Below are 125,276 nucleotides of genomic sequence, written 5' to 3' on the forward strand. Positions count from 1 at the left end.
AGCAGTGGGAAGAGTTTTAACAACACATTGTGTAAGAACAACAGCACGAAGTTCAATACATTTACTTCATTTTGTTATAATCTACTGCACTTTAAAAAGGACTGTGGTGGAGGAAGTACTCAGATCCTTTACTTAAGTAAAAGTAGACATACTATGGTTTTAAAATACTGTTTCAATTAGAGACACTACATACTGATATACACCTGAACATCAGCAGGAGAGGACTCTTTAAAGTAGAGACACTACATACTGATATACACCTGAACATCAGCAGGAGAGGACTCTTTAAAGTAGAGACACTACATACTGATATACACCTGAACATCAGGAGGAGAGGACTCTTTAAAGTAGAGACACTACATACTGATATACACCTGAACATCAGCAGGAGAGGACTCTTTAAAGTAGAGACACTACATACTGATATACACCTGAACATCAGCAGGAGAGGACTCTTTAAAGTAGAGACACTACATACTGATATACACCTGAACATCAGCAGGAGAGGACTCTTTAAAGTAGAGACACTACATACTGATATACACCTGAACATCAGCAGGAGAGGACTCTTTAAAGTAGAGACACTACATACTGATATACACCTGAACATCAGCAGGAGAGGACTCTTTAAAGTAGAGACACTACATACTGATATACACCTGAACATCAGCAGGAGAGGACTCTTTAAAGTAGAGACACTACATACTGATATACACCTGAACATCAGCAGGAGAGGACTCTTTAAAGTAGAGACACTACGTACTGATATACACCTGAACATCAGCAGGAGAGGACTCTTTAAAGTAGAGACACTACATACTGATATACACCTGAACATCAGCAGGAGAGGACTCTTTAAAGTAGAGACACTACACACTGATATACACCTGCACATCAGCAGGAAAGGACTCTTTAAAGTAGAGACACTACATACTGATATACACCTGAACATCAGCAGGAGAGGACTTTTTAAAGTAGAGACACTACATACTGACATACACCTGAACATCATCAGGAGAGGACTCTTTAAAGTAGAGACACTACACACTGATATACACCTGAACATCAGCAGGAGAGGACTCTTTAAAGTAGAGACACTACACACTGATATACACCTGAACATCAGCAGGAGAGGACTCTTTAAAGTAGAGACACTACATACTGATATACACCTGAACATCAGCAGGAGAGGACTTTTTAAAGTAGAGACACTACATACTGATATACACCTGAACATCAGCAGGAGAGGACTCTTTAAAGTAGAGACACTACACACTGATATACACCTGAACATCAGCAGGAGAGGACTTTTTAAAGTAGAGACACTACATACTGATATACACCTGAACATCAGCAGGAGAGGACTCTTTAAAGTAGAGACACTACACACTGATATACACCTGAACATCAGCAGGAGAGGACTCTTTAAAGTAGAGACACCACATGCTGATATACACCTGAACATCAGCAGGAGAGGACTCTTTAAAGTAGAGACACCACATGCTGATATACACCTGAACATCAGCAGGAGAGGACTCTTTAAAGTAGAGACACTACATGTATGTTTGTACTGCACTGTACTAGCATGAAATGGAAATACTAAGTACAAGTATGTCAAAGTGGTACTTAAGTACAGTACTTGAGTAAATGTACAGTAACAAATAATATCTGCAGCGTTGTTACAACATTTTAGAGTTGCAATTAATTTTTTTACATAAATGTAATGATACATTAATGCATTATGTAATAACCAACCGTGAATTTAATAGATTATTTCTTAGATTTTTCCTTCCTAAAAATCGATTTTGGTTGCATGTATTATTCCAATTGAATTAAAACAATAAAAGGTGTAATCGCTCCTGCAATGCAGAGCAATCTATTTAAAAATGCAGCAGATTAATACATGATGAAGTAAAACTGTATTGCATTGTGTGTAACTGTTACTGAATATGTTGTTACAAGGGCACACACCAATGCATACACAGAACACACATTCATAAATATCCCATTCACACAAATGCATGGACACACACACACACACACACACACACACACACACACACACACACACACACACACACACACACACACACACACACACACACACACACACACACACACACACACACACACACACACACACACACACACACACACACACACACACACGTAACCCTCGGTATTTACATGTAAGGCACATAACATCTATGTACACGACAACAAATCAAAGATGCATTTTTTTCCGTTCAGTCCCTGCAGCGTCTGGGAGGAAGTCTTCTCTCTCTCTCTCTTCTCTTTCTGAGGGTGGGCAGGATTACAGTTTCTCACAGCAACACACTGCAAACTGAGGGAGGGTCTGCTGCACGATGTCTTTTTCTGGGAGTTATCGCAAAGTGGAGACGTGTTATCGCGCAACCCTGGAGATCCCGCCTCCTCTCTAGTCCACATGGCGCCTTTTTCTGAGCGTCTTTGTTCACTGACTTCAATGAGAACATGCCATCAAATACGGCCGCTGCGCATAGCGACTTTTACCTTAGCGCACCGCCATTTTTTTTTGCAGCTTCTCCGAGTTATTTCATATTCTGAGATACATGCAGACGGTGTCGCAGCAGAAATTGGGTAAAAAGCTTGTTTTTAACCGTGTCTTCAGACGGGAATTATCATAACAAAGACCAACAAGTTCTTCATCCTGGACACTAGATGTCGCTGAAGGTTACATCTGTATGGAAATCAGCCTCCTCGCGCTACAGCTGTCAGACTGAACACATTCAGACAAAGTGTAAAAGCAAGCATGTTTTGGATGCTGCTTCAGGTGAGAACACGCTGTCAAACTAATATATAGTAGAAACAGATGATTACATCCAAGTGGGAGAAGCTAGTCCGACTGCTGTGATACTGCTGTGATACTTCAAGATGTCAGTGTCGTAGAAGCAATAAAAAAAGGGCTACAAACAACTGATATTCTGAACAATCTGTGCTGTTGTATTTGCTGTAAAGTGTCTCTACTGGAGGCTATTTTTATTATATGTACAGCACTCTGGCTCCAACAATACTTGTTTATAAATGTGCTTTATAAATAAAACTTGATTTGAACTGTGGATGAGACGCTGGGCGCAGAAAAAGGCGTTATGTGAACACAGACCCTAAAACTAAATCTGTCTGCAACGAGCTACAACATTGCTGACTGTCTTCGGGTGGAGACATCCCCCCCCCCCGCACCTCAGCGTCACTTCCTGCACATATCCTCTCTTCTTCCTGCTGTGAGCTAAACTCTCAAAGGAAGGTCAGCCAGTCAAATCTTAAGTTTCTCTGGAACGAATCAGTAGATTTCCTTCGAGTGCGAACACATCTCGACGCAGCGCCGTCCTCCAGCCGTTTGCATCGGTCGTTAAAGAACCGATGCTTCTTGGGGAATGTGTGATAAAAGCCGAGCAATTGAACAGATTCAGGTCCGACGTGTAGGCCAGTAATGTCGACTTTTTCACCTGAAAACAATCCGATCATCCGTCTGTAAAAACCACGTGTTCGGGAGATACCAGAAGGATACTTCAGGGTCTCTGCACGCGGCGTAATTCACAGCTCCTGCTGCATGCAACCTGTGAGACCATTAGCACCAGAGTAAAAGCATCTCTCGGCAGTCCCCTTGCTGCCGTTCAGTCTCAGTGAGAAACAGTTCTGCCGACATAAGTTAAAAAAGAAATAAAAACATTCATTTGGCTTTGGAGATCTTTGGGTTGTTCCTGTAGTGCAGCACAGTGGAGTTTCCAGTGGTGTCTCTTTGTCTCTTACATCTCTTTCTGATCCACTCTTCATCGTGTTTCTCCTTGCAATCATACGGCCGGTTCCTGTGGTTCCTGTGGTTCTGCGTTACGCCTCGGACGCAGCCTGAGGCTTCAGCTGAGCCTTCTCCATCGCCGTGCCGTACGGGAGAGAGCGCTTGAAGAAGCCGAACTGCAAGGAAACGAGTGAAAGAAAGCAGGGATTAGAAAGTTAAAAGTAGAAGCTGCTGGGACTCCCAGCAGCTTCTACTGAAGCCTTCCGAGTAAATCGCCAGAACGCCGACACCTCCTCATCTCCACCGCTCCCATGTTTTCTTTTGTGTTGCCATAAGTTAGTCTTTCTGCGTTTCTGCGCTGGGCTAATGCTAATAATGCTAATGCTAATAATGCTAATGCGAGGATAATAAAATGGCGGCTTCACAAAACTTTTTGGGAGTTTTACGGGGCGTGGTTTGCAATCCGCCCAGCCAATCAGACACAGGAACCTTTTTCTCCCACGAAAGTCGCTGCTCTCTAGCGGGGACGGAAAAGGGGGTGAAAAGGTTCTGATTAACTAATTTTAGTTCCGGCTCTTTTTGGTGTGAACGCAACATTTCGGAACTATATTGGAACTAAAGTGGGAAAAGTACTGCGGTGTGAACGCGCCCAAAGACAGCTTAATGTTACCCAAGAAGCATTACAAAATATTAAAAATGAATATTGTTGTAGTTTGGTAACCTGAGACATGATTGGTCCATAACATGTCAGAAAAAGTAAAATAATTGCAAATCCTGACATCTTTAAATGTGTTTTCTGTCACACCCACAGTCCGAATCTCAGGGATATTTTTGTTGACATTTTTTGTTAAAATCTGCAAATGAGGCATCATGTCGCGCTAACTTTTGGTGAATTTAGGAGAAATGTACACAAACAGACGTTAGTAAAATAAACTCCTACTTGTGGATGTTTTGATTCCACTAGTCTGAAAGAAGACATGTTATGGAAGCTAAAAAGTGAATGAAATACTGTTTTTAGGTGTGTATAAATGAGTGTGTGAAAAGCTTAAGAATCTAAAGAACAGGTAAGTCCTTTTAAGAGCTATTTAAAGACCCTTTCCATACATTTTAAGACCTCATCGCCACTTGGAGTTCTAACCGGTTACCTTGGCGACACACTTCACCTCACATTGACTATATACAGTATTGATTGTCCTTCCTCCTTATCTTCCAACCATTTGGACGCAGACTTGCATTTCCCCATAACGATGTTGCTTAGCAACCGGCGTAAACGGGCCTCCGCGCGCTATCAAGCAGTGAGCGTGAGAAGTCCTGTTCAGATGACGTCAAACCCAACGGGATGCCATCAATAAACTACACAGAATCACACTACACACCTACTCCATGATTACATTCAGGCAGACTGTAGAACACAACCTCTCTGGACCATTTATATACTTATTGGAAACAAGCTACAAAATGTAACACCTTGAAAAATGCTTTTTAATAGCCTTCATTTTTGCTAAATTGATTGATCAACTTGTAATGCTTTTTCAGACCCCGCGGACCCCCTGAAGAATGAACAATATAGTGTCTGCTTGCTTTGCGTCGCCTATATTGGCACTGACCTTGTACAGGACGTAGATGAGCAGAGCCAGCAGCAGTAAACCTGCTAAAATGGCCAGGATGATGATCCACAGAGGCACCGAGTTCTCTATGTCCGGCTTATTCCACACCAGCGGAGTCACCACCTGAGGAAACATCACAGTGTATCAGTTTAACTCGTATACACTAATGATTGTTTCCTAGATTCATTCATTCATTCGACAACCTGGGAGAAAAGAGTGAAACACGTCCATCCTAGTTTCTCAAAGTCCGATGGGATGTCTCTAAATGTCTGATGTCAGTCCAAAACTCACATATATTCACTTTTAAATGATATACATTAAGATTAAACAAACTTTATTATGATTTTGTCACAGCAGCTTGTAAACAAGGCTTTGCACATGAATTAAAAATGAAATAAAATGGAAAATAAACAGTAAAAATATAAATATTAACAATAGAAAAAAACATTAAAAGGTTTGCATGTCGACAGTGAAAGATACTATTTACAATAAGTGCGCAAAATAAAATAAAAAGATAATTAAAACGGCATAAAAGGCAGGTTTGAGAGGCTAAAAACTGCATTTTCTTGCATGAAAAACAATCAATTATCATCAAAATGTGCTTTATTTTCCTCCAAATGGACAAAATAATGAGTCAACTAATGACTGTAGCCTTAAATAAAAAAAATGAAATATATCTGATTATGATCCGACTGGAAAATGACATGTAAAATACCTTTTTGTGTCCGCTGGGCACGTGTTTCGGGGCGATGGCGTACGGCATCTTCTCCACGCTGTATTTGGCGAGACACTCCAGCACGTAGTGTTTGTACGCTCTCTACACGGGCAGATCGTGGAGAAAGGGTTAAAACAATGAATGCAATGCAGCCGTCAGACACTGGGAGGCGACAGAGGCTTCTTTAGATACATCTCCATCATCACAATCAGAGAGGGCCAAAGTACACACTTCCTTTACTCAAGTAGAAGTACAGATACTCGTGTTTAAAAATACTCTGGTGAAAGTAGAAGTACTGACTAAACTTCTTTACTCAAGTCAAAGTAAAGAGGCTTTGAAGTGTACTTCAGTAAAAATTACCCATAACTACCAGCTGTTTTAAAGAGTACCTGACCTCCCTTTATATTAATAGAACAATAATGTCATTGTTAGCTAATGAATGTTTTCATGCTGAACAACGGCAACATGACAACGTTTCCATTGGTCCCTCTTCTTTAGAGAAGACCAGGAAGTGATGGATACACGGATCGTGTTCCAACCAATAGGCACGCAGTGACTCTAAAGAATAATGACCACGCACCAACACACATTCAGACTAAAGGAACCAGCTGTTTGGAAAATGAGAGAAGTAGAAAGTACAGGTATTTGTGTTCAACATGTGAGAAGTAGAAAGTACAGGTATTTGAGTTCAGCATGTAAGAAGTAGAAAGTACAGGTATTTGTGTTCAACATGAGAGAAGTAGAAAGTACAGGTATTTGAGTTCAACATGTAAGAAGTAGAAAGTACAGGTATTTGAGTTCAACATGTAAGAAGTAGAAAGTACAGGTATTTGTGTTCAACATGTAAGAAGTAGAAAGTACAGGTATTTGTGTTCAACATGTGAGAAGTAGAAAGTACAGGTATTTGTGTTCAACATGTGAGAAGTAGAAAGTACAGGTATTTGTGTTCAACATGAGAGAAGTAGAAAGTACAGGTATTTGTGTTCAACATGTGAGAAGTAGAAAGTATAGGTATTTGAGTTCAACATGTAAGAAGTAGAAAGTTCAGGTATTTGTGTTCAACATGTAAGAAGTAGAAAGTACAGGTATTTGAGTTCAACATGTAAGAAGTAGAAAGTACAGGTATTTGGGTTCAACATGTAAGAAGTAGAAAGTACAGGTATTTGTGTTCAACATGTAAGAAGTAGAAAGTTCAGGTATTTGTGTTCAACATGTAAGAAGTAGAAAGTACAGGTATTTGTGTTCAACATGTAAGAAGTAGAAAGTACAGGTATTTGAGTTCAACATGTAAGAAGTAGAAAGTACAGGTATTTGAGTTCAACATGTAAGAAGTAGAAAGTACAGGTATTTAGGTTCAAAATGTAAGAAGTAGAAAGTACAGGTATTTGTGTTCAACATGTAAGAAGTAGAAAGTACAGGTATTTGTGTTCAACATGAGAGAAGTAGAAAGTACAGGTATTTGTGTTCAACATGTGAGAAGTAGAAAGTACAGGTATTTGAGTTCAACATGTAAGAAGTAGAAAGTACAGATATTTGTGTTCAACATGTGAGAAGTAGAAAGTACAGGTATTTGAGTCCAACATGTAAGAAGTAGAAAGTACAGGTATTTGGGTTCAAAATGTAAGAAGTAGAAAGTACAGGTATTTGGGTTCAAAATGTAAGAAGTAGAAAGTACAGGTATTTGTGTTCAACATGAGAGAAGTAGAAAGTACAGGTATTTGAGTTCAACATGTAAGAAGTAGAAAGTACAGGTATTTGAGTTCAACATGTAAGAAGTAGAAAGTACAGGTATTTGTGTTCAACATGTAAGAAGTAGAAAGTACAGGTATTTGAGTTCAACATGTAAGAAGTAGAAAGTACAGGTATTTGAATTCAACATGAGAGAAGTAGAAAGTACAGGTATTTGGGTTAAACATGTAAGAAGTAGAAAGTTCAGGTATTTGTGTTCAACATGTAAGAAGTAGAAAGTACAGGTATTTGAGTTCAACATGTAAGAAGTAGAAAGTACAGGTATTTGGGTTCAACATGTAAGAAGTAGAAAGTACAGGTATTTGTGTTCAACATGTAAGAAGTAGAAAGTACAGGTATTTGAGTTCAACATGTAAGAAGTAGAAAGTACAGGTATTTGTGTTCAACATGTAAGAAGTAGAAAGTACACGTATTTGTGTTCAACATGAGAGAAGTAGAAAGTACACGTATTTGTGTTCAACATGAGAGAAGTAGAAAGTACAGGTATTTGAGTTCAACATGTAAGAAGTAGAAAGTACAGGTATTTGTGTTCAACATGAGAGAAGTAGAAAGTACAGGTATTTGAGTTCAACATGTAAGAAGTAGAAAGTACAGGTATTTGAGTTCAACATGTAAGAAGTAGAAAGTACAGGTATTTGAGTTCAACATGTAAGAAGTAGAAAGTACAGGTATTTGAATTCAACATGTAAGAAGTAGAAAGTACAGGTATTTGGGTTCAACATGTAAGAAGTAGAAAGTACAGGTATTTGAGTTCAACATGTAAGAAGTAGAAAGTACAGGTATTTGAGTTCAACATGTAAGAAGTAGAAAGTACAGGTATTTGAGTTCAACATGAGAGAAGTAGAAAGTACAGGTATTTGAATTCAACATGAGAGAAGTAGAAAGTACAGGTATTTGAGTTCAACATGTAAGAAGTAGAAAGTACAGGTATTTGAGTTCAACGTGTAAGAAGTAGAAAGTACAGGTATTTGGGTTCAAAATGTAAGAAGTAGAAAGTACAGGTATTTGTGTTCAACATGTAAGAAGTAGAAAGTACAGGTATTTGTGTTCAACATGAGAGAAGTAGAAAGTACAGGTATTTGTGTTCAACATGTAAGAAGTAGAAAGTTCAGGTATTTGTGTTAAACATGTAAGAAGTAGAAAGTTCAGGTATTTGTGTTCAACATGTAAGAAGTAAAAGTAAAAAGTCCTCAGAAAAATAAGTAGTGGAGTAAAGTACTGATACCAGAGTAACGAAGTATTTGAACCCACTACTCCCACCTCTGCAGACCATTGATTCTACGCTCCGTGCTCCTCAGCACGCAGAGGTCAGGAGTTTGTTTAAAGCACGGCAGACAGAGGAGAAATGTAAACACTTAGAAAGTGCAGTCCGCAGATTCTTAGATAGCAACTGTTCCCATTCGTCAGGAGAAACTATGTGAGACTGTGCAGACTGACAGCGCTGAGTCCTGCAGCTACTCTCCATGCTTCATTATTATGGGTTAGTTTTAGAAAAGAATAACATCTTGCTGATCTATTTTCTAAATCTGATTAAACGGTCCTGTTTTTATGACTTAAGAACAAACTAAATCTTTATAAAAATCCTTCATCTTGACATATTTCAGGTGTAAAACATATGAATGAAATCAGATTTTAAATTACTTTTATTGGTTTTTAAAGCTCTTGATGGTCTTGGGCATAGCTATTTAATCAGATTTGCTTTTAACGTATTAACCCTTTAGATCCCTCAGGTCTTATAGTACTATCCTTTTCATTATAATCATATATCAACATTTTAAATTATACATAAAGGGAAAAGCGACTGTGAGACGTTTCAAAGTCATAAACACAGGAGACTTGTTTCTCTCTCGTTTGTCTTTCAGGGCTTCCATACTTTTTGATGCTTTCGTGAAAAATTGCGTCTTCCTCTGCAGGTGTGTGTGTGTGTGTGTGTGTGTGTGTGTGTGTGTGTGTGTGTGTGTGTGTTAGAGAGTGTGTGTCCTAGCATTACTATCCTTGTGGGGACCTACATTTTAGGGTGAAGACTTGATTAAGGTTAAGGTTAGGATAAGTCTCCAGGAAATGCATGCAAGTCAATGTCCCCTGAAGTGTGTGTGTGTGTGTGTGTGTGTGTGTGTGTGTGTGTGTGTGTGTGTGTGTGTGTGTGTGTGTGTGTGTGTGTGTGTGTGTGTGTGTGTGTGTGTGTGTGTGTGTGTGTGTGTGTGTGTGTGTGTGTGTGTGTGTGTGTGTGTGTGTGTGTGTGTGTGTGTGCGTGTGTGCGTTACCGACCTCAGTGAACGTCTCGGCCCAGACTCTGGATCGCACTTTGAGGATGGCGGTGGTTCCCTTCTCCAGAATACCCACAGTGCATTGCAGCGCCCAGCACTCGGTGTTCGAGCAGGACTACAGAAACACAGAGGAGGGGGGGGGGGGCATTTTTAATATTTATCATATCATGAGTTTAGAAAACAAACTTCAGTACTTTTGGAACAGTGATTCACAACCCTAAAACTTAAGATGATTAAATAAGAGTACAAATAAAAACACAATTAAGAATTAAATAAGAAGAAAAAGAGAAGGAAGAAATATTAACTAAGAAGAAAATAAGGAATTAAAAAGGTGGGTCTTGTTTCTTAACAGTATGAACGCTCTCATAACACAGAATGCAGATATGTGAAAATGGACACCCTGAGGTTGAGAATAGAGACCCTAAACTGAAAATACATTTTACAAACACGTCTAGAATCGGAGAGAGAAACATCTGCAAGCTTAAAAACACCAACCAAATATCGTAGAGCGAATGGTCCCAACACATCTATTAACCACTCTAAACATTGGCTTACTTAAATGATAAGACATAGAGTCTCTGGGCAGCAATGGGTTAATTAAAAGCCCAATTACCGTACTTTTCGGACTATAAAGCGCACCTGCATAAAAGCCACAGCAGCTAAATTGTCCGTCTGTCTTGCTCTCGTTCTGTCTCTCGGTTCCACTTTTACTTTGGCGCGCTACCTGTCTCACTCTTTTCCGGCCTCCAGCTTTTCCTGCTGGAGCCCGCCCTTAAAGGTGGCGGGCGCGGACCGGTCCTAGAGCCCATAGTGTTAAAGGTGGTTAATTTTACCTGTAAAATCCATAGATTTAGGAGGTTCCCTAGTGGCCGTTAGCTGTACAAAAAAAAAAATGGGGAAAAAAGTCGCGGCTTATAGTCCGAAAAGTACGGTAGTTCTGTTTAGATCTTTCTTTGTGCGTACACAGAATCTCTAAAGGGTTTTATTGCCCCAAAAGCCGAACAGAGAGAAGTGAAATCTGGCAGGGCCGATACGGAGAGGAGGAATCAGAGCCATGTTAAAGCTGCCTGTCCAATAAAGAAAAAACAAAGAGCCCAATGTTATGACACTACTCCACGCCTGCTTTGGATTAGAGCGGAGGAATGTCATGAGACTGTGGAAGTGCAGCGCGCACATTACCGCCCGCCTCCCTTTCTCCTCATACACACTTTCAATTAGCTCCTCATAATGCAGCCCGGCACATTCCGCAGCGCGGGCTTGAGAGGAGGGAAGGACGAAGCGCTTTAAAAACAGCTTTGTTGTAGCAGCGTCACACAGAGGCTCTGGAATCAGTGCCTATTTATTGACTAACTTTCTGAATTGTATTGGTGTTTTAAAAAAAAAATATTTTTAGATGTGATCAAACTTAGGGAATGCTAAGAGATGTGTCTGTGGTCTTTGTTGTTTTGGAGTGTGTGTCAGAAGAATGGATCCCTTGTCCAAATCTACTTTAAAGTTCCCCTATCATCATCAATATATCCCAGGTCTCAGATATATACAGAGCCGGTCTCTGATTGGCTGAAACACCGCAGCATTACCCATAATCCCCTCTGTTTCAGCCCTGTTTCCTAAGTGCTGATTCGCTGTCTGACGGGGGACGCATGTTGATGTAGAAGAGACGTGAAGAAGAGGGGACACATGTTGATGTAGAAGAGACATGAGGAAGAGGGGACACATGTTGATGTAGAAGAGACATGAGGAAGAGGGGACACATGTTGATGTAGAAGAGACATGAAGAAGAGGGGACACATGTTGATGTAGAAGAGACATGAAGAAGAGGGGACACATGTTGATGTAGAAGAGACATGAGGAAGAGGGGACACATGTTGATGTAGAAGAGACATGAAGAAGAGGGGACACATGTTGATGAAGAAGAGACATGAAGAAGAGGGGACACATGTTGATGTAGAAGAGACATGAAGAAGAGGGGACACATGTTGATGAAGAAGAGGGGACACATGTTGATGTAGAAGAGACATGAAGAAGAGGGGACACATGTTGATGTAGAGGAGACGTGAAGAAGAGGGGACACATGTTGATGTAGAAGAGACATGAAGAAGAGGGGACACATGTTGATGAAGAAGAGACATGGAGAAGAGGGGACACATGTTGATGTAGAAGAGACATGAAGAAGAGGGGACACATGTTGATGTAGAGACGTGAAGAAGAGGGGACACATGTTGATGAAGAAGAGACATGGAGAAGAGGGGACACATGTTGATGAAGAAGAGGGGACACATGTTGATGTAGAAGAGACATGAAGAAGAGGGGACACGTGTTGATGTAGAAGAGACATGAAGAAGAGGGGACACATGTTGATGTAGAAGAGACATGGAGAAGAGGGTTTCCTTAGGCTCCGTCCCACAGACTTAATGAGGGGATTGAGACAGACAGGAGCGTATCCGTCCACTTCCTCCCTCCTAAAGGACCTCCGTGGCCCCGCTCGGTGGAAATGACATGAGCATGGAGAGGAGCCAAAGATATTTCAGACCCCGGGGCCACGTTTCCTCTCTGGAGGGATTAAGTGGTCGAGATCTGGAGCTTTTCCCACAGCTTCCTGCAACAACTGGCCTCAGCTGCTGCACACTGTAGATACTGTATCCGATAATACTGCCGTTTAAAGAGATCCTAATCATTCAGGAGTAAACAGCCGGGTACAGATTTCATAATACAGTCTGCAGTTACAAGTTAATAAGTTGTTAATAAATGCCTTTTGGTGCAGTTTCTGTGCAGCAGGAGAGGACTCTTTAAAGTAGAGACACTACATACTGATATACACCTGAACATCAGCGGGAGAGGACTCTTTAAAGTAGAGACACTACATACTGATATACACCTGAACATCAGCAGGAGAGAACTCTTTAAAGTAGAGACACTACATACTGATATACACCTGAACATCAGCAGGAGAGGACTCTTTAAAGTAGAGACACTACATACTGATATACACCTGAACATCAGCAGGAGAGGACTCTTTAAAGTAGAGACACTACACACTGATATACACCTGAACATCAGCAGGAGAGGACTCTTTAAAGTAGAGACACTACATACTGATATACACCTGAACATCAGCAGGAGAGGACTCTTTAAAGTAGAGACACTCCATACTGATATACACCTGAACATCAGCAGGAGAGGACTCTTTAAAGTAGAGACACTACATACTGATATACACCTGAACATCAGCAGGAGAGAACTCTTTAAAGTAGAGACACTACATACTGATATACACCTGAACATCAGCAGGAGAGGACTCTTTAAAGTAGAGACACTACATACTGATATACACCTGAACATCAGCAGGAGAGGACTCTTTAAAGTAGAGACACTACACACTGATATACACCTGAACATCAGCAGGAGAGGACTCTTTAAAGTAGAGACACTACATACTGATATACACCTGAACATCAGCAGGAGAGGACTCTTTAAAGTAGAGACACTACATACTGATATACACCTGAACATCAGCAGGAGAGGACTCTTTAAAGTAGAGACACTACATACTGATATACACCTGAACATCAGCAGGAGAGGACTCTTTAAAGTAGAGACACTACATACTGATATACACCTGAATATCAGCAGGAGAGGACTCTTTAAAGTAGAGGCACTACATACTGATATACACCTGAACATCAGCAGGAGAGGACTCTTTAAAGTAGAGACACTACATACTGATATACACCTGAACATCAGCAGGAGAGGACTCTTTAAAGTAGAGACACTACATACTGATATACACCTGAATATCAGCAGGAGAGGGACTCTTTAAAGTAGAGGCACTACATACTGATATACACCTGAATATCAGCAGGAGAGGACTCTTTAAAGTAGAGACACTAGTTTCACTGAAACAAAGGACAGAGAAGCCACCTGCAGCGGGAAGGCGGGTTACTCACAACACCAATAGCCTGAAATTACAGAGCAGCCAGTGAAGTAAGCAGAGCATCGCTGACGGAAAGCCCCCCCCCCCCCCTCTACCACGACTAAAGGCTCTTTAATGTTAATCACCCCAGCCTGACCTTTAACCCCTCCTCCTTTTAACGACATCATAACCTAATTATCCAATCCCAGGAGCCTCGTGAAGGGGCAGCGTCCCCAAAATAGATCCAGACCCGCACACTTTATATATTGTCGAACCTTCAGCTGTGTAAGAGACACACACATTATGTTAACCACATAACAACATTAACTCTTAACTGTACACTCGCGCTGCACATTTCCTCACTTTCAACTCACAAAGTAAAGTCCACCCGTGTGTTAAGCGCTAAAGAAAGTGACAATTCCCGCTAATTAAATGTATAAGTGATGTGTTTTTAATTTAATATGTGCAGGTTTGCAGCTATTAGATAAAGCACGGTTCAAAATGTTGTTGACATATTACAGTCACAGGTTTGGACAGAGGGACTAACACTCCATACATCGGAAAATACGGCCATAAAAAGTCGTTTTCTGCATGTTTTTCTTGACAAAGTGTGTATACATGAGTGTGTGAAGGGTGTGTCAAAAGCTTCAGAATATAGAGAGGAGGGAAAGAGGTGTACGTGTACTTCCTCTTGGATTAATACGACTTTTTTTCCACTAAAATCGGACATTTAGTGGAAAAAAGTCGTATTAATCCAACAGGAAGTTTGATATTTTAGGCGAAAAAAGGCTCAAATACGATCAAAACAGACTATCCATCTCATTGTGTTTGAGTATCATTAATATTTAAAGGAGAAAAGATGATTAAAGTTATATATTTTAGAAAATAAAGCTCTTCTGGAGGAAACGGCCTTTCAAAATCTGCATTGTAAACTCGCATAGGAAGTGAATAGGGTAAAACATTTAACTGACAGATATCACCATGAAACTTTCCCACTTCATTGCTGACATTAACACAATTATTTTTTATATTACAAGTTTTCTGAAGTGTTGTGTTTAAATATGCAAATGAGCAGAGGCGAACCGTCAGGGCCTTCAAGGTATTCAGAGAATACCCTGGAGGACTCAGATAAAAAAAACGGAAATCGATTTAATTATATAAATAAAATGTATATTAAATGTGAGAATGGTATCTGTGTCGTTGATCTGTAATATCACAGTGTTACGTTGATTTGTTTGTCCTTGTCGAACCATGCTCTACGCATTTCAGTGGTTTTGTGTTAGAAAAGAAAGCAACCAATCAGATCGTGTTCTGGGTCTCTGGGTAGAATATCCTTCAACAAGGTATTCTACATCCTTGATCGAAGGCCCTGGCCGTTGCACTGAATGAGAGCGTACGTTTGGACTGACAGTTTGATCAACCAATCAGATATTGATTTGTAGCCAGTGGGCGTGTTCTTTCAGAGTTCCCCTCGGTTCCAGGGTATTCTAGAAGGCCCGCTAGGTAACTGGCTCGAGACAGAGGATCTAGATCAGGGGTGTCAAACTCAAGGCCCGGGGGCCAAATCCGGCCCTCGACTTCATTTCATTCGGCCCCACAAGAGCTTGCAAAGAATATAATATGTTTATTATACGGTTACATGCTACTTTACAGAAGCACGTTGTCCATAAACTACATGTCCCACAATGCATCTGAAATTTGCCTTTTTTTCTCAATTTGCCTTTTTTTCAAAATGTCTCTTTTTTTTCTGTTTTTCCAGAATTTGGCTTTTCTTTTTAAATAATTTTGTGACATGCACACTGAAGAGACTTGCAATTATTTGCCCTAGACTTCTGCTTTCAGACGTATCTGAAAATAATCCAATGCAGAGGCAATCATGTAATATAATAAATGATGTTATATATATTAAATATTTATATATGTATTTTTATATAGTCTTAAAGTTACAACCGGCCCTTTGAGTGAAACCATAACGCTGATGTGGCCCGCGATGAAATTGAGTTTGACACCCCTGATCTAGATGAATGCGACGAAGCCATTCGAATGCCGTTTTATTGTTTTTAACGTTGAAATGCAAAGTGCAACAGGTGAAGAGGAAGTTGTTGCGGAATTGTTGTGAGTACCCTTTTCAAGATGACAATTCAGTGAAAAGACGGACTTTATAACGCCGCGGAGGAGGGGGGGGGGGGGGGGGGGGCGGGGGGTGTGTGTCTAGTCTACAGAAGGTCCAGTTGTGATAGACACGGTTCGCCACTGCAAATGAGGCGTTTTGTAATGCCACCTGTTGGTGAATTTAGGAGAAATCGACAGGCACAAACGGACAAAGTTACTAAAATAAACTCCTAAATGAGGATATTGGACGTTTTGTTTCCACTAGTCTGAAAGAAGACATTAAGGAAGCATAAAAAGCTCCAAAGAAAAAGCTGATGAGTGCATTTCAACTTTTTTTTTTTTAGTCTTACCAGGTTAGTTAAATGCGCGAGTTGGTTCTTGTTGACGTCCCTCCTCTCGACGTGGTGCTCCGGTGCCTTCAGGGCCAGGATAGGAGGTTCTGTTGAAGTGCGCTGGAGCTAAAAGAAAACACACACACACACCCCCCCGTTAGCACAACACACACTGTGAGCTCAGCAGGCAGAAGAACACACCTCCCTCTCTGTCAATATAGCGTTAGCATGACCCCCCCCCGAGGCTTCTGGTCATTAATCAGAAGCATGTGAGCTGCATGGAGAAAAGCACCGCACTTAGAAATTCACCAGGGAGGAAAAAAGAACATGGAGACAGATGGCCACCTCTCACATCATATGTCAAGCTTCGGATGTAAACACAAACAAAATGCCCCCCCGCGGCTACAGCTAATGTAAAGGGGTGCGCCTTTTCTGAGTGAGGTGGTGCATCAAAACGTCTCTGAGGAAAAGGGAAGAGCTGAAACTTCAAAGTGGTGGTGGTGGAGTGAGTGTCCTGGGTGGGGCTGAGGAGAAGGAGGAAGAAGACGAGGAGGAGGAGGAGGAGGAGGAGGAGGAGGATGGTGTGGATTTGAACTTTTAATCATAGAGGTCAAAACCCATGCAAACTATAACCCAGAAGTATATTAATAACAACAACATAAATCAAATTCTGCAGGGATGTTGTGATGTTGGATTTCTGTGTTGGAGCCTGAAGGCAGCATCTCCTTGGTTCCCTCCATAGAAAAGCCAATAGCCGCTTTCACACCAAGTACTTTGCCGTACTTAGTTCCCGGCACTTAGTTCCCCCCTGGAACTAAAGAGCCGATCGCGTTCACACCGGAATAAGTTCCCTGGGGGTGGATTAGGAAGACTAAGACTAAGACTAAGACTAAGACTAAGACTAAGACTAAGACTAAGACTAAGACTAAGACTAAGACTAAGACTAAGACTAAGACTAAGACTAAGACTAAGACTAAGACTTCTTCTTCTTCTTCTTCTTCTTCTTCTTCTTCTTCTTCTTCTTCTTCTTCTTCTTCTTCTTCTTCTTCTTCTTCTTCTTCTTCTTCTTCTTCTTCTTCTTCTTCTTCTTCTTCTTCTTCTTCTTCTTCTTCTTCTTCTTCTTCTTCTTCTTCTTCTTCTTCTTCTTCTTCTTCTTCTTCTTCTTCTTCTTCTTCTTCTTCTTCTTCTTCTTCTTCTTCTTCTTCTTCACTGGCAGGCCGCGTATACTGCCGCCCGAAGTCCCCGGAGTTGAGGACCGGCTTCAGTAGAAATTGCAAATAATGCTAATGCGAGGATAATAAAATGGCGGCTCTACAAAACATTTCAGAGTTTTACGGGGCGTGGTTTGCAATTCGCCCAGCCAATCAGAACTGGGGCACTTTCCCCCCCCCCAGGAGAGTACCACCTCTCAGCAGGCACTACAAATGGGGGTAAAAGTTCCCGGCAATAAGTGCTCTTTTTGGTGTGAACGCGACATAAGGGGTACTAACGGAACCAAACGGGAAAAGTATGGGGAAAAGTACTCCGGTGTGAACGCGCCTAATGGGACTTTGGATCATTGCGGAAAATAACCTCAACGGTTTAGGATTCTTACACGCAGGATAATCTCCACATATTAACACCACTTTAAGTACAAAGCTAAAGTTTGACACACACGGCGTAATGCAGATGTTGCATTTAGTGAAACATATAACCGAAGCATTTTGACTTCAGCTGAATGTATACCTCCAAAACAACCAGGATTCAACAGTAAGTGTGCTCCTCATATCTCCACCTGCATGTGACACACTCACCTTGAGGCGTTGGTGGTTCATGTGCTTGTCGGCGGTGCAGTTGATGGGTCCCTCGGTGGAGAAGCTGAGGGGGTAGAGCAGCGTCTGGCCCTGGATTCTGAATGGACAGTGCAGCTCCAGCAGAGTGTGGCTGATCCGGCTCGGCCCGTTGTTCACCAGCTGCAGGAAGGAGGAAATGAATAGGAACCATCAGTATGTGGAGTATTAGGGAACTTCAAAAAGATAGTTTCATAATCTAGCTTCGGCTGAGAGGCAGCAACAGATGTTTTCCCATGATGACATTTTCATATTTCACATATTTGCTTATAGGTCGCCGAAAGTAGAGTGCTATTAAGCCGACATTATGTAATTATGAAGGCCATTAGGATTCCTTCAGTGTTGATGCTTCAAGAGGTTTTTAGCGTCCCCTCCTTCTCTCTGATATGAAGCGATAAAAACGCTTCTCACTGCACGATGTTCGGCTGCTGCTACCATAACTCAGCCTGTTTATCGAGCACCAAGATCTAAAAAGCGTTTGGGAAAAATGAGGCTTAAAACTGGAAGAAAATTAAATGTATGACAGCTTTTGGCAGCTAACGCTAACGCATGCTCAACTGGGACACAGTGCCAGTACAGGAGACCAGAGGAAACCACAGTGGGAAACATGAGGGAATATATTCTCTGAAATTAAAGTGGTAACATATGACAGAAAGCAATAAGGTTTTGTGAATTAAAAAAAAGTTAGGTTTTTCTCATATATATATTTTTTTGCATGGAAATGAATCACTTTAATCCCAAGTTTTCCTCGCTTGGCTCCTTGATCTTTAAATAGTTTTTTATTTTCCTAAAATAACCCTGAAATGCATCTGTAGATTTATGAAAAATACCCATTACATATTGGCTAATTAAAATACACAACTCAACTAAATATATAACATCGTTTTAAAGGTCCCGTGTCATGGCCATTTCTACCGATTCCATTGTTGAGGTCGACTAGAATAGATTTACATCGTTCATTGTTCCAAACTCACATTGGTTTCTCAAACAGCATCTCTGTATAGCATGTGTATTCACTCTCTGTCCTACACGGCTTGTTGGAGCTCCTGCCCCCCCCCTCCCTATGAGCCCAGTAGCCGTCTGCGAGACACAGCGAAACCCAGCCCGAAATACACACACACCCGCAGTCTGGCTGGGAGTTTGTGTGTGTGCTCAGGCTGAGTTCCGCGCTGTCTCGCCGACCCCACACCAGTGAGCCAGCTCACAGTGTCCCGCTCCTCGAGCCTCGCAACGTCCCGCCGAGTGTGTGTGTGTGAGGAAGTCCGCGGATTGGTCAAAAACGCCGTTACGTCACTATACCCAAGAAGTAAACAATGGAAAAAGAGAAATCTCCAACGAGGCGTTCTGGGGCAGCATACACAGGTATTTTCTGTGTTAGAGCTTCACTCACGACAGGGTGTACTTTCAGGGTTTGTGACTGCAGACCGTTTACATGCAGAAAAAGCTACATAACACACAAGGGGACGGGTGATAACCAGAAAAGCATGACATGGGACCCTTAAGTCTTTCTAATGCGTAAAAGTTAAATATTACACCTTTAATTCTCACAAAAGGGATGTTTCCTTTTAGTTAGTAATTTCATAATACATGTTTTACCTCGAAGATGTGCTCCACTGGCGGCCCCACGTCCTGCTCCACCTCGTAGTTCTTGGTCAGCTTCCAGTTGACTGGCGGGAAGAAGACCTTATCTGGCCGGGAAACGCTAAAAAAAAAAAAATGGGGATGTGAGAAAAAAGCGTAGAAAGACACCTAATGAAAAGTTGAAATGAGGAAACACTCGACTCACCCCTGCAGAATGACGTCAGCCTGAACCTCCACCTCCAGTTTATACAGCACAACCTCACTGTGGGAGTTATTCTCGTTTTTACTGTGGAAAGAGGAAAGAAATGGTGTTTTCATTCTGTACGCCCGCGCCAGAATACACACATAAGACACAGATATTTGAAGTGTGTGTGTTGTACCTGCGGATCTGCATCTCAAACTGGACCGTTTTGTGTGTGTCCTTCAGCCGCGGCACCGTGAAGCGCAGACCTGCCCACAGCTGCAGAGAGGAAACACTGATTTATTAATGATCATTTTTAAAACAATTACTAACGAAAAGGAAACACCAGCTTTTCGAGTTTTTTTCGAGTTAATTTGCGTGTTTAATATTAGAAATGTCTTCGATTTTTCCCTCCATCCCCAGGCTGCTTGATTGAGTTTTAATTTCCCTACAATGACTGTGAAACTCTTTGATTACAAAATTACACATTTCTCTGGAATATCTGGCATAACTAACGTAACAAATATATAACATACTGTAGCGCTTTCCTTTACAACCGGACAAGATTAAGTCATCACACGCCTAACATTAGCTGCATTTAGCTTAGCGGTGGTGACGTGAAGTCATGTGACCGTGCTGTAGTTCCTTTATAGCCCAACATTAGCCTCCTTTAGCTTAGCGGTGGTGACGTGAAGTCATGTGACCGTGCTGTAGTTCCTTTATAGCCCAACATTAGCCGCCTTTAGCTTAGCGGTGGTGACGTGAAGTCATGTGACCGTGCTGTAGTTCCTTTATAGCCCAACATTAGCCACCTTTAGCTTAGCGGTGGTGACGTGAAGTCATGTGACCGTGCTGTAGTCCTTTATAGCCCACATTAGCCGCCTTTAGCTTAGCGGTGGTGACGTGAAGTCATGTGACCGTGCTGTAGTTCCTTTATAGCCCAACATTAGCCACCTTTAGCTTAGCGGTGGTGACGTGAAGTCATGTGACCGTGCTGTAGTTCCTTTATAGCCCAACATTAGCCGCCTTTAGCTTAGCGGTGGTGACGTGAAGTCATGTGACCGTGCTGTAGTTCCTTTATAGCCCAACATTAGCCGCCTTTAGCTTAGCGGTGGTGACGTGAAGTCATGTGACCGTGCTGTAGTTCCTTTATAGCCCAACATTAGCCACCTTTAGCTTAGCGGTGGTGACGTGAAGTCATGTGACCGTGTTGTAGTTCCTTTAAAGCCTAACGTTAGCCGCCTTTAGCTTAGCGGTGGTGACGTGAAGTCATGTGACCGTGTTGTAGTTCCTTTAAAGCCTAACGTTAGCCGCCTTTAGCTTAGCGGTGGTGACGTGAAGTCATGTGACCGTGCTGTAGTTCCTTTATAGCCCAACATTAGCCGCCTTTAGCTTAGCGGTGGTGACGTGAAGTCATGTGACCGTGCTGTAGTTCCTTTATAGCCCAACATTAGCCGCCTTTAGCTTAGCGGTGGTGACGTGAAGTCATGTGACCGTGCTGTAGTTCCTTTATAGCCCAACATTAGCCGCCTTTAGCTTAGCGGTGGTGACGTGAAGTCATGTGACCGTGTTGTAGTTCCTTTAAAGCCTAACGTTAGCTTACTTAAGAAAATCCTAAAGTGGTGTTAATATGTGGAGATTATCCTGCTGAACAAAATGTGTTTTTTTTGGTGTAAGACAACTCACACCAAAACTATCTAGATTAATAAACAGCAGTACATTTATGATAGGAAATATATATTTGAGACTCTTTGGGTGGTTAACTATTCCTTTAAGGCTCCACACACAGCCATTCCTCCCCTCTCTACTGCACTCATCATCTGATTCACGTGTGATTTTCTTGGGTGTGTCAGTGAACTCCTCGTGTACTCAGCAGACAGATGCAGGACACGTGGGCAGCTTTAAAACGTGGCTTGCTTTGCCCTTTCTAAAAAACTATAATTTCAGATCCATTTGTTCCCCACACATTAAGTCTCTGTATCTACCTTTTTGTGAGCTAAAATTTCAGACTGATTTGAGGCAGAATTTACAACAACAAATCCTTTTTTAAATGTCTGTCTCTCTTCCAGCTTTGACTGTCTTCCTACCTATCAGCAGGCCAGCTTGTTTGACTCCACCTTAACGGGTCTGATTCTGTACTTCCTGTCACAACATTTCCTGCGTTCTTCACACCCAACCTGGACACGAAAGCAGCTTTTTTTTCCTACAAAGAGCAGGAAACTATGATGTTGTGTACAGTGCCATGCATGCCTGACACCAGGGGGGGTCATAGGTCAAAGATGACCCACGCCCAAAACTGAGGGGGTGGGGCATTCAAAGGTGATGGTGCTACATTATGAACAATAAGTCTGTGTCTTCGACCCCATTTACACCGAAACGCAAACGAACCGAATTCGATATCAAAAAAGTATTTCGTTCACACGGATACGGCTCAATAAATGTGTCCCTTCACACGAGACCACTCGACCCGCTGAGACGCTGTAGTACATATGCCGGGCCTGTAAGTATGTTGATCCCCTTTGTCAGTTGTGTATGGTAACACCTACATATTTCAAACAGACCGTTGTAATTGTTTACCCTGCATAGATTCAATATGCTAATATTTGAAAGAAAATCAAAGTGTCCTTACACTGGTGCCAGACTTCATAGGGTTTCCCAGATCACAGCTGAGGTACCGGGTCTGGTTCTCCGTCTCATAGCTGCAGGTCAGCAGGGTCAGGCTCTGAGGAACCAGAGAACAGAGGTGTCAAAACACAGCTCAGGACAATCAATAAGAAACATTCCTCTGGCCAGAGATGGCAAAAGTACACACATCCTTTACTCAAGTAGAAGTACAGATACTCGAGGTAAAAAGTACCCATAACTAGCAGCTGTTTTAAAGAGTACCTGACCTCCCTTTATATTAATAGAACAATAATGTCATTGTTAGCTAATGAATGTTTCCATGCTGAACAACGGCAACATGACAACGTTTCCATTGGTCCCTCTTCTTTAGAGAAGACCAGGAAGTGATGGATACACGGATCGTGTTCCAACCAATAGGCACGCAGTGACTCTAAAGAATAATGATCACGCACCAACACACATTCAGACTAAAGGAACCAGCTGTTTGGGAAATGAGAGAAGTAGAAAGTACAGGTATTTGAGTTCAACATGAGAGAAGTAGAAAGTACAGGTATTTGAGTTCAACATGTGAGAAGTAGAAAGTACAGGTATTTGAGTTCAACATGTGAGAAGTAGAAAGTACAGGTATTTGAGTTCAACATGTGAGAAGTAGAAAGTACAGGTATTTGAGTTCAACATGTAAGAAGTAGAAAGTACAGGTATTTGAGTTCAACATGTGAGAAAGTAGAAAGTACAGGTATTTGAGTTCAACATGTGAGAAGTAGAAAGTACAGGTATTTGAGTTCAACATGTGAGAAGTAGAAAGTACAGGTATTTGAGTTCAACATGTGAGAAGTAGAAAGTACAGGTATTTGAGTTCAACATGTGAGAAGTAGAAAGTACAGGTATTGAGTTCAACATGTGAGAAGTAGAAAGTACAGGTATTTGAGTTCAACATGTAAGAAGTAGAAAGTACAGGTATTTGAGTTCAACGTGTAAGAAGTAGAAAGTACAGGTATTTGAGTTCAACGTGTAAGAAGTAGAAAGTACAGGTATTTGGGTTCAACATGTAAGAAGTAGAAAGTACAGGTATTTGAGTTCAACGTGTAAGAAGTAGAAAGTACAGGTATTTGTGTTCAACATGTAAGAAGTAGAAAGTACAGGTATTTGAGTTCAACATGTAAGAAGTAGAAAGTACAGGTATTTGAGTTCAAAATGTGAGAAGTAGAAAGTACAGGTATTTGTGTTCAACATGTAAGAAGTAGAAAGTACAGGTATTTGAGTTCAACGTGTGAGAAGTAGAAAGTACAGGTATTTGAGTTCAACATGTAAGAAGTAGAAAGTACAGGTATTTGTGTTCAACATGTAAGAAGTAGAAAGTACAGGTATTTGAGTTCAACATGTAAGAAGTAGAAAGTACAGGTATTTGAGTTCAACATGTGAGAAGTAGAAAGTACAGGTATTTGAGTTCAACATGTGAGAAGTAGAAAGTACAGGTATTTGAGTTCAACATGTAAGAAGTAGAAAGTACAGGTATTTGAGTTCAACATGTAAGAAGTAGAAAGTACAGGTATTGGGTTCAACATGTAAGAAGTAGAAAGTACAGGTATTTGTGTTAAACATGTAAGAAGTAGAAAGTACAGGTATTTGAGTTCAACATGTAAGAAGTAGAAAGTACAGGTATTTGAGTTCAACATGTGAGAAGTAGAAAGTACAGGTATTTGGGTTCAACATGTAAGAAGTAGAAAGTACAGGTATTTGAGTTCAACATGTAAGAAGTAGAAAGTACAGGTATTTGTGTTAAAAATGTAAGAAGTCAAAGTAAAAAGTCATCAGTAAAATAAGTAGTGGAGTAAAGTACTGATACCAGAAAAATGTACTTAAGTATAGTAACGAAGTATTTGTACTTCACTACTTCCACCTCTGCCTCTGGCTATAATCATTTCATATTCACCTCATTATTCCTGGCGATGCCGCTGTAGTCGGCCTCTGGGGGCAGCACCACGTATAGCTCCGCCTCGTACGCACCCCCCTCACCCTCATTCCTGGCGTTGAAAGTCAAGGTCAGCGAGTTGTCGTCACCCAGGTACACTTCCTTCCTGTTCCTGAGGACATGACGCAGAAGAAAAAAAAGTTTAACACTAATAAGGTCAACGGTCAGGTAACATGGTGTCAGCAGGAGAGGACTCTTTAAAGTAGAGACACTACATACTGATATACACCTGAACATCAGCAGGAGAGGACTCTTTAAAGTAGAGACACTACATACTGATATGCACCTGAACATCAGCAGGAGAGGACTCTTTAAAGTAGAGACACTACATACTGATATACACCTGAACATCAGCAGGAGAGGACTCTTTAAAGTAGAGACACTACATACTGATATGAACCTGAACATCAGCAGGAGAGGACTCTTTAAAGTAGAGACACTACATACTGATATACACCTGAACATCAGCAGGAGAGGACTCTTTAAAGTAGAGATACTACATACTGATATACACCTGAACATCAGCAGGAGAGAACTCTTTAAAGTAGAGACACTACATACTGATATACACCTGAACATCAGCAGGAGAGGACTCTTTAAAGCAGAGACACTACATACTGATATACACCTGGACATCAGCAGGAGAGGACTCTTTAAAGCAGAGACACTACATACTGATATACACCTGAACATCAGCAGGAGAGGACTCTTTAAAGTAGAGACACTACATACTGATATACACCTGAACATCAGCAGGAGAGGACTCTTTAAAGTAGAGACACTACATACTGATATACACCTGAACATCAGCAGGAGAGGACTCTTTAAAGTAGAGACACTACATACTGATATACACCTGAACATCAGCAGGAGAGGACTCTTTAAAGCAGAGACACTACATACTGATATACACCTGAACATCAGCAGGAGAGGACTCTTTAAAGTAGAGACACTACATACTGATATACACCTGAAGTCAGTCATGCTTAATAACACGGTGTAACACCTCCACTCTTCCTTCGCTTCTCCACAGCTTCGAAACAATGAGAACATTTCGCTAACAGATGCTTTTAATTACAGCCGCTTCCGTGAAGCTGCGCAGGAGAAGCTTTCTGCAGCTCAACCCCCGTCTGATTCTAACTTGCATTGCACTTTTCAAACCAAAACAAAAGGCTCAAAATTAGAAAACACCAGAAACCCTTAAAGCTTCGCTGGGAGCCCGGCGGTGGAACAGGTTATGAGCTTTGGCAGAACAAGAGAACATTTCGGGGGTTTGTTTCCAATCTGAAATTCCTCTGAATCCCAGCCGTCCCCCGACAACCCGGCTCTCACTGCGAATCCACAACACGGCAGACAAAAACTATTACTTCAAATTGCACCAATCACACTTTCTGGAGCGGCTGGAGCTCGTAGCAGGTTGCTCCACATGTGATGCATTAAACAAATGGAGGCAGATGGTAGATAAATATAGGAATGTGAAAATCAAAATGACAGAGCAGCGGCGGGAGTATCAGGGAGGCTGTTTTTTTTGCGAGAAAAACGCTAACAGATTTGTTGAATGAAAGTGAAGCTTCAGAAGCGACACACTCCCTTCTTCCCTCCCGTATTCCTCCTAATGCTTGTCGAAGCACCTGTAGAGCTACTTCCTGTTTTCAGAGGGCGATGTTCTCTGACTCTGAAGCTGTTAGCAGCCTCGCTCTGGGATGCTAACGTCAACAAAGCAGCGGAACAACACAAACCGCTGTATTTACACTTTAGACCTCAATCCAAGGCGAGGAGTTCACTGACCCTGTTTTACTTGGAATGCATTCACCATGGGACTTCCAGGATTACAGCGGCTCAAAAAGGTCGAGGGCCTCCCGTTCTTCAAATAAAAAGTGTCACTCAAAGACAACTCTCATACATACCTTCATTCCTTCCCTACATCCCTTCACTCCTTCCCTACATCCATTCAACACTTCATCCATGTATCCTTTGACCCTTCATCCCTTCCTCCCTAAATCGCTACATCCCTTTGAACCCCATACCTCCCTACTAGGGCTGCTCAATTAATCGTATTTTAATCGCAATTACGATGTTGGCTTGCAACAATTATGAAAACAACATAATTGAAATAAAACGATTTTTTTATTTTTTTTTTTAAATTTAAAAAATAAAATATATATAATTTTTGTTGTTGTTTTTTTTGTGTTGGTTTTTCAATTGAGTTAAAATTCAGGGTAATCAACTGTTAAAAACATACTACAATTTTTTTTTCAATAAATTGATGTTTCAAAGTGAATGGATAATCGGTTTTAATAATCGTGATATAAATTATTGACCCAAATAATGGAGATTATGATATACAGTACAATTCAAGATACAAGGCTTTTATTGTCATGTGTACGTAGCTACAGTGTCGTTATGATAATGAAAATAACAACATATAAACACAATAAAACAGATAATAGTGCAAGTGAGTAAAATAAAATAGAATATATTAGAAATAGTGCAGAATAGTCTATATACAAGTATTTGGAATATATAAATTGCAAACAAATTGCTTTGAATTATTTCCCCTAGACTTCGACTTTCAGGCGTAGTTATTTATGAAGTTATTACCAGAACTCATAATAATCCAATGCAGAGCCAATAATATAATATAATACATTATTTCATATATTATATATTTATCTATGTATTTTTATATAGTCTTAAAGTTACAACCGGCCCTTTGAGTGCAGCCATAATGCTGATGTGGCCCGCCATTAAATTGATTTTGACACCCCTGTTTTAACCCTTCATTCCTCCATACATCTCTATATCAATTCATCCATCCCTTCCTACGACCCTTCTTCCCTTCCTACTTATATCCCCTTAACCCTTCACCCCCCCTTTCTTGATCCCTTTATCCTTCATCCTTTCCTCCCTATATCCATTAATTCCTTCTTTCCTTCCTCCCTTCTTTCCTACATACCTTATACTATTCATCCCTTCCTCCCTACCTAACATCATCCCTATATCCATGTATCCTTTCCTCCCTTCGTCTCTTCCTATCTCCCTACACCCCCTTGACCCCTCCATTTCTTCAACCCTTCAGCCCGTATTCAAATAGACACAACACGTCTTCAAGCAGCTATGAAACACGACTTCCTCCTTTGTAGGAGAGGTGATTTCGTGTCGTGCCCAGGGGAGCATTGTCTCATACAGGCCATGAAGGAAATGAACACTCACCCCTGAACGGCCAGCTTCAGGTCGGGGACGCAGATGTTGTCCTCGCCACAGTCCAGCAGGATCTGAGCCTGCGAGATGCACAACGAGGCAGAGACAGAGTTTAACGGGGTGTTGATCACGCTTTGACACGTGAAGAGAATTAGGCACACAAGATACATTACAGATCTGTTTATGGGAGACAACAGGAAGACTGCAGCAACATGTGGTCACACACACACACACACACACACACACACACACACACACACACACACACACACACACACACACACACACACACACACACACACACACACACACACCACACACACACACACACACACACACACACACACACACACACACACACACACACACACACACACACACACACACACACACACACACACACACACACACACACACACACACCACACACACACACACACACACACACACACACCACACACACACACACACACACACACACACACACACACACACACACACACACACACACACACACACACACACACACACACACACACACGTCGTGGCTCAGAGTGTGAGGTCACTGTGAACATATGCTTTCTGTTTCAAGGAGAAGGAAACACTGGGTGGAATTTTTTTACTGAAGTAAAAGTCCAAAAGTATTGGCATAAAGTTCTACTTGCAGTTCCAAAAAGTAAGAGTACTCTTTGCGCCTAAATGTATGAAATTACTGGATTATGATCAGAGGTAAAAGTAACAATACATTAACATCAAAATACTCTTATTTACAAGTAAAAGTCCCACATTCTTAAGTAAAAGTAAAGAAGTAGAAAATATACTTCAAGTATAAAAAGTAAATGTGGTAAATCTGCAGAAAATGGCCTCTGTATGTGATATTTTATAATATATAGAAGCAGCATTTCACTGCTGTACACAAACAATGTTTTTAATATATTGTATAGTTGTGCTTGTTGGTAATTTATACAGTTAGTCCAGTTCTTGTTGAAGTGTTATCACATGGTCTTTAATGCAACATCTAAGTAGCTAAAGCTGTTTTAATAAATGTCCTGGAGTAGAAGTAGCATTATCCACTCCTCATTAACACTGTCTTTATTTACTATTTATAACATCTGTATTTAATATTCATTACAATTGTATTTAACTTACGTAGGCCTAAACCCTGCACCTTATATGTATACAGTAAGCTCTAAATGTGCACCTTATCCAAAATCATTCATTGATATTTATACATTAATGTACGTTGATCTGATATGTTGATTTACTGAAACCTCACGTTACTACTCTTTGCACTGGTTGGATCAATTTCGTTATTCGGATATTCGGGGTTTTTTTCTCGAATTTATTGTAATCTCCAATATCAACGTAAGAGCTTGTGCCTCTTCGGGGGGTGCTAACACTTAACCATAAACGTTATCGTTTACTTTCTCCGTCTTTATATGTAGATATGACCTTTTGTCCGTTAATCTCCGTCACGTTGTTTCCATAGCAACAACAACTTCCTGTCAACTGTGCAAACTCTCCTTCAAAATAAAAGCATGTCCATTCAAAATAGAAAGCCAAAGCCATGTCATCTTGCAATATACTTAATTATAAAAAAGAGTTAAATCGTATTTAATTTTGTCTTAATTTAAATTATTTAATTTTGTAAATATTCTATTTACATGTATATAGACTTTTTGCACTACTTTTTATCTTGTATTTTATTATATATGTTGCGTTGTTGGAGGAGCTCAGGTCAGAAGAATGTCATTTTCATTCCTACACTGTAGCTCATGCACTTTCTTGTTGGATGCAAAGTGCATTTCGTTGTACTCGAGTAAAACAAAATGTACTTTGTTACTTCCCACCACATCACAGCAGCACCCTGAGGCGAACCACGTTTTCACCACACACTGCGCCACCCTGCGACCACACCATCATATGGAGAGGGCGGGGCTTCCCTGAGACATGAGATACCTCTCTGAGGCAGATTACAAGCAGTGTGATGATGCTCCCTGACGATGAGGATAATAAATAGAAATGTAGGAGGAGATTAGAGGGAGTGGAAGCGCCCCCCCTTGTCATTACACCATGCAGGGGCTCTAATTATGGACACCGTAGCAACCGCCATGTTAACTCGGCCACATGTGCACGAGGGATCTGTTTATCTGACGACCGTACGCCCCTCGATGCTGAAACTCAACAACTGGGACCTCAGAGAGTGACAGAAAGCGGAAATCACAACATGGCAATCTGAGCGGAGTCCTGAGTGGATGCACCACATGGATTTAACTGATGATTTCACTTTTTGGGATTTAAAAAACAAGTTTCTAAGCTGGAGTTTATGCACACCTGAGGGTCAGACGTAGTAAACACTGGTGATGCTTTAACACAGACGAAATCTAACTGACAGCGCTATCGTTTACAACAAAACACTATTTTCATTATTTTATGTTATAGTACATGAGTCTTCTTCCGAGTCTCTTCTTCTTCGTATACTTTAGAGCAGTGGTTCTCAACTGGTCAGGTCTCGGGACCCACTTTTTTCCTTTGTCAATACATCGCGACCCGAAACGTTGAACCACTCAAATCTATTCAACAAAAAATGGTGTTGTAATTAGTGCTGTCAAAATTATCGCATTAATGGCGGTAATTCATTTTTTGAATTAATTGCGTTAAAATATTTAACGCATTTAACGCATGTGCAGAATGGCCCGCCCCATACGTGCCACCAGTGGCAGCGCCAGGGTATGGCTGGGGTAGGCTACACCCATACCAAGAAATGGCTTAGCCCCACCATGAAAAATGATGTTAAAGTAAGCAAACTAAAGTCTGCCAACTCGCGGAGTAAATTGCACAGACAGCAAGACTAGTAAGACTGATTTCAGTAGCCACGGTTTTGAAAACTTTTGTCACGTAGTGATCGACTTCTCAATAGAACATCTTTGATAACGGCGTGGTGTTGTTGCAGGAAGTCCCGACGGAGAACACTCTTGCTGTAGTACAGGGCAGAGCCATATAATAGTAATAATATGGCTCTGGTACAGGGGTGCACATAACTGGTACGCAGGGTATGTGCGTAATCTGAAATGCGTACCGTCACTTGTGTCACAAAGTGCTGCTGTTAACGTCGGTCTGTACAACGGAATTGTGCCAACACTACGCCATCCGGCTGCGGAGGGAGACTCCCCCCCTTCACTGGAGAACTGCGCTAAAACAGCTGATCACAACGTTCACACTCTGTGGTCACGAAGTACTCCACTAGCCCCCCCCCCTCTGTTGACTTTCCTGAAGTACTCCCCCGTTGATAGAAATCAACACGTAATGAATTCAGACCCCACGGTTTGATGATTGATAGGTGTGTGGGTTGTCTTTCACTTTGACACGCAGACAAATGTTATAATGAACATAGATACTGTGTTAAATTGATATATCCGCCTTCTTTCATTTCCCACAACAATATACATAAATAAATGGCATATTTTGGACATAGTTCGAATGGTGATTAATCTGATTAATTAATTTTTAAGCTGTGATTAATCTGATTAAAAATTGTAATCGTTTGACAGCCCTAGTTGTAATATATATACACTTTTCAGCATACAATATTGATTAAAGTGAAGTACAGTGCATAATATATATCCCTTATATCCCTTCACAGAACTAAAGTATGCTTTTAAAAAGGTTTAATGAGACGATGGAATCAAAGCTGAACTGTGTGACATAGAAAGGCACACATGCTGAAAACCCAACCCCCGGGAGACTTCTAGAAATACTAACATAAACTACGCATTCTGGTTCTCTGAGAAGAAAATAACTAAGTCTATCACTACCCGACATATTAATAATATTGCATGCCATTGTTTATTTTTCACTTTGTTCTGACAGCTTGCTGCTCCTCAGAGAGAAAGGGGGTAAGGGTAGATAGCTCCCATTGTTCTGTGACCTGCCAGTCATCAGACCGGGGGACATATTTCATTACGTGTTCATTTCTATCTGAAGTTGTACCCATGGATGTTTAAAGAAGAGTTCTACCGCTAAGTTATTCTCCGTGGGGACTTCCGGGAACAATCTTGATTCTGATTGGCCAGAAGACTCAGCAAAGATGTGATGTTGACAGAAGTTTCCAAAACCGTAAACCGGTACTTCCAGTCCAACGGGCCGTGAAAAATGTCCAGATCAGCAAGACCATGTTCCGCTGTCGAGTGAGCGTGTAGACGCTGCGCTTGTTAACGAAAAACATTCGGTTTTGTCTAATCTATCGTGCATCCATTTAACATTTCCACCCAGATGTTATCATTAAGAACAAAGAGGCCATTGATTCTGAATTCCAGTCGTGTCCAAGTTCTGTCGAGGTGACAACAGCTCTGATCCTTTCCGTTCTCTCTGCGTTCGAGATCTGAGAATGATAGCAATTAATAGATTCATCGCAACGCCTCAGATTCCCAACTGAAACATGTGGAAGACGTTAAGCTGACAGAGAGGTCGTAACACATCAACCGTCTCTCGTTCTCACTCTCGCAGCTAGAAGAGAGAATGGGAACTTGGCAGAGTTTGTGAAGCGTTACGGCGCACACGTGGAAATCAAACGGGCATCGAGTGTGTGATCAAGGCTGCGGATCATAGTCACCCTTCACTGTTTATACGCGGTTACATTAACACAGTGCAGAGATTAAGGAAGTATGTTGGCAGGCTTATGCGTCTCCCCGGCTAAAAACACAAACACAGATCCAGATTGGCAGGGACATTTTTTTTCAGGATGATTTTGAACTCGTCTCAAGGTCAGCGTTCAACCACATCTGTTGGAGCAGCTTTTCCAAGGGCATCAATGGAAGCCCTGATCCAACCAGATAGAAAACAACCACGGTCGAGAAAGAGAAAAGGGGGGTTTAAAGACCAACGCTGATTGCCGCTTCCCAAAAGCTGAACATATGGTGCGCGCTGCCACGGCTGGAAGTTTGCCCACATGTTGAGACAGCTCTCAGAAAAACTGGCAGATTTCAACCAGATGGACGAAGCGCCTGCTGGTGCCCCATCCTGACATATCTGCTCCCTGGAACAAGTACTGTTAAAGGTCCCCTACTTCATCAATATATCAGGTCTCAGATATATACAGAGCCCGTCTCTGATTGGCTGAAACACCAAACAGATCATTGCAGCATTACCCATAATCCCCTCTGTTTCAGCCCTGTTTCCAAAGTGCTGATTCTCTGTCTGTTACTTCAGATGAAAATAAGGAGCCCCTCCCCACGCCCCTCTGAGAGACATTTGGTTACAAATAACTCAATGGAGCTCTAGAGGAGATTCAGGTGATAAGGGGGGGGGGGGGTTACCTTGGTTGCTGATTGGCTAATGGTTACTCAAGACAACACATCGTTATGACATCATAAAGTGGCCAAAATCTGATCAGCTCGTTTTCAGACAGGTTTTTATAGAAATAGATCAAAAAGAGATAGAATCTTTGATCCTGAAACTTTCAGAGTCTCTTTCAGATTCGACTTGCTGGGAATGTATTGCCTTATTTACATATATATTTCGGCTTGGGAGAAGTTGGCAAGTATTCCCAGCATACTTGCCAACCCTCCCGATTTTCGCAGGAGACTCCCGATTTCATTGCCCTCTCCCGGTTTCCTCCCGGGGTCATATTTCTCCCGCATTTCTGACAAAATCAGATTTCCTCAGGACTGTTTCCACTCGGACTTTAATACAGCTACACCATTGTTTTGTTTCCATGGTAGCACGTCTCTTTAGTAGCACGCGCAACCGAAAGTCTGAGAGGGTGAGGAAGATATATCACAGAAAACAGAACAAGAATCGACAACTCTAACTTCAGGCCGCAAGGCAGTGCACTTACAACTACAATAAGCATGTTAATCTAATACAGCTCCGGCGATCCACTAGCACACACCACCACCACCCCCCCCCCGCGGTGGTTTTGAAATTCTCCCGATTTCTGAGGCCTCAAGGTTGGCAAGTATGATTCCCAAATCAAAAGGCCTAAATCCAAGAGGAAGTGCTGGCTCGAGTCCTTCTCTCTGGTGTTGGTTATCTGAGTTGGAGAGAGGATTAAAGAAGTGTAGAGAACATGAAAATACCTTCTGCTCGATCACGTTGGTGGTCTGATAGTTGAGGATGGGCCGCAGACCGTGGGAGTCTGCCGCTGCTTTCGGATCCAAGGTGAAGTTCAAGGCCACGTAAATGGAGGAGAGTTTATCCCTGAAGTCTTTCTCGTCCTGAAACACAAAACAAATACCAGGGTTTTTATCACAAAAAGTCCCAATCCGTTCAAATCTTTGCAGGATTTTAGCTTTCATCAAGATCGTAACTAACAGTGGACAGAGATGGCAAAAGTACACACATCCTTTACTCAAGTACAGATACTCGTGTTTAAAAATACTCTATTTGAGTTCAACATGTGAGAAGTAGAAAGTACAGGTATTTGAGTTCAACATGTAAGAAGTAGAAAGTACAGGTATTTGTGTTCAACATGTGAGAAGTAGAAAGTACAGGTATTTGGGTTCAACATGTAAGAAGTAGAAAGTACAGGTATTTGAGTTCAACATGTGAGAAGTAGAAAGTACAGGTATTTGAGTTCAACATGTAAGAAGTAGAAAGTACAGGTATTTGGGTTCAACATGTGAGAAGTAGAAAGTACAGGTATTTGTGTTCAACATGTAAGAAGTAGAAAGTACAGGTATTTGAGTTCAACATGTGAGAAGTAGAAAGTACAGGTATTTGAGTTCAACATGTGAGAAGTAGAAAGTACAGGTATTTGGGTTCAACATGTAAGAAGTAGAAAGTACAGGTATTTGAGTTCAACATGTGAGAAGTAGAAAGTACAGGTATTTGAGTTCAACATGTAAGAAGTAGAAAGTACAGGTATTTGGGTTCAACATGTGAGAAGTAGAAAGTACAGGTATTTGAGTTCAACATGTGAGAAGTAGAAAGTACAGGTATTTGAGTTCAACATGTGAGAAGTAGAAAGTACAGGTATTTGAGTTCAACATGTGAGAAGTAGAAAGTACAGGTATTTGTGTTCAAAATGTAAGAAGTCAAAATAAAAAGTCGTCAGTAAAATAAGTAGTGGAGTAAAGTACCGATACCAGAAACATGTACTTAAGTACAAAAACAAAGTATTTGTACTCCACTACTTCCCACCTCTGCCAGTATATATAACGCGTGCACCGGATATAATAAGTCGTAGACAGTTATTGTATTGGAAAGAATGAATGCTTACTCTCAGGTAGATCTTGGTGCTGTTGCACACGCGCTCGCCATGTCGCACCCTCACACTCCTCTGGAGCGAAGGCAGCTGGGAGTCGAGGAACAGAGCCCTCCTCACGGCTCCTTTCTGCTTGAGCTTATTGCTGTCCAGCTGCACTTCCACCTGGAAATCTGCAGCACACATGAGCATTCATGGCGTGATGAATGTGTTTGAGCCACGTAATGACAGGAGGTTTAAAAAAATCAAAAAATCTGCAGAACACAATGTCGTCTATGTAAGTTTAATATAATGGCGCTTGTATCTGAGTAATGAGAGGTAAGAACGAGGGGAACAGAAGAGGTTTGATCGATATATTTTGCACCATGCATCCCTACATGAGGTTGTGGGTTTAAAACATCACTATTGTTGGCTTTTTGACAGTTTCCTTGTTTGTAAGTAAGTGCAGATGTGGAGAATTGGCTCACCTAGAACGTCTGGTAGGTGCTTCCCCTCCGCAGATATGCAGAAACTCAGGTTGACGCTGTTGGACAGAAGGGAAATTATGAGAGAAGCACTTCCACTCATGGCAGAGATTCAGAATAAATACTGAACACACACAGGAAGCCTCACTTGCCCTCACCCGTTCCCCCACTTCCTCTCATGGCCCCCACATTACAGGGCACGGGACGTAAGGGGAAAACAATGCAGAAAATGCCAAATAACGGAGACACGCTTTCACCAGCCGGGGCTGATAAATTGGAGCGTCTCCGTTTCTACGCTTAAGGAATAGCAGAGTTAAGAAGGGTGAAATTGGGGGGCTCATGTTTCAGTGCTGACCAGTGGATAGCTGTTTGAGTAAGCCTTCAGATCGCTCTCCCATGACATCAGCTGCAAACACAAAACCCCCCAATCCTCCAGAGATTGAAGAAGACCCTTTACTCAAGTATAATTAGTGTCAAATATTACAAGAAAAACTCCTGCATTCTAGTAAAGTATTGGCACCAAAATAGTACCGTATATAAAATAACTAATCATGGAGAATGGCAATTTTTGGAATAATATGTAGAGAGTTGTGCAGGAATGAGTCCTAAAGCTGGAATGAGTCAGCATTTAGCACTGCCTGTCCCCTGGTCTGTAAGTCAATGGCTTTCTGAATGTGTTTTTGATTGTAAGCCTGAAATAAGGTCTGTGGTTAACACAAGCTGAAGAGATTTTACCGTTTTGTTCCAAGACATAAAATACGTCCGTGAAAACTCCACTGTTATATTTTAAAACTGCATCTGCTGACAAGTGTCTAAACGAGACGATTAAACGTCACCACGCCCAACATTAGCCGCCTTTAGCTTAGCGGTGGTGACGTGAAGTCATGTGACCGTGCTGTAGTTCCTTTATAGCCCAACATTAGCCGCCTTTAGCTTAGCGGTGGTGACGTGAAGTCATGTGACCGTGCTGTAGTTCATTTATAGCCCAACATTATTTTAGCGGTGGTGACGTGAAGTCATGTGACCGTGCTGTAGTTCATTTATAGCCCAACATTAGCCACCTTTAGCTTAGCGGTGGTGACGTGTAGTCATGTGACCGTGCTGTAGTTCATTTATAGCCCAACATTAGCCACCTTTAGCTTAGCGGTGGTGACGTGAAGTCATGTGACCGTGCTGTAGTTCCTTTAAAGCCCAACATTAGCCGCCTTTAGCTTAGCGGTGGTGACGTGAAGTCATGTGACCGTGCTGTAGTTCCTTTAAAGCCCAACATTAGCCGCCTTTAGCTTAGCGGTGGTGATGTGAAGTCATGTGACCGTGCTGTAGTTCCTTTATAGCCCAACATTAGCCGCCTTTAGCTTAGCGGTGGTGACGTGAAGTTATGTGACCGTGCTGTAGTTCCTTTATAGCCCAACATTAGCCACCTTTAGCTTAGCGGTGGTGACGTGAAGTCATGTGACCGTACTGTAGTTCCTTTATAGCCCAACATTAGCCGCCTTTAGCTTAGCGGTGGTGACGTGAAGTCATGTGACCGTGCTGTAGTTCCTTTATAGCCCAACATTAGCCACCTTTAGCTTAGCGGTGGTGACGTGAAGTCATGTGACCGTGCTGTAGTTCCTTTATAGCCCAACATTAGCCACCTTTAGCTTAGCGGTGGTGACGTGAAGTCATGTGACCGTGCTGTAGTTCCTTTATAGCCCAACATTAGCCACCTTTAGCTTAGCGGTGGTGACGTGAAGTCATGTGACCGTGCTGTAGTTCCTTTATAGCCCAACATTAGCCGCCTTTAGCTTGTAAATAAATGTAGTGGAGTGAAAAGTACAATATTTCCTCCCATATGTTTTGGAGTAGAAGTATAGTAAAGTAGGCAAACACTCCAGTAAAGTACCTAAAAGTGAAACCTCAAAAACACAGTACTTGAGTAAAAGTACTTAATGCACTTACTACTAAACCCACACAAGATTCGCAGAGCAAACACAGGACGAAGTGAGAAGAAAAACACCGGAAAGGTGAAAAATGAGACAGAAAGAGAGAGCACAAGGCCTTCTCTGGAGGAGTAATGAGTTCATGTGTAAGCTCCTGTTTCTGAGTCTACGTGTCCTGATGTTTCCCAGCTGTGTTCCCCCCACCAAACAATATCTCATTCAAAGCAACAGCAGAGAGAAACCCCTCCCCGTCCATTATCCCCCTGTGCTCTCCTTTCACCCCCACAAAAACACTCCTCATCACCAGGCAACGTAGTGTAATCAAGACACACGTGTATACAAGAGTTTCCTTTATGGATCAGGATCTGGAAAATGGAGGGGGGGGGGGGGTCGCCATGTCAAGCAGCGAGCAACCCTCGTCTGTTTCCTTTTCTGCGCACAAAGAGAAAAAGTGCCGACAATGCTGCTATTCAGCGTGTGATTCCTGCTGCTGCGCACACTGCAGACATTTAGAAAGTAGGTCAGATAAGAGCCCGGTATAAATTAATATCGTGACTGCTGATGAGAAGGTTATTTCTTATCAGGACTTCCTGTCACTGTGTATGCATGTGAAGGAAGCGGGGGAAGCCCTCAGAAGCAGCAGAAGTGAAGCAGAGTCACAGGAAGCTGAGAGCTGGAATCTCACCAGGAAACGGGAACGCTGCTGTTTCCACTCGTGACGATGCAGTTCTTCTCCTCCGGGTTGATCATGGTGGGGGAAACGGTCAGAGAGGCGCTGGTGTTCACGATGGGGCGGGATCTAAACAGAAAGGAAGTCAATTAAGACCCTATCTTCAAAAATTACATTAGACATGGGAAGAAAAAGCCTAAACGCCTGCCAAGCGATACGCTGTCTATAAATACGACAGTTAGCTTAGCTTAGCATAATGAATGAAAACAGAGGAAAACTGCTAGCATGGCTCTAAAAAAAGTTTCTTTAGAACAACTTTTTAAACTTTACTTTTACACATGCGGTGTTTTTGTTGTTGTTGTCCTTTTTACAGAATCATGAAAGCTATTTCCAACTGCTTCCACTCTTTCTGCTGAGCGAAGCTAACTAGCTTAGTGTTGACGTTCATTGATATTGTCGCCAAGTAAGTGAATAAGCACATTTCCAAATGATTCCTCTAAACAATCAGACAGCATGTTTTAAAGGTCCCGTGTCATGGCCATTTCTACGGATCATAATTCCATTGTTGAGGTCTATAGAATAGATTTACATTGTTCAATTTTGCACATTGGTTTCTCATCCAGCATCTCTGTATAGTATTTGTATTCACTCCCTGTCCTACACAGCTTGTTGGAGCTCCGCCCCCCCCCCCCCCCGTGAGCCCAGTGGCCGTCGGCGAAACAGCGAGACACAGCCCGAACACACACACCCACCCGCAGCATGGCTGGGAGTTTGTGTGTGTGCTCACACACCGACTCACAGCCTCGCCGCGTCCCGCCGTCTCAGGGAGGAGAAATCGGCAGAGCTGCAGCTGAGAAAAGATTGAGTGTGTGCGTGAGGAAGTCCGTGGATTGGTCAATTTGGACCAAACCACGGACTTAACGTAACGGCTCTGCGGATTGGTCCATTTGGACCAATGGGTATGGACACGTCACTGTACCCAGGAAGAAAAAGAGAAATGTCGAACGAGGCGTTCTGGGGCAGCAGACAGGTCTTCCCTGTGTTAGAGTTGTACTCGCTACAGGGTGCACTTTGAGGGTTTGTGACTCTGCAGACCGTTCACATGCAGAAGAACCTTCATAACACAAGGGGACGGGTGATAACCGGAAAAGCATGACATGGGACCTTTAATGTCCGTCATGATATCAGGTTTTCATTACACTATTATCACAGCCTGAATAAGCCTGATCTTATTTTAATAAATGTACAAGATTTGAAAGATAATCAGTCAAATGTAACTATGTGTGGATTAAAGAACCTATCATCAAACATGACTTAGACTTCTTTAAGGGAAAAGTCTGGAGGTGAAGGTGGAGAGATTCTATAAAAGTGTAAAAGTTACATTTCCTGAAAGTGAAAAGCAGATGAACTATAAACAAAAAATATAGCTATTATTATGAATGATCAATACCAGAATATCTTTATACAGCACTGTATATGTTTCAAACGATCATACCTGTAGAGAACCGCCTTATTGACACCAAAGGCACCGACAATGAGATCTGAGGAAGTCAATTCAAAGAGTTAGGAAACATAATGCAAATGTAATGGTGGTCGTGTATAATGGGAGAAGTCTTCCTCACCTGGGTATCCGTTCATGTCCAGGTCTTTATTTCCTCGGAGGGAGAACCCGAAGCTGGCAGGAACCGATCCTGCAGCCCACTGACCCGAGATCACCTGAGAGGGTTTCTCCTTCAGACCCTCGGAGAAACCGTTAAAGATGTAGACGAGACCTTGCTGGTCCTCCCCGCCAAACGGACAGCTGATGGCCACGTCTGCAAGAGGACAACGTGACGAAAGACATTCGAAAGGATATTTATTATCAAAGTCAAAAGTCAACTTTATTGTCACTCTTTCTGTTTGTGTGTACAGACAGATCGAAAAACCGTTTCCCACAATCCCGAATACAAAAACAAATATATGTAAAATACGTATGCAAATATATACCTTTATACATATGCACACATTAAGACCTAAGTAAAAGCACAACAATGAGACTGAGCATTCATTTAAGATAAAAATCGACGAAAAAAATCAGAACAGGTGGAAAACGTGAGATGTTATGGGTCCAAGCCTTTTTTTAAAGCCACGCCCCTAAGTTTTCTTTTTGACAAATACATATATTTCCAGCAGCAGACATAAAAAACCGGTATATTACCGCTCAAGAAAAAGAACAATAATATAACCAATAAGTATTTAAAAAACAATTATATTTTATCTTATCCTTATGAACCTTATTTTAATTAACTTTTTATCTGTTCACATTTTTACTCTTGCTTTTTTCGTTCATATAAATATTTTTGTTATATTTAATTACATTTTAACCTTTTATAAAAACACAATTTTACATCAATGTTTATATAAATAATTTTCTATAATTGATTGCGTGTTATATTGCACATGCTTACGTGAATTTCCTACGTGTATATAAATATTATTATTATTAGTTTTATTGTATTTTATTTAAAATTGTGACATAAACCCAAATTCCCCACGGAATAAATAAAGTTTGACCAGATTTCTTTCTCTGCCTCGGCTCACTTATTTATAACGTAATTCCCAACTGGGTAAAAGTCCTGTGTGCACCATCCAAGTGTCCTTTCTGCAGGTAAGCAAGAACAACATGCTGCTTCCTAATGTCACTTATATTCTCACCATTGAAGCCGTCCTGGTTCAGATCTCCCAAAGGGGCGATGGTGCTGCCGAACCTCCCCATCACCTGGGATCCGGTCAGGTGAGGGAGGAGGAGCTCCAGCTGCTGGGCGTCTCTCTGCAGGTAAACATAGACCCGGCCCATTTCCTCCAGACGACCATCGGACCCTCGCATCATGAACATGGGAGCGCCAACCAGCAGGTCAGTCAAACTGCATTAAAGAGAAATCACACACACTGTTAACAAAGGCATCCCAACTGTAGCTGTGAACATGACAGGATGTGTGATGACCTGGAAGAGCATCAGGACTGTTTGAGGCAGATGATAGCTCTGTGATTAACATGAGGATTCAGCCTCTATGGAGAGAGACATCAAGCATGCTCATTTCTGACGTGGAGCTAATCTGAAGTAAGTAGAAAGTCAGAATTCTTACAGAAAGTCAGAATTCTTACAGAAAATCAGAATTTTGAGAGAAAATCTGATTTTTAGAGAAAGTCAGAATTTTTAGAGAAAATCAGAATTTTGAGAAAATCTGAATTTTGAGAGAAAGTCAGAATTTTGAGAGAAAGTCAGAATTTTGAGAGAAAGTCAGAATTTTTAGAGAAAATCTGAATTTTGAGAGAAAGTCAGAATTTTCAGATTTTCAGAAAAACGCCAACATTTTGAGAAAAAAAACTCAGTATTTCGTACATGACAGCAGGATGTATGATTAGCTACAAGAACTGTCATTCCTCCATCTTGTGACTGTGTAACTCCCTCTCTTGGATGCTCTGTATGTGATGACTACTTCCATTCTGGAGAGGATCACAGACACACGGATCCTGAGGCTGAAGCTCAAGCCGGTGGCGAGTGATATTTTTCTAACAGAAACTCATTCATACACATCGACGCCTGTAATGAGATGTTGGTGGCGTCCGATCTAGACACCGCTGGATAATTATCTGAGAATAAAGAGAAAACAGACGACTCACCCATCACTGTTGATATCCGTCGTTGCCACTGTGTACCCAAAATATGATCCAATCTGAGAAGAAAAAGAGAATCCACGACTTTAATGAATGAAAATCTAACCATCAAAAGTCACTAAAGAGGCTCTATTCTGCTTTTAAGGGGATTCCTTCTCCTGCAGTGTGCTATATAGGTTTTTGTGCATGTAAGTGGTCTGCAGAGGCTAACATCCCTGTGTTCCCACTAGTCACTATGTAGCAGGAAAGGACTCTTTAAAGTAGAGACACTACATACTGATATACACCTGAACATCAGCAGGAGAGGACTCTTTAAAGTAGAGACACTACATACTGATATACACCTGAACATCAGCAGGAGGGACTCTTTAAAGTAGAGGCACTACATACTGATATACACCTGGACATCAGCAGGAGAGGACTCTTTAAAGTAGAGACACTACATACTGATATGCACCTGAACATCAGCAGGAGAGGACTCTTTAAAGTAGAGGCACTACATACTGATATACACCTGGACATCAGCAGGAGAGGACTCTTTAAAGTAGAGACACTACATACTGATATACACCTGAACATCAGCAGGAGAGGACTCTTTAAAGTAGAGACACTACATACTGATATACACCTGAACATCAGCAGGAGAGGACTCTTTAAAGTAGAGACACTACATACTGATATACACCTGAACATCAGCAGGAGAGGACTCTTTAAAGTAGACACTACATACTGATATACACCTGAACATCAGCAGGAGAGGACTCTTTAAAGTAGACACACTACATACTGATATACACCTGAACATCAGCAGGAGAGGACTCTTTAAAGTAGAGACACTACATACTGATATTACCAGTACATCATCAGGAGAGGACTCTTTAAAGTAGAGACACTACATACTGATATCACCTGAACATCAGCAGGAGAGGACTCTTTAAAGTAGAGACACTACATACTGATACATACCTGAACATCAGCAGGAGAGGACTCTTTAAAGTAGAGACACTACATACTGATACACCTGAACATCAGCAGGAGAGGACTCTTTAAAGTAGAGACACTACATACTGATATACACCTGACATCAGCAGGAGAGGACTTTTAAAGTAGAGACACTACATACTGATATACACCTGAACATCAGCAGGAGAGGACTCTTTAAAGTAGAGACACTACATACTGATATACACCTGAACATCAGCAGAATACGGCCTCTTAATATACGTACACAGCAGGAATATCTGGCTAGATAATCTCTTAAAACCATAATAAATCATAGCTATGTCGACGATATTCAGAAGGGTAATCCCCCTGATTCTCGTGGCATAAGATAACACAAAACAATCATACTACTACAATCTTGATTTCTGTGTTACTAGAAAAAGAAAGCTGTAGTAAACGAAACATGAAAGCCTGATGGATTTTACAGCGCAGCCTTTGTTCCAGGTCAGTTTAATTTTCGGAGTTTCTCTGTCTCTGAACCTTGAGTTTAAAAAGCACACTGAGTGTCGGGCCGTCTGAATCGCAACTGCACTCGTGATTATAGTATTCGCCGAGTCAATCACTGTTTAAATGAGCTCGGAGCCCTTTCTATTCCCAGAACCATTTGCACAAATTGCCACTTCACTTTCCCCCCGAATAATTGAGATGGACTGCAAACCACGAAACAGACCCAGATCTAAGAGAACACTGTAAAGCAGTGTCAAACTCAATTTCATCGCGGGCCCCATCCGTATAAAGGTTGCACTCAAAGGGCCGGTTGTAACTATATAAACATATATAAATATATAGATAAAATAAATGTATTATATTACATTATTGCCTCTGAATTGGATTATTATCGGATAGGATAATAACTTATAATTAACTACGTCTGAAAGCAGAAGTCCAGGGCAAATAACTGCAAGTCTCTTCAGTTCGCATGCCACAAAACGAGATGCTTGTGGGACATGTAGTTTATGGGCAACCTGCTTCTGTATAGTGGCATGTAACCGTATAATAAACGTATTATATTCTTTGCAAGCTCTTGCGGGGCCACATAAAATGAAGCCGCGGGCCGGTTTTGGCCCCCGGGCCTTGAGTTTGACACCCCTGCTGTAAAGGAAGAGCTCTGAGCAGGATTCGAGCCACGAAAACAACACTATTCAGTGTGCTTAAAATACACGGCTTTATTGAGTTAGTCTATCGATATGAGATGTGAAGGAGTCTTTATTTCTGATAGGAGCGACTCACCTGTTCGCCTGTGAAGTTCATGATGGTCTTCAGATCGGTACCGTTCAGAATCGACACCTGCAACACAGAAGCCACATATGGTCTTTTTTTTAACAGGCTATTATATAAACACCGTCTGTGGTTTAGGATTCACTGCGATAATAAGTCTAACTGTGAACACACGGGGGGCTGACTTCTTTCTCTCTATTGATCGATGATCCTCTTTCTTACCAATCCATAAAGCTTGAGTCCTTTGAACACCGGCCACGATATCTGAGAGAGATGAAGCAAAGATTTAGGAGACAAAACAACCACTTGGAGCTCGAAGATTGTGTAAAATATTCTACTTTATGTTCACGTCCAGCTGGAGTATTTTCTCTTCTAGTGCCAGCAGTTTTTACGTTTTTGTTCCTATACGCTTCATATACCTTTGGGCTGTGAGCGTGCATACCCAATTAATTTCATTGGCTTACCTTCCACCTGATCACCGCTGAATTCCCCAACAGCGATAGAGTAGCCTGTGGACCAGAAGTCAGACATAAGGCTATGTAAATACAGATATGTGCGGGGGGGGGTTAACACGAAGAGAATTCAACAGAGCCAGGGTTTCCTTGATTTAGCTGGCTCTGATAGGAAGAGCTGAGAATATGTAACGCTCATAGATTAAATATAAAATCATGGTATTGCCAAATAATTGTTTCCCCCAGAATTCTTAGTTTTTTCTCAAAATTTGCCTTTTTCTCAAAATGTGGACGTCTTCTCAAAAAGTGGACGTCTTCTCAAAATGTAGACATTTCTCAAAATGTGGACGTTTTCTCAAAATGTGGACTTTTTCTTAAATTCCACTTTCTCAAAATTCAGAATTTTCTTAGAAATGTGACTTTTTTCAGAATCCAGACTTTGCTCAAAATTGACTTTTTCTCAAATTGTTGACGTCTTCTCAAAATGTGGAAATGTTCTCAATGTGGACATTTTCTCAAAATGTTGACGTTTTCTTAAAATTCCCACTTTCTCAAAATTCAGAATTTTTCTTAGAAATTTGACTTTTTTTCGCTGAATCCAGACTTTTGCTCGAAATTTGACTTTTTCTAAAAATTCTGACGTCTTCTCAAAATGTTGACGTCTTCTCAAAATGTGGAAATGTTCTCAATGTGGACATTTCTCAAAATGTTGACGTCTTCTCAAAAAGTGGACGTCTTCTCAAAAAGTGGACGTCTTCTCAATTTTGACTTTTTCTTCAAAACGTTGACTTTTTCTTAAAATTCCCACTTTCTCAAAATTCAGGATTTTCTTAGAAATGTGTCTTTTTTTCGCTGAATCCAGACTTTTGCTCAAAATTCTGACATCTCCTCAAATTTTCTTTTCTCAAATGTTCCAACTTTTTTTCAGAATTCAGACTTTTTCTCACAGTTGAGAACTTTTTTCAAAATGAAGGCTTGTTCTCTTTCTACCACTAATCAGGCTTCACCCCCCTCAGACATCACAGGGTTAAATGAGCCTCACCTTGGTAGCTGTCGTCGTGCTCGGACTTCACCTGTCTGGTCTGCTTCTGGCCCTCCACAGACTGCATGAAATACCCAGGGTAATACGCTTTGATAATGTCCTCTTTAGCTGCCGAGATAACCTGACCTAGAAATACCACAAATACAGAGACATCAAATTTAACTTGGCAGGACATTTTGAGGCTTTGCAGATCTCCACGTGGGTTTTATTGGTATTTCCTACGCACCCTGCCAGAAGTAGCTGCCGGGCCCTCCTAACACCACTTTGCCATCCTGAAAGACAAAGCCGTACAATTACTAAACTGGAAGAGGAAAAAGATTACCCCAAAAACTTCAGAATCAAAATCGCTTTATTCGTCCCACATTTCATATTTAATAATCCATTCGTTGCACAATTAATGTATATATAATATCCTGCTTTATATTTTCTTACTGTACATTTGTATTTCCACATGTATATATTTTAACTTTTTAATGATATTTTATTTCAGAAATATTTTGGATTGTTTATTTCTAGAGTTTTAATTTTTCTTATGTACATTACCTTGTCTTTTTATGCTGCTGCATGCAAACATTTCCCAAATTGGGATCAATAAAGTACTTCTTATCTTAACTTTTCTCATCTTATCTTATCTTATCTTAACTTACAAAATACACATCCTGTAACAGTTCTGAGGATTTAGCAGCCAGGTATATATTGCACAGTATTGCCCATATAACAGGAATAGGAGTTGTTACCGTGGTGAAGTCAGCACTGAAGCCGCCCTGACAGTAACCCTGTCCCACCGCGTCACTGATCTCTGCAACACAGAACAATTTATAACATTTACTACAACCCTATTTATTGTTTGCCAGACAGCCTGAGTTCTTTGCATGCTTTTTTCTTTTTTAAAGTTTCAGCTTCACGAAACAGACATTTTCACGTTGTGTAAGCTGTATCTACATTGTGCATACAGGGAAAGAAATGACGAAGAAAAAGAGAGAGATAGGAACAAAAAATATATAATAATAATAAATAAAAAAATAGGAAATGTTTTTGAAAAAAGTAGACGATCTAAATAAATAAATAATAATAAATAAATAATAATAACAATTGAATGAATGTAATATAATTTAATACAAATGCATGCTTTTTTGAGCTGTCTTTCTGATATTGAAATTTGGTACGCAAAAAACACGATAGATTAAAAAGCAAAAAGACAGAAAATAGTGTTTGTTAGTCTCTCCAAGCAAATTGAATCACACGTTACAGATCCGTTTTTAGACTTGGATCTAAATTTAATCAGCTACTTTAACTAGGTCACAAAGACATCTTATTTTTTTCAGGAGAGGACTCTTTAAATTAAGGACACTACATACTGATATACACCTGAACATCAGCAGGAGAGGACTCTTTAAAGTAGAGACACTACATACTGATATACACCTGAACATCAGCAGGAGAGGACTCTTTAAAGTAGAGACACTACATACTGAGATACACCTGAACATCAGCAGGAGAGGACCTTTAAAGTAAGACCACTACATACTGATATACACCTGAACATCAGCAGGAGAGGACTCTTTAAGTAGAGACACTACATACTGATATACACCTGAACATCAGCAGGAGAGGACTCTTTAAAGTAGAGACACTACATACTGATATACACCTGAACATCAGCAGGAGGGGACTCTTTAAAGATGAATCAAAGAGACAGTTACCTGTGCGGCAGGGTGCAAATTCCACAAATTTGGTGAAGTTTTGCACTGAGAGGTAGCAGGTTCCTGTGGCGTCAGAACGGGGGTAATCTTTTTCCGTCCTCCAGGAGTAGAGAGGGGCACAAGCCTGGGGGAGGAGGAGGGGAGAAAGAGGGAGGGAAGAGATTAATGTGGTGAACTTTTAAGTGGGAGGCAAGGAAAGGCAAGTTTATTTATATAGGACCTTTCAACACAAGGCAATTCAAAGTGCTTTACAAAAATGAAAGACATGAAGACTAAAGCATTAAAGGTCCCCTATTATACTGTTTTTCATTAATATATCACAGGTCTCAGACAGAGCCTGTCTCTGATTGGCTGAAATACCAAACAGATCATTGCAGCATTACCCATAATCCCCTCTGTTTCAGCCCTGTTTCCAAAGTGCTGATTCTCTGTCTGTTACTTTAGATGAAAATAAGGAGCCCCTCCCCACGCCCCTCGGAGAGACATTTGGTTACAAAGAACTCAATGGTGCTCTAGGAGAGATTCAGGTGATAAGGGGGGGGGGGGGGGGGTTACCTTGGTTGCTGATTGGCTAATGGTTACACAAGACAAAACATCGTTATGACATCATCAAGTTACCACAATCTGATCAGCTCATTTTCAGACAGGTTTTTATAGGAATGGATTAAAAAGAGAGAGAATCTTTGTTCCTGAAACTTTCAGAGTCTCTTTCCACAGAGGGGACACATGTTGATGTAGAAGAGACATGAAGAAGAGGGGACACATGGTGATGTAGAAGAGACATGAAGAAGAGGGGACACATGTTGATGTAGAAGAGAAGTGAAGAAGAGGGGGGACATGTTGATGAAGAAGAGACATGGAGAAGAGGGGACACATGTTGATGTAGAATAGACATGAAGAAGAGGGGACACATGTTGATGTAGAAGAGACATGAAGAAGAGGGGACACATGGTGATGTAGAAGAGACATGAAGAAGAGGGGACCAATGTTGATGTAGAAGAGACATGAAGAAGAGGGGACACATGTTGATGTAGAAGAGACATGAGAAGAGGGGGACACATGTTGATGTAGAAGAGAATGAAGAAGACGGGGAACATGTTGGTGTAGAAGAGACATGGAGAAGAGGGGACACATGTTGATGTTAGAAGAGACATGAAGAAGAGGGGACACATGTTGGTGTAGAAGAGACATGAAGAAGAGGCGACACATGTTGGGTGTAAGAAGAGACATGGAGAAGAGGGGAACACATGTTGATGTAGAAGAGACATGAAGAAGAGGGGACACATGTTTGATGTAGAAAGAGACCATGAAGAAGAGGGGGGGACATGTTGATGAAGAAGGAGGGGACACATGTTGATGTAGAAGAGACATGAAGAAGAGGGGACACATGTTTGATGTAGAAGAGACATGAAGAAGAGGGGACACATGTTGATGTAGAAGAGACATGAAGAAGAGGGGACAAATGCTGATGAAGAAGAGACATGAAGAAGAGGGGACACATGTTGATGAAGAAGAGACATGAAGAAGAGGGGACACATGTTGATGTAGAAGAGACATGAAGAAGAGGGGGGACATGTTGATGTAGAAGAGACATGAAGAAGAGGGGACACATGTTGTGATGTCGAAGAGGGGACACATGTTGATGTAGAAGAGAATGAAGCAGAGAGGATTTTGCATAACAGGTGACCGTTAAACAAATGTTGGAGAGATGTTTTTTCCAGTTGCAACATCACAGCGCTGAACTCAGGAGGAGGTCAGCGCTACAAATCTGGATCACGGTAACACCGTAACTCAACCCGCTAACCTCGGAGCAAACCAACACACTTTGAAGTAAGTCAGGGGGGGCACTAAACATCTCTTTACGGCGGGTGAGGTGAGAACTGCACCCAAGTGACAAGTTCAGAGACGCTAATCTGTGAGACACATTTCGAATAAAGAACTTTCTGGGTGATAAAGCAATATATTCAGTCTTTCTCTCCTGGTGCCAAAGATTGAGCAACCAGTCAAAATGAACTTGATTGTTTACTTCTAATATATTCAATTTTATAATTATGTATTAATCTCTTCTCTTTTTTAGACGATTGTATTTTTATTTATCTATTTACTTGTGTTTATAAACTTTATATATTATAACAGGTGTTTGACTAATTTCTCCCTTGGATAAATACTGATTGATTGATTGATTGATTGATTGATTGATTGATTGATTGATTGATTGATTGATTGATAGTTTATAGCTCATGATGGAAAGGACCAGGCACTAGAAAGTCTTGTTTTCCCCATTACTGAAAAATAAATAATAATTCACAGCTGCGTACAAACCTATAGAAACATGAAAACTAAAATATGTCAAACACAACACACATGCATCAGCGAAACAGAATACCTGACATCTTCATGTGTCTGATTAATCTTTCTTTAGAATATGTATGGTAGTAGTTGAAGCTAAGGTACTAGCGCCTCGAATGGTTTAATAACTCCAAGGAGAACGTTTCTCACAGTCTTCACTGAACTGAAATAATAACAGCAGGTATTGTTTCTGCAGATCTGAAACTTAACTCCTTCCACTCCCATCCCCCACAATCCTCTCTGAGAGGGTCTTCTTACCAGGATGGTGTCTCCGTGAGAACGAACAGTGGCTCCGAACCACTGGTGGGACTTAAAATCGATCTGATGTGCAGTGTTGTTCAGCAACGCGGTGCGATCACCTGGGGGAGAAACACAAGAAAGAGACACTTAGTGATATGATGAAACATCCCTCCCACGCCGATAGACGAACCCGCTTCAACACGTGTATTCGGTTTATTCACGGCATTCATTTTGGTTATTCTACAGTATTGTTGTTTTACAGTTATTTGTTAATGTAACCCAATTTGTGTTTCTTTGAAATTGAAAAGGATATTGTATTGTGTTCGTTACTTTCGTTGCAGTTGTAATCGCCTATGTCAGGGGTCGGCAACCCGCGGCCCACGGCCCTTTAGCCCTCTGCTCTGGCTCCCTTGAGCTTAGACAAAAATAAGAAGGAAATAAAAATAAAAGTATTTGTAGGACTATTTATATTTTGTTGGATGGTTGAAAATGTTTCGTATGTTGTATTTTGAGGTGATACTGTGACACCATAAATAAAAAAACAAAACGTTTTTAAATTAGGGTCAACTAAAATATGCGTCACAAATCCTGCTCCGGTCCCCGCGAGCGCCTTTTCTTGGAGGCGAATACCTGACCCCCGCTCGACGAGCGAACTATGATAAATCAAGAAAGTACCGGAGGAACACAGGATTTAATTCTGCGTGACAGTTGTCTGCTTTCACAGCAAACGATGCTGGTTTACCGGGATGTCTGATATGTAGAGAGAAGTTGTCAACGGTGGTGCAGCCTTTACGAGGGAGAGGAAGCCAGCTGACGATCGTCAGTCATAATTCAATGGGGTATGTCATTTATTTCAGAAAACACTTTTTGTTATATTCCATGGAAAGCTCTTAACGTCCCGATAGCAATGAATATATTAAATGCTTTGACAATAAATACATACAAAAATTAATCTCTGGAAGCCGTAGCGCTGTAAAAAGCACGACCAATCATCTGAACCGGCCCGGCTAAAGTAACTGGATGGCCTACCTGCCTGTCAGCCTTCCATCTGGGCACAACTTATCTCGTGCCCTCATTGGTCATGTGCGCGTTCGTGTGTGTTGGAGGAGGGGCTCTGTAAGAAAGTCTGAAGGAAGAGGCATATTTTTTCCGGTTGTGTATTTTCAAATTCTAGCGCACTCGAGCTGGTTTCTCCATTCTTACCTCCCCTACCGTTAACTCTTTTTAGGGTGCAGCTATATGTTTTATTTATTTCAAAGTGGGCCCATTTAATAATATTTGTTTCCCCTTCAAATGTGCAGAGGACTCCCCAAGTGCTGTGTTTAATTTATTTTAAATTAGTCCTGTGTATTATTTTTAATTCTCCTTATAAAAGTTCTTTGTTTCTTATTAGAGGTTAACAGTTTTATATCATGTAATACATAGCCTAATAAATGCAAAACAACTGTAGTTTTTGTCTGATATAACAATACAAAACTATGAAATATGTTTTGCGGCTCCAGACAAAACATTTTTTTGGAAAAAAGGAGCGAAATGGCTCTTTTGGTCAAAAAGGTTGCAGACCCCTGGCCTATGTCTTAAGTGTAATTTGGCTTGTCTTCCTATTTTCTATGGAAATGCTTTTATTTTGAAGGAGAGCGCTGTTGACAGGAAGTTGTTGTTGCTATGGAAACAACTTGACTGAGATTAACGGAGAAAAGTCATATCTACATATAAAGACGGAGAAAGTAAACGATAAAGTGTATAGTTAAGTGTTATCACCCCCCCCCCCCCCCCGAAGAGGCACAAGCTCTCACGTTGATATTGGAGATTTCAATAAATACAACAAAAAACGGGAAAAAAACGAATATCCGAATAACGAAGTTGAAACCCCAATAGCACTCCAACGAACGAATATTCCGATATTCAGGTACAGCCGTACTAGTTACGAAACTAGGAGGAACTAAGGAGGAAAGGATTATTAAATATAAAATGTAATATAAATGTAAAATGTACAGTGTGGAAGATGTGTTTGCAAATAAACGTATTTGATCAGATAAGAAGTACTTTATTGATCCCAATGTGGGAACTGTTTGCGTTGCAGCAGCATAAAAAGACATGGCATTGTACAATACAAATTAAAAGAACACAAATAAACAAGAAAGTAGAAAATATACATTTACAAACTAACAATAACAAGATATAAACAACCCCCTGTTTCCTTATGTAATGTACATCTGACACTGGACTTTGCATGGTATGTGTTCAGGCGATCCTGGTTTTCTTTTAGCTTAACCTCTGACCTCTCGCTCTGTTCGACCACCTGGCAGCTCTGACTGCAGCAGGTGACATGACAGATGGTGCTGGGAGTCAGATTTAAGAACAACTTGATCGGAAAACAGATGCTACGTCTGCGCTGCGATGGACGGAGAGGGAAATGCAAACAAATCGATTGGGCAGGGAGTCACATCCGTCTCACGCAGCTCAAACACACACACCGAGGGATTCAGCTGACATCTGTGAGCGGAGTGCAAAAGTGAGGTCAAGAGCATCTGAAAGTCTTCCACTTAACCCTCTGCAGTTCCTCAATCCCCCATCAAACCAAAACTGACACTGAAAACTGCTTCCCCTCTAAAATACAGCAGATTGTGTAGAAGTCTATGTATGAGAAAATCTTCCTACTACTTTCTTGATCCAATTTCTTCAAAGCGTAGTCCATGAAACCCAATGGGTGACGTCACAGTGACTATGCCCATGAAAAGGGAGCAAGGATATGTCCTCGAAATGTCATCCTCGTACTTCATTTGATTCATTTCGTAGCACTACGTGGTCCTTCTTGTTTACTTTCAATGGTCAAACGACATGCATAATGCATATTTTAATTGCGATTATGGCTTGCAACGATTACGAAAACAACGTAATCAAAATAAAACGATTATTTTTTTATTATTATTACTTTTTTTTTTTTTTAAATAATCTTTTTTTTTTTCTTCAGTTGAATTATACTTAAAGTTCAGGGTAATCAACTGTTAAAACATACTGTTCAAAATGTTTTCTCCAATAACTGGATGTTTTCAAAGTCAATGAATAATCGCATTTACAATTATTGACCCGAATAATCGAGATTATGATTGTTGCCATAATGGAGCAGCCCTAGCGTAGACTGAGGGCTGAATCTGCCAGAGATCATGACCTGAGAGCATGTGAGGAGATCCGGATGTGCCTCAGGCCTCCTTCTTTATATCTCCTCTCTCCTCTCTCCTCTCTCCTCTCTCCTCCTCACAATCCAAGGAAAACACTCTCTGTCCAGCCCGGCTTCCTCACAGAAACCCCTCACTCATCTCTGTTTTCACATACACTTTTCTCTGTTTTCATTTTCAATATTATCTCCATCTTACTATCAGTTCTCTTGCACGACCTCGCCCTGGTTGCCATTAATACAACGCCCTACCGCTCCTTTTCCTTCAGTAGAGTACAGCTCCCCCTCACCGGAGACAGTTAGCAGAAGTGTTTTTAATAACATAACTCTCTTTCTGCTTATCCTCCAACACTGGGGTTTCCTGCTGACGTCACTCACCGTCGAGTCCTTGCCTCATTGTGGTCAGAAGTGTGAAAGTAAGTGCTTTATCCAAACAGTGGCATGCCCTCAAACTGCTCCTTATTAGCATGTTGCTTACCTAATCCGCCTCAGCCGCACAGTACTTTCTCTTTCAGCTTACACTTCCCTTGTATTTTCATAACTCGGGGTCTTTGTTTGGATAAGGTTAATGTAAAAGCCACCAGGGGAAGGTAAGGAGCTGAACAGTGACTTGAGTTATGTTTCCAAAAAAAGAACTTTTACACGTGCACTGCAGCCCTGAAACTATTCAAGACATGACCCAGAGGAGCTGGATGTAACAATCATTGTGACCGGACATTTAAACGGACTACCAGACCCAAGCACAAACTTGGCGAGTTGATGACAATTTATTTGTGGCTAGCGTGATACAACCCAGTCTCACGGCATTTCGTGTTATAGTCACGACATTTAATCTATTGAACACGAATCAATAGATTAAATGCCGTGACTATAACACGAAATGCCGTGAGACTGGGTTGCGTGATACCGTAAGAAAATAAACATTGGGTAAAGATTCAAAGGTTTTATTGTCCTTTGCACATAAGCTACAGTGTAGAAATGGCAAAGCAATTCTTCTGACCTGAGCTCCTCCAACAATGCAACATATATAATAAAATACAAAGTAAGAGGGTAAGAGGTTAGGGTTATCTGATGAAACTTAAACTTTTTCATTCCAAGGACACGTAACCAATAAAAAAACACTCGCGGACCACCTAACTCCACAAATATCAAAAAACACATCGTTTTTCTAGAACAGATTACAAATCGCCTGAAAATGGTACAAACAAGTGGCAACCTGTGTGATGAAGGTGTTGCGCTGGGCTATATCATGCAATCGGAAGTGAAACTTAACCTCGCTCCATTGCGGAGATATTCCCGCGAGAGTGCGGAAAACTGAAATGTATTTATTTATTTCAAATGTGAAATGTTACCAATATACTCACGGACCACTAGGGGGCGCTCACGGACCGCCAGTGGTCCGCGGACCACACTTTGAGAAGCACTGCTATAGACACATAGATTCAGGATCTTCTATCTATAAGGGCTGACACATTCGAAAGGAACAGCAAGACACTTGGTTGTTTTTAACCAATTGAACGGGCTACTTTTCCACTTTGTAATCTTATCCATATTTGAGCAGCACTTATGTCACATGTCGACATACGAATACGTCTCTTGGTGCCATTGTCTAATCCCAATAAAAAGTCTGCCATTTCGTATTTAGCGTGATTCTTTTTTGTTGTAATTTCAAGAACTTCTCGTGAAGATGTAATCCAATGGACTTCACATTTTATCAGTATCTTCTAAAGACTTTGAAAAGTTATTAAAAGCGTTCTGTTACATGGAACAACCTAGCCATGGGGTTGCCGCATATTTTGTACGCCCGCCATGAAATTCGCTGTAACTGCTATTAGCTGTAGCTCGTATCCCTCTTGCATTTTCCACTACCTAAATAAAAGTGACCGGCACATCTGAACCTCCTGTAGTGTGGAGCAGATCCTCAACCCTTTATCTGAGGTTCATATGAGAAAAAACAGCTTGAGTGAACCTCAAGAAGCTGCAATAAGTCCTCGTGGAATTCTTACTGCACAACTTTGATCCGACCATGTAAACGAGAGTACGGCCTCAATAAGTTCTCACATGGCAGGATTCGTTCTAGCTTTAGTTCTGTGTCACCATAACAGGCGATGAAACGCTCCGTGTCTCCACCGAGGCCTCGAAGAACATTTGAGAAGAGATTGAGAGGCGAGCTAGAGGGAGGGGACACAACAACACGTCATGTGACCGACAGACCCTTGGGATGTAGGTTAGAGCGGCTGCTGGGATCTCCAGGGAGCAGCAGTGCATTGTGGGGGTCTTATATAGCCTTTGAACTGTGTGTGAGACGACAGCCATTAGTGGCATTGTGTGTGTGTGTGTGTGTGTGTGTGTGTGTGGTGTGTGTGTGTGTGTGTGTGTGTGTGTGTGTGTGTGTGTGTGTGTGTGTGTGTGTGTGTGTGTGTGTGTGTGTGTGTGTGTGTGTGTGTGGTGTGGTGTGTGTGTGTGTGTGTGTGTGTGTGTGTGTGTGTGTGGTGTGTGGTGTGTGTGTGTGTGTGTATATATAAGACAAATGGCCGAATTCACTCATCACATCAGCTGCTCCTGGGGGACACACAGCTCTGGTTTCTCCCCACTTGTACATATCATATTCTATTTACATGTATTTAGACTTCTTGCACTATTTTTTAGTAGTTTATTATATAACTAGTTGCATTGTTGGAGGAGCTCAGGTCAGAAGAATTTCATTGCCATTCCTACACTGTGGATTGTGTGCATATGACATTAAAACCGTTGAATCTTTTCTTTCCTACCCCTCCCTCCTTCCCATCCTGTATGTGCCCTCCTAACATCCTCCCTCCACTTAGATCCATAGGCCGGCTCTTATCTCAATGCAAGAGGAAGTAGGGTGGGACGGGGGGGGCTTTTCTAGCCACTTTGACCCAATTAGTGAGGCTAATTAAGAGGGTCTGTGGGTCAGAGCTCAAACTCACCGACAGACCTCTGACACCACTTTATGGTCAAAAACAGACGACGTACCGATACCCGAGGAGACAGCAATCCTTTAACGGGAGAGGGTCCACAAAGCATATTTCACCGGCAGAAAAGAAGGGCGTTTATTGAAAGGCATTGTCTTTTTCTATGGCAACACTACAGCCATGTTGCTACTCAAAAGGGCGGGAACCTAAAACCCGTACAGAACAATCATAAAGTGGAGATTATCCTGCTGAACATAACGTGAAAGTATCATAAACGTTTATCTTATAAGGAGAAGTCCCATTGGACCAGGGAGATGCTGCCTTCAGGGTCCGCCTACAGTACGTAATTCCTGCACTTCTCTATAGGGTTCGGGATCTCTCTTCCCTGTAATCGTGACATATTAACAGCTTTTAGAATGGAGAGGTCTTAGCGCTCCCTGCCAGGACTTCTCAATGTTTTCTAAACCACGTTGACACTATCATGTGAATTGCATGTACCCCAATTTAAGTTAGAAGCTACTTTCTGCAGTTGAAATGCCAAAAAGTCAGTATTTCTACAGTCGGAGCGGGCTATTGTGTATTTAAAATTAGCACAAATGGTAGAATGGCACTAGCGACTCACTGAAAGGTCAGAAACTTTTTAAAAAGGACACGTCGTGATGAGCTTTTTATCTAAGCGGCCAGATACGCTCACTTATCTTGGGAATAATAATTTATAGAATATCTTGTCACGGTCTGTCCGTGTTGTGTTTCGTCTGTCTCTGGTTTCCTGTTCGATTTTGAAAAGTGTTCACCCCCTGTCTTGTCTGTTGATTCCTGTCTCTGGCCGTTTCTCAATCTCGAGGATACTGGCTTCCAAGCCAATATTTCAAGGATGCTATGTCATCGAGTGCCGCCGAAGGACTGTTCCAATCTCCAGCATACTTGGAATTCCACCGAGGCCGCGTCCTTGGTTTGGGGGAAATTTCGAGGCTGCACATGGGTAGACTTCGCGACCTTAAAATCCCCACAATGCTTTGCGCTCGGACCAATTTCAAAAACCCTTGCGGAGAATGGCTGAACCGACACAGCACACATTGAAATGTAAGTATGTAGTGGCGTAGAACATGTGTTGGTAAATATGTGACTTTGTTACATTTGTTTGTTATCACTAAAAATGTGTTCCGTGAAAGTAAAGCAAGTTCATAATTAGATAGGTATTTATTTTCCGTACAGTTTATGTTGAAACAGTTAGAGAGAGTGGCACACTTGTTAGCCTGTTCCATTCTTCTTCGTTTTCCGAAGCCGTGGCTTGGAAGCATACTGGCTTCGTTTCTGAAGGAAGTGACTTGGAAGTACGCGACTACCAAGCCAGCATCCTTATTCGTCGTGATTGAGAAACGGCCTCTGTGTTTTCCCTCCTGTGTCTGATTTCCCGATTGTGTGCACCTGGTGCCCCCGTGTTTTCTCCTCCCTCCTCACCCGTGTCTTGTTGGATCCTTGTTGTTGTTGTTGTTGTTGTTGTTGGTCTTGACCGTGTTCACGGGAAGAGTTCTGTTTTTTAGTTAACCTTGAAATAGAGGTATTTTCTGTTTAAATCTGCGTTTGGGTCGTGCCTGCTTCACTCAACCCTGACAGATGTTGTCGCTCGGCGTTACTCAATCATTCAAAGCAGAGAAAAACATCCGACTGTCTCTTTGCTTCCTTCGCATCAAACTGGAATCCGTCACAGCTCCAGCAACTGAACTGCAGCACGTTAACATCAGTTTGGCCACATTTGCATGCAGATGCCCTTGTACCGAGTCCAGCGAGTCTGTCCTGATCCAGATGTCGGATCCTTCCAAAAAGAAAACGTTGAAGGACGCTCTCCGACGGCCCCTCACTGCGAGGCCTCGCACATGACATCATTCTGCCTGGCATCGAGCCAGTTCATGTTGCAAAGAAAAACAGTGGAGCAAAAGGTACCGGAGCAGCGGGGTCCAATAAAGAGAGCGTTGTTAAAGCAGGCTTATGGAACATTTCTCCTTATCGTGCATTTCAGGACAATGCATCAGGAAAGAAGCCAAAAGCAGCGCGTTAACTCTCCCCCTGTACGTGGGATGCATGCGGTTCAAACCTGAAAGCTTGCAGTCCTTCTTTAACCTTAAATGCTCCTTTCTTCTCGCTGCATTGTGCCACACGGGCTCTGACAACACACTGACACTTGAATCTATTCATTACACGTCCTCCTCGTGTTCTCCCAAACCACCTTTTCACTCGACTGGAGTCTTTTGTCCGGGCCGGCGGTGTCCGCTTCACCTTTGAATACAAACAGGACCTTTCTTTGTTTGTTTATTGCTGGTTTTATTATCTGTCCGCAGCTCCTGAGGGCAAAGCAGCTCAAACACAAGGCCTGCAGGAAGGAAAGGGATCCTTCGAGGAACCGCTTTAATGCCCCCTTATCCTTTTCATCCTCAAACACAGGGACACAAACAGGAACATGGATGCCCTACAGGTCAGTGGATGATGGGGGGGGGGCGCTGACGCCTAGTCCTCATCTGGTTCTGACTGCATGAGTGGAGAGGAAATGCTCCGATGGCTCCACAAGTGGACAGAAAAGCAGCAAACCTCAGCTATTTAGGAGATTTCAAAACACTGGCTCCAGTTTCTCAATCTCTACACAAACCAGGATGTCAGTTGCACAATTAAAATGATGGCACAGCATTCATCTTCCAAACAAAATAGGGGGATTTTTTTTTTCCACGTTTCGTTGATGTAGCTTTTTTAGTAAACATGTTTCTCTTCAAGTTGGTGAAGAAAAATATTTGCATCGTTTCTGAAGCGGCAGCGCGTTTCTCCTACTGGAAGTAGCGTTGAAGCGCATTTGCACCTTTTGGCCACCGTACGATTCCAATAGAAAGTTGCTATTGAACCAGGCAGATGCTAACTTCCATGCGTTCAATGTGTAACTTATAAAATCGTGACATATTAACAGCTTTTAGTATGGCTCAACATCTCATAACAGGAGTCTTCTCAAGTTCTTTCCCAATGTTTTCTAAATGGCAACTTAAGTGAGAACCTACTTTCTGCAGTGGAACCAGGGCTTATTTAAAATGAGCTTACCTTCACTATCAAAGTCGATGGAGTGGCAGTCTGATTGGCCGATGCTCCAGGGACAGTAGAAGACGGACCCTCCCTCGGTGACGTTGAACTGCGTCGTGTTGGCCTTCGGAGCTCCGATCACCACGCTTACACTGAAACAGAGACGAGTTTAAAGGTCACCCATTATGCACAATCCACTATTTCATGTCTTTCTACATCAACATGTGTCCCCTCTTCTCCATGTCTCTTCTACATCAACATGTGTCCCCTCTTCTTCATGTCTCTTCTACATCAACATGTGTCCCCTCTTCTTCATGTCTCTTCTACATCAACATGTGTCCCCTCTTCTTCATGTCTCCTCTACATCAGCATGTGTCCCCTCTTCTCCATGTCTCTTCTACATCAACATGTGTCCCCTCTTCTTCATGTCTCTTCTACATCAACATGTGTCCCCTCTTCTTCATGTCTCCTCTACATCAGCATGTGTCCCCTCTTCTCCATGTCTCTTCTACATCAACATGTGTCCCCTCTTCTTCATGTCTCTTCTACATCAACATGTGTCCCCTCTTCTTCATGTCTCTTCTACATCAACATGTGTCCCCTCTTCTTCATGTCTCTTCTACATCAACATGTGTCCCCTCTTCTTCATGTCTCTTCTACATCAACATGTGTCCCCTCTTCTTCACGTCTCTTCTACTTCAACATGTGTCCCCCTCTTCTTCACGTCTCTTCTACATCAGCATGTGTCCCCTCTTCTCCATGTCTCTTCTACATCAACATGTGTCCCCTCTTCTCCATGTCTCTTCTACATCAACATGTGTCCCGTCTTCTTCATGTCTCTTCCACATCAACATGTGTCCCCTCTTCTTCATGTCTCTTCTACATGTCTCTTCTACATCAACATGTGTCCCCTCTTCTTCATGTCTCTTCTACATCAACATGTGTCCCCTCTTCTTCATGTCTCTTCTACATCAACATGTGTCCCCTCTTCTTCATGTCTCTTCTACATCAACATGTGTCCCCTCTTCTACATGTCTCTTCTACATCAACATGTGTCCCCTCTTCTTCATGTCTCTTCTACATCAACATGTGTCCCCTCTTCTTCATGTCTCTTCTACATCAACATGTGTCCCCTCTGTGGAAAGAGACTCTGAAAGTTTCAGGAACAAAGATTCTCTCTCTTTTTGATCCACTTCTATAAAAACCTGTCTGAAAATGAGCTGATCAGATTTTGGCCACTTTATGATGTCATAACGATGTTTTGTCTTGTGTAACCATTAGCAACCAAGGTAACCCCCCCCTTATCACCTGAATCTCCTCTAGAGCACCATTGAGTTCTTTGTAACCAAATGTCTCTCAGAGGGGCGTGGGGGGAGGGGCTCCTTATTTTCATCTAAAGTAACAGACAGAGAATCAGCACTTTGGAAACAGGGCTGAAACAGAGGGGATTATGGGTAATGTGGCAATGATCTGTTTGGTGATTCAGCCAATCAGAGACAGGCTCTGTATATATCTGAGACCTGTACTGTATTTATGAAGAACAGTATAATAGGGGACCTTTAACCAAAGAATATGGACCTGAGTTTCTCCTCCAGAACCACTGTAGCTCGTAGCCTGGCCTTCGTTAACCAATGCATACCAGACCTCCCAGCAGACGCTCTAAACACGACGCACGTTTTGGCTCTGACTCACAAGCAAAACATTTTAACAGGTTGCAGCACTGCTTTACATAATCCCATACAAGCAGCAGACACACTGCAGCTATGACACATGTGACACACACACACACACACACACACACACACACACACACACACACACACACACACACACCCCCACCCACCCACCCACCCGTGGGGCAGATTGAAGAGGAAAACACGAAAGCAGACGGGCTAAGTGGAGTCACACTCTTTGTTTCTTCAGCTGTGGCACTAAAGCTGCGTCCTTGAAGCTACACTGTACGACTGCAGGGAGCACAGCAGACCACTTCACATGATTCAGTGCAGGTGAGCCTCCAGACAAGAAAGAAGAGGAGGAAATGATGGAGGAAACAAAGATTTCAGCATGCTAACGTCGGCGGATAATTCAGGGGTGTCACACATACGGACTTTGCAAAGTGCACACATTACAGAGAATACATTAACTGCCATTTTCAATGTATAAATTATATACGTTTACAAGGCAGGGGGATCACTTAAAGGTGGGGTAGGTAAGTTTGAGAAACCGGCTCGAGATCGCTAGAATTTGAAAATACACAACCGGAGAAAATCTGCCACTTCCTCACAGAGCCCCTCCTCCAACACACACGAACGCGCACATGACCAATGAGGGCACGAGATCAGTGTGTGCCCCGATGGAAGGCTGACAGGCAGGTAGGCCATCCAATCCGATTGGTTGTACTTTTTACAGTATTACGGCTTCTACAGATGACATTTTTTTATGGATTTTTTGTCAAAGCACTTCAGATATTCATTGCTATCGGGATGTTAAGAGCATTCCATGGAATATAACAAAAAGTGTATCTCGAGCCGGTTTCTCAAACTTACCTACCCCACCTTTAACCATCTTCCTTAATAGTTCCCATTTTAGTTTGCATGTTGGTGTCAGTTCATTATTATTATTATTTTTTTTTTTTTTTGTTAATAATTCTTTTTTTGTTGTTGTTATAATTATTAATCTGAGTGAAAAAAGAAAAAAAGGAGAATATATATATATTATTGTTATATATTTGTTTTGTTTCTGACATGTTCAATAAATTGACTAAACATCTCAGTTCAGGTGGTCAGGATTACTATACACATGTGGAAATGAACGTAAAATCATTTTTAGATCTTGAAAAGTTGTTTTGATCATAAAGTAAAATACTATATTGTTCAGTTCCAGATATCGTTGCCTTTCTAGATACACTGATCCATACATTGTAATGCACACGTGTAAGCAGGGCCGTTTCTAGCTTTTTGGGGGCCCTGTGCAAGATGCTGTTTGGGGGGCCCTAGTTTTTACAGTTTTTAACTACAATGGGGGGATTCCGAAGCCTTTCAGGTGATCTGTGGAGACGCATCAATCTGTTACACTTTAAAAAGGTAAACAATAAGTCTCCTGTACGTCAATGAATGCAATAGATGCAGCATTTTCTCGACAATGTGACAGCCCAACGATGATTTGGACGCTATTACCCCAAACACACACGCCACAGCTTTGCTATCATTGCAGTGGAGTTGTGTTCATATCCTACATCTAAAGACGGCTAATTTTAATTCTCCCCAAATATATATTGATGCTGAACCTGAACTTTCAGCTTGGGGGCCCCCTAGTGGCCGCGGGGGCCCTCTGCATGGTCCGCCTATAGGAAGAAACGGCCCTGCGTGTAAGTGATAAACTGAAGCATAGAAATTTGCACTTATTTTCTTAAGAAAATGTCAGGTTGTTTGGTCGTTAAATGGGAAACATATTCAGAATCTACTGATTTCCACTGAAACAAAGGAAAACTATTTGGAGTTTTTATAGGTTGTTATGCTATGATTTTACTGGTCTGGCCAACGTCAGATGAAATGGGCTGTAATTTTAACTCTGAAGTAAATGTGTTTGATGCTCCTGAGCTAAACTTTACGACTACAGGAAACACAGCAGAGCTCTTCAGTCGAGGAGAGCCTTCAGACGAGAAGAGAAGAAGAAGATACGATGCAGAGAACTGAGATTTCAGCATGCTAACGTAATGTGTTTTAAAGGTCCCCCTACATCAAACTTGTGTCCCCTCTTCTCAATGTCTCTTCTACATCAACATGTGTCACCTCTTCTTCATGTCTCTTCTACCATCACATGTGTCCCCCTTCTTCATGTCTCTTCTACATCAACATGTGTCCCCTCTTCTCCATGTCTCTTCTACATCAACATGTGTCCCCTCTTCTTCATGTCTCTTCTACATCAACATGTGTCCCCTCTTCTTCATGTCTCTCTTACATCAACATGTGTCCCCTCTTCTTCATGTTCTTCTACATCAACATGTGTCCCCTCTTCTTCATGTCTCTCTACATCAACATGTGTCCCCTCTTCTTCATGTCTCTTCTACATCAACATGTGTCCCCTCTTCTCATGTCTCTTCTACATCAACATGTGTCCCCCTCTTCTTCATGTCTCTTCTACATCAACATGTGTCCTCCTCTTCTTCATGTCTCTTCTACATCAACATGTGTCCCCTCTTCTTCATGTCTCTTCTACATCAACATGTGTCCCCTCTCTTCATGTCTCTTCTACATCAACATGTGTGTCCCCTCTTCTCCATGTCTCTTCTACATCAACATGTGTCCCCTCTTCTTCATGTCTCTCTACATCAACATGTGTCCCCTCTTCTTCACGTCTCTTCTACAATCAACATGTGTCCCCTCTTCTTCACGTCTCTTCTACATCAACATGTGTCCCCTCTTCTTCATGTCTCTTCTACATCAACATGTGTCCCTCTTCTTCAATGTCCTCTTCTACATCAACATGTGTCCCCTCTTCTTCATGTCTCTTCTACATCAACATGTGTCCCCTCTTCTTCACTGTCTCTTCTACATCAACATGTGTCCCCTCTTCTTCACTGTCTCTCTTACATCAACATGTGTCCCCTCTTCTTCATGTCGTCTTCTACATCAACATGTGTCCCCTCTTCTTCATGTCTCTTCTACATCAACATGTGTCCCCAATCTTCTTCATGTCTCGTCTACATCACATGTGTCCCCTCTTCTTCATGTCTCTTCTACATCAACATGTGTCCCCTCTTCTTCATGTCTCTCTTACATCAACATGTGTCCCCTCTTCTTCATGTCTCTTCTACAATCAACATGTGTCCCCTCTTCTCCATGCTCTTCTACATCAACATGTGTCCCCCCTCTTCTTCATGTCTCTTCTAACATCAACATGTGTCCCAACTTCTTCATGTCTCTTCTACATCACATGTGTCCCCTCTTCTTCATGTCTCTTCTACATCAACATGTGTCCCCTCTTCTTCATGTCTCTCTTACATCAACATGTGTCCCCCTCTTCTTCATGTCTCTTCTACATCAACATGTGTCCCCTCTTCTCCATGTCTCTTCTACATCAACATGTGTCCCCTCTTCTTCATGTCTCTTCTACATCAACATGTGTCCTCTCCATGTCTCTTCTACATCAACATGTGTCCCCTCTTCTTCATGTCTCTTCTACATCAACATGTGTCCCCTCTTCTTCATGTCTCTTCTACATCAACATGTGTCCCCTCTTCTCCATGTCTCTTCTACATATCTCTTCTACATCAACATGTGTCCCCTCTTCTTCATGTCTCTCCTACATATCTCTTCTACATCAACATGTGTCCCCTCTTCTTCATGTCTCTCCTACATCAACATGTGTCCCCTCTTCATTCACGTCTCTCTATTCATACATCAACAGTTGTCCCCTCTTCTTCACTGTCTCTTCTACATCAACATGTGTCCCCTCTTCTTCATGTCTCTTCTACATCAGACATGGTGTCCCCTCTTCTTCATTCTCCTTCTACAATCAACATGTGGTCCCTCTTCTTCATGTCTCTTCTAACATCAACATGTTGTCCCCTCTTCTTCATGTCCTCGCTTACATCAACATGGTGTCCCCTCTTCTTCATGTCTCTTCTACATCAACATGTGTCCCTCCCTCTTCTCCATGTCTCTTCTACATCAACATGTGTCCCCTCTTCTTCATGTCTCTTCTACAATCACATGTGTGTCCCAACTTCTTCATAGTCCTCTTCTACAATCAAACAATGTGTCCCCTCTCTTCTTCATGTCTCTTCTACATCAACATGTGTCCCCTCTTCATTCATGTCCTCTCTTACCATCAACAGTGTCCCCTCTTCTTCATGTCTCTTCTATGCAATCAACAATGTGTCCCCTCTTCTCTCCATGTCCTCTTCTACATCAACATGTGTCCCCTCTTCTTCATGTCTCTTCTACATCAACATGTGTCCTCTCTTCTTCATGTCTCTTCTACATCAACATGTGTCCCCTCTTCTTCATGTCTCTTCTACATCAACATGTGTCCCCTCTTCTTCATGTCTCTTCTACATCAACATGTGTCCCCTCTTCTCCATGTCTCTTCTACATCAACATGTGTCCCCTCTTCTTCATGTCTCTTCTACATCAACATGTGTCCCCTCTTCTTCACGTCTCTTCTACATCAACATGTGTCCCCTCTTCTTCATGTCTCTTCTACATCAACATGTGTCCCCTCTTCTTCATGTCTCTTCTACATCAACATGTGTCCCCTCTTCTTCATGTCTCTTCTACATCAACATGTGTCCCCTCTTCTTCATGTCTCTTCTACATCAACATGTGTCCCCTCTTCTTCATGTCTCTTCTACATCAACATGTGTCCCCTCTTCTTCACGTCTCTTCTACATCAACATGTGTCCCCTCTTCTTCACGTCTCTTCTACATCAACATGTGTCCCCTCTTCTTCATGTCTCTTCTACATCAACATGTGTCCCCTCTTCTTCATGTCTCTTCTACATCAACATGTGTCCCCTCTTCTTCATGTCTCTTCTACATCAACATGTGTCCCCTCTTCTTCATGTCTCTTCTACATCAACATGTGTCCCCTCTTCTTCATGTCTCTCTTACATCAACATGTGTCCCCTCTTCTTCATGTCTCTTCTACATCAACATGTGTCCCCTCTTCTCCATGTCTCTTCTACATCAACATGTGTCCCCTCTTCTTCATGTCTCTTCTACATCAACATGTGTCCCAACTTCTTCATGTCTCTTCTACATCAACATGTGTCCCCTCTTCTTCATGTCTCTTCTACATCAACATGTGTCCCCTCTTCTTCATGTCTCTCTTACATCAACATGTGTCCTCTCTTCTTCATGTCTCTTCTACATCAACATGTGTCCCCTCTTCTTCATGTCTCTTCTACATCAACATGTGTCCTCTCTTCTTCATGTCTCTTCTACATCAACATGTGTCCTCTCTTCTTCATGTCTCTTCTACATCAACATGTGTCCCCTCTTCTTCATGTCTCTTCTACATCAACATGTGTCCTCTCTTCTTCATGTCTCTTCTACATCAACATGTGTCCCCTCTTCTTCATGTCTCTTCTACATCAACATGTGTCCCCCTCTTCTTCATGTCTCTTTCTACATCAACATGTGTCCCCTCTTCTTCATGTCTCTTCTACATCAACATGTGTCCCCTCTTCTTCATGTCTCTTCTACATCAACATGTGTCCCCTCTTCTTCATGTCTCTTCTACATCAACATGTGTCCCCTCTTCTCCATGTCTCTTCTACATCAACATGTGTCCCCTCTTCTTCATGTCTCTTCTACATCAACATGTGTCCCCTCTTCTTCATGTCTCTTCTACATCAACATGTGTCCCCTCTGTGGAAAGAGACTCTGAAAGCTTCAGGAACAAAGATTCTCTCTCTTTTTGATCCATTTCTATAAAAACCTGTCTGAAAATGAGCTGATCAGATTTTGGCCACTTTATGATGTCATAACGATGTGTTGTCTTGTGTAGCCATTAGCCAATCAGCAACCAAGGTAACCCCCCCCCCCCCACCTTATTACCTGAATCTCCTCTAGAGCACCATTGAGTTCTTTGTAACCAAATGTCTCTCAGAGGGGCGTGGGGAGGGGCTCCTTATTTTCGTAACACACAGAGAATCAGCACTTTGGAAACAGGGCTGAAACAGAGGGGATTATGGGTAATGCTGCAATGATCTGTTTGGTGTTTCAGCCAATCAGAGACAGGCTCTGTATATATCTGAGACCTGTGATATATTAATGAAAAACAGTATAATAGGGGACCTTTAAGTAGCTCGCTCTGAACCCACTTGACCCGACCAGCATGAGACTCGGTTGTGGGTTAGAGAGTTCAGGGACCCTGAGACCAGACGCCGTCTCTGGGGCTCAGAAGCAGGAAGAGCACACCCTATCCTGCCCTGCATCTTCCAGTAGTGCATGAACGTTTAAACGTAGCATCCTGCACCCTAAGGGGACCTTCCCCAGTCTTGTAATCCAGGATGATTAATCCCAATTAACCCATTTATTACCTCAGAGGACGAAGACGAAGAACGCTATGGGAAAATAACCTTTAAGAGAAGTGCGCCATCATCCGTGGGTTTGGAAAACACACCCGGTAGAACAAAGAGAGGTTTAATATTTCAGCGGTACTGCGGTCTTAATACCTCAGAAGAGATCTACAAATGTGGAGCAGAAAGTCCTGGTTTGTGTTGGACGAGAGGCGGAGAAATAAACGTCTGACATGGAGAACGAGTTTCAGACTGCAAACACAGCTGCTGGAGTTTCCCTTCAGAGGAGCAGACCTCCACCTGGACAGTAATGGGAATCACAGAGGGTTTCCTGCAGGGATCCTCGCTGTGATTCAACTGGAGGATTTCCCTCTGACTCAAACCTCTCACACACGTATGAAAGCAGTCGGTCAATATTTAACACGAGCTGACAGGCTCTGTTCATCCGTTCTGAACCAATACAGCTTAACTGAATGATTATGTGTTTTTCTTTCGCATGTCAAGATGGCGATAGGCAAGGCAAGTTTATTTATATAGCACTTTTCAACGCAAGGCAATTCAAAGTGCTTTACAAAAAAAAAAAAAAAAGACATTAAGCATTAAAAAAGAAAAGCTAATAATAAAATAAAAATACATGGATAAAAGTTACAGTACAGTTTAAGATATGAATAGTTCAATTAAAAGCAGCGACAAAAAGAAAGGTCTTCAGCCTGGATTTAAAAGTAGTAAGAGTTGCAGCGGACCTGCAGGTTTAGATAGAGGAACAAAAAATCAAAGGTGGAGTTTTCTTTGGGAGGGGGGGTTTAAGAATGGTTAAAAAAAATTATAATAAGGTTAAGATTGAAGTATTAATGCCTGGCAAATAAAAAAAACGAAATAAATGAATATAAAAGTAAAAAAATACATTAAAATTAAATAAATAAACGTATTAATAAAATAAAATTACTCAAAAATAATAAAGAAATGGGGAAAAAATTGTGTTCGGAGAATTAAATACAAATGATAATTGTCAAGAATAAACATTACATTTTGCAATTATTTTAAAAACTGAAAGTGTTATTGACACCCAAACCTCCCCTGACTTTTACCATTATACCTGGCTCTATTACTCTTCGGTAGACATCGAATAATGTAAATCCTTTGAGAAATAATCGGAGCGATGTAGGAACATGAACATGCATCTGAGTCCAGTTGTTTATGGCAGCTTTTCAAAGGGGAACAAATACAGGAAATAACATAAGAAACCGATCGCTCTTTAATCAGCGAGCTGGCGGTCACACAGAAGTGCAGACACGGCGACAGAATGATAGAGATCTGAATGTGCCGTAAGTGAGGAGGAATTAGCATTTAATGAGTCTTTATCTGGCGAGGATCAGCGGACATTTCTCCGCCCTCAGCCTTATCTGCGAGCTGTGTCTCAAAAGGTGAAGCATTTAATGAAGCTCTGGCTGCAGTCTGCTGAGAGCTGCGTTAGCCTTTGTGGAGGAAGGGGCAGTTCAATCTGAGGATGGCTATGCTAATATTGTATGGAGGACGAGTGATGCACAGCTGAATGACACACACTGTGGATAAAGTGAGAGGAGAGAAAAGAATGTGCACATTTAATTAAGGGATTAAAATCAGCACTAAGCACCTGTAAAGCAATGACCAATAGAGTAATGCAGGGATGTTCTATTTCTTCGTTGGAACCTGAAGGCAGCATTTCCCCAATTTTGGTTTATAGCAGGAAATAATCTCCGTGGCAAACACACGTTTATGATACTTACATTTAGTTCAGCAGGATAATCTCCATTTATTAACACCACTTTATGATTTCTGAAGTATAAAGCTATCGTTGGGCTATAAAGGAAATACAGCACGGTCACATGACTTCACGTCACCACCGCTAAGCTAAAGGTGGCTATCGTTGGGCTATAAAGGAACTACAGCACGGTCACATGACTTCACATCACCACCGCTAAACTAAAGGTGGCTAATGTTGGGCTATAAAGGAACTACAGCACGGTCACATGACTTCACGTCACCACTGCTAAGCTAAAGGTGGCTAATGTAGGGCTATAAAGGAACGACAGCACGGTCACATGACTTCACGTCACCACCGCTAAGCTAAAGGTGGCTAATGTTGGGCTATAAAGGAACGACAGCACGGTCACATGACTTCACGTCACCACCGCTAAGCTAAAGGCGGCTAATGTTGGGCTATAAAGGAACGACAGCACGGTCACATGACTTCAAGTCACCACAGCTAAGCTAAAGGCGGCTAATGTTGGGCTATAAAGGAACGACAGCACGGTCACATGACTTCACGTCACCACCGCTAAGCTAAAGGTGGCTAATGTTGGGCTATAAAGGAACTACACCATGGTCACATGACTTCACCACCGCTAAGCTAAAGGCGGCTAATGTTGAGCTATAAAGGAACTACAGCATGGTCACATGACTTCACGTCACCACCGCTAAGCTAAAGGCGGCTAATGTTGGGCTATAAAGGACCAACAGCACGGTCACATGACTTCATGTCACCACCGCTAAGCTAAAGGTGGCTAATGTGGGGCTATAAAGGAACTACAGCACGGTCACATGACTTCACGTCACCACCGCTAAGCTAAAGGAGGCTAATGTTGGGCTATAAAGGAACTACAGCACGGTCACATGACTTCACGTCACCACCGCTAAGCTAAAGGAGGCTAATGTTGGGGCTTGTGTTAACCACAGACCTTATTTAAGGCTAACAACCCAAAACACATTCAGAAAATCATTGACTTCAAGACAAGGGGTCAGGAAGCTAATTTTCAGGTTACTGGTTTAAGGAAAAATGTTTTAGATACTAATTTAAACTCATATTAACATGTTTGTCAGCATTATGTGGATGAATATCATTCCCGTTTCACAACAGACACTTGTAGCACATTTAACCCCACCGGCTGCCACACAGCAGCCACTAACGAGCACCACCCTTCCACCAAATCACAATTAAGCATGAATTAAACTACTGTAAGTGATCCGGCTGCATGTGAGGAATGTGTAAACGGCTTCAACTGCAACTGAGGAGTCTCATTCAAGCAATCAAGAGGAAAAATATAAAATGTCCCACCTCACCACAATTGGCAGACTGTAACCGCCGTTTTATGTGGGGTTGAGAAATTAGGGGTGATGCAGAGTGCTGGAACTTGCTGATGTGACATTATCCATGCCTAATGCGCTTTATGATGAGGTTACAGAGGGAGGTTGTGAGAGGGCAAATTCCTCCAAACATTACCCCCCGCTACCCCTCCTTCATTCAACATTTAATTGTCTTCCACCCAGCTGCAAAAAGCTGATGTCACTTGAACACCATTATAACCGCTTTAAGCTAAAAAGAGGGGGGGAAATCACGTTTGTTCAGCCGGCTGCGTCACCAGCTGCAGTCATAAACCGTGGAGAGGGCAAATGGTGGAAGAAGGGGAAAAGTTGTAGCCTACATACCTCAGCGACAGAGAAGTCAAATGTGCACAAATACGTTGTTTACTCTGCACTATCAACACTTGATTAAACACTGAAGTGGTTCCATATCAGTGAAGAGATGCAGCGACCTGACCTTCACTGCACTCAGTCACACAACAAACATGGCTACAGTAACCGTTGGAATAAACTTCAGACAGAGTATATCATCTGAAGGGGTTCTAACATACAATATGAAGTAGTGGAAAAAGTAAAAAACAACAAACAAATCAGGTGTATATCAGCATGTAGTGTCTCTACTTTAAAGAGTCCTCTCCTGCTGATGTTCAGGTGTATATCAGCATGTAGTGTCTCTACTTTAAAGAGTCCTCTCCTGCTGATGTTCAGGTGTATATCAGTATGTAGTGTCTCTACTTTAAAGAGTCCTCTCCTGCTGATGTCCAGGTGTATATCAGGATGTAGTGTCTCTACTTTAAAGAGTCCTCTCCTGCTGATGTTCAGGTGTATATCAGTATGTAGTGTCTCTACTTTAAAGAGTCCTCTCCTGCTGATGTTCAGGTGTATATCAGTGTGTAGTGTCTCTACTTTAAAGAGTCCTCTCCTGCTGATGTTCAGGTGTATATCAGTATGTAGTGTCTCTACTTTAAAGAGTCCTCTCCTGCTGATGTTCAGGTGTATATCAGTATGTAGTGTCTCTACTTTAAAGAGTCCTCTCCTGCTGATGTTCAGGTGTATATCAGCATGTAGTGTCTCTACTTTAAAGAGTCCTCTCCTGCTGATGTTCAGGTGTATATCAGTATGTAGTGTCTCTACTTTAAAGAGTCCTCTCCTGCTGATGTCCAGGTGTATATCAGGATGTAGTGTCTCTACTTTAAAGAGTCCTCTCCTGCTGATGTTCAGGTGTATATCAGTATGTAGTGTCTCTACTTTAAAGAGTCCTCTCCTGCTGATGTTCAGGTGTATATCAGTGTGTAGTGTCTCTACTTTAAAGAGTCCTCTCCTGCTGATGTTCAGGTGTATATCAGCATGTAGTGTCTCTACTTTAAAGAGTCCTCTCCTGCTGATGTTCAGGTGTATATCAGTATGTAGTGTCTCTACTTTAAAGAGTCCTCTCCTGCTGATGTCCAGGTGTATATCAGGATGTAGTGTCTCTACTTTAAAGAGTCCTCTCCTGCTGATGTTCAGGTGTATATCAGTATGTAGTGTCTCTACTTTAAAGAGTCCTCTCCTGCTGATGTTCAGGTGTATATCAGTATGTAGTGTCTCTTCATGTCTCCATGCTTTAATGTTCAAAAAGCTCTTTATTCTTCTCATACTGTCTGTGCTGCAGCACCTATTTTCACCCTCTGTCTGAAACCAGAGCCCAGCCTGCTCTGATTGGTTAGCTGGCCGCCCCTTAGCCTATCACTTACAATGTGTTGAAGCGCTAGCCAATAGAAGCGCGAGTAGACTTGCATGTTGAGCAACTTGGAATTAAAATGTTTTTGTGCACAATGTAAATTATTTATAGTATTTGTTTTTCATTGGGAACTATGAAATGTAGATAAGAAATAATATACTTATTTAAATGTGGCATTTTTTTTAAATCTGTATCTCTTCTCAAACACTTCTGCTTCTTGGTTGGATGCGGTCACTTCTACAAAAAGGGATCTGGGGTATTGAATTTTGACTTCCTGGAAATTAAGTGTTATTAATATTAGGGTGGTTGTTGTTGTGGTTGTTGTTGTTGTTGGAATATTCAACAACAACAGAAATCCCACAATAAGAGATAACTATGATTTGGTGCATATTAAAGTCCATCAGTAACAATATCTAGCTTTTTAAAATATAAATTTGTTTTGACATTGTGAATCCATTCCGTACCTCAGATCTATTCTCACATGAATCCATACCCCTCCCCCAGCCCTCGGTGAAACCCCCGACATATTGTGGAAACATCTCTCTGCAGAACACCTCATCAGCATAATGAAGTGATACCTGGATCAATGGGGAGTGGACGCTTCAGTTGACATGTTGAACAAATTAATGAGTAATTGCATGAAGTCATCCTGAAGCAATATTGACTTTTCAGAGTGAGATCAGCTGAGAGCACGGAGAGGATGACGGACGACGGCTCGCAGACCACATGGAGCCGGTCAGAGCCAAGGCCAGACAGAAGCTAGACACACACACACACTCCTGGAGATGATGAGAGTAGCAGTGCATGCTGGGATGGCGTGTGCAGACTTCCGAGAGTCTCCACATTTATATTTAATGGTCACATGGTGCTGTGAGAAGCAGATAGAATAATCGGTGTCTTTCAACCTGCAGATAAATTCCACAAATCTGGGAATTACATGTACTCAAGGATACTTCTTTCAAATTGTGTATTTCCATTTAATTCAACTTTGTACTTTCACTCTACTACATCTTAAAGAGGCCCTGTTCTGCTTTGTGTTGTGTTCCCGTTCCTGTGGTGCGTTCTATAGGTGTTGGTGCATGTAAACGGTCTGCAAAGCCGTAAATCAATAGTCAAAATAAACAGTTAGGTATTTTTTTCCAAATGTGTGCCGCCCTACTTTCAATACCCGTCCTGTCCAGTGTCCAAATGTGGTTATTTTTCTTTATTTGGTGGTCCTCCAACCTCTCAACAAATGTTATATGCAAAATCCAAAATGTAGAAGTAGAAGAAGAAACCACAGGGAATTAAAAAACACTTATTAAAGTGGCCAGATAATTAAAAAGAAGCAAAGATATTTCATACAACGCTGGTCTTTGTCAGGGCTTAATGATCCCTATAATGGCTTTTTAATGATTTATCCACCATAAGAAAGTTCCATGTGGTTACTTGTTCTTACATTTTGAAATGCCTGCATCCCCTTCCAGGTTATTCCCCGTTTTTCAAATGCATCCAACACATCCTCCATGCCTGGTTCAGTCTGCAAAGCCACCAGTTACCTTTCTTTTCTATATATTAAATACACTTTCTAAGTTTTACATCAGCAGGAAAATGCACGTCCACAAAATAATTTCCCTCTGAAGGATAAGAGCGTTGGGCGACAGTTGGGCTGCGAATCAGACGAGCTGCAGCCAAACAATGCTGTTTATCGTCACTCGGGGAAATGAGCCAGTATCCAACTTACAGTTTCAACTAGAAGACGTGACGCTTCTATGAATGAAATAATTTGGTTTTCTTAAAAGTCCAAGTCAATTTCTCTAAGGTTTAAAGATGTTCACTTTAAAACAATTTAAAACAAAGAAAATAAATAAATAAATGTCCTTATTTCAGACGCTGGAAACAGCATTTTCTGGCATTTTTGCAATAAAAGCTCTTTTAAAAACGAACAGAAAAGTTAGCGATTCTGCCCGTTCACTCAGCGATTACCCGACTCATCCATGCAGCTCTATCCCTCACCCCTATATCCTCTCATCCCTCTGTGGCTGTATCACATTGGTATTATGAAGTCTTGATTGGTGTTACGGCCCGTCCACATGGCGGCGTGGGGTGACGTCAAAACGCATCGTGGTTCTGTCGCGGCGCTTTGCCTCCGTTGCTTCGACGGAAGCGTCAGCCAATCAAATCATATGCCAGTCCAAGCTCTAGCCAATCAAACCGCGTGCGTGTGTGTCCGGGGCGGGAGATTCATGTGATTGGTTGTTGGTCGAGGTTCAGACACGCCCGCCGGCAAGCGACAACGCACGCCGCCGTGTGGACGGTTAATGTGTGAAAACCAGCAGCTGCTCTGAATGAAACCTCTGAGCATGCACGACGAGGGAAACATTTCAAACATCCCGCCACGTTTTCACGAGTTAAGTATCGAACATTAAGTAGCGCGTTACTGTAATCAGATTACATTGGGCAGTAATGCAGTTACATGTTGCTGTCAGAAAAAGCAGCAATTACATTAAGAACAAAGTCATGTGGTCGCTTGCGTTGCTTTAAGGTCTTCAACTATCTGCGTTACGGGAGGACGGCACAATAAATCAAACGTCCCGTTTCTCTTGCGCTCAGTGATGGAAACCGAGCTAAAGAAAACACGATGTTCAGGATTATTAGATTAAGGGATGTGCGCTGATCTGGGCTTAATGAGGTTTAACATTATATTGTCATTTGATTTATGGTAGTAGTCCAAAAGTAACTAGTCGTGTAACCTATTACTTTCAGAAGTGAGTAATAGTGTAAAGTAAGGTATGACTTTTTCTGAAGTAACTAGTAATGTGTATTACGTCACTTTTTTAGAGTAACTACCCCAACACTGCTGCTTCACACCAAACTGGTCCCACCCCCCAAAATACACCCCGTGTGCCCCCCCTCCCCTCCCCTCCCCCTTTACCAGTGGTCCTGCAGGAGTTTAACAGCGGCTGCTTCACACCTCTACATAATGCCCAGCTCACCGGGGGGTATCTCTCACCTCCACAGAGAGGCTGTTGTATTAAACATGTTGGGGGGGGGGCAGCTGTTGAAACACTCCGTCTGTGCCCCCCCACAACACACACACACACACACACACACACACTCAGACACAGTAGGGAGCAGAGGTGGCGTCTCATTTCTTGGCTGCAATTAACAAACTTCATTCTGTATCTATGTTTAGATTGTGGGTTCTTTAGATACTCTATTGATATATAATATATATATTCTACAGTTGACATGTATACACTTATTGTATGTGTTGATGATTTTGTAAATCCCTCCTCTGTGGGACGAATAAAGGTATTCTGATATGTTATCTTATTATATTTGTAACTCTGTGTAATACCTGTGAACGGCTGACAAAACAATTTAATATCAATAAACTATATTTAATCTATTTTTGTTTTGTTTTCTAAGATAGGGTTTAAAATACTTCTATTTGTGTGTATTCTCGACATCAAAATGGCTCCAACTGTATTTATGTATGAAATACGTCACACCCAAACGAGTCCCTTGCATCATAAGTCCTGTATTCGTGGCGAGCAGCCGGTACAAGAGGAATGCAATGATGTGTAGTAGCTCTACATACAGAGAAGAAAAGCACGCATTAGAATAAGACGTAAGAACACCACCACGGCTCACAGCGAGTAGCGGCGATGTAAGGTGTTGAGGCATGATAAACGCTTTCACCCCCAGGGGAACAAAGCAATAAACGTGCTTCTGGCTCAGGAGATGTGATGCCGATTTGAATTTGGGACGATGAGCTCATTGCTATTTAAAGCAGGGCCGTTATCAGGTTACCATGTGAACCACTTTGCGCCCCGGGGTTAAAGCAGAGCTGCAGTCAGAGATTAGATCTGACGTCTGAGTCACAACGACCCCGACCGACGACTCACTCAGACGCGACGTCCTCTGGGCTTTTTCCTACGTGACATCGGGGTCTTTAAACGCCCCGTCAGCCTCCACTCTGACACACACACACACACACACACACACATATATCACTTCAGGGGACATTACATTGACTTACATGCATTTCCTGGAGACTTATCCTAACCAACACATGCCTTACTCTAACCAAGTCTTCACCCTAAAATTAATGATCCCCCTTATGGAGACCTCCAATTTGTCCCCATAAGGGAGGTGAGTCCCCACAGGGTGACTGTGTAAACAGATGTAGGTCCCCACAAGTATAGTAATGCTAGGACACACACACACACACACACACACACACACACACACACACACACACACACACACACACACACACACACACACACACACACACACACACACACACACACACACACACACACACACACACACACACACACACACACACACACACACACACACACACACACACACACACACACACACACACACACACACACACACACACACACACACACACACACACACACACACACACACACAATGTAAAGCCCCCTTTCACCAGCAGACCGGGCAAAAGCTAGACGTTATGTTCGAGGCCTTCACAGACACTGGCCTGATTATCAGAGGTGCGTACAGAGAGAATCCTCAGAAGGCCAGTAAATTAAAAACAGAAGTGAGTCATAGCGCTAAAATGGAAAACAGTAAACAGTTTCACAAAGAGCCTCATTGTCTGCGCCCTTAAAGACCTGCAGAGAAAAAGCTTGGCAGCTAAAATATACACCCTTGATTTAAAACCAGGCAACACTGACTGGACACAGAGAAAACACACACAGCCTTTAGTGGCCAGAAGAGACCCGAGTCCAAAGTCAATATTGCTCTAACCCCGTGAGAGAGGGTACACTTCAGGAGAGTGACCGACACGGACAGAGTGTCGTCATGGCCAAAAAATCCTTAATTCACCGACACTGAAACACAAGCAGAGACTGGAACACATCAGCACACACACATCCTTCACTCAAGTAGAAGTACAGATACTCGTGTTTAAAAATACTCTGGTGAAAGTAGAAGTACTGACTAAACTTCTTTACTCAAGTCAAAGTAACGAGGCTTTGAAGTGTACTTCAGTAAAAAGTACCCATAGCTAGCAGCTGCTTTAAAGAGTACCTGACCTCCCTTTATATTAATAGAACAATAATGTCATTGTTAGCTAATGAATGTTTCCATGCTGAACAACGGCAACATGACAACGTTTCCATTGGTCCCTCTTCTTTAGAGAAGACCAGGAAGTGATGGATACACGGATCGTGTTCAAATCAATAGGCACGCAGTGACTCTAAAGAATAATGACCACGCACCAACACACATTCAGACTAAAGGAACCAGCTGTTTGGGAAATGAGAGAAGTAGAAAGTACAGGTATTTGTGTTCAACATGTAAGAAGTAGAAAGTACAGGTATTTGAGTTCAACATGTAAGAAGTAGAAAGTACAGGTATTTGGGTTCAACATGTAAGAAGTAGAAAGTACAGGTATTTGAGTTCAACATGTAAGAAGTAGAAAGTACAGGTATTTGTGTTCAACATGTAAGAAGTAGAAAGTACAGGTATTTGAGTTCAACATGTAAGAAGTAGAAAGTACAGGTATTTGAGTTCAACATGTAAGAAGTAGAAAGTACAGGTATTTGAGTTCAACATGTAGGAAGTAGAAAGTACAGGTATTTGTGTTCAACATGTAGGAAGTAGAAAGTACAGGTATTTGAGTTCAACATGTAAGAAGTAGAAAGTCATCAGAAAAATAAGTAGTGGAGTAAAGTACTGATACCAGAAAAATGTACTTAATTACAGTAACGAAGTATTTGTACTCCACTACTTCCCACTTCTGATCGCCACACACTGCTTTCTATAAAAAAAAGTATTTAAAATCTATGTTTGAAGGTCCAGCATGCACCATGATTTGTCTGCAGACTCCCTTCACTGCAGGCCGGGTATGTTATTATTTACAGCCTCGACCTTTCGACCCCTCTATCTGAAGGATGATCCTCCCGTATCGCCGCCAGGCACCGAGAGAGCACTCAGTTCAAAGATGTTTGGGTGGGATATCTTCCTGGACTCACAGAGTTTATGTGAGGTGCTCTTTGGGTAACTTTGGCTTGATTTGAAGTGCTAATATGCGCAATCTGTGTGTGTGAAAACAAGCGTTACACCGCAGAGTCATGGTGGGCAAAAGCTACATGCTAACACACATCGCTAGCAAAGCAGCGTGTGGACAAGGCGAGCTTTAATGATGGAATAAGAATAACTAATCAACTCAAAGATGAGGGACCCACACTCAATTATATCCGGAACTATTGTTAAATGTGATTAAAGCGAGGCATTACATACATTATTGGACAGTTTTCTGACGACGTTAGCTAGCTAGAAAGCAGTGTTTAGATCAATCGTCCCATAGCCAGCCCAACACGATTTTTAACTGTAGGAAATTATTTTTTAAAAAACTATAAATCTTTGTCTGCACAAAAGCTAAATGTAGTGCAATATCTCTTTCTGTGATGAAGAGGAGTATAAGTATGAAGAAGCAAGGAAATTATAAGTATGAGTAGCTTGAAATGGTACCTAAGTACAGTGAGTAAATGTACTTTGGCCCACACACACACTTATATACATATATGGTGCTCTCTTCCTGTGTGTCTCTGACAGTGTGTCCTCAGGCGTTCTTCCATGGTGGCCGTCTGTCCAAACTTAATTTCATTACGTCGAGCCGAGGGCCATGACGGAGACACATTTATAAACGTATTGTCAAGTTGATGTCAAACTGAGAGAAAGTGAAGCTTTGTGTTCATGTAGCTGTCAGAAGGGTTTATGGGAGAAGAATCCCTGCCTTGTCTCAACTTCTGCCAGCCATGGTTTATTTTAAAGTGTCTCTACTTTAAAGAGTTCTCTCCTGCTGATGTTCAGGTGTATATCAGTATTTAGTGTCTCTACTTTAAAGAGTCCTCTCCTGCTGATGTTCAGGTGTATATCAGTATGTAGTGTCTCTACTTTAAAGAGTCCTCTCCTGCTGATGTTCAGGTGTATATCAGTATGTAGTGTCTCTACTTTAAAGAGTCCTCTCCTGCTGATGTTCAGGTGTATATCAGTATGTAGTGTCTCTACTTTAAAGAGTCCTCTCCTGCTGATGTTCAGGTGTATATCAGTATGTAGTGTCTCTACTTTAAAGAGTCCTCTCCTGCTGATGTTCAGGTGTATATCAGTATGTAGTGTCTCCACTTTAAAGAGTCCTACAGAACACACTACAGGAAAGGAAAAGCCTAAGAAGCAGAACATTGCCTCTTTAAAGTGATGAATAACATGTCTTGTGGGAAGAGCAGCTCATCATTTCCTTTCAACCCTAACCTGACCTCACCCTGACTTTGGGTGATGACGGTGATTCGATGGAAAAAAAAGAAATGGTACGTCACTGATATGTTCTCAGAAACTGTGAATGAAAGTTTGCAGATGTGTGTGACTTGAAGATAAAGTGATAAGTCATGTTCCTAAATATCTCCTGTTTTGTGTTGTTTGACTTCGAAGTACATGGAAATTGGTGGAATTAGAGTAGCAATTCCTGCATTCAGTGTGCTTTCTGGGGTTTTCCCTTCCTGTTTTGGACATGTAAACGTCACAATTTAGACATGAAATACTGACATACACCTGATAATCAGCAGGAGAGAACTCTTTAAAGTAGAGACACTACATACTGATATACACCTGATAATCAGCAGGAGAGAACTCTTTAAAGTAGAGACACTACATACTGATATACACCTGATAATCAGCAGGAGAGAACTCTTTAAAGTAGAGACACTACATACTGATATACACCTGAACATCAGCAGGAGAGAACTCTTTAAAGCAGAGACACTACATACTGATATACACCTGAACATCAGCAGGAGAGGACTCTTTAAAGTAGAGACACTACACACTGATATACACCTGATAATCAGCAGGAGAGAACTCTTTAAAGTAGAGACACTACATACTGATATACACCTGATAATCAGCAGGAGAGAACTCTTTAAAGTAGAGACACTACATACTGATATACACCTGAACATCAGCAGGAGAGAACTCTTTAAAGTAGAGACACTACATACTGATATACACCTGAACATCAGCAGGAGAGAACTCTTTAAAGTAGAGACACTACATACTGATATACACCTGAACATCAGCAGGAGAGAACTCTTTAAAGTAGAGACACTACATACTGATATACACCTGAACATCAGCAGGAGAGAACTCTTTAAAGTAGAGACACTACATACTGACATACACCTGAACATCAGCAGGAGAGAACTCTTTAAAGTAGAGACACTACATACTGATATACACCTGAACATCAGCAGGAGAGGACTCTTTAAAGTAGAGACACTACATACTGATATACACCTGAACATCAGCAGGAGAGAACTCTTTAAAGTAGAGACACTACATACTGATATACACCTGAACATCAGCAGGAGAGAACTCTTTAAAGTAGAGACACTACATACTGATATACACCTGAACATCAGCAGGAGAGAACTCTTTAAAGTAGAGACACTACATACTGACATACACCTGAACATCAGCAGGAGAGAACTCTTTAAAGTAGAGACACTACATACTGATATACACCTGAACATCAGCAGGAGAGGACTCTTTAAAGTAGAGACACTACATACTTATATACACCTGAACATGAGCAGGAGAGGACTCTTTAAAGTAGAGACACTACATACTGATATACACCTGAACATCAGCAGGAGAGAACTCTTTAAAGTAGAGACACTACATACTGATATACACCTGAACATCAGCAGGAGAGAACTCTTTAAAGTAGAGACACTACATACTGACATACACCTGAACATCAGCAGGAGAGAACTCTTTAAAGTAGAGACACTACATACTGATATACACCTGAACATCAGCAGGAGAGGACTCTTTAAAGTAGAGACACTACATACTTATATACACCTGAACATGAGCAGGAGAGGACTCTTTAAAGTAGAGACACTACATACTGACATACACCTGAACATCAGCAGGAGAGAACTCTTTAAAGTAGAGACACTACATACTGATATACACCTGAACATCAGCAGGAGAGGACTCTTTAAAGTAGAGACACTACATACTGATATACACCTGAACATCAGCAGGAGAGGACTCTTTAAAGTAGAGACACTACATACTGATATACACCTGAACATCAGCAGGAGAGGACTCTTTAAAGTAGAGACACTACATACAGAAAACTGTAGTGGAGTAAAGAAATAAATTTTTGCTTGGATACAAGTACTGCAAGCTCATACTGAAGTACAGTACTTGAGTACATGTACTTTATTGCATTACACCACTGTGAATTACAGGGCAGGGAGACGAGGCTTCAACATCATTCCTGTCCCGCACATTATCTCACCGCCTCCCCCAGGAGCACGGAGAGAAGTTCAGATTAAGTCATCAGAAGGATGACGTGAGCTCAGCGTGTCTCACAGTTAGTGAGCCGAGGAGAAGATGATGAAGGGGGGGGGGGGGGGAAGGCTAGACAGTGGTGGAGGTGGGGGGAGAATGACATCATCAGCAGAGGAGGAAGTGAGGAAGAAGAGGGGTTCACGAATCCATAAATCATCGGTGGAATCACTTTCCAGACTTTAAGAAGCCTCAAGACCCTCCTGTTCGGCCCCGCATGTTACCGACTGGTCGTTATTTTAATTCTAACCTTTTTTTACGTTACCATATTTTATTCCACATGCTCCTTAGATAGCACCTTGAGGTGACGTTGTTTTTAAAGTGTGCTATATAAATGAAATGTATTATTATCATTTGAATAAATCATCCCTCCGTCCTGAAGTGAATCCCCTGCTTCCCAGGAATGGTTTATTAAAGAGACAGGGGGAGATATAAGGGGGGGGGGGGGGGGGGAACAGGGAAACCAGAGCTGCTTCTCGGCACAAAGCCCTCTCTGAAATCCCAGCATGCTCGCTGGTGTAGCTCTGCAGACTCAGCCAGGAAGTCTGAGGGAAAGAAAAGCCTTTTTTCCTGACGAGTATTACACAGAGCTGCTGGAGCCCATCCTCTGCAGCGGGGGAGAGTAACTATGTATTTTAGTTAAATACATCCTGGGGCAAATATTGTACTTTTCACTCCAGTAGATTTATTTAACACTCGCAGCTACTTGAACATATAAAAACATGTCACATGCTGACAATGCAGTACTTATAATAGCTGGAGCCCATTCTCTGCAGCGGGGGAGAGTATAAGTGCATGTACTCAAGTATTTTAGTTAAGTGCATCTTAGGGCAAATATTGTACTTTTTACTCCACTACATGTACATAACCCTCACAGATACTTTATATAAAAACATGTGACATGCTGACGATGCAGTACATCATACACACATTGAAGTATTTACATTTGGTGCACATTGACAAACTACAATATGAAAAGTATAAAAACTAGATAATATTAAAAACCCTTTTGCCTATATTTGGTTTATCATTATTGTGTATTTCATATTATTCTGAAATGGACCATCGTGCAGAATGAGTACTTTTATTTGTTGTACCGTAAGTACATTTTTAAATCAAGACTTTTACGTGTAGCGGAGTATTTTAAGACCATAGTATTTGTACTTTGACTTAAGTAAAGGATCTTCTTACACCACTGATCCTCTGCAATGTGTGGCAGAGATGCAGCTTTCTTTCCTCTGATATAAACTCTCAGACATGGTGCTTCTCCTCACAGAGTATTAGACCTCACCACAGGCATGTGTGCATCAGTTTAAGTTGCTTTAAAAATGCCAGAAATCTCAGAGAGGAATGCGAGACAATCAGAGCAGCTGGGTGTCACAGAGAGAGACTGCAGCTAAGAGGCTTTTCAGGTTAAAAGGTCAGAGATAAATGTCATTTGGTAGGGCAACACGATCGGGATTGAAAGAAGGGATCGAAAGGTCTGGGGGTTTTATGATGAGATAGCCACTCTTTTATATTAACGTCGGAGTTGCACAATGCAATTTGCTGAATTGATTGAATTACAGCTGTGAGCAGACAGAGATCCCAGCATTGGCACCAAAGCTGATTAAACAAGTCTCCCACACATGATTCCCTTTTGTAAAAACCTTAAAACAGGGGAAATGCTTGGCGAACACATTGGAAAGTTTGCGCACAAAACATATGGGGTTCACTTTCTTCTAAATGTTTCAGCGTGTGGAGGAACTTGTTGCTTAACAAGTTACATTTTGAATATAAAAAGTGTGTTTTAAAGAGACTCACCTGGCAGAATCAGCCAAATAAAAGTCCACAGAGTATCCGAAGTAGCTCCCATTTGGTCCGGTGTACACAGCCGGGTTCTCCACATCCAGGTTGAACGCCTCCCCGGGCCGGGAAACAGAGAGCAGAAGCCCGCAGAAAGAGAGCAGGCAGCGGGCGAGCATGGCTCCAGTCCCCGGCGTCTTTACGCGGAACCGCTCCAAGCGCATTTTTTAAATAATTAATCCACTAAAGTTGGGTTTGAAGACGGGGAAAGTGTCCAAGTGTTGAGTCCACAGATGAAGCGTGAAAACAGAGGTGTATTTGGGGCTAAAAGTGCATCCCTGTGACTCGTTGCTTGGTGTCTAAACGCTCCTCTGCGCGTCCTCAACGATCTGCGGGAAACCTCCTCTCTCTCCTCCTCAGCTGAAGGGAGTTCCCACAGAGGAGGAGGAGTCTGTGGTTTCCTAAAAAAAAAGAGGAGGACACTTCTAATCCATTGACCTGTCTCATGTTTACTTTGTGGTTTACAATGTGGTCACTTTTCAGTCTAGAGACTTTCTTATCCGGAGGATTATTAACCAGAGGAACAATGCACCCAATGCTTTCGATTTTATCTCGGTGTTATCTTACGTGGCTGGAGCTGCTGTTAAAGTCAATGAAGGATAATCCTGCGGCTCTTTATCTCTGCAGGTTGTCACTGAAATGCAGGATTTATGCACTCTTTTAATGCAATATATACTTTTAACTGGCACTAACTTTTTACAATGCATCTTATTTTTATCCTGGTTTCATAACAGAATCAAAATACGTAATTTATCATAATTTATCCCAGAGGACATAGGGTTTTGTGACAGTTGCTGAATGAAATACATAGAAAATAAATACAAACATTTATTAAAAAATATGTATAAAAACATAAGAAGGTAAGTTAAAGTATGAGTGTGCTTAATACACATTAAGAAATCTTCTTTTAAGTCAAATAAACTACTGTGGTGGAACATTACGGGACATAATTCACTGTGTTATAGAGAGTGTGTTGCGCCACGGACCTGTTAGCGAGCGCACCTGTGGATTGTCATCATTCTAGTTTGAGTAGCATGTAATGAAGTTGTTCCTACCTTTCTGTAAACTAATGGAAAATAAAGTGAGGAGTGAGGCTCTACACTACATGCACTCAAAGATAGTGTTAAAGACTTAAGAAGGTAATTAAGAATGTGCAGTAACACTTAAAGGTGGGGTAGGTAAGTTTGAGAAACCGGCTCGAGATCGATAGAATTTGAAAATACACAACCGGAGAAAATCTGCCACTTCCTCACAGAGCCCCTCCTCCAACACACACGAACGCGCACATGACCAATGAGGGCACGAGATAAGTTTGTGCCCCGATGGAAGGCTGACAGGCAGGTAGGCCATCCAGTTACTTCAGCCGGGCCGGCTAAACGGATTGGTTGTACTTTTTACAGTATTACGGCTTCTACAGATGAACATTTTTTATGGATTTTTTGTCAAAGCACTTCAGATATTCATTGCTATCGGGATGTTAAGAGCATTCCATGGAATATAACAAGTGTATCTCGAGCCGGTTTCTGAAACTTACCTCCCCCACCTTTAAGCTATTTATTTAAACACAAGAAGTTATAGTAACAATTCCAATGAAAAGATAAAATAAAATACAAATGTTTATATGACCATATTAAAGAAATAATGTGCATTACAAAATTTACAAAAATTAAGATATTTATTCAAGCATAAGAAGTTAAAGTTATTTAAGACAGATAAAAAGACAACATAAAATACAAATATTTATATAATTAACCAATTTGTATCACATGTGTGCTTGCCTCTTTATTTAATATGTTAGCCTACTTCATTTCTTTCCCCAATGTTCCCTCCGTGAGACAAAAAGCAGATTCTGATTAGATGTATTCTGTTTTGATTTTCTCTCCAGCTTCTTCCCAAGAATAAAAACCAGGAATATAATCAGCCACTGGTTTTCCCAAATAAACATTTCATAATAAACCCAAGGCTTATTTTCACAGCTCACGCACCCTTGCTCACTAAATGTGTGATGCACATGTATTTCTGTGTAATTACAGCGTGGATCTGATTCGGGCGACTCGTGTGGGAAGAGTCCTCGTGCAGAGCGAACGACTCATCTCTGAAATGAGACCTTTAATAAAGATCTGAATTAGGCCCTGTTGGTTTTGCTGATTCTCCTGAAGCCTCTGGGATGAACCAGGGGCCAAAAGTGGACGCGGCAACATGAACTCTGCTCGTATTTATATCTGATGGGGGTAATCCATAGAAAGGGGGGGGGCGGGGGTCACAGCTGTTGGGGGCACTTGATGGTTCAGAGCTCTAATCCTGAAAGGGGTTTCACTCCTCACTCTGTTTTTAGGTCCTGAGCAGAATTCAAGGCGTGGTCGAGAGAAAGGCGGATTATATTGGGAGTCCAGACTTTCCCTCCGAAGTCACGTCTTGGTTTTTAGAAAAGCCCGTCATGTGCTGGAGTGTCATCTGAAACCATGTGACTGAATATGTTATTGAGAAAGAGACAGGCGCTTCTGAGATCCACGTGGTTTAGAGAGATAGAGAGAGAGAGAGAGAGAGAGAGAGAGAGAGAGATAGATAGATAGATAGACAGATGGATAGATGGATAGATAGATAGATGGATGGATGGATGGATGGATGGATGGATGGATAGATAGATAGATGGGTAGATAGATAGATAGATAGATAGATAGATAGATAGATGGATGGATGGATAGATGGATGGATGGATGTTGGTAGGTAGATTGGTATAGGTAGCCCACACAGCCCCACATAGTGTCAGCAGAAAGTATTCAAAATAATGATTACAAAAAAATTAATTAAAAAATATATAAAATATATTTTAAGATCATGTTTAATCATCTGATTCGTCTCATTGCTGTTTTAGTCTGTGTTCTTCTACTTAGGGTCGACAGTGTGTGCCTATTGAGCTGTTTAGAGCCATGTGGGACAAAACCCGATCCTGCCCCTCCCTCTCACTGTCTAAGTGAACGGTGACTGTAAAAACTACACTGCGCATGCTCAGAGTATTTTCCTATTTATGTGTGTGGCAAAAAAGAATGACCATAGGGGCAAAGTGCTGCCATCCCCACCATACGTCATCTCACATCATTCAGAGCTGATTGGCTGTAAGTACGTGTGCCGCGAAAAGTGTGGTGTGTGAAGAGGAGGAGAGAGAGCTGCAGTGAGGCGTCCTAAAACCCGGAAGTAAACTGCGCATGGCTTCCCTCGACCTAAAAGCAATGAGATTTCTCCATAGGATTTTAGAAAATAGCTCAAAATAAGATCTGTGGGAAACGTAGCTGTTAGATTAATGTACGTTTTGTTCAGCCGGATAATATCCACATGTCTACCCTACTTTTATCATTTTCGAATCATAAATCTATCGATTAGATTAGATTAGCAAGAAGATAAGGAGGACTTTTACAAAAAAGTAATAGAGATTTTTGTCCAGAAGGATAGGCAAATGGACTTCATCTTCAAGTCAAGGTAAGACTGCAATTTTATTGAAAATGGGATCTTACTAAGAGAGAACAATTCAATATTTAAATGATACAATTACAAATGTTGGGTATCTTTTTGTTGAACTGTCTGTTTAAAATTAATCGAAGCATCAGACTAAAAAAGCTTTTGAAAATAATATTATATTTTGATTTAGGTCAAAATATAATATTTGTAAACCTGAAGAGTCAGTGCCAGTGCGTCACTAGCCATGAACCTCACTGCAGAAGCTTATATATAGACATCTACGTTTTTTGTGCACTTTTGTACATATAAAAACACCACTGGATGGATTCTTTCACACACAGTGACGTCACGAGCTAAACACAATGCAACGCGCGCCATATATATATATATATAAATACGCCATTTTCCTGGAGGTGCTAATATCCTGGAGGTGCTAATGTAAACAGCTAGCTAAAGTAGCCAGGCAGAGCGCACTAGGTTTTTTTTCTGAATTAACGACCGAAGAAATCGCTGCATGTCTTCGGATTACATCTCTGGACTTGAGGGGTGTGCTCGAGGTCGTTACCAGCGTGAACTAGAGCTGTGTGGGATTGCCCTTACAGACTGCCTGCAGACGTATGGAAAAACGACCCTCGAAAGTGGCCTTCGTCGATTTTGGCAGCATCTACGTCTATCTTCTGGAAACACCAGGTGAATACCCCACTTGTCACAATAATATTATCATGCCATTGCATATATGTGGTATTTTAGAGTTGACTAGATGTTGATTAAGGCAATAGACTATGATATTCAGTACAGGAAGCTTAGCAACACCTAGACGGTGTACGGCTGCTTGCACCTCGCGTGAAATGGCGGATACCGGAAGTACGGTGTCGCACTCGGCCCAATACCCGTATGTGTGTGTGAAAGAATGGATGGATAGATAGATAGATAGATAGATAGATAGATAGATAGATAGATAGATAGATTGATTGATTGACCCCAATTTGGGAAATGTTTGCGTTGCAGCAGCATAAAAAACTCAAGGCAATGTACATAAGAGAAATGAAGACACTTGAAATAAACAGTCTGAAAAGAGTAACGGCACTTCAGAGGATCTAAAGAGACAGGCTCAAAGGGAGTTAACAAATCACAAATATAGACAGGAGACTATTCAAGACCTTACGAACAAAAAAGTAGATTCTATAACTCAAAGGTAACCAGTGAGTTGAAAGGATAGCTGTGATGTTGAGACTTCTGCATTTAAATAATCAAGTCTGTAGGAAATATAAGCATGGATGGCGTTTTCTAGAGGAACGAAATGACCTTTGTTGGCAAAGCAGGACGCCACCACTTTTTAGTATCTAAGGAACATTGAGAATTCAAGGTAAAACCAAAGCTATAAATAGAACTGAAACGAAGTGCAGATTAATATCTATGAAAGGTTAGAAAATTGGGGAAAGTGTCCATTCCTGTTTCTCAAAGTCAGAGTTATAGATGCTTCCCCAAAGTGGGGGAAACACTTTAACATGAAGTGAAAAGCATCATTTATTGCATGTACAAATATCATCTAAATAGATTACTTATCTTTGCAACTCTACAGAAAAAGTCACCCACACCACTTTGATTCTGGATAGCCAGAAATCCCATGACCTATGATGTTGGTTAAGGGTGAACATACTGCTATCAGCCTTTAGCCATTGTCTTCTGGCTGATTGAATGCCACAGCTCTCTTATTATCTCTCCACACACAATCATCCGTTGGCATCGTAAAGGATCAGGTTTTGCTGTAAGATAAGGAGAAATATTCCTAAGTGTTCCTGTAGTATTTTAACCTACTGTACAGTGTGTGTTGTGTTCAGCATATTTTCTGTGTGAAGCGGGGTTGAGTAATCAGTTCTGGCTACAACTGAACAGTATTTTCCGTCTCCCTCCAACTGTGATTTCCGTTAAAAAAGGGGGTGTGTTGTAAAAAAAAAATTGTATTCCAATGCCTCTGCTTTGACATCATCATTTGGCAGCTATGGAAACAGATCTGAAGCAAAACACTTAAAGAACATTTCACAAACGCTCCACACAGCCGGACAACTCTTTAAATTTAGACCTGACACATTGACACTTCTGCAAGGCCATGCACATATACACGTGCACACACACACACACACACACACACACACACACACACACACACACACACACACACACACACACACACACACACACACGCACACGCATGCACGCACACACACACACACACACACACACACGCATGCACGCACACGCACACACGTACATGAACTCTCCTCTTTCTTGCAGCCGAGCATATGTTTTCCGATATAGCCAGACTATTATTAATAGCACTAGCAGAAGGCCACTTAGTGCCATTATCTTCACGGTTATACGGAGATATGAAGGTGTGAGCTCTGCTTTTCATTTGCTTCACATTTAGTTATGAGGCTGTTAAACAGAAGTGGATACACCAGAAAGGAAACGTCGTCATTTGTCAGCTGTCTTCAAAGTAATAGAGGAATTCAGACAGGCAGTTCTCTTTGCGTCTCAAAATAGCCTCGCACTGTTTTACCCTGCTTTCAGTCTTCATGCTATAAGCTAAGCTAACCTCCTCCTTGTCCCAGTTTAATATTCAACAGACAATCTCTGCCTTAAAACCTTTTACAAAATGTTGAAGCACTTCTTTAACCGTTACTCTTAGAATGTATGCTTTCATACTCGATATATTTAAGTGTACTTTGAAAGGTATGGTGCGTTCAAACCGAACACAACATGTTTTGCTCGCCCTGATTACATCAGTCATTGCAAAGACACGGATATAAGAACAATCGCCTCGGGTGGCGAGAATGACGCAGCCTCGCTTCATGACAGAAATCCGTGTGACACGAATCAGTGAAACGACCAATCAGCAGTGAGAATCTCGAACGGTTGTCACTGATATTGTGGGATCAGAAAACCAAAACAAATCGTCAGCTGTTGATGAGCTCTAGATACGTCATAATCATTCAGAAACTGGACAAAAATGAGTGTTTATAAATGTTCAAACCACACTCTGTCCAAGCATGGCGAATAAAATCACAGGTTGTCTTTATGACGTTATCGTCGTTTCACTTTCATGGAAACGGTTGAAAGTTCCTGGCGTTAACGATCGGTCAGTCACATTTGGTTTCTTTTGTATTTTTTATTTTAAATGTTGTAGAACTGTAGATCTGAGGAAGGCTGCCGTTGGTTGTCCACAGGTGGTGAAAAATGTAGTGATGGACTCCTGGTTGTCATTAGATGTAGCTTTTAAAAACAAGCCTTAAAAAGCAAATAAGTGTCGACGCCAAAACATCAAGCTACTCCTTTAAACATTCAATATAAACATTGTTAGTGACTCTTATCAAGAAGACAATCACTGCATCTATCGTCCACTTCTAAATCCTAATTCCCACATTCTTATCTCACTTTTCTTTGTGGCACAAACAGTGATTCTCGGGGGGGTCGGACCCCCTGATGGCAGCCTGATAGTCTGCACACACACCGGTCAGCATCCATGAGTGCATCCATCCAGGGATTAGTACCACAACGTTTGGGAAAAGAAACCGACAATTGTTTAAAATGTAGTGATAAGGTCATTATGGTTTGATGTACATGACTGGCTTTACCTTCAGATTCATGGCCTGCAAGACCTTTCTTGAAAGGAACAGTATTTATGGACACATGCAAAGATTACATTTTATAAAAACTTTTTACGTTTTATAAAGGTCCTTCTGATTTTCGGCGTCGATAGATGTCGATGGATGTCTGGCCGTCCATGAGCGTCCTGTCGCCCTACTCAGATTGGTGTGTCCCGCCCCGTCGTGTCTTTTCGGCCGTGTCGACACGTTCCGCCGCCGATTCGGCTGTCGGTAAAAGGCCGTCGGCTAAAGAAATCACTCTGATTGGCTGTTCAGCTCAGCGAATCAGTGCATGAGAAGCGAAACGGAAGTGAAGAAGGCGCACACAGACGGCTATTATTTTTCATTTTCCAGTACCGCACTAAACATGTTTTTGATTATAAGTCGTTATGTGAAACAGTCTGTGATGGACGAGAGTGAAAATGGAACGCACGTTATTTGCTGTTTGTATCTCATGCAGTCTGTCTTCCGGTTGCCTCTTTTGAATGACGAATACACACTACTGCCGCCTGCTGGTAAGGAGAGTTATTGCCACTCACGCATGCGCAGTGCGTACGTGCTACTTGGCCGTCGGCTGAAGTCTTTGCGGTGTGTGTCACTACCCGATCTGCCGCCCTGCCCTATCTGCAGTGCGCATGTGCGAGATGGTCCGCCATATTGGACAACTCCGTACGGCAACCCAAGTAGGACACTTAAGTACATCGTCAGAATAAGTGAGAAATTAATTTAACATCTGACAGAAGTTAAATCCATTTCTCACTTATTCTGACGACGTACTTAAAGGAATGGTATGCTCATGACACTCATTTTTAAATAATATCATCCGATAAAACAGACCAGTCTCTGCCAGTCTTTTTTTTTTTTTTTTAATCCGATGACATTATCAGTGATTTTAAACTGATTATATACCGAAATAACATCAACACTGTGGACGCCGCCATTTTCCGGACGTGACGTAAACCATGCGTTTGGTTTTCGAGGACACGTTGATCTCCATGTTATTTACTGTAGTTTCTCTCTTCAAATATGCCTCACTGTATCGCGAAATATTGCCATAATTCGGATAGGAACAATCCACGGAATGCTCGGTTCCATCTGTTGCCAAAAGGTAAGCGTAAGAAGTACATTCGGAGGCAGTGGCTAGCGAAATGTGGCCGGCCCGAACCGAAAGATTCACAGGCTCATGTATGCAGCGAACATTTCAAATTTCCGGACGACTACTCTGAGAGTATGATCAAACATAACATGGGATTTAAAGAACAACCATTACTCAATGGAGATGCAGTACCATCGGTCTTTCTGGTGTCATCACCGACCAGGACACCAGTTCGGCCGGTTGAGAAATCGCCCTCTGCAAGTATGAAGCGACGGAGGAGCAGAAGTAGTGCTCGGAGTAAGAATAAGGTATGTTATAGCGCATTTCCATTCAATCAATCAACCATTGCAGCGGCTAGCCCCGTTTTAACGTCCTTTAGCGTCCAGGCCAGGACAGTTTTTGGTGGCCTTTCCATATAGCGTAGTACCGGCTAGTGTGTATTTCCCCCCAGTTTTTTCCGGCCCCATAAAATCGTGATTCTATGGCCAGGGACAACGAAGCTGAGTATGCTAAACTAGAGAGGGAATCGCTAGCAAGGGTGGTACTACATGCATACATATAGTATCTTATATCATCTTCCCATTATACACACATGCATTTCCAAACATCTGGACTACCTATGTTGCAAATGTATTATCTCTTCAATTTACACACGGCATCTATTGCACGTCTGTCCGTCCTGGGAGAGGGATCCCTCCTCTGTTGCTCTCCCTGAGGTTTCTCCCATGTTCCCTTTAAACTGTGGGTTTTCTTCGGAAGTTTTTCCTTGTACGATGTGAGGGTCTTAGGACAGAGGGTGTCGTATTGTCATACTGATATGTATGGCTGAATTCCCCCATCCAATCTCTTCACATTGGTCAAAACTTCTTCCTCTGCTGACGAGTTCGAACTGAAATACTCCGTGTGTTGACAAAGTGAACGCATGGATGACGTCACGACCATCACGTGACTACTGAAAATGGCAAAAATGGCGGCGGCCAGACGGAATATACAGGTTTTGATAAAAAAGAGCTATAAAATCATTATTTACCGGGGTGCTACCAAGCAAGCGTACTCGACATTGAGAAACACCCCGTGTGTTCCAGTGCGACTGTTTGGCCAAGGCGCAGGAGAGGTGAGGCGACACAACAATCGGGTCCGTCGGGACGTGATCTTTGGTGGGCCTTAAGTTTTGTGTATTTTTAAAGAAATTCTTTACTTAAAAACCCCTTAAGTTAATGAGAAATGCATCATGTATCAGAACTATTTAGTATAGTAGAATGATATTTGATCAACTTTAATTTATCTGTGCTTATTTTATGTTTTGGTTTGTTGGTTTTTGTCTTCTGTATTCACTAGATCCTTTCTTGAGAAATATCTGAAAGCATTGTCGTTTTTTTTATTTCTCTAAAAGGTTTTCCCAGGTGTTATGGCAGTGGTTCTCAAACTTTTTCTGTCATTCCCCACTTTGAACAGGTGGGCCTTTTCAAGCCCCACCTGTTCCTCATCGCTCCAATAAAATGGTAGGCCAAGCTTAAAATTGTCAAATGTATCGTTCTATAACAGGGGTCTCCAACTTTTTTTAGGATGAGGGTTACTTTCAAAAAATAAAACAAGTCGTGAGCTACTTTTACTCCTCTTTTTTGTTTTTTTGCAGTGTATATATTTAGCACATTTTAACATTATTATATGCTGACCTTTAACCTTTGAGTGCTGTTTGGGTCTGTGGGACCCGTTTTCAGTGTTTACTAAAATAAAATGTATGCAATTTAATTATTTTAACCTGCTTTATTTGGTGGTGGACGTCACATCCTCGAGGGTCCGGGGGCATGCACCCCCAGGAAGATTGTTTTTAAATGTTGAAGTTGAATGCATCAATCTGGTGCACTTTGAAATAATCGAGATTATGATTTTTGCCATAATCGAGCAGCCCTACTTTGAGCCCAACATGAATTTATGGATACAGCTCTCAACACTCAGATGAAAGGGAGCTGTATACTTTTCAATAATCCAAACATCTTTAGAATATGATCACAACAAATCATTTAAACTTGTTTATTCTTATCTTATGTTACCTAGTTAGCATTCTTTCTTTTTATTTATGCATATTTGACTAATCACTCCCCTTTTAAACGTTTTACTGTCCTATAGTACACATTGGAATGATTTCAATTATAACTTTATTAAATAGATAAAGGTGTGCTCTCTCTCTCTTGCTCTCTCGCTCCACATTGCTTTTCTTCCCGACTGCAACGCTGTTGTGTGTGTCTGTGAGAGCGTTTCACACGTGTGTATGAGAGATTTTTACCAGTGGCGAGCCTGTCTCTGAGGGCCTAAGATATTCTACAAAATAATATTTAAAAACATTAAAACAAATTATATATTTTTTTTAAATATGTTTTTAGTAATATTTGTCAATAGTTTTACCAAAAATAACTTGATTAAATTGTATTTAAAATAACATTTCCAAAGAAATAAATCCTTTGAATCTGCCTATTCAGTTTCTGTTTGAATGTGAAGGGTTAAATGAAAGAAGCTCGTCTCTGCGAGTCTGTGAAGACAGGAGCTGATTGGACGTCCAGCTATGAATTCACAGAGGGGCTATAGTAACTGAACGAGAGTAATGTCAAATGACAGTACAATTGACCAATCATATCTTCCCTCTAAATGGGTGGGCTTTATTATCGCGGACTTTATGGCAAGTTCCGCCCGCTGTGAAACGTTTCTTGTTTCCATAGCAACAACAACTGTCAACAGCGTAAACTTGCCTTCAAAATAAAAGCATGCCAAATTAAACTTAAGACATACAACTGCAACGAAAGTAACAAACACAATGCAATATCCTTTTCAATTTCAAAGAACACAAATTGGGTTATCTACAGGTGTTGTTTTGTGTGGTAGAGGGTCGCTTTTCATTGATACGTTTTGCACCCCGGGCGGTCCGTTGTTTTGATATTCCACCAGTGTATAAATAATAAATAATGTAATGGAAGAAAAATGTAAAAAAGAATTTGGAATTTTTTTTTTTTTTTTTTTCGTGACCCACCTATCACATCTCTGCGCCCCACCAGTGGGGCGCGCCCCACACTTTGAGAAACGCTGTGTTATGGAAACCGATGTATATGTATATATGATGAAAATTTTGTTTTGTTCGGATATTAAATTAAGAATTATAAGAAAATTATAATTCAATACAATAATTTAATCTTGGAATTCTGACTTTTATTTCGACGAATACAAAATGTACAATTTGGTAAAATCTCCAGCTTATCCTCTTCCGTACCTTTCGGAAGTGTTCGATTTCATTTATTTATCTTTGGTAAAAAATCTTGTAGAGCGGGAATGCAATGATGGATAAGAAAAAGTGGAACAGAAGGCGATAGTGTTGTGGAAATCCTATAGTAAGTCTTTGAGAAGAATGATCTACTGTGAGTTTTAAACCTGCTCCTGATCTAAACTTTTCAGACACACCGAGCCAACTTTCCTACCTCTGTTAAACGGTAGAAATGCCGTGATACACATCTAACAGGCAGGAAATTCCTCCAATGTAAAAGCCTTCCTGTTTCCTACTCGTGGCTACACACACACACACACACACACACACACACACACACACACACACACACACACACACACACACACACAACACACAACACACACACACACACACACACACACACACACACACACACACACACACACACACACACACACACACACACACACACACACACACACACACACACACACACACACACACACACACACACACACACACACACACACACACACACACACACACACACACACACACACACACACACACACTCTGCTCTGTAACATTCCCCATGTCCAGGGAGGGAAAGGGAGGCGAGTCGCGCTCTCTGGATGACAGATTTGTCACGAAGGGGTTAGGACGTCCAGAGAGTTCGGACTGTCTTTTGTTTTCAACACAAGCTCTTAGCAACGAGGAGTGAATCACGAGATTGTTTTAGACGGAGGAATCACCCCGGAGGCTCCTTACAAGGCAGCGTCACCCCCCCTGTCCTCCGCCCTTCTGCATTATTGTTTCCTCTGGCAAGCTTTAACTGTCAATCCAGACAAATTGAGACAACGTGTGTGGGGAGAGAGAGGATCCAAACACTGTCCATTGTTTAGTGGGCTTGTTAAAGCCGCCACAAAACGCCTGAAAACGAGCAGTTGTATTTTTATGTACATCTGCTAATCAGTCCGAGGGAGCAGGGCAGTAAAGTAGCAGCAGGCTGTGAGCTGCTGGGGGGGGGGGGGGGGGGAAAGACCCTGCTACCAGCCTCCGTTTGCATGTAGTAACACACACTGACCCCCCCCCCCCCCATTCACAGCCAGCTTAATGCAGAGTTTAGTCTCTGTCACTGAACAAGATGGCAAAAGTACACACATCCTGTACTCAAGTAGAAGTACAGAAACTCGTGTTTAAAAATACTCTGGTGAAAGTAGAAGTACTGACTAAACTTCTTTGCTCAAGTCAAAGTAAAGAGGCTTTGAAGAGTACTTCAGTAAAAAGTACCCATAGCTAGCAGCTGCTTTAAAGAGTACCTGACCTCCCTTTATATTAACAGAACAATAATGTCATTGTTAGCTAATGAATGTTTCCATGCTGAACAACGGCAACATGACAACGTTTCCATTGGTCCCTCTTCTTTAGAGAAGACCAGGAAGTGATGGATACACGGATCGTGTTCAAATCAATAGGCACGCAGTGACTCTAAAGAATAATGACCACGCACCAAACACACATTCAGACTAAAGGAACCAGCTGTTTGGAAAATGAGAGAAGTAGAAAGTACAGGTATTTGGGTTCAACATGTAAGAAGTAGAAAGTACAGGTATTTCAGTTCAACATGTGTGAAGTAGAAAGTACAGGTATTTGAGTTCAACATGTAAGAAGTAGAAAGTACAGGTATTTGAGTTCAACATGTAAGAAGTAGAAAGTACAGGTATTTGAGTTCAACATGTAAGAAGTAGAAAGTACAGGTATTTGTGTTCAACATGTAAGAAGTAGAAAGTACAGGTATTTGTGTTCAACATGTGAGAAGTAGAAAGTACAGGTATTTGAGTTCAACATGTAAGAAGTAGAAAGTACAGGTATTTGGGTTCAACATGTAAGAAGTAGAAAGTACAGGTATTTGGGTTCAACATGTAAGAAGTAGAAAGTACAGGTATTTGTGTTCAACATGTAAGAAGTAGAAAGTACAGGTATTAGTGTTCAACATGTAAGAAGTAGAAAGTACAGGTATTTGTGTTCAACATGTGAGAAGTAGAAAGTACAGGTATTTGTGTTCAACATGTAAGAAGTAGAAAGTACAGGTATTTGAGTTCAACATGTAAGAAGTAGAAAGTACAGGTATTTGTGTTCAACATGTAAGAAGTAGAAAGTACAGGTATTTGTGTTCAAGATGTAAGAAGTATAAAGTACAGGTATTTGTGTTCAACATGTAAGAAGTAGAAAGTACAGGTATTTGAGTTCAACATGTAAGAAGTAGAAAGTACAGGTATTTGTGTTCAACATGTAAGAAGTAGAAAGTACAGGTATTTGGGTTCAACATGTAAGAAGTAGAAAGTACAGTTATTTAGGTTCAACATGTAAGAAGTAGAAAGTACAGGTATTTGGGTTCAACATGTAAGAAGTAGAAAGTACAGGTATTTGTGTTCAACATGTAAGAAGTAGAAAGTACAGGTATTTGAGTTCAACATGTGAGAAGTATAAAGTACAGGTATTTGAGTTCAACATGTGAGAAGTATAAAGTACAGGTATTTGTGTTCAACATGTAAGAAGTAGAAAGTACAGGTATTTGTGTTCAACATGTAAGAAGTAGAAAGTACAGGTATTTGAGTTCAACATGTAAGAAGTAGAAAGTACAGGTATTTGAGTTCAACATGTAAGAAGTATAAAGTACAGGTATTTGTGTTCAACATGTAAGAAGTAGAAAGTACAGGTATTTGTGTTCAACATGTAAGAAGTAGAAAGTACAGGTATTTATGTTCAACATGTAAGAAGTAGAAAGTACAGGTATTTGTGTTCAAGATGTAAGAAGTAGAAAGTACAGGTATTTGGGTTCAACATGTAAGAAGTAGAAAGTACAGGTATTTATGTTCAACATGTAAGAAGTAGAAAGTACAGGTATTTGTGTTCAAGATGTAAGAAGTAGAAAGTACAGGTATTTGGGTTCAACATGTAAGAAGTAGAAAGTACAGGTATTTGGGTTCAACATGTAAGAAGTAGAAAGTACAGGTATTTGAGTTCAACATGTGAGAAGTATAAAGTACAGGTATTTGAGTTCAACATGTGAGAAGTATAAAGTACAGGTATTTGTGTTCAACATGTAAGAAGTAGAAAGTACAGGTATTTGTGTTCAACATGTAAGAAGTAGAAAGTACAGGTATTTGGGTTCAACATGTAAGAAGTAGAAAGTACAGGTATTTGGGTTCAACATGTAAGAAGTAGAAAGTTCAGGTATTTGTATTCAAAATGTAAGAAGTAAAAGTAAAAAGTCGTCAAAAATAAGTAGTGGAGTAAAGTACTGATACCAAACAAATGTACTTAAGTACAGTAACGAAGTATTTGTACTGCACTACTTCCCGCCTCTGCAATAACACACACTGATTTACAGCCAGCTTCATGCAGAGTTCAGTCACTGAACTTGTTTGCTTGAAAACAGGACTCTTTAAGAGGCGGTGTTAAACGCTTGACATCTTTTAACGGGAGGTCACTGAAGCAGAGTGAACCTCAGACATTTTCACACATGCACTACAACCCTAAAGTTATTATATGACGTTAGCCGGCGGACATGTGTGTGAGAAGGCAATGGCATCAGAGGCTGTGTAATGTCCGATCGAGCCCGGGTGTGAAAAGAGACGCTCATTGTCCAGAGAAGTCACAGCGAGCACGTCATGATGTTTTCTTGCCACTGGAGTGAAACCAAAAGAAAAGACACATCCAAGGGTGAAGAAGAAAAGTAACAAGACATCCTCAAACAAACTTAAAGAATGGCACGAGACTCGGCTTCTTATGAGCAAATTAAAATTTGATAATCAGAGCTACTACAGTCGGGAAATAGTCAGTTATAGGTAAAGTTCCTTTTACTAAAGAAAGCACATGGATAGAAGTGAAGGACAAGAGCCTCAGAACTGTTACTGTAATGTTGTTACTCACCGTCCACCACTTTCTTACAAACATTGTCAGTGTTTACAGATTTTAGAGCGTGTTTCCAGTTTCCTGTTGTGTGCTACATGTGTACAGGGAGGCTGCGGCTCAGTGGGTAACGTGCTGGACTTCGAATCAGGGGGTAGACCTGGGCAAGACACTTCACCCCAAATTGCTCATGTGGGGATTGTCCACAGTACTGAATGTATGTAAGTCGCTTTGGATAAAAGCGTCTAACATGTGACCTGTAATGTAACATGTGTGGAAGAAACTCGGCACACGTAACAAGATGCAAACATTAGACTCAGGATGGGCAGTCCACAGAAAGCTGAGCCAGATCACAGGTTATGAAGAAACTCAATACACCCTAGCCCCACACACAAGTGACAATAAACAAAGTTTGCCATAAGTACCACCATATTATGGTAATGTTGGTTTGGCCACGACAATCCTGGTGGGAAAATCTGAAAGTCCCCAAAGTCCCCAGCAAAGGACATATAAACATGAGATAAACATATCTTAAATCAACATATACTTCTAAAAGGAGGTGGGCTTATAATACAATCCTCCTAAACACCAGGACCAACAGGGAAACATGATCCGGTCACACTGAGCAGGATCACAGCAGGCAGTATCTGCAGGCTATCATAATGAAAGAACAACAACAAAACTGTTGAGTTGTGAAAACTTGTGAACAGGAATGTTTGACATTGAACGAGACGTGTGTGTGTTGCATTCAGAGCCCGTGTTCAGGGTTTTATTTGGATGGCTTATTGCTGCAAAATTCTGACTTTAGTCTCGAAATTCTGACTTTTTTTAGCAGAATTCTGACTTTAATCTCGGAATTCTGACTTCAAACTCGGAATTCTGACTTTTTTTTAGCAGAATTCTGACTTTAATCTCGGAATTCTGACTTTTTTTAGCAGAATTCTGACTTTAATCTCGGAATTCTGACTTCAAACTCGGAATTCTGACTTTTTTTTAGCAAGATTCTGACTTTAATCTCGAAATTCTGACTTCAAACTCGGAATTCTGACTTTTTTTTAGCAGAATTCTGACTTTAATCTCGAAATTCTGACTTTTTTTTAGCAGAATTCTGACTTTAATCTCGGAATTCTGACTTCAAACTCGGAATTCTGACTTTTTTATTTAGCAGAATTCTGACTTTAATCTCGAAATTCTGACTTTTTTTTAGCAGAATTCTGACTTTAATCTCGGAATTCTGACTTCAAACTCGGAATTCTGACTTTTTTTAGCAGAATTCTGACTTTAATCTTGGAATTCTGACTTCAAACTCGGAATTCTGACTTTTTTTAGCAGAATTCTGACTTTAATCTCGGAATTCTGACTTCAAACTCGGAATTCTGACTTTTTTTTAGCAGAATTCTGACTTTAATCTCGGAATTCTGACTTTTTTTAGCAGAATTCTGACTTTAATCTCGGAATTCTGACTTCAAACTCGGAATTCTGACTTTTTTTAGCAGAATTCTGACTTTAATCTCGGAATTCTGACTTCAAACTCGGAATTCTGACTTTTTTTAGCAGAATTCTGACTTTAATCTCGGAATTCTGACTTTTTTTTAGCAGAATTCTGACTTTAATCTCGGAATTCTGACTTCAAACTCGGAATTCTGACTTTTTTTAGCAGAATTCTGACTTTAATCTTGGAATTCTGACTTCAAACTCGGAATTCTGACTTTTTTTAGCAGAATTCTGACTTTAATCTCGGAATTCTGACTTCAAACTCGGAATTCTGACTTTTTTTTAGCAGAATTCTGACTTTAATCTCGAAATTCTGACTTTTTTTTAGCAGAATTCTGACTTTAATCTCGGAATTCTGACTTTTTTTAGCAGAATTCTGACTTTAATCTCGGAATTCTGACTTCAAACTCGGAATTCTGACTTCAAATAGCAGAATTCTGACTTTAATCTCGGAATTCTGACTTCAAACTCGGAATTCTGACTTTTTTTAGCAGAATTCTGACTTTAATCTCGGAATTCTGACTTCAAACTTGTAATTCTGACTTTTTGACTTTTTGCAGGTTATCATAATGAAAGAATAACTTCTTCTTATTTCGTGTAACGTTAGAAGTCCAACTCGGTGTCGTGTAGCCATGCCCGCATCTCTGGTCCTAGGTCGAAGAGGCTGGCTTCCGAGGGTGGTCTATATATCGACATTGAGTTGAAGCACTGACAGGCCTCGGTTTTCGACGGTCCTAAGCCTGCCAGCTCGACGCTTGGTTGGCATAACACAGAAACTGTTGAGTTGCGCAAACTCGTGAACAGGAAGGTTTGACATTGAACGAGACGTGTGTGTGCTGCATTCAAGACCCGTGTCCAGGGTGTCATGTTTGGATGGAGTTTTTCGCATAATTCTGACTGTCGTGGCTTCCTTCCTTGTTTTTCCACCAAGCCACTAGACGCCTTAAACAGACAGTTCTAACTCGTTTCTTTCCTTAAATTACTCACAGTTTGAAGTGTTGCTCGGCCTCCGATGGTTTCGAAGATGTTGCGACAAACTTTTGCACATGCAACAAAGAAAAATAGGCCTTTACAATATTCAAAAGAAATAGGCAAAACTCAAATAAAACAACACAACTTAGGTATTCTTTCTTTCTTGATAATGCTTATAACTTCACAACTGAAAGGGTACTTGTACGGTTACGAGTACGGTTAAAAAGGGTTCCTGTGGCGTTAGCACAGGCGCCGTGGGAATTGTAGTCCTTTATAGTGCGTTGACTACAGACGTCACAATGAGGTGGCCTTTCTTATCAAATCAAAATACGGGCTCTAACACTGACTTTAATCTCGAAATTCTGAGATTTGTTTTGCAGTATTCTGACTTTTCTCTCGGAATTCTGACTTTAAAATGTACGACTTTCTGATTATTTGTATGTTATCCTAATGAAAGAATAACAAAAAACTGTTGAGTTGTGAAGACTCGTGAACAGGAATGTTTGACATTGAACGAGACGTGTGTGCTGCATTCAGGTCCGGTATTCAGGTATTCAGGGTGTCATATTCTACTGTATTTGGATGGACTTAATCGCATAATTCTGACTTTAATCTCGAAATTCAGACTTCTTTTGCACAATTATGACTTTTTTGTTCGAATTCTGACTTGAATCATAACAAGGCAAGGCAAGGCAAGTTTATTTATATAGCACCTTTCAGCACCAGACAATTCAAGGTGCTTTACAAAAATGAAAGACATTCAGACAAAGGCATTTAAAAACAGTCATTAAAAAGAAAAGCTAATAAAATAAACATTAAAAGATAAAAGTTACAGTGCAGTCTAAGATATGAATAGTTCAATTATTTCGGTTCTTGATTTTTTATTTATTCACAGAACCTCCCTTGAACTCGTTGTTCAAGGTTTGACATTGAACGAGACGTGTGTGTGTGTGTGTGTGTGTGTGTGTGTGTGTGTGTGTGTGTGTGTGTGTGTTTGTGTGTGTGTGTGTGTGTGTGTGTGTGTGTGTGTGTGTGTGTGTGTGTGTGTGTGTGTGTGTGTGTGCGCGTGCTGCATTCAAGACCCGTGTTCAGGGTGTCATGTTTTATTCGGATGGGTTTTTGCTGCAAAATTCTGACTTTAATCTCGAAGTTCTGACTTGTTTGCAGAATTATGACTTTGTTTTAGAGAGTTATGATTTATAATCTCTGAATTCTCACTTTAATTTTGGGAATTCTGACTTCAAACTCGTAATTCTGGCTTTTTGACTATTTACGCAGTTTATCATAATGAAAGAATAACACGGAAACTGTTGAGGGGGGAAAACTCAAGGTTTGAACAGGAAGGTTTGACATTGAACAAGGTGTGTGTGTGTGTGTGTGTGTGTGTGTGTGTGTGTGTGTGTGTGTGTGTGTGTGTGTGTGTGTGTGTGTGTGTGTGTGTGTGTGTGTGTGTGTGTGTGTGTGTGTGTGTGTGTGTGTGTGTGTGTGTGTGTGTGTGTGCGCTGGTTATCATAATGAAAGAATAACACAGAAACTGTTGGTGAAAACTCGTGAACAGGACTGTTTAACATTTCGTTCACGAGACGTGTGTGTGCTGCATTCAGGTCCCGTGTTCAGGGTGTCGTGTTTTATTTGGATGTCCTATTTGTATTTGAGTAATGGCGCGCCCCCTGACCCCCTCCTGTGTTCGGCTGTCGAGGCGAGCGTGCTGCCGGGCCTCGAAGTTAAGGAATTTGGCCGTAAAATGGACCGGGGGGGGGGTACCGCGGGAGAGGGCCGTGAATCAACGTGATCACATGGGGAGCCTGGGGGTATTGTTTCACATGCAAATAAACACACACACACACACACACACACACACACACACACACACACACACACACACACACACACACACACACACACACACACACACACACACACACACACACACACACACACACACACACTTATAACCATTCACACATTCCCTCCAATTTCCCGCAGTTCCCACGCCCACTCCCCCTTTGACACAATGCATATGGAAACACCCGGCTTCCCATGGTAAGCTTAAAGTGAAGATAGATAAAGATAGATGCTGGTTCTTATTATGTTCGCAGACATAAACAGTTTCTTTTTGGATATTTTTACAGCCTCGTGTTATTGTTTCAAAACAGCCCCACCACCACCACTGATGTTTTAAGCACGTTTGTATTAGATGGGGCGATTAAAGAGGCAGCTCCTCCCTCAGGGTAATGAATGGCACCAGTAGACACAATACCATCACAGGGACTTTCAACACTTCATCAGCTGAAGGGCGACTTCCTGCAGCGACGAGACACTCCTGCAGATTGATGATGAACAACAATGAGGGCAAGAAAACAAAAGCCTGCCATCATGTCTCCTCTATTTGCAGTGTGACTCCACTATCATCGTGTTCGATCTACATTGATGGGTGTAACACTTCTATGGCTTCCTGGATGACACACGTTAATACTTCCTTCCTGTGGTGGTTAACATTTATCATTGCCGTTTATCTTTTCAGTGCAGGATCCTTCAACACAGTTTTGAGGGACACTTATTTTTACTTATGTGAACATGCTTGTACACATTAACTGTTTGCTTTTTTTGGTATAGCGTGGAGACACTATCTGCCCTTTGAGCCACACACACTAACATGCTCACAATCACACATGCTAATGCTTAGCAGCCACAATGTTCACCCCATTTATTATCTTAGCTTAGCGTGGTAATGTTTCCTAATAAGCATTTAAGTGTAGCTAAGGCTTATCTTAAAGTCATTAGTTTATTAGTGTAATGACGACAGCAGTCACTAGCCTCTCTGTGAGGCTTAACTTAAGGCCGCTACACACCAACCTGAGACCAAAGAACGCGTACCGAAGGCGTCCCGACTTTTACGTCCGCTACGTTGCCTGCGTCCGCTACGCCGCCCGCCTGCGCCGCCCGCCTACGAACACACCGCAAAGACTTCAGTCGACGAGTGACAATAACTGTCCTTACCAGCAGGCAGCGGTAGTGTGTATTCGTCATTCAAAAGAGGCAACAGCCAATTAGAGTGATTTCTTTGGCCGATCCAACATGTTGGGGAGGTGTGTAAATGTGCCGTAAAGCAACGACGGTACGGGACACACCAACCTGAGTAGGGCGCCGCGAATGCCCGACTGCCTCTGACGGCCTCTGACTCCCAGAATCGGGTAGGTGTGTCAGGGCCTTTAGACTCTCACATCAACATGCTAACATGCTAACATGCTAGCAGCAATAACACATGCTAATGTTTAGCAGGCACAACATTCACCCTGTGAACCATCTTAGCTTAACGTGCTAGCATGCTAACGTTTTCCTATTAGCTTTTAAAGCGAATTGCAGTTGAGGCTGATGCTAATGTCATTAGTTTAGCAGGTATTTGATAACTAACGGCACTTTCTCAAATGTTTCATACAAGTATTTCTCTGATTACCATATTTAGAATCAGAATACCTTTATTCGTCCCACCGAGGGCCTATTTACATTTGTTACAGCAGAAAAGAGCCATAGACAGCTTCATTTTAACTAAGACGCGTGCATACAAGCTACATCAGGCCGTCTACTGGCACCTAAACCCAGGACCAATCTTCTGAAATCTTCTGTGACTTATAGAGCTATCAATCAATAAATCAATCAATCAATAAATCAATCAATCAATCAATCAATCAATGTTTATTTATATAGCCCAATATCACAAATGTTACACTTGTCTCAGTGGTCTTCACAGTGTGTACAGAATATCAGTATGACAATACGACACCCTCTGTCCTTAGACCCTCTGTCCTTAGACCCTCTGTCCTTAGACCCTCTGTCCTTAGACCCTCACATCGTACAAGGAAAAACTTCCGGAGAAAACCCACAGTTTAAAGGGAACATGGAGAAACCTCAGGGAGAGCAACAGAGGAGGGATCCCTCTCCCAGGACGGACAGACGTGCAATAGATGCCGTGTGTAAATTGAAAAGATAATACATTTGCAACATAGGTAGTCCAAATGTTTGGAAATGCATGTGTGTATAATAATATAATAAAGCTATAAAGGAATGGAACTCATTGCCAAACCACCTTGCTGAAATAGAGTCCAGTGTCTCTTTCAAGAAGCGATTGAAGGGCCATCTACTAATGACCATCTTGTGAGCTGTGAACCCTAACACTTATTTGTCTCCATTCTGCATATTAATTAGCCATGTGCCCATGATGAGCTTCTGTTTGTTGCGGGTACAGTTGGTTTTATTTTCAGAACAATGGGCGTTTGTTTGTTGGGACAAAAGGCTTTCAGTCCAATGGGACATTTTCCAAGGTTTCGGAAAATTGGCATCGGGAACAATGGCACCGATCGGACTCGGACAACAAATGGAAACCAAAACACTTCCGATACGGAAATGTTGTCTCCATTCCAACATAAGATATCTGTTTATAGATGTTGAGATTGAAATAAGTCATCGACTGACCAACATTTGTATAATCTTTTCAATGTTAAATATAATATTAAGATCCGATGAAGAATGTTAGCAATTTAGATGTTAGCGAGCTAGTTGTTAGCTATCTCTAATTTATTTAGCAGCAAGAACACATTTAAAACTATTAACATTCACAAAAAGGAAGGGAGAAATTTAGATTGTATTTTCAAAATTATCTTCACCACCATTCCTTGAGTCGAGCAGCTAAAAATATAAAAATATTTCCACCATGCGTTGACTTTAAACTCTCCATTATCCCCCCCTCTATCTCTCATCTGACTACTTCCTGATGCATTGTGGGTTACTTCCTGTCCCGACTGTACTTAGCTGATGAACAACACAGCGGAGGAGGTCTCATTCCTCATGTGTCTCCTTCTGTAAACATTACAAAACAATGTTAGGGGATGGTGAGTCACGATGCCCCTTAAAATGTCCCCCCCCACCACTCAGAAACTCGCAGTAATCTGCTCCTCCTTATAAGTCGATGTTAATGCTGTGCAGACCACCGAGGTGTCACGCTGTCTCGAAGCCTTATATAGAAGCTGTTAGAGGTTAGTGATCGAGGGAATTCGTTATATCAGTTCGTGTGAAGCAACATGGGGAGGGTCTGCTGTCATCTCACTGCTAATGCTAAGCTTCTTCTTGCCCCTTTTGAACATGACAGAAACTATTTGAGAATTTTTATACCTTGACCGTTCTTTTTTATTTGTGCTTCTCTTTTTTATAATTATTATTGTTTGTTTTGTCATAACATGTTTAGTATATATTTACTAATACAAAATATAAAATAATGCACCAGATCACAGCCCTCAATCTGACCCTTTATCCTGCTGATAAAAAAGGGTTCAATATTTTTGATTTATTTGACAAGTTACTGGGATGTACGAAAGACATTATTAATATTTATAAAAGTCAAATCAAGCAATCTGATTGGTTCTCAGCCGTGATATACTGAGCGTATACCACAGGTAGAATTTTAAGTTACTTTTCACAACAAGTCAGTATCCCTCCGCCTCGGGCCGAACCACGCCCCATAGCTGTGATATAATGAGCATATACCACGGCCTGTCGTGAGCTGTTGCTTAATTATAACAAGGACATCGGGGCCATCTTTAAAAAATACATTACGAGACAAAATTGTTAGAAATAATACATTATTTTAATGTTGTTCTCATCTTATAATTATCCAAAAGAAATATAAAACACATTTTTAAAAACCAGCAGGGGTCAAGGGAAGCAGCTCAGACTCTTCATGTATCCTCCTGAGACCTGGAAGAAATACAAATGTAAGTATTTGGGATACTTTGCACAATTTGAAAGTAAAAAAAGAGAACAACCCCTCCCCCCATAAAATATATGGGTAAAATTGCTTAAAATAAACAGATAGTCCTTAAAGTTTAATGTAGCACAGTTAGGATGCTCAAAAATATAAAGGAACAACCGTATGTACATCAAAACTAATATATACGTGTTGATGTGACTTTAAAGACAGAATATGGGCTCATTTTCATCACATTAAAAACGCCCAGGATGTGTATTCATATTACATTAGGACCCAATAAAATGTTTTCCTGTGGTTTGACATAAAGGCAAACCACAGGATAAACATTCATTGTAATTTCTCAGGAGAATATTTGAGGAAGGGTCCCAGACTAAACAGAGCATCAAGGGTCCTGGGAAATGATTGGCTGGGTAATATCAGCTTTAAGTGGTGGTTGAGATGGATGAAGACTTGGATAGGGTTACATCCAAAACAAACCGAAAGCATGCACACAAGCAAACAAGCTGCTCGAGCTCCGCAGCATTATTATGGTGTGTTCCTAAACTAAACCGCATCATAGGGTCATGTGCTAAAATATACAAAAGAGGACTCCACCTGTTCTTCACATTTATTTGTTCAATTATAGAGTGCTGCAGGGATGTCGTATTTCTGTGTCGGACCCTGAAGGCAGCATCTCCCTGGTTCAATGAGATTTCTCCATGTGATTTTGGGTTATTGCAGAGCCCACCGCTAAGCTAACGGCGGCTTATGTTGGGCTATAAAGGAACTACAGCGTGGTCACATGACTTCACGTCACCACCGCTAAGCTAAAGGAGGCTAATGTTGGGCTATAAAGGAACTACAGCACGGTCACATGACTTCACGTCACCACCGCTAAGCTAAAGGAGGCTAATGTTGGGCTATAAAGGAACTACAGCACGGTCACATGACTTCAGGTCACCACCGCTAAGCTAAAGGAGGCTAATGTTGGGCTATAAAGGAACTACAGCGTGGTCACATGACTTCACGTCAACACCGCTAAGCTAAAGGAGGCTAATGTTGGGCTATAAAGGAACTACAGCACGGTCACATGACTTCACGTCACCACCGCTAAGCTAAAGGTGGCTAATGTTGGGCTATAAAGGAACTACAGCGTGGTCACATGACTTCACGTCAACACCGCTAAGCTAAAGATGGCTAATGTTGGGCTATTAAGGAACTACAGCACGGTCACATGACTTCACGTCACCACCGCTAAGTTAAGGTGGCTAATGTTGGGCTATAAAGGAACTACAGCACGGTCACATGACTTCACCTCACCACCGCTAAGCTAAAGGTGGCTAATGTTGGGCTATAAAGGAACTACAGCACGGTCACATGACTTCACGTCACCACGCTAAGCTAAAGGCGGCTAATGTTGGGCTATAAAGGAACTACAGCACGGTCACATGACTTCACGTCACCACGCTAAGCTAAAGGTGGCTAATGTTGGTCTATAAAGGAACTACAGCACGGTCACATGACTTCACGTCACCACGCTAAGCTAAAGGCGGCTAATGTTGGGCTATAAAGGAACTACAGCACGGTCACATGACTTCACGTCACCACGCTAAGCTGAAGGTGCCAAATGTTGGAAGTGATAACGTTTAGCTGTCTCATTTAGATTTATGCCGTAGAACTAAACGTTAAAATCTCTTCAGCTTGTGTTAACCACAGACCTTATTTCAGGATAACAACCAAAAACACATTCAGAAAACCATTGATTTACGGGGACAGGAAGTGCTGTAAATTGCTGAGTCATGTCGAGGTTCAGGACTCATACTTGCACCAAAGCATATGTTTTAATCATTGAACACTTAATTTAAAACGTTCATTTGAATTCCAACATCAGAAACCGGGTAGCTGGAAAAACAAATCCAGCCAGGTATTTTTATTGCTGCTGCATGTAGCTCTGGAACGTCTCCATGGAAAAACTTTTAGTGGGCCTTTGGCTTTTGGGACACTCGTTAATACTAAATCTGCTACACTTGTACCACTACTCTCCTGACGGTTAGGAATTCAGTTCAAACAGCCAGCACGGGCTAAAATTAGCTTTAGTCCTTTTGCATTTTACTTCCCTCAGTATAGTATCCATGCCACATCCCAAGCTCAGAGTCCTATCCACCACAAATACCCCTTTTCCACCGAGGCGGTTCCAGGACAAGAGCTGGTGCCCGAATGAAAACCAGTTATTCGTGTTTCTACTTCAGTGTCTCCGGCTTTCTGCCCCAAAAATCGGTTCAAGTCAAGCACTAACTATTTGTACCGCTCAAACCAAGAACCAAATGCCGCATGAATCAGTTATAAGCGAAAGTAAAGAGTAGATGAAATCAAATCAAATCAAGTTTTATTTATATAGCACATTTATAAACGATTTTTGGTCGAGCCAAATTGCTGTACATAAAATAGAAGTAGCCTACAGTAGAGACACTTTACAGCAAATACAACAGCACAGGTTGTTCAGAATATCAGTATGAGAAAAACGACACCCTCTGTCCTTAGACCCTCTGTCCTTAGACCCTCACATCGTACAAGGAAACACTTCCAGAGAAAACCCACAGTTTAAGGGGAACATGGGAGAAACCTCAGGGAGAGCAACAGAGGAGGGATCAAGATGAAAAAGCAGTAGCATCAAAATCGCATAGTGGCTAGAACATGATCACATATATATATATATATATATTAACATTGCGGGAAAATAAGCTAATAATGTATAATTTCCGGAGATCTCAAGAAAAAAATTGGCGACAGGACCGTCCGAATGTCAAGAAAACGAAGGTCAACAATTATACATCTTTTTTAGTCACAGATATTGCATAACCTCACATCATTCAGAAAAATTGTTTGTTGGCTCTAAATCTTGTTATATAATTCGTACTAGCTTCGGTGGCTATGCTAAAGTCATCCATGTAATACAAAACCTCCCATCACACAATCCTTGATTAACGGTGCCTACATTGTTGAATAAAACTGAATATATATAACATTTATGGGGAATTATGCATCAGATGACATCCTGTCTAAACATCAGTCAGGCTTCAGAAAGCAACACAGCACCATCACTGCCACAATGAAAGTGGTGAATGATATTACAAGTATTTTAGATAATAAGCAGAGTTGTGCAGCTCTGTTTGCTTATCCAAAGCTTTTGATACCGTCGATCATCACATCTTAAAGCAGAGGCTACTCAGTATTGGCCTATCCAGCCTTGCAGTGGGTGGTTTGTGAACTACCTCTCTGAAAGGTCCCAGTGTGTTCATTTTGATGGGCTGTCTTCTGAGTGGTTAAACATCACTAATGGTGTTCCACAAGGTTCTGTTTTAGGTCCGCTATTATTCTCTATCTATATGAATAGTTTAGGTGAAAATGTCGAAGGAGCAACCTTACATTTTTATGCGGATGATACCGTGATGTACTGTGCAGGTCCCTCGATTAACGAGGCTGGTGTTAAATTACAGGCTGTTTTTAACAATATTCAGGCTCAGCTCTCTGAACTAAAGCTCCTTTAAATGTGGATAAAACCAAGGTAATGCTCTTTTCAAAAGCTAAAAAGACACCGGAGACTGCTTTGGATATTGTAACTACGCAAGGAATAAAACTTGAAGTGGTTACCTGTTACAAATACTTGGGTATCTGGCTTGATGATTGTCTCACTTTTAAATTTCATGTAAATAACCTGCTAAAATAGCTGAGGGTTAGGCTAGGGTTCTTCTACAGGAACAAGTCCTGTTTCTCGCTTGAGGCCAGGAAGAGGCTCTGTGACCTTTTTACCTGTGCTGGACTATGGAGATCTGGTCTATATGAATGCACCTGCCAATTGCCTGGTCAAGTTAGATGCTGCGTATCACAGTGCACTGAGTACTTACGCATCACTGTACCCTGTACACCAAGGCAGGTCTGCCATCACTTACTGTACGGAGGCTCAGTCACTGGTACATGTTCATCTACAAAGCCATGTTGGATAAACTACCATCTTACATCTGCTCCCTGATCTCTCGGCGAATTGAAAGTACTTATTGCCTGAGATCGCATGCTGTGGTTTTATTAAATGCGCCAAGTGCTAGGACTGTCTTAGGGAAGACAGCTTTTAGATGTGCAGCTCCACTAACATGGAACAGTCTGCAAAAAGAATGGAACATTACCAAGCTAGTAGCACTACATGTTTTTAACGCTCGGTTGGATGCTACACAATCAGATGCTGTTGGTACCTGTACATGTGGTTAGATATGCTGCATGATGTCCTTTTGTTGTTCTGTTGTTTATGTTGTTATGTCTTCTTGTGGAACCTACTGCTGCAGGGCTCCCTTGAAAAAGAGATAATTGATCTCAATGGGATGTTACCTGGATAAATAAAGGTTTTGAATTGAATTGAGGGGACGCTACCGGTGAAAAAGTCAAACATCGAAATACTTAACGTGATGTAAGGAGAGAGTAGGCTTAACGCTGATAGAGAACAAGCGGCATTACGCTACAGGGATCGGCATTTTCTTAACCTAACAAATTAAATGCTGCGTCACTCCTGAGAACCGTATAAAGTTGGAGAAGACGTACCTGTAATTAAATCTGGTTCAAACCCTAGCTGGGAACCAAACCAGCCCGAATACAGAACTGGAAAGGAACTACATTCAGTGGAAACGGGGAATGTGTGACGCTCAAATGTGGAGTGATTGGAAACTCCTGGCATTTCTTTATCTGGGAACACATGCTGCATTATTAGGAGAGTGCCATTCAGTATAGAGCACCAACAATCCCCGTCTTCCTGCGTTTGTGTCGAGGAATGTTGGGTTCTTTAAAAGAGGCTCATTACGCAGTCTATTTAACGTCACGTTGTTCGGCTGAAATGTGTTGACGTCTCCGTAACGAATGCTGCATTAGTCCTGTGATCGGAAAAACATGACAATCAAACCCAGAGCCACTTTAATCCAGCAGTTATGTAATTATGCAATTATGCATTATGGTAATAGCACAGCCACAGATAATGTAAAAGTTAAGTGATGGACCACCTACACATCGGAGCAGTGGGGTCTTCCCTGTGGGGACGAAAGAGAGAGTTAACCCTCTGCAATATTTGTTTTAAAACAGAGGAACACCCAGGTGCTAAACAGGAAAGCATTATCTGTTGCCAGCAGCTAACTTCACATAAAACTACCTACTGACTAATGAGTACAGTTACAAAACATATGCAGGAAATTTCCCACCACTAATTAACGTATGCCTGGGAAAACATGGGAATACTTAAACTTGCAATAACCGATTTACGGGTTTTACAGCAAACACGATAATTAAAACTGAGCTACCGAAGTCGTCCAAGTGAAATATAATTTTTTTATTTATTTTTGCAAATTAAAAAAAACAGTCAGAAATAGACAAAACTAAAAGAAATAAAATACATGTGCAGGTGAAGTAGAAACACACTATGGGCTAATACAAAAATAAATGAACGCACCCAAAATATGTAAATAATAATGCAGTTAGCTAGTAAACATTGGATGGTATTAAAGGGGACCTATCATGCAAAATTCACTTTTTTATATCTTTTCTACATAAATATGCGTCGGAAAATAAAACCCTCTCTCTTTTCCTCCGTACCCAAATCTCTAAAAACGGGGAACAACGGAGCTGATCCAGATTTGCCGCCAATATATCATCAAATCGGCGGTCAGAAACAATGCCCGACTGTTTTGGACGTAATATAGTCGGTGTTGACATTAGCATCGCTAACACTCAGAGATAACCTGTACTGGAGAGCATGTGTGTGAAGAAGCAGGAAGTAACCGGCAAGAGAGAAAGCCTTTGAGCTCCATACTGTTAAGATCTGTCTGTGTTGTGTTTTGTCTTGTCTTTTTCTGTCTTTGGTTTCCTGTTTTGTTTTGAAGGGTGTTCACCTCCTGTTTTGCCTGTTGCCTTCTATCTGTTTTCCCTCCCTGATTACCTGATTGCGTTCACCTGGTGTCCCTGTGTTTTCTCCTCCCTCCTCACCTGTGTCTTGTTTGTTTGATTAGTCTTGTGTGTATTTAAGTTCTGGTTTTTCTGTCTGTCTTTGTCGGTTCGTCTTGTGTAATGACTTGAGTGCTCTGTTCAGTCTTTGTAAATAGTTTAGCCTTGAAATAAAGGAGTTATTTTTGTCACTTTAATCTGCATTTGGGTCCTGCTTCCTACACACACCGTAACACATACTGTTTCAGAAATAATCCTTGATCTAATAATCCTTGATCTAATAATCCTTGATCTAATAATCCTTGATCTAATAATCCTTGCGTTTCATCACGCATTTGAGACATTTACGCCCCGTCTACACTACAGGCATCGAAAAATGCTTTCAACGCTTCGCCCATTCACTTGAATGGGGTGACGTAGAAGATTTTGAATCTTCGCCGAACTGCATTGTGGGGAGCATGGCATGGCTTTGCAAGCCTCGTGAACATCAAAAGTTGAGCAATGTTCAACTTTTGATGCTCCCGATGCTTTCGAAGCTGGCATCAGCCAATCAAATCCCGTTTATGCAAATCCCGCCAGTACAAGCGCGAGCCAATCAAACCGCGTGCAAGCTGGGAGAGCCAGACCGCAGTTCATTTCCTCATATTCCAAACGAGAAATCACGGTAGCAAATCACCCGGTTCTTTACGAGCAGAACTATTTACCGGGATACAAACCGGAGGAACCAGGCATGGAGGGAGGTGGCAGAGACAGTGGGTGGAACTGGTAGGTTTTCGCCTGTTTGGGGAGTTACATCCAGTTTACTTCGTTTTAAACTTGCTACTGCTTTGTATGCCGGGGGCGGGAGATTCCTGATTGGTTGTTGGTCGCCTTGGGCGCGAGAAATTGCCAAGCCTCAGACACGCCCAGCTTCAAGATTTTTTGATGCCTGTAGTGTAGACGGGCCGTTCGACATATTTGCCAGGTCCCGCATGAGCCGGCATAAGCTCCGCCCCCTCTTATTTTTATTTATTTTTTAGTTTAAAAAAAAAAAAAAAGCTTTATTTATTTTTTTGCATTTATTTATACAAGTGAAAATCTCATTGAGACACAGAGTCTCATTCTCAAGAGAGACCTGTTATATATATATATATATATAATCAGCACTTTTGAAACAGGAAGTGAAATAGAGGGATATGAGGCATGGCTAGAATCGGTGATCTGTTTGATATTTTGAGCAAAACACTTCATAGACATGTTTGTATATATCTGAGACCTATGCCATTGCCTAAAAATAGCATGATTGGTGACCTTGAATAAAATGCAGTTATGAAATACTGATGTACAAACTTAAACACATCATCAGTGTTGTATAAATGCACAGTTTTTCCTGTCATAACAAGTCAAAACTCATCCAGGAAGCAAGTTGATTCATCTCCAGCACCTGGAGTCTCAGTGTCTCCCATTGAGGGAGTCTGACCATTCATGGTAATAATACCTGTGTCACGCTCACACTGCAGAGTAAACAGCATCACCTCATGTTTGTGAGCTGATTCACGGTCCTAATGAATCCCTCAGAGAGGCTTGCTGCTGACTCAAGCACTCTTCAGACCGTGACTCTAAATAAGGCAGTACTCTGTGTCCTTGCTTATGACCTGATATGTTCCTAAACAAAGCTGCCATTTACACAAGTACTGCACTTAAGAACAGTTTGAGTTTCTTGTTCTTTACTTAATCATTTATTCTCTTTCCACTTACTACTCCTACTATTCCACTGCATCACGGAGGGAGATATATCTCTTTTAACTCCAACACTTTATCTGACAGGCAGCTTTGGTTAATTTGCACTAAAGACAAATGAAGATTTTGAATTTTTTTAATCTACTTTTAAGTTAGTTTCAGTGATTTTCAACTTCTCAAATGTGATGCAGCATTTCTCTGGGCTCTATTTCCACATATCAAATAAAGATTAATTGAGAGAATGATAATCCAATAATATGGTACACGTCAGTATAACAGTCACAGGAAACAATGACCTCAACATCACTGATCTACGATCACCCTTGTAATGTAATACACAATGCAGTTTGGTGGCATGATATTTTATTTTTAGGAGACCAGGCTGAACAGTACAAGTTGTGTGTCTAAATGTAACGTGTATTATCCGTTAGCGTCTATCAGTGCCTCGCCACTTACTGTCCACGCTAGCATGTACTAAAATCAGACTGAAGTGGATCCTCTGTTCCTGCAAACACATGACCTGCATCTCCGGGCAAACGGAGAAAGACACTAAATGTGATTTATATAAAATGAGGCAGTTCCAAGGAGGTCAAAGTCTGCTGGTCTGGAAAAAGAAAAACATCTAATTCATAAAATTATGACGATGAATCATATGATATCCCAACGTCCCTAATTACACCCCTGTTCCTCCCCCTCTATTCCCACATGAGACATTTCTTAATATTAAAAACACCATCTTTAACTCTTGACATTTTCACGCTGCTGGCCACGTGTCAACATGCGTGTGTGTGTGTGTGTGTGTGTGTGTGTGTGTGGGTGTGTGTGTGTGTGTGTGTGTGTGTGTGTGTGTGGTCTAGCATTACTATACTTGTGGGGACCTAAATCTGTTTACAGTCACATGTGGGGACTCGCCTCCCTTATGGGGACAAAATGGGGAATCATTAATTTGAGGGTGAAGACTTGGTAAGGGTAAGATTTAGGGTAAGGGTTAGGTTAAAATTTAGGGTAAGGGTTAGGCATGTGTTGGTTATGGTTAAGGTTAGGATAAGTCTCCAGGAAATGCATGTAAGTCAATGTAATGTCCCCTGAAGTGATGTATACCTGGTATGTGTGTGTGTGTGGGGGGGGGTGTGTGTGTGTGTGTGCATGTGGTTGTGGTTATGTTGCTTTAAACCCCTAAGCCAAATCATTGACATGTCAAGACGAAGAGAAGGAGTTTTTCCACAGTATGTCCTCACTTTATAAAGAGTTATCTCACTTAAGTGCAATGCTGGCTTCCCCCTTATCAGTCCGCATGTTGAGAGTTGACAGAGAAATCTCAGATATGTGAACCGACCCCCGTCTCAGCGGGTAAATAACTGGGTAAAAGTGTCTTATCTGCCCTGTTCTCTGTGTATATTTCTATAGAGCTGCATTAACCAGGACTTTCTTACCTTCTTTGGGAGTCGCTAAGGCAGACGTCTTCACAGGCAGTGACGATCGCAGCTAGCTACGTTATTGTTGGCGGTACCAAATCGTTGCGGACTGCTCAATTAAACCAATAAAATAGCGCTGGCTAAACAACACTGCGGTACAGGAATGAAACACACACACACATGAATTACTTTTATTAGTGCAGTGCTGTGTTTACCAAAGCAACAGTAATCACGGCGGGTCGAATATCTCCTGTTGAAATGTCGAGCAATCCACGTTCAACCGATGAACGTTATGAGAGCACCATCATCTGGTACTCATAGCGCATTTGGCCAGCTAATACAAAAAGTATAATGGAATGCGTCCCACAAATGAAACTTGAGCTTGTCTTGTATCGTACTTCTTAAATATATCTGTAAACATATATTACACAGTAGTGTTAAGAAGACCACTTTCAGTCGATTCAAGTTGATAAGAAAAAGCCCAATAACTTATTTACATAACAACCTTAAAATATACCCTTCGTATTTCTCCAGCAATCCAAGGCTTCTGTTTTAAGGAATGAGCTGCTGACAACATAAATTAAACCCTATGGAAAGCTGTCATGAAGGCTGTTCAAGCATAATTTACTTACATTTGATTGCTTTTTCTAACTTATAACCCCCCCCCCCCCCCGCCCCTCCTGCAGAGTTCCCCTCTGGTTCTGCCTCTCCTGGTGTGTCTGGTTTCTATTAGTGTGTTGGCCTCAGCGTTGTGCAGAGGTACAGGAGCTGTTGAGGCAGAAGTTTCCCTTTAACGACATGCGCAACCTCCCCCCTCCCGTACTCTGACTCACATACATGCAATACACAGCTTCCCCCCCACTGTCACACCCCTGCAGCCGAGGAACAACCTGGAACATTTGAGTAAACTGTGTTAGCACATCAGTTTCCATGGGCAACATGAAGGGGGAGGTCTCCCTAGAGAAGCTGCTGTCATTGTGGGTGCGTCCACTTTTTTTCTTCTGGACTCATCGGCATCTGGCCCGCTTTCTCTCTGAAGAAACTTTGTGTTTTACCCCATGTGAATGTGCACGAAAGTGACCTCACGGTGTGAGGGGAGGATCAGAGAAAAACGTTGAAGTACGTGGTGAGGAAAATTATCTTCTGGATTCGGGAAATAATGACATGGATCTGGTGAGAAGCAAAGCCGCTGGTGTGCATTCAAAAACAAAAAAGTGATTTCAAAGATCAAATCATTGAACTTGGACTTTTTTTATCCCATTTCTGATCATTTTCAAAGCATGAGAAGGATACGCTACTGTTACTGGGAGCTTCAGTTCAAACCTTTAAAGAGTCCTCTCCTGCTGATGTTCAGGTGTATATCAGTATGTAGTGTCTCTACTTTAAAGAGTCCTCTCCTGCTGATGTTCAGGTGTATATCAGTATGGAGTGTCTCTACTTTAAAGAGTCCTCTCCTGCTGATGTTCAGGTGTATATCAGTATGTAGTGTCTCTACTTTAAAGAGTCCTCTCCTGCTGATGTTCAGGTGTATATCAGTATGTAGTGTCTCTACTTTAAAGAGTCCTCTCCTGCTGATGTTCAGGTGTATATCAGTATGTAGTGTCTCTACTTTAAAGAGTCCTCTCCTGCTGATGTTCAGGTGTATATCAGTATGTAGCGTCTCTACTTTAAAGAGTCCTCTCCTGATGATGTTCAGGTGTATATCAGTATGTAGTGTCTCTACTTTAAAGAGTCCTCTCCTGCTGATGTTCAGGTGTATATCAGTATGTAGCGTCTCTACTTTAAAGAGTCCTCTCCTGCTGATGTTCAGGTGTATATCAGTATGTAGCGTCTCTACTTTAAAGAGTCCTCTCCTGATGATGTTCAGGTGTATATCAGTATGTAGTGTCTCTACTTTAAAGAGTCCTCTCCTGCTGATGTTCAGGTGTATATCAGTATGTAGCGTCTCTACTTTAAAGAGTCCTCTCCTGATGATGTTCAGGTGTATATCAGTATGTAGTGTCTCTACTTTAAAGAGTCCTCTCCTGCTGATGTTCAGGTGTATATCAGTATGGAGTGTCTCTACTTTAAAGAGTCTTCTCCAGCTGATGTTCAGGTGTATATCAGTATGTAGTGTCTCTACTTTAAAGAGTCCTCTCCTGCTGATGTTCAGGTGTATATCAGTATGGAGTGTCTCTACTTTAAAGAGTCTTCTCCAGCTGATGTTCAGGTGTATATCAGTATGTAGTGTCTCTACTTTAAAGAGTCCTCTCCTGATGATGTTCAGGTGTATATCAGTATGTAGTGTCTCTACTTTAAAGAGTCCTCTCCTGCTGATGTTCAGGTGTATATCAGTATGTAGTGTCTCTACTTTAAAGAGTCCTCTCCAGCTGATGTTCAGGTGTATATCAGTATGGAGTGTCTCTACTTTAAAGAGTCCTCTCCTGATGATGTTCAAACAACAACAAAATACAAGAAAACTCTTACCAAATCACGAGCAGACATGGGTAGATCCGAACAGGAAACTAATCCGAAAGGTTAAAGCAGAGAGTCAGAAGATACAGGTCCTGGGTAGAGTTCAGGTAACAGAAGCACACGAGTAGAAAACAGTTAAGAACAGAGTGTGTGGAAACAGCTGGTTAGACTGCTTGGCTGACGAGAGGGAGGGGAACAGGTGAGAGGCTGATTATGGACGTGTGTGTGTGTGGTGAGTCAGTCAGGTGAGGAGGAGAAGGAGGGACAGTCTGAGGACATCTGGTGGACGGATGGGAAAGGACAAAGGTTATATTTGGGGAACTATGGCTGGAGATAGGGAGACGAAGTGTTACAATTATTATTATTTCATGACGTACTTTCAAGAAACAGCTTTAAATTGACTTCTAAACCCTTCTTTCTGATATCACCTTCTGTAAGACTACTTGTATAACCTCAACCCTTGACTGCACAATACATCCTTTTTTTCCAGAACCAACTAAGCTATCCCCACATGTCTCCTGCAGCGATCTCCCATCAACGTTTATAAATTATACGACCATTAAAGGAGTAAAATAATGCCTCAAAGGCTCTTTACATTTAAGCCGGTTTCTCGTACGAATGGACAAAAAGCAGCTCAGTCGGACATTTCCCAGACTTAGTTCTCAGGATCTGATTTAGACATTTTCCTTTTCACACACATCTCCTCGAGATAATTGAAGCGTTGCAGTGAACGTGTTAACTGGGCTTTACTCTGTAAACTGACTCAAATTCCAAAAATCTGGATACACTTCCCATAATCCGACTTGATAGATATCATCTCTCATCCTCCCTGCCTGGTGAACACCCACGTCTTTGTATTTGTTAACGTCTTCAGTCTGTAACGCATCTTTCCACTGAACACTTGATGGCACAGAGCCCAAGTTGAGATAACCGTCATTACATCATCCGGGTTATTTTAGTCAGACTTATAAAGCCTCTGCACAGAGGAGAGTCGAGAAGGAAACCTAAAACATGACATGAGCTAAAGCACTGCCTCGTCCCCTGCTCTGTAAGTCAATGGTTTTCTGAATGTGTTTTTCGTTGTTATCCTGAAATAAGGTCTGTGGTTAACACAAGGTGACGAGATTATAACGTTTTGTTCCTTTATAGTCCAACATTAGCCGCCTTTAGCTTAGCGGTGGAGACGTGAAGTCATGTGACCGTGCTGTAGTTCCTTTATAGTCCAACATTAGCCGCCTTTAGCTTAGCGGTGGTGACGTAAAGTCATGTGACCGTGCTCTAGTTCAGTGGTTCTCAACTGGTGGGTCGCGACCCAAAAGTGGGTCGCGGACCCGTTTCGAGTGGGTCGTGGATTTGTGAGTGAAGAAAAAAAATTTGGGGGGAAAAAAAAATTGGATTTCTTTTTTTTTGGGGGAAAAGTCAAACTTTTATTTTGAAGGCCCGATTTTCGAACGCTGTGCATGCAGTCGGCGTTGAACTGGAAGTACCAGAGACCATATACGGTTTTGAAAACCTCTGTCACGTAGTGATCATCTTCTCAATAAAATATCTTTGCTGATGTTTTTTCGAGTCTTCTGGCCAATCAGAATCAAGATAGTTGCCGGAAGTCCCCACGGAGAATAACTTTGCGGTAGAACTCTTCTTTAAACATCCATGGGTACGACTTCAGACAGAAATGAACACATAATGAACTATGACCCCCGGTCTGATGACTGACAGGTCACAGAACAATGGGAGCTATCTACCCTTACCCACAATCTAAAGTAAGTCACACAGACTATCTCCTCTTTGCTCTTCAAGCTGTCAGAACAAAGTGAAAAGCAAACAATGGCATAAAATATTATTAATATGTCGGATAGTGATAGATTTATTTATTTTCTTCTCAGAGTACCAGAATGCATAGTTTATGTTAGTATTTCTAAAAATCTCCTGGGGGAGAATCCCCCAGACCCCCTGCTGGGGTTGGCTTTTCAGCATGCGTGCCTTCTTATATAGTTCAGCTTTGATTCCATCATCTCATTAAACCTTTTAAAAAGCATACTTTAGTTCTGTGAAGGGATATCAGGGATATATGCACTGTACTCCACTTTAGTTAATATTGTATGCTGAAAAGCGTATATATTACAGCACGATTTTTTGTTGAATAGATTTGAGCGCTTCAAAATGTTGGGTCGCGATTTATTGACCAAGTAAAAAGTGGGTCCCGAGGCCAGTTGAGAACCACTGCTCTAGTTCCTTTATAGCCCAACATTAGCCACCTTTAGCTTAGCGGTGGTGGCGTGAAGTCATGTGACCGTGCTGTAGTCCCTTTATAGCCCAACATTAGCTTTTAACTTCAAAAATCATAAAGTGGTTTTAATATATGGAGATTATCGGGCTGAACTAAACCTATAAGTATCATATGTCATCCTTTTACCACTCTTTTCTAAGTATAACAGATAAACAGATTTCTCCGTGCCACTCTAACCAACAATTATTCTCTGCTGTAAAGACATACATAAAAAGTCTTCCTGAATCAGTGTTCCCGGCATGCTAACACACAGAGGCTTTTATGTTCTTCCTCCTCCTTTCACTGTGTGCCTGCTGCTATAATTGCTTCCATGTCTCTCAGTTGTGGTGCAGCTGATGATGATGTAAGGGAGGTGGAGGCAGCAGCTGGGTGGAGGCCGAAGACTGTACGTATAAAGGTGGATGCTGTCTCCTAGCTGAGTCGTGTGCGTTGATGACTCGGCGATGGATACCTGTGTGTGTGTGTGTGTGTGTGTGTGTGTGTCTTTCCTTTTATAACGTGCTATTTCCATCAGAGACTTGTCGTTACGTCTCAACCGCAGCCTCCTGCAGATAAACACAGTCACCACACTCTGAGTCAGGACAGAAATAAGGTACATTCAGTACATCTAAACTTCTTTGGGATTTTTTAAATTGTAGAGAAATTATTTCAGAAATGGAATTCGGAGTCAGATTAAGATTCAGAATATTTTATTTATCCCAGGGGAAATTGGGTGTGTTGACTGTTGCTTCAAATAAAATACAAATAAATAAAAAACTAAATAGAAAAGCAGTTTACACTATTACACGTTCGATAAAAAAATGTTATAAGAGGTTAAATTAAACTGGCAAATGTTCTTTAATAAAATATGCAATTACATTAAATAAAATGTAAGTATTTATATAACAATAACATTCACATGTGGCCCCTAATCCAGTTCCCTATGTAGGTTAAGATAAACTCATCCAGCTTCAACATTTAAAGCGATATACAAATACAACAAATCAATAATTAATATCATTTGTTGTATTTTGAATTAGGCCTTTGTGCATAATAAGTGTTTTTGTGTATGATTTTGGTGCCAATACTTATGTACTTTCCCTTTTTTAGATGCAGTACTTTTACTTTACCATTTCTTTATGTTATTCAAGTACTTCCCCCCCCCCCCTGTCCACTCATGAAAACCTCTCATCTCTCAGAGAAACTCCAGCTGGAGGTCGGAGCAGCTTAATGAGAACAACAGCTGACTGTCTCCTCTCCCTGGAGCTGGATCTGTGTTCCCCACGTTACCTCTGATGTTCTCCACATGAAGCACTGCTCTCATCTGCTGATCACACACTGAGACTATTGTTAAAGGGGTCGAGATGAGAAAAGGCTGCGAGCTGCAAACCTGCTGTGACTTCATTCCTGCTGACGTTCACAGACGTTTGTTCACCGACTTCTGACTCGCTCTCTAACCTGTTAGGCCACGAGCCTGTTTTTCAGGCCTCAGGCTCGAAAAGGGCATTCCCAGAACAGATGACTATAACTTCACTTCTAAAAGGGGTACATTAATAATCTTTTTTTTCAAAGCAATGATAAACCTGTGAGTTGGATGTGGAAGAGTCAGAATCAATATAGATGTTTTTTATTTTAAAGTAAATTCAGATTGAACATTTTACTTTTTATTTTAATTATAGTGTCCATCCAAAATAAACCCATGACTTAGTGAAAACCTTGAATGATGGGTTAGTAGACTAAAAGCTTTATAAATCCAAACTACAACATATAATAAGTACCCTGTATCAAGATTGATGCAAAACAAGTGATATTTGATCTTTTTAGACAGATTTAGAAAAAAAACCCACTTATTGGGTCATTTGGGTGGATTTTCCATATCTCTGGAACCCATTGGTCGATTTTGATGATTGACACCTCTTTTGAACCGTTAGAGCCAATAGAATCGAGGGGAGGTTCCTAAATCCACCTACACGTTTCATTGAGGAGTGAGAGTGATGCGCACGCAGTTTGCCCAAACCGAAAGCTACGTTACGCTTTGAAAACTGAAAACTAGGTTATTGCCATAAAGTGGATTATCAGTAATCATTTCAAAGTGACACAGACACATTGGATTAACCTTCAGCAGCGTTTTTATCGTTTTAATGCCATTGAACACAACTTTTGATCAGAAACAGCAAAAGGTAAGACTATTTTCCGTGTTTCCTCCGTAAAGCTACGTCGTGTGATGTCTGGGTTAGCTTCCCTTGCCGCAAGCTTTGATCGCAGACTGATGATACTTATACCTGTAGAATCTGTGGAATCTCAGCTTGCTAGCTGATATCTTGTTTGTGCAAATCCGATAAGTAATAAAGTATTTATACCGTGAGTTCTGTGCTAAGTGCGTTAGCATTTTTCCGCTAAGGGCTCATTTAGACACTTCTTTTGGGACTTGTGTTTTGTTTCGGTAAAAATTGTTTGTATCGTCAGTTAGCTGAGTTTCTTCCTGTTAGGTGGGTATGACACATGATGTTGCGTTTTGGGGGGCATAGGGCTTAACAGGCTACACTAACCAGAGGTGGCAAAAGTACACACATCCTTTACTCAAGTAGAAGTACAGATACTCGTGTTTAAAAATACTCTGGTAAAAGAAGAAGTACTGACTAAACTTCTTTACTCAAGTCAAAGTAAAGAGGCTTTGAAGTGTACTTCAGTAAAAAAGTACCCATAGCTAGCAGCTGCTTTAAAGAGTACCTGACCTCCCTTTATATTAATAGAACAATAATGTCATTGTTAGCTAATGAATGTTTCCATGCTGAACAACGGCAACATGACAACGTTTCCATTGGTCCCTCTTCTTTAGAGAAGACCAGGAAGTGATGGATACACGGAGCGTGTTCCAATCAATAGGCCACGCAGTGACTCTAAAGGAATAATGATCACGCACCAACACACATTCAGACTAAAGGAAACCAGCTGTTTGGGAAATGAGAGAAGTAGAAAGTACAGGTATTTGGGTTCAACATGTAGAAAGTACAGGTATTTGAGTTCAACATGTAAGAAGTAGAAAGTACAGGTATTTGAGTTCAACATGTAAGAAGTAGAAAGTACAGGTATTTGAGTTCAACATGTAAGAAGTAGAAAGTACAGGTATTTGGGTTCAACGTGTGAGAAGTAGAAAGTACAGGTATTTGTGTTCAACGTGTGAGAAGTAGAAAGTACAGGTATTTGTGTTCAACATGTAAGAAGTAGAAAGTACAGGTATTTGAGTTCAACATGTAAGAAGTAGAAAGTACAGGTATTTGTGTTCAACATGTAAGAAGTAGAAAGTACAGGTATTTGTGTTCAACATGTGAGAAGTAGAAAGTTCAGGTATTTGTGTTCAACATGTAAGAAGTAGAAAGTACAGGTATTTGAGTTCAACATGTAAGAAGTAGAAAGTACAGGTATTTGAGTTCAACATGTAAGAAGTAGAAAGTACAGGTATTTGTGTTCAACATGTAAGAAGTAGAAAGTACAGGTATTTGTGTTCAACATGTAAGAAGTAGAAAGTACAGGTATTTGAGTTCAACATGTAAGAAGTAGAAAGTACAGGTATTTGTGTTCAACATGTGAGAAGTAGAAAGTACAGGTATTTGTGTTCAACATGTAAGAAGTAGAAAGTACAGGTATTTGAGTTCAACATGTGAGAAGTAGAAAGTACAGGTATTTGTGTTCAACATGTGAGAAGTAGAAAGTTCAGGTATTTGAGTTCAACATGTAAGAAGTAGAAAGTACAGGTATTTGTGTTCAACATGTAAGAAGTAGAAAGTACAGGTATTTGTGTTCAACATGTGAGAAGTAGAAAGTACAGGTATTTGTGTTCAACATGTAAGAAGTAGAAAGTACAGGTATTTGTGTTCAACATGTAAGAAGTCAAAGTGAAAAATTGTCAGAAAAATAAGTGGTGGAGTAAAGTACTGATACCAGAAAAATGTACTTAAGTACAGCAACAAAGTATTTGTACTCCACTTCTCTGGATGCAAGACTAACAGGCCGTTGGTTTATTAACAGGAGGATGTAATGGCGATGTTGATTGGTTGCAGTCTATCTGGGATCGATGTGTGTGTGTGTGTGTGTGTGTGTGTGTGTGTGTGTGTGTGTGTGTGTGTGTGTGTGTGTGTGTGTGTGTGTGTGTGTGTGTGTGTGTGTGTGTGTGTGTGTGTGTGTGTGTGTGTGTGTGTGTGTGTGTGTGTGTGTGTGTGTGTGTGTGTGTGTGTGTGACATCAGCAGCTTATCTGTCAGGATCGGTGTTCTGAGGAAAGAGCAGCAAGACATCCGTTAATCTGACTGTGAGAAAAGGGCGTGTTGCACACACGACTTAAGCAACAAAGCAAGTATGCTTCCCAGATGTGAATGATATCAAATAAAAAGAATTGTTTGTGTCTTATGAAGCAACATGAATGCTAAATACAGCGTTGAGCAACAATTTAATTGCACTATAAAGTATTTGTGCATCAACACATATTTGTTTTTGAACATTGATTCCACATCAGTGCACAATGAGGACCTCTGCAAACCTCGCACACTTGCTAAAGAGTCAAGTAGTGATTCATTACGACAGTTTGAACACAAGCAGCGAAGCTCAGCTGGAAATCGGGATGTGTTACTTCCTGTTTGATCCACACGTCTGCGAGAAGAAGAAAAACTCCCTTTGTCATTAAGTCAATGTCACATGATGTCCAACACCCAGTGACTAATCTCTGAATAACTTACCGTGAACACTTCTTCTGGTAACTGCAGCCGCACCCTGCAAAGCATGCGAGGCACACGTCCATTCAGACACACATTGAAATGTAATTATTTGATTAAAGCAGATGTT

At 41.4% G+C, this 125,276-nt stretch overlaps 1 protein-coding gene and 1 long non-coding RNA gene across 2 annotated transcripts in view; one reads left to right on the top strand and one right to left on the bottom strand.

Annotated features, from left to right (window-relative positions):
* Window positions 1–693: 693 nt before the first annotated feature.
* On the bottom strand, window positions 694–83,363 carry itga5 (integrin, alpha 5 (fibronectin receptor, alpha polypeptide)). The gene is given in 31 exon segments (XM_034086392.2): window positions 694–3,951; window positions 5,383–5,505; window positions 6,098–6,199; window positions 10,115–10,228; window positions 16,486–16,593; window positions 18,261–18,419; window positions 19,893–19,998; window positions 20,083–20,163; window positions 20,258–20,337; window positions 22,688–22,780; window positions 24,617–24,767; window positions 27,869–27,936; window positions 33,934–34,071; window positions 35,076–35,233; window positions 35,528–35,583; window positions 38,132–38,245; window positions 39,612–39,657; window positions 39,739–39,930; window positions 40,811–41,019; window positions 41,780–41,832; window positions 44,006–44,062; window positions 44,216–44,240; window positions 44,242–44,257; window positions 44,458–44,502; window positions 45,488–45,613; window positions 45,714–45,759; window positions 46,225–46,286; window positions 47,191–47,314; window positions 49,798–49,898; window positions 58,975–59,105; window positions 83,007–83,363. Coding segments are annotated over 31 exon segments (3,174 nt in total). The 5' UTR covers window positions 83,213–83,363; the 3' UTR covers window positions 694–3,867.
* Window positions 83,364–116,667: 33,304 nt separating this feature from the next.
* Window positions 116,668–125,276, top strand: part of LOC139434166 (uncharacterized) — a 24,632-nt gene continuing 16,023 nt past the window's right edge. The window contains exon 1 of the long non-coding RNA XR_011643581.1: window positions 116,668–116,889. This is a non-coding gene — a long non-coding RNA (uncharacterized lncRNA). The remainder of the gene's footprint in view (window positions 116,890–125,276) is intronic.

The sequence above is a fragment of the Pseudochaenichthys georgianus genome, chromosome 7 (assembly GCF_902827115.2).
Source record: "Pseudochaenichthys georgianus chromosome 7, fPseGeo1.2, whole genome shotgun sequence".
NCBI classification, from domain to species: Eukaryota; Metazoa; Chordata; class Actinopteri; order Perciformes; family Channichthyidae; genus Pseudochaenichthys; species Pseudochaenichthys georgianus.